General features: G+C 43.3%; 1 protein-coding gene across 5 annotated transcripts; it reads right to left on the bottom strand.

Annotated features, from left to right (window-relative positions):
- Positions 1 to 28,395: 28,395 nt before the first annotated feature.
- Positions 28,396 to 127,829, bottom strand: LOC147894455 (dyggve-melchior-clausen syndrome protein). 5 transcript variants are annotated; one of them, XM_087384470.1, is made up of 19 exons: positions 127,807 to 127,829; positions 126,856 to 127,222; positions 103,992 to 104,234; positions 88,062 to 88,128; positions 87,836 to 87,965; positions 87,603 to 87,747; positions 86,736 to 86,993; positions 86,542 to 86,626; positions 86,335 to 86,437; positions 85,366 to 85,491; positions 84,639 to 84,752; positions 84,266 to 84,384; positions 80,202 to 80,292; positions 79,988 to 80,080; positions 59,622 to 59,711; positions 59,397 to 59,516; positions 59,216 to 59,307; positions 29,710 to 29,767; positions 28,397 to 29,586 (listed from the first exon to the last, which is right to left on the bottom strand). In XM_087384470.1, exons 2-19 carry the CDS (start codon positions 127,040 to 127,042, stop codon positions 29,518 to 29,520), a joined length of 2,190 nt encoding a protein of 729 aa, XP_087240596.1. In that variant the 5' UTR covers positions 127,043 to 127,222; positions 127,807 to 127,829; the 3' UTR covers positions 28,397 to 29,517. The 5 variants fall into 5 exon arrangements, with proteins under 5 accessions (XP_087240598.1, XP_087240596.1, XP_087240597.1 ...); XM_087384471.1 differs by having other exon boundaries at positions 127,797 to 127,815; XM_087384469.1 differs by lacking the exon at positions 127,807 to 127,829 and adding an exon at positions 127,347 to 127,783.
- Positions 127,830 to 143,966: the final 16,137 nt, after the last annotated feature.

Genomic DNA, 143,966 nt, shown 5'->3' with positions numbered 1-143,966 from the left:
GATCTCGCCCCCCCCCCCCCCCCCCCCCCAAGCATGGGAAAGGGCTCGGATAGTTTGGGCATATGTGTTACAATATAGCCTATTGGATGCTATCAAAATTAGGGGCACATGATTATTGGAGTTGGCAAAGTTATAGGCACATGATCTGATAGAAATCCGACAGGCGCATGATCTGATAGGAATCCAATAGGCAAGCACTTGGATATCGGACCTCAGAAGGCAAGAAATTGTTTTGCAAGACATCAACCACATGGTAGCCTTGAATTGGCTACCTACAAATCGCGTGCCTACATATCATACGATCATGGCCTACTGGGACTTACCCTGAGGTTGGGTTGGGGGTTCAACCCAAACTCGGGGTTAGCAAAGGTTGGGACAACTTATAAAATGAACCTTTGACTTGCAAACTGCTTCCATGTTGGAACTAGAGTTTGGGGCTACTACGAATTGCTCTGACCTATCGTGTGTTGAGCTTGAGGCATTAAGCGACTAGGAATGGGGGTTGGAAGTGTGAGTAACAAATCGGGAGCTACGTCTGAAATACAAATTGAGAGTTAAGGCCTGTGAGCTACATTCATTAAAAGAATTGATTGATTTTAATGTACCTTAAGAAAAAAAAAATACAGGTGGGAATTTCCCGAAGTGAAGCATTTCCTCCTATGGAGGCTATTCTAAAATAAAGTTCAAGTGCAAATGTTGGCAAAGTGGAGATGAGGCATTGAAAAGACAAAAAGGGAGAGATTTTTGAGTGTTCTGTATCCAACATTAGGATCAAGCACTGAGTGATAGGATGGAAGTCTGGGAGAGGTTTAGACTTAAGGGTTCGTGTTGCGCAATGAGTTATTAGCTACAAGCTTGAGCTGCGACATGTGAGCTATGGGCTTTGCCCATCTCAGTAAACTATGCATCTACCTGTCTTGAGTCATTAGGAAAAAAGGGAGCTCATTTTGGGGTTTTTAAGGGTTTAGAAAAATAGGCTCTCAACCAATCAGAAGAGGGCCAACGTAACATTGGAAAAATACCAAAAACCATGTAAAAAAATAAAATAAGTCATATTCAAAATCTTTTTCTTTTATTATGTCTGACATACATGATCTTCAAAAGATGATTTTGTATGCAGAATTTGATGATTCAAACATCGTGAACACATCCGAAGTGGGTCAAAACCCCCAAATCGACTCGAGAGACATCGAAAACCGCCGATGCTCGGAGGTTGAAAAATGACAAAAATGCTTGGAATGGGGGATTTGCACTAAAACACTTTTAATGTGACGCCTGAGTACTAGACTGGTATTTTTGCAGTAAGTATTCGTATTTTATGGCAATTCTCATATTTTGAGTGCAACAAAAATAGGTGAATATTGAATTTCTTAGAGGGCCCCAAAATGAGTTCCCTTCGTGTTTAAACACTGACACAAAAAGCCTTGAACTATTTTTAGCTCATGGATCTATGCTTGAGAATCCCTCTAATCATGAACAAGGTAAATCTGTGGATGGAGTATTATTAGCTCTTTTTCTTTTCAATGAAAGATTATTGATACTCTAAGAGAGGGAATTAGAAATTTGAGAGTTCAAGAGAGGGAATATTGGACTTAATGTTTCCTTTGTATTTTGTTTGTGGTTTTCACTAAAAAGAAAATCTTTTAAAGAAATACTTCATAAGGTATCCTGTCTTGATATTTGCTTAATTGCCGGTGTTTTAAAATGCACAATATGCGTGTTTCATACTTGCACCCATATTGTACCACTTTATTTAGCTACATTATTAAACAAATACTTCCTAAGGGACCTTATCTTGATATTTTCTTGATTTCCCTATGTTTTTAAATGCATGATATACTTTTTCTTGGCCTTTAGTCTAGGTGGAGCACTCTTCTACCATTTTTACTTAGATGACACTTTTGTGCCCAATTATTATAAAGTATGTACTATCTCCACTAGCTTCTCTTTGTAGTAGAGTGTAGCTTGAATTATCCCTTTTTTTGTTGTGATAAATGTATTTGTCTATACATTACCTATCTACTATGTTCATAGAAGGCTTCTAATACTTGGGCCGAATTTGAAGTATCCTTGGGAGAATGTGAGAATATGATCATGTTGTTTGCATAAAGTAAGACAAAGTTATACCTTAGCTAATTTTGCACCCTCAGTTCGTTCCAAGGCAAAGAAGCCCATCACCATGTAATTTTATTAGTCAATACACCTATCAAAATGTATGGGAGAAATTGGCACCCTTATTTAAATCCAATAGGTGTCTACCATGGGAACTACTTTAGCATATTGAGCAGTTAAAGGCAGATTTGCAGAGACTATGCGACAAGGGCAAGAAGCCCTTATAGAGCCCCTAGCTTAGATGGATGCCCTGGACTTACTGGGGAAGACCTAGCCCACGGGTCATTGAAGGACCCCCCAAAAGTAAGTTTTTTGAAAAAGCAAGTGTAGTCGTCTAGCAAGTCTATAACATCACCAAGGAACAAGTGGTGGTAACAAAGATGTTTTCTAGGAGGAGGATAAGGCCACTCAAGAGGTGGCAGAAGACAAGCAGCTGGAGATCAACAAGCTTTGCAGCTCCATGTTCTATGCACGGACTCCAAACCTTGCGAGGCCAAGATTTGGAATCTCAAGGCCCTTGCAGTCCAGCATCAAATGTGCCTCCAACTCAAGCTCTAATAATTCTGAGCCCTCTGATGCCTCGAACTCATGGCCGTGGGGCCAAAACATCACTACCATGTGCTAGGTCTTGAACTCAATGGTGAAAAAAGAACAGATGTGCACGGAGATGGAAGACTTTTGCATGGGCGAATTGGAGTTGAATCACAACAGGCAAATCCTTCTTTAGTAATTGACGAAGACCTATAGGGGACCACATGCTCGAGGCTAGTTCATTGCACGGGCATTTACCGTCTTGCCTAAATGGTGGCTATAGTGTAGTTACCACAAACCTCCTACAAACTTAGTGATATGATGTCCTCTCCAGCATTGTGTAGTAATATGCATAGAATCACACAGCCCTTCCTTGGCTCCAACCTCCACTCACTTTGGTTTCCCTTGGCCTACGTTGTTGTTGCTAATGCTTCCTAGGATGAGGATGTCCCAAAGGTGGTGGAAGCCTAGGTAACATGATTCTTCTTCCAACTACAGTCTTTAGAAAGCAGATCAGTCCACAAGTGATGTTCTTTGTTACATCATCAACAAGATCTCCAAGTGCCCCTTTCTATGTGTTGATTGGACACCAACATGCACTATTTTCAAGGGACCCTTTTTGTTGTGGTGATTGGACTAAATTTCTCCTCTGACACCAACATGCACTACATAGTATATAGAATCCCAAGTGTTAGAAAGTTATTAGAAACTCAAATACAAGATACAAGATGAGGCTCTACTCCAACTCATAATTGCAAAACAACATAATGATTAGGATCAGGCTCTACTCCAACTCATAATTGCAAAACAACATAATGATTGGTTGTTGTCACTAACACGAAGCATCAATTTCATTCGTGATCTTCAGCATGAAGTAGCCTTTGTCTAAGTCAAGTTTGACTTGAAGCTAGCAATTTTCCAAGTCAAGTCTAAATGTGAATGCATCTCCTTGATCAATGGGTTCGATGCTTTCTAAATTCTTATTTGACATAGGAGTGCTAATGTGTTGGAGATTCAATGGGACCAACTCCACGAATCCAACTCCATCAGAAGAAGTCCTTGCCAAGATTTTAAAGATTATACCATTGTAGGACCTAGTATTAGTAGTGCATTTTGGGTAGTTATTTAGCTGCCACCGCCACCTAAGTCATTATACATGCATTTGACTCTGTATGCTTGGCATTGCACATCTACAGTAGATGGTCATTGGTTGAAAGTGTATTTTACAAGCATGTTGCTCAGATGTAAAGGTTTCTTGCTTATCATTTTTTTGTAAGCTCTTTCAAATTCTTTCAACTCAGTTGGCATCAGATGTTGAATCATAGAGCTCCATATTGAAATGAGACGTTGCATCAGAAGTTGAGTTATAGAGCTCCATATTGAAATGAGCAATGCATTTTTCCTAATATTATGACTTTTTCTATCTTCTTTCCTTTCATGGTTATCCGCTACTGATTCAGACATCACTATGTCTATTGTTTTACTATGCAATGATTAGTTGTTTAGGACAAGCGTTCTGTTAACAAGACAAAGTACATCAATAGTTGAATGCAGTAACAAGTGTTCTTATTATTTAGTTTCCATACAAAATATGGTTTTAACTTCAAAACTATGTTTCCCTATAATGGCATCATGATGCATTGATTTGAACCTCAAGAAGAACTATGTCTACAAATGAAAGTATGTATTAGTATTAGAGAAATCAAATGGAGTACGTCCCCTAAATGTGGTTTTAAGCACATCCTCCTCGGCAATTCTGATTTGATAAAACCTGGAGCAACCATTGCAAAAAGTATACATCTCATGACCACTTACCTTCTCAAGAATGAGGTCTTTAAAGGGCAGAGGATGATGGCCCCTCTTGGTGGCTGCATTGAGTTTCTTATAATCGCGCCCGCCACTTGTTTTTCTTTGGGGTGACTACCACTGGTGAAACCCATTCAGTATTGTGAACCAAAACAATAAACCTAGCTTCTACAAGCTTCTGCAACTCTGAGCGCAAAGCGTCGGTATGTAGGGGCCCTAATCTCTAATACTTTTGAGCCACAGACTTAGCATCAAGCTTCAGCTGTATCCTACGCTCTATGGCAGTCACATGGTGAAGGTGGTGGTAGCTAGTTACAAAGAGGTCAGGGAAACCTTTGAACACTTCTAGGAACTCATCTTTCTCACTTGGAGTGAGATTTGGAGAAAGCATAAATTCAAGCTGTTGAGGACTAGCTGTTACCTTTTCTATGAGTGGCAGGGTCGAAGACACCCCCATCATGTAAACTTCTTCCTCTGAGGACTCCTCCCCCTCGTCTGAATCTTCCATTGACTCAAACATCGAGGATGAGAGAGTATCACTATCTTGCTTCTCTTCTTCTTCTGATTCAGTGGCACCTGGTTGCACCGAGATTTTCTCCTTTGAAGCACCAAAAGACATGTGTCCCATCTTCCAATAACTGACTGCATCACTCTTTCTCAACCATGGTCTCCCAAGTATGGTTGGGTAAATCTTGCTTGTATCTTCAATGTCCACTACATAGAAATTGATGGTGGTGGTCAACCCATTGACAGTGATGGGCAAATCCTAAATGACTCCCAGGGTGGTGAGTTGTCAACCATCTGCTACTTTGATTCGAGCGGAGGAATGCCTTGTGCATTTCAAATTCAACTTCTTCATGATACGGGGCATCATGATATTACATGCGGCTCCTCCATCAACACACACACTTTTGATATGGCAATTAGCTATGATGACATCTATTGTATGTGGGTGCCGATCAACATCTTCATAGATAGAAGAAATCTCTTGTACCTTTCCCTTTATCTTGCTCCTCCTTGTTGAGAGCCCTTGTTGCAGCTCATGTCTTACCTTAGGGGTTAATGCTATTAGTTGAGGAAGCGTGATGCTCAAAGACCGATGAGCAAGGTCCTGAACGACTGATCTTCTTGCCTTGAGCTGATAGGGAATCCGAGGGCAACCACTTACTCGTGCGAGATCTTTTAGCCCTCTCTATTGGTTGGTCTGTCATCTCAACATTTGGGGGCTCTAAGGACACCTTCTTCCTGGGGTGGCGGCCCCCGGTCCACGGTTTGGAGAGGGGTCCGAGGTGGTACGACTTCTCTTCCTGAGGTCAAGGACCTCTACGTCAAAATCCTCGGTGCCTGATTCACCTTGCCTGATTCACCTGGAAGATTCACCCTTGGAATATTAGGACATTCGGTGCAATAATGACCCTTTTGGTGGCACTCATAGCACACAACATTGGCACATTCTCTTGGAGGCCGATTGGATTGATTTCTAATGCCCACCATCTCAAGCCGAAGATCATTCAGGGCCTTGGCAAGGTCATTGACTTTGGATTCTTTAGCAGGAGGGGCCGAGGGAGTAGGAAGGAGGGGGGCTCGTGGGCGAGCCTGGGGAAATCTTCCAGGCAGAGGGTGAGGATATACATCTCATTGAGGGTAAGCATCTAAGGAAGGACCATACATTTTAGGTGGAGGCGGTGGATACATCGAGGTGGGGGTATGCCCCTGAGTTGGACCCCCCAGGTTGTTGTAAGAATTGAGGGGGTTGCGGAGGGACAACCGTCTTCTTTGAAGCAGGGTCAGACTGAACTTTGTTAAACTTTTGAGTAATCTCTTGTGCTCGCACCATGGTCTCTAGGTTCTCCCATTTAAGCTTGAGGTAGAATTCATCACTTGCTCCTGCTACAAGGTAGCCCAACACATGATGAGTCATTCTAGCTCAAAATCCGACATTGTCCCCCTGCATGGCAATTAAACAGTCCAAGAGCATGGCCGCTCGATCCACATATCGACATGCCGTCTCACCTTCTAACTGCTTCAGGTTTGCACCTACAAGTACACATTCTCTGGCTTCTCTTCTTTGCCAAAATACTCGATCATAGCTGCTGTCAACCTTGGCCAACTTTGGCGAACATCCTTGGCTTGCTTCTCATACCACACTTGAGCCAAAAACCCTCTAGAAATGTGGGAAGAACCAACAACCATCTATCTTCAGTAAGAAAGTTGAAAGAAACACAACGACGCTTGAATGCCACAAGATACTCGTTTGGAATTTCTTTAACCCGACCACAAAACACAGGAATGTCAGCCATGCTTGGAAAAGAGGAGGGGATCGAAGAATACAGTGGAGGAGGTAAGAAAATACAAGATTAAGTATTGACAATAGAGAGTGGAATTTTAAAATGGAAGTGCGGGGATGAGACTTCTAGAAAGCAAATGTAAGCTAGAAACGGAGTATTGGGAGTGGTGCGATATTTCATACGAGAAGAGTCGATGGTGAAGAAGAGTTTGTAAACAACTTTTATATGCTAACATCATTGCGGAAGATTGGGGGTACGGCATCGCATCAAGTTGTTCATCAAAGCAAAGAGGAAAGCCATTACCATGGTAAGAAGATGCAGGGCTTGCACATCACCTTTTGAATCCTCAAGCTCTTGTAGTCTCCATGAGATTTCTTCTAGCGGGGTGAGGTTTGGCATTTTTGTTCCTTTGAAGAGGTGCTCCTGCTAGTGAGTCGACGATGCTATTCTAAGTTCTTGGAATATGCTTCACTTGAATCTCTTCAAAGTTTTGACAAAGCTGAGTCGCCTGTTGATGGTGGCTTGTCAAGGCTTCACTTCTCACTTTCCACTCACTGCTCACTTGTCACTGCTCACTTGGCGGCATACCAATTGTGAGTTTCCTCGTATCTCTAACTAAGTGATTTGATGTTCTTTGGCTTTTTGCAAGCCAAAAATGAGTGTGGAGTATTCGGCCTGATTGCAAGTGTCTGCTACCACGAGGCTGCCATACAAAAACTTTTCTCCATCGAGTGAAGTCAAGGTCCCTCCTACCCCCACCGCTTTTGTCGAAGCTCTATAAGCACCATCAAAGTGTAAGACCCAAGCCGACGTCATATGAGTACCAAGACACGTACATCCCAAGTCTCCTGATAATCTAGGATTGGGAGGATGAATGGATGAGGGGATGCCAAAACCTCAACAAGGCATTTTGCCCCAAACAAGCTCACAATTTTCTGTTGAAATTTCACTTTGTATCCAAACAAAATTACCACATGAAGTTCATGATGCGGAACAAAAGGTTGATTAGGAACAAACGGGTTCCGAGGACGGAACATCTTAACCATATAAATGCATGTTATTACATAAGAATTTGGAGAACCCTAGCTCCTTGGTGTAATCATAGTAATAGCTCCTTGGCTTTTCCTAGACCTTGACCTTTTTCTTGAACACTCTTTTCTTCTTGACCTTCAAAGGGACAGAGTTAGATGAACAACTAGATTCTTGCATTTTGTCGGCTGCTTGAGAGAATTCTCTAGAAGAGACTCACTTTTCACGCGTCTTCTTTGCCTTGGAATACCTTTTAATTTTGACTAGCCATTCATGAAGAGCTCGGAGAATTGAACACTTCTCCTTTTTGCACCATCGAGAAATTCCACCCCATCAAAAAGATACAACCCCCGAAAGCTTTGTTGCCATAGAGGATGTAGGATTCAAACCAAGGAGGAGGAGGCGGTGAGGTGGCAATGGGCATGAAGTGTGAGGGAGGAGTGGATAGCAAGGTGGGCAGACATGATACACAAAGCACGGAGGTGGTAGCATAGGCAGAGGTAGCAGTAGGATCGGCGACAACAGTGACAGGCGGAGGCGACAAGTGCAGGTGGCGACGACAACGGGGTTGATGACATCGCATAGGCAGTGGCAAGCGCTAGTGGTGATGGCATGACAACGTAGGCACTAGCGGTAGCAAGATCAATGGCGATGCAGGCAGCAGTGCATGCAATAGCAGCAGCAGGATCGGCATCAGCGCACGGCACAGATGGCGAAGTGTGGGGCACAGTGCTCGGTGGTGGTGCACGACAGTGTGGTAGCACGGCACGGATGGCGAGGTGCACGGCAGCACAGATAGCGAGGCGCAGATGGAGAGAATGTAGGTGAGAGAGAGAGAGAGAGAGAGAGAGAGAGAGAGAGAGAGAGAGAGAGAGAGAGAGAGAGAGAGAGAGAGAGAGGAAAAGTCAAAAAAATAGAGAGAGGAGAGAGAGAGAGAGAGGGGGGGGGGGAGAGGAGAGAGGAATAAGGGAAGAAAAAAAGGTGGGGGGAAAGAGGGACTAGAGGGATGAGAAGAGAGGGGGAGGGAAGAGAGAATTTGCACAAGAGAACTACCAAGTTGTTGAAGGTGGCATGATCCTCATACATGGAGATTTGTATCGTAGCAGCCACACCATTTCCATTAACTAGAAAAGAAATCAAGGCATGAGGCTAAACACTAGGCATGGTGATGCTCGAGGGCCATGGGGGAAAGGGAACGTGAGGGGAGAAGTGTTAACATGGGTGGGAAAAAGGGATTAATAGGGGTGGGAATGAAGAGGGGGACTATGGCACAAGGAGGAAGGGAGAGGGGGAAGAGGAGCATGTACATGATGGGAGGTGGAATGTAGAGATGGAGACATTAAGGGAAGAGAGTCATGCTTTATTTGAAAGGAAGGGTGGGGGAAATCAAAGTACTAGCATGGTGGCTTTACAAGAATGAGCATGTCACATCAAGGAATAGCCCCCTCCTTTTATAGCCAAGAGAGGGGGTCTCTCCCAATAAATGTATCCTCCCACATGCATGGTGTGTGTGGAGGAATCTCCCATGTGGGCTATGTGGGTACACACTCTCAATTGTGTGCGACAACCCTTTGCCTCATTTTTCCACATAAATCAAACCCCATATCCCAAGTCTAAGATACTCCCTTGGTCTCTTCTCAATTTTATAGTACGTTCAAACATCTAGGAGGACAAGTGGAGGATTGCCATAAGGAATCTTGCCACCTTATCCTACTTTCCCCATTATTTAACTTGCATTTTTGGACTATCTACACCCCCCCACATGGGCCTATCCTACATGGAGGGAATAATCCAATATAATATCCATGTCCACCTATTTTATATTACTTCTCCCATGGTCCTTGGGCCATGTCTCACTAAATGCAGGCATGGGACCACCTAGGTGGAGGGGTGGCACATGGAGGAACCATGTCACCTTAACATTTTATAATATTACTACCATGGATTATGTACAACACACCTATGGGTCCTCTTACGTGGAAGGGTGGCACCACACATGGTCATGCCCTACCACCTCAACCATGGGCCCTATGCACACCATATTTTATTATACTATTGCCACACATACAAGCACACACACATATTTATGCCTTTTACCTTGGTCAAATTTATTTATAATGACACACGTGATACATAGGGTTTCTAAGTAGTGCACCCCCCGAGAATGTTGTTCATCATTGGTAAAACATCATCCACATTGACACAAGTTAAATGATGAATATAGATATTAGTGTATGCAACTAAACGGTTTTAAATATTTTAAGAGAGTAGAAAGGACTATAGCTTGTATGGTTAATGATGGAGAAATGGTTTTAGAGGGGTTCTAGAACATAATATAGGGGTTTTCTCCAACATCAAACTATAGCAGGTATGATGGGGACACATAAAGAAGGGGTTGCAACATACAGATTTTCTTCCTCTAAGTCATCCTATACATCCATTAGATGAATGTGCCAATCATACTGCAACCAAAATCTGCAACCAAAATTCAAAGGGAGAGCATGCTTAAAAGTTTTCTTTAAACTCATCACTAGGGACTTAATAAAAACGCAAGCCCACTAGATACATATATGTCTATATCAATAGAGTAAAACTCGTAAAGCCCACTTAGATGAGACAAGATGTTGATCAATGTTGTTCAACAAGATGTTAAGTATTATTGGTGAGTTCTTAGCTTCATGTGAGAGTGAAGCATCAAAATTAGGCACACCACATCAAGTGTCAATGTTGCATGACCTTTGGCCTCTCCATTGGCTCCCCAAAAATGTCCCTATTGCCTCCATCAACTCCTTAAAAATGCAGACACAACAAGCTGGCCTCTATAAATACGATAATGTATTGTTGCCTATCAGCAAGCCTCAATGAGACTCTCAGCACAAATGAGTAAGTTCTATAAATAATATAATACTATTATGGAAAAACTTGGCTTTGGATGTAATCTCTATTATTTAGCTTTTTCTCAATGAGGCTCTCAGCAATTGCTAAGTTGTTATATACAATTTTTTTAAACTATTAATTGCACTCAAATTACACTATAACAACATGTCATTTCAACCATTGAGTTGGTTATAAACCTGTCCAATGGGATGCTAAGAACATAAATTAATCTATTTAAAAATGCAATTGTCAATATGACCCTTGAGGGGTCTCATCTATGAGCAAGGGCCATATCAAGGTGCCACTAGACATCTATGGCATGTCTATATGGCCCTTGTCCCTAAGGGGACCCCTCAAAGGTCATATCAAAATGAAAAGAGACCCCTCAAGGATAAATGATGCAAAATATATGAACCAAACACTTATCATTGTTAGACCCAAACATGAGTGTCACATGACCCAACCAATCAAGGTCTCGGTAGTTGCATAATCAAATACATTTTCCTTAGCTTAGGAGTAATTACAACTAGCACTAAAATAACTCCAAGGACTAGCATGGTGGTCACTAGATAAGCCAACATCACCACCTTGTCAATGCGGTTGCAATCTAGATCTTCAAGGATTTTTGTAAGTCTAGACCAGCGGGGTGATCACGAATCTAGATTTTCTTGGATTTTTGTGAGTTTAGTCCAGTACGAAAAAGCTGCACATAGATGACATGAGGTGAGCTATGGGTAGATGATAGGTGGGCGACCTGTGGGTAGTTGAGGACAGATGGGTAGATGATAGGACAAACTATGAATAGTCTGATGCACAAAGATGCAACATAACAACTGCATAACTACTCATGTAGTGATGTGTGGCAAGCTCTGTAGTGTTTATAACAACAAGTTTTGATAGATCATATCTCATTATTATGCCAGTGTACAATCATTACAACACTATATTAGAGAATTTGGGAATTTCCCAAGTCCCACTTTAAAATAGGGTTGAAGATTTGACCATGTGGCTAAAATTTTAACCACTTATTTGAAAGTGGGACTTGTAAGGATTCTTGAATATAGTGTTTAGGGTAGATTACACTTTTAAGTAAGGGCTTGAGATTTGACCATGTGGCCAAATCTTTACCTTTTAGGAATTCCCAAACTATTTGGAGATTCTTAAATTCACTAATATAGTGTTTTACATTAAAAAGAATTTTAACGAGAGTGCAAGTCCAGCCCAAATTCAAAATCTCACCCACCAGTGCATGGTTCGCAGCCCTAAAACTTTCCATAAAATAGTTGCATGATCGGCAACATCACCCGATCATGCATTGACCCTTTAAATGCAACATATGCTTCTTCTTTTTTGACACAGTGTATTCCTTAATGAGCTAGATTTAAGTGACCAACAAGACAATCCTGCTCATGATCATTTCTCATTTAATCAAAGATATACTCTTTTATGAGAACACAATATTCTTTGATATTTTTCTTGATATCGTTGACTATATATTCATTGATAGGCTACCTTAGGCTCCTACTACACCATTCTAGTCATCTCCATGATGATCTTAGCTTACAAGGCCACTCTGAGGCTACTCCCATTGTGCATCACAATGCACCCAAAATTTTCTAAATGCCAACCCTCAATGTTTCACATGCCTATGTTTTATAAATAGTCTTACCATTCCTCCTTTGCATGCTCTTTGAGGACCATCCATGCCCATGATTGACATCAACGAGGACTAATCACTTTTGTGCAACATCTCCATGCTCCACCAAATGTATGTTGGATCTCATAACGATGGCAAGTGTATCTACATGCACCTCAATTGTTATTTCCAATCCTCTCCTTTTGGCACCTTTACATTGAATGTGCAATATTAGAAGATATACCACTCATTTGACCATGATTCTAAGGGATATCAAGATTTAGACTTTTGGTCTAACCTACCAAGTGCGGTTTGTCATAATGGACTTCCCCAATCAACTATTACGGCTATGAAATTATATTGGGTAGACCTTTCAGACATACTATAGGATTGTTCCATGACTAGAGCTCAAATAAAATATATGTATGTAAATACAAGTAAGTCTTGAGGATGGATCTCTAAACTTGGAAGGCTCATCCTATGTCAGGGAATCTATTCACAATTGAATTTGACACCACCACAACATTGGTAAATGTATTCAACACTTACAAGGAAGAGGACAATGTAAAGAGTCCTCAAGAGTCTGGGTGTTCTACTTTACCAGAGTTAGAAGAATCAATAAATTGTATAAATAGACTATGTGAGGGTTAAAGGCCACCATGCCTTAACCTCGGTTATGTACAATACTCAAACACATGTATATGGATGACATATCATTATTGAGATCTCTCAACTAGTATTAGAGCGTGGGTGTTCTAGCTGAGTCCTGGTGTGAGCCTATAGCATGAAGTCTGCTACTACTGTAGCTCTGTGAGAGGAAGAAGAAGCTCCATTGGGTGACTTTACCTGCATCTTGGTGTGTAGAGACCTTGCAAAAACGTTTGGAAAGATCTCTGAGTGGTTTTTTGCAAGCCTATAGGTGGTTTTGGAGGAAAAAGACGTTTTATGATGATTCCCCTATACTTTTCAATGACTAAGAGTCTAGAATGACTTGTAGAGGCAACCATTGCTTTTTGCTTTTGGTCTCCATTGCACTTCAGGAGTTTGAAACCCCTTCATTCTTAAATTTGGGATCATTGCGTTAGATTTCTAACTCACTATCTCTACTTTTTCTACCAATGTGTTGGAACTCAAGTTTGAAGCAACCATTCGCAGATCTGTCAGTTCCAATGGACTCAAGAGGTTTTAAAGCTTCTATGCTACTCATCATTCACACTCCAGTGGTGTTTACAAATGGATATATTTGCAAAAACATTTTTGGTCTGTGTGTTGGACCCGGTGATTGGGACCATAGTTTCCAAAACCGTTTGTTCCATTGCGTTCCAGAGGCCCAAAAACTCCTACCTGTTAGCTCTTGCATGATTCCATGGAGATTTGGAGAAGTTTCATCTCTCTGAGATGTCAAATCATTTGTTTCTTTATCAAAAATCCATTCAAAGGTTCAAACCTTTGATTTTTTTATTATAGGTCAATTGCAAGGATTGGCTCCCCGTTTCCCATTCATCGGTTGGGATTTTGGAGTTCCAGTAGAAGAGAGATATTTGTAAATTTTCTTATTGAGTATGATTATGCAATGATGCCCATTTTTGAGGCATCTCAAGTCCTATTTTTAGTAGTGGTAATTGTTGTGAGGCCGTGATTTTTGGGACATACCTCATGCAGATCACTCTAGTTGCAGTTTGAGTCATGTGCGCTCATTTGTGGTTTGTATTGGGTTTCAACAATGGATGCTTTATAGGCCATTTGGATGCATTGTGATCCTTTTTGGGTGCATTGATAGGCCCAGATTGCCTGATGGGATGCTTTATTGATGGACGTCTAGCACACAGATGCTATTTTATGCTGAGGGGCAGCTTCGACACATTACAGTTGATGCACTCAAAGTGCTATGCTCTCTTAGATGAGACATTATTGATGCATATGACATTGGATGGTGTTTATGCTTGAGGCATTTGGCCCTTATTGACTTTGGTTTCGCCATTGTTTTATCATTATAGGTTGACATTTTGTTTTGTTCTAGATATGCTCATATGGATGCATAGTATATTTACATGAGTTAGATGCATTTTGATACTTTGAACCTTGAGTCTTGGTGACACTATCCTCTATTAAGGCAAACATATTTGGGTGCACCTGATATTTGGTGTGATTTCTCTCTTACAGGTACTAGCATTTGGAAATTTTTTTAATTTCCATCATGGCATCCTCTTCCATGTCTGAAAAGGAGTTTTTCACATTTAAAAGTTTGATGGGACAAACTTTTCTTTATGGAAAGGGTAGATAAGGGATGTGCTTATTCAAAAGAAGTAGATTAAACCCTTGGTAGGGATTGAAGCTAAGCTTGCAAATATGTTTGAGGATGATTGGAATGAGTGGATGATTAGCAAAATCTTTGCTAGACTTCATCTTGTAGAGGCAATTTATTTCACAGTAGTAAATGAGCATACTACGAAAGATTTGTGGAAGAAATTATGTGCCACTTATGAGAAGAAAACTGCCTCTAATAAATTTTACCACTTGAAGAGGTTGTTTGAGCTGCAGATGAAGGAAGGAGTATCCATTTCTTCTCACTTGAATGAATTCAATATTACTGTCAGCCAGATTTAGGCTCAGAAGATGAATTTTGATGCGGAAACTAAGGCAATATTCCTCTTGTGTCCATTGCCATCCTCATGGGATACCTTTCATACAGCTGCCGGTAACTCTGCACGTGGTGGAGTAATGAAGTTTGATGATGTTATGGGTAGCTTGTTGGCCGAGGAGATTAGACGGAAGTCTATGGATGGCAACAAGCAGGATGCAACCTTAAATGTGTAATGAGGCAGATCACAGTTCAGGGGGAAGTCCCAAGAAAGAGGAAAGTCTCGTAGCAAACCCAGGGCACATAACATTGAGTATTACTATTGTGGCAAGAAGGGCCACATGAAAAAGGATTGCTACAAGCTGAAAAGAGAGCAAAAGGATAAGAAAGGGATTGGAAATTGGGGTGCAAATAAGAAGGACGAGAGTCCAAGGGAGGAAAAAGAAAAAATGAAGATCGAGGAGATCATTGTAGTCATTGATAATAATGACAATGACATTCTCTTCATGTCTAGTCTACCTACTACTACAGACTGCTTACCCCTTCAGATGACATGCATATTCCCAAAATTGGAGTTTGGATTTTGATGCTTCATTCCATGTCACTTCCCATAGGGAATGGTTCTCCACTTATAACAATGGAAAGACAGGTTGTGTGCATCTTGGAAATAACTATGCATGTGACACAGTGGGAGCAAGTGACATAAAGTTTTCTTTTGCAAATGGGTCTGCATTTGTTTTGATAAATGTGATACATGTGCCTAAGCTGACCAAGAGTCTTCTTATTTCAGCGGGTCAGCTAGATGATGCTGGTATTGAAACCACCTTTGGTTTAGAGAGTTGGAAAATTCATAAGGGCTCTATGGTTTTGGCAAGAGGTGCCAATGTGGGACATTGTATCCCTTACATGTATCAAGGGTGTCTGATCATATTGTTGCAATAATTGAGTAGCCAAGTACTTCTTTGTGGCATTACTAGTTGGGGCACATGAGCAAGAATGGAATGAAACTTTTATGCCATTTGGGTTATGTATCACATTTGAGTTTTTTTTACTTTGAATTTGTGATCATTATCTCAATGGAAGAAGACTAAATCAGCTCATAAAAGAAGGGGAAAGAAATAGCTTGAAAGACTTGATTTGGTGCATTTAGGCATATGTGGTCCCATGGCTACATGGTCATTAGGCGAGGCTGAATATTATGTGACATTCATTGATCATGCAACTAGAAAAGTGTGGGCTTATGCTATAGCTCAAAAGAGCGATGTGTTCTAGGTATTTTAGAAATGGTTGGCTTTGGTTGAAAATCAGTTAGGTAGAATGCTTAAATGCCTATGGACTGACAATGGTGGAGGGTATCTCTCTCATGACTTTCAACATGTTTGTGATATACATGGGATCAAGAGCATCCCCTTGTACTCCAAGGCAAAACTCAGTATGAACCACACCATCCAAGAAAGGTTGTAATGTATGCTTTCCAATGTAAGTCTTTCTTATGGTTTTTGGACTGAGGCAATGAAGATTGCAGTGCATGTAATCAATAGATCACCTATACTAAGAGTTTGGATGGCGGTATTCTTAAAGAGGCATGGATTGAAAAGAATCCCTCTTACTCTCATTTACATATGTTTGGGTGTGAGGCGTACGCACATGTGCCAAAAGAGCTTCGAAAGAAGCTAGATCCTAAGTCTAGGAAATGCATCTTTCTAGGTTATGGTGAAAGTGGAGAGCTGGGCTGTCATCTCTGGGATCCGGAAGCAAAGAAGATCATACAAATCCATGATGTGGTCTTTAATGAGAAGAAGATCCATAAGACACCCATGAGGGATGTGGAAATGAGAAGAATTACTTTCCAGGATATTTCCACCTGCATATGTTGATAGACAACAAGCTGTCCATGCACCAAATGTGTAGGAAATGGTGCCCCCAAGTACTCCCACAGGTACACAATCAAGGGCAGATGATAGATCTTCTATGGGTGGAAATGATGAGCCAAATTTGGCTGATATGTAGGCAAGACAGCAAGCTGAAATTCCCTTGAGAAGATCAGCTAGAGTGTCCAGACCGCCTGAGAGATTTGTTCCAAGGGCATACTATGTGATGTGTACTGATCAATACAGGGAGTCTTCTTGCTATAGAGAGGCTATGATGCGCAAGGATCAGTGCAAGTGGGAGTATGCTATGCAATTAGAGATGAGTTGGCTCATGAAGAATAAGACTTGGGACTTGGTTTCTTTGCCACATGGAAAGAAAGCATTGCAATGTAAATGGGTCTACAAGATGAAGGTCACAGATAATGATGTGCCTAAGTACAAGGCTTAGTTGGTTGCTAAAGGATTCAAGCAAGAGAAGGGTGTGGACTTTGATGAGATCTTCTCTCCGGTTGTGAAGATGACCACACTTAGATGCATACTTGGACTTGTGGGAGCACAGGATATGAAGCTTATGTAGATTGATGTCAAGATAGCTTTGTTGCATGGGGGTTTGCATGAGGTGGTACAGCTAGAAAGCATTGAAGAAAAGGGCAAAGAACATTTGGTTTGCAAGTTGAAAAAGAGTCTCTATGGCCTTAAGCAGAGGCACCTAGAGAATGGTATCAGAAGTTTGATGCTTTCATTCGGTCCTAGGATTCTTGAAGAAGTGAGATTAATCACTGCCTCTACACTAAAAGGGCTAAGAATAATAGCTTGATACTCCTGGCACTTTATGTGGATGATATGCTATTGGCTAGCAAGAACACTTATGAGCTAGATGCTGTGACACCAAAAATTGATATTTTTTATTTGGCATTGGTATTGTTTTCTTCTATGTTTGATAAGAGCTTGAGTATCAAGCGATAGCCTAGCGGCTCTCACTTATTTCTATTTTCTAAGATATTGTATGGGATTGAGAGGATGAGTGGAATGGATATTGTTGAGAGCCTCATCAAGAAAAAATCAAATGACTATATCCAAAGATAGCTTTTCCCATAATAGTATTATATTATAGTTAAAACAAAAGATTACATCCAACAAGGATAACCACTCAGCCATGGGTGAGAGCCCAAAAGATTATATCCAATGAGGGTAACCACTCAAACATTGCTAAGTGGTTATGAGCCTCATTGAGAAAAAGTTACAAATAGGATATTTGTAAAACTCAGTATTGCCGAGAGCCTCATTGAGTCTTGCTGATGAACAACTATACATTATCGTATTCACAGAGGCTAGCCCAGCTTGTTGCATCAAAATTTTTGGGGAGCCGATGGAGGAGACGATGGAGAGGCCGAAGATTGTGCGAAATTGCAGGAGTCACAATCCGGGTCGACAATAGCATGAGAAAATTCTACCCTAAAAATCCTTAGCCCTTCATCAACATCTCTAGGGAATCCATAGAGCACATCCATAAAGAGTCCAACTGTGTGCATTCCATCTAAGGTGGTGACCTGAAGATGTAGGGGGGATTGATGGACATTACAAAGACTATGCACAAGAGCGGGTATTTCAATTCCTAGTGAGTGCAACACAATGACCTTGTACAATAAAGCAAACAAGATTGGGATCACATTGAATTGAGGGGGCATAGTATTTTTGGCTACGGTTTCTACCATAGCGATGATGAAGAGGTGAAAAGAGTGGTTGAAAAATGGAGTGGATGAGCAGATGAGAGCTGGAGGAGAGCTGGAGGAGGGAACATGGAGCAAAGTAGTAGAGCAAGGGCAGAGGAGAGAGGGAGCGTGAGCAAAGTAGAAGAGTAGGGATAGATGAGAGCAAAGTAGCCAAATAGAATTCTCCATGTTTGGGGCCACGATTAAAGAGTAGCGATGATACTCTAATATTAATGAGCCACCTTAAATTAATTAAAATTTGGAGGCACGATAGTGTAGTGTGCGATCTAAATAATCATGAGCCATCTTAATAAGCCACCTTAAATTAATCAAAATTTGAGTCACCGTGTGATTGGAGGCTGGATGTGCCATCCAAATAATCATAAGGCATCTTCAATTAATCAAAATTTGTGCTGTCAATTAATCACATGCCTAGTTGCCTGAGAAGTGTTGTATTTTGTAGACATTCTTTGCCATGCAAAGCTACATTAGAAGGCCTTAAAATTTTGCGCTTCAAAATAAGGGGTGCAAATTTAGAAGGCTCAAGTAAAATTTGGCCTTCTCATTAAAGTGAGGGCACTACAATGACTGGGACTAGATTGCTTGTTTTGTCTCAAAAATAGCTGCTAGCATGCAAGCCCATCCAATTATAAAATTATGAGGCACTATTTAATCTCATGCCACCACGGCTGTGATTGGTAATTAAGTGGTGTTACAAGCTTCTTTTATACAAGTTATTTTTGAATCATAACCAACACGGTGGTAGTACAACATAAGTGGTCACCAACATGGTGGTTGGTTGCATACAATCTATGTCCAATGTCATTTCGATATGACCCTTGACCCTAAAGAGACCCCTCAAGGGTCATATCAACAATTAAACTTATACAAGTTGTTTTAGGATCACAACCAACATGGTGGTTGGTTGCACACGATACATTGTCTAGGATACATGGTTAATTGCAAACAATACATTGTCTAGGACTAAGATTGTCACCATTGCGGTGGTTTCCTTTAATTATGACAAGATGAATGGCATACAATTCATTTGTTCACAATTTTTGGTCACCAACCCGGTGGTTTTACAAGATAAGTGGCACACATTTTCCTCATTTGGGATTACTAAAACAAGTGTGGGTTTGTTTAGGATTTACTAAAACAAGTGCGGTGGGGCACAGTGGTTGTACAACAAGCACGATGCGGATTTACTATTTGGGATTTACATAAAGCAGGCATGGTGCGTTTTGGATTTACAAAAAAAATCACACTGATTGTAAAACAAGCGTGGTGGATTGGGATTTACTAACATGAGGGGAGAAATGGGGTCTTAAAAGGGCCTCATAAAGAATGGATTGAGAAATGGATTAGTCCTAATGAAAGGGACATGGTAGGGCCCTAAAAGTCCTAAGCCCCCCTCACCTAGGAGGGTTACACAAGTGACCGCACCTCTTACAACTCTTACATCCCTCTTACACCTAGGTGGGAGCCACCAAATTCAAAATTTGAAAATTGAATTTTGAATTCCCTCCCTCCTCTCTCGTCCCTCCCCCTCTCCCTTCCCTCCCCCTATTCCCTCTCTCCTTCCCCTTCCCTCCTCCTCCATGCATGTCCTCCTCCCCCTCCCTCCTACTCCACACCTTCTCACACCTATTGTTCCTTGCCCCCTCCCTCCTACTCCACACCTTCTCACACCTATTGGTCCTCATCCCCTCCCTCCTCCTCCACACCTAGTGGTCCTCCCCCCTCCTTCCCTCCTCTTCATATGTTGTTCCTCCCTCCTCCATCCCTTCTCCTTCTTGCCCTCCTCCCTTCTATGTGTTGCTCCTTGAAGCCTTCTTGTCCACAATTTCTCCTTCTCTGTGCCTTCTCTACACTCGTTTACTCATGACACCATTCAAGGATGTCTCCAACAAGTACCAGGTTCTCTTAGAGTTGGAGGCTAAATATGCAAGCACACACACTTTGGGATTGAGGGGATCTTCCAAGATGCATAGTATTTCTTTGTAAGAAAAGAAGCATCTTGACCTTTGGGTAGAAGGATCCATGTATCCTTTAGATCTTACCACCCAAAGAGCCCTCCTTTTCATACAATGTATGAGGTTGTTTGATTTTTTGGCAATGGACATGATGGGTTGTTTGGTTTATTGCAATCACTTGAACAATGCTGAGAAAATGGCTATGCAAGCAAGCAAAGTGCATAGAGCCCAAGTAGAGCAACTAGCACATTTAGGAAATAGCACCATTGTTACAATGCATAGCTCTATGTAGGAGCTTCATAGGAAGAACAAGGATCTTCATGAAAAAGCAAATGCATTGGACTTGGAGCTACATGAATTGAACTTGGAGCGATAGGAACTACAAGAATCACTCTATAAGCTAGCTAAAACCAAGAAACTCTTGGAAATATCTAGATGCATCCAAGTTCAATGGGCTGTAGAGAAGGAAGAGAGAAGGAAGAAGAATGAGTGCAAGAGATGAAAGAAACACCTTTGGGATTGACATTAGGAAAAAAGGGAGCTCATTTTGGGGCCTTTTAGAAGAGAGAGAAAATAGGCTCTCAACCAATTAGGAGTGGGCCAACGTAACGTTGAAAATTCAACAAAAGAAGATGAAAATAAGAAAAAGAAATAGTACTATATGTTCGTAGAAGCATGTCACATTAATGAGGTGATCTGATTTGAATCTTTAAAAATCTATTTTCTGTGCAGAATTTGATGATTCTGACACCGCAGACGCGTCCGGAACGGCCCAAAACCCCCAGAATGGCACTGGAAACGCTGGAATCGGACATCCAGAGGCCCGGAAACGGTCAAAAAAAGTCGAAAAACGCGATTTGCAGCAAAATGCGATATGGCACTTTTGAAATTTCAAAAGGTGCCAGATCGCATTTTGCTGCAAATCCCACTTTTCGGCCTTTTTTGGCCGTTTCCGGGCCTCCGAATGTCCGATTCCAGCGTTTCCAGTGCCGTTTTTGGGGTTTTGGGCCGTTCCGGACGCGTCTGCGGTGTCAGAATCACCAAATTCTGCACAAAAAAGTGTTGCTCTTATATGAACATTGAATGTAAAGCATGTGAAAGAATATATTTATTCCTTTTCACACTGACATTTCTCACGCAAGTATCCATATTTTCTTGCTTTTGTAGAGAGAGAAAAGAGAAAATAGTGAATTTCTTACAGGGCCCCAAAATGAGCTCCCTTTTTTCCTAATGAGGATAGGAAAAGAAGATACATAACATGGAAGCATTGGCACCCATTGGTGGTGTTAGAAAGAGGAAAATATAGGCTACAAGGTTGGTTACTAACCAATGTTCCAATGAAATTTCACACTTTTGTTCTACATTATTTGTTCTAAGTTTTGCTTATGTTCTTCTTTAGGAACTTCACAGAAGATGTGATGGGAAGAATGGACGGGGATGATATTGACTATTCATATGTTGTAGCCAGTTTATTGAAGTTAAGGGATGTCATCAGGATACTAAAGGATGCAAGACACAAATGCCTACATGTGCAAGTTGTTGACGAGGTGATGAAGGGCTTCAAGGACATTCTAGATGCAAAGGAGATGCTTGCAACTTGTGACGATGCTGATGTAAGTCATGAATCTTACATATCTATTTTTAAAATTTTCAAGTCTGCTATTATGGGAAACTATAAGAAGTCTGTGAGGCCTGCAAGAAACAAACCAATGTGCAAGACAAATTCTTGGAGGGTACCATTGCGTAAGGGGCACAATGACTTGGAAAAGTCAAAAGAAATCTAGTTTGCAATCCTTCCAGGTGAATGCTTTCAACAATGTCTACTTGGATGTTGAGAAATTGCAACAAGCAATGGTCAACTTCTATGGCATTAGAGAAGATGGTAAGAGTAAATCCATTACAGCATTGCACTTTACTTAGTTTCATTTTCTATATCATGTTTATCCTGATAATTTCTCTCTTTTATTGTACAAAATGCAATGGCAAGCTCATATTTGTCGTTAAAATGGATGAATCTCAATTGGACGAAGAACACAAGTTAGAGAGAGTGAGCATCTACATTATGAACAAAGTCTTAGCCTTTGTTCAAGGGGATGAGAGAGTGAGCATGTACATTATGAACAAAGCCTTAGCCTTAGCCTTTGCTTAAGGGGATGAGGAAGTTGAGCAAGATTTCTCAATTCAATCTAAGAAAGACATATGGTGCCTTCCAGCATTTGAGACTTCAGAAGAGTGCCATGAGACATTGAAGTGAGTTCTAGACAGAACAAGATTCCCATCAACTATCCAAAGACAAGAGGAAGGGAAAACATTGACAATGGAAGGCCATGTAACATTTTGAGTTGAATGACATCTTGCTGGTGATTTCAAAACCCTCAAGCTCTTGCATTATTGTGATACAAGACAAGCAATGTAAGCAAAAGGCTAGATCACAATGATAGAATGGCATTCTCACTTGTGGCCAAACGCAATCCCCCAATCACCAACAAGAAGGAAAGTGGGATCCCATCTTTCCCATCCCACTACAGAGAGTACACATATGTACTTTACATGCAGAACTGCACATACTTTTTGATAAGTTGTTGTATTTGCATCTTGTTTATGCTTGGAATTTGATTCTGTAAGAAGTATCCACATGGTGCATTGCAGAAGGTGAGAAGTTGTTGTCACAAATAGGATTCCATGGAGGACATGTCAAACTTAAGGAGGACAAGAAAATGTTAGGGGCAAGATAGAATCTTCCTACCAAAGTGTCCATGGGTGGAGCAAAGGCAAGGAGATTCTTATCCAACCACAATCTTGACAAAGACAAACATTCATTGTCTCAAAGTACCTTGGGTTGGGAAAGCATTGTGTGAATGCATGACCAATAAGGCTTCACATCATCAAGTAGCGGCTTTGAGAGTGACAAAGGTAGATGCATTAATAAAATTTCTTTGCCAGGGTCGAATCGATGAGATGTATTATGAAAGGTTTAGGATGGCTGTGAAAGAGTTTATGCAATTAATGGTGAAAGAATGGGGGGAGTCTCACATTACACATGACATGGTAATCTTGTCACCATCATAATATTTAGCACTTGCTTTATTAAAATTGTTTGTTGCTGAAATGATGTTCATCATGCTTTTAGCATATCCTCTATGCACACAGACCATGGTTTGTATCGAATTGGGGCTCTTTATCCATTTGGAATACACAAGGCATGGAGAAGTCACACTCTAGAGCCAAGGTAGCATACTTCAAGAACTCAAGGTATGGTGGTGGTGTCACTCGTGGGGGGGGGGAGAGAAAAACTCGCCATGAAGGGCCCACAAGCTCATTGAAAGTAGATTTGGGCTTTTGTACCATGTTTTAGATTTGATTGCATTAAAGTTCATTTGGTGATTCCTTCACTATTCCATTGTATGTCGCTATTAGTACAATTTTCTCTTCCAAATATTCTTAGAATACCTTTGCAGTTCTTTCTTTTTGTCTTCTAATTTCCTCCTATAGTGATAACATTGGCTACTTCAGTAATGATTACTCATATCTTTCCATATATTTTGGCATCTTCTCATTTAATTATGTGTGTTACTGAAGCTCTTGCATAACCTACATTAGGCTTACTCGATCGGATGGTGCTTCTTAATTAATTCTTATCCATGTTATCTAAAGTGGGGCTCACTATTGGAATCATATCCACATTGTTGGCGGACATTATTGTAGATGACTTATCCAAATATGTGTCCATACTTCTCTACTAGTCGAAATTTAGATCTTTAATGGTGTTTGTTGACTAATAATAAATTACTTCTCTACAGGAAGTCTTACTTCCACTTAGTACTTCTTTACTTGCTTTGTTGACTCGTAGTTCCTTGTCTACTTGAAGTCTTAGTTCTACTTAGTGTACTTCTCTACTAGTCGAAATTTAATAGTGTTCATGTATGTTGGCTATCAATCTATGATTCCTTCTTCTTTGACTTTGCATGTTGGTTATCAATTTGATATCTAATGCTCTAGTTTATATGCTCTTCTCAAAATTGTTTCAATTTGTGATGCTTTTCTCCCTCAATCTCTCTCTCAAAAATAGAAAGTCTCATAGCAAAAAGGCAAGACACCAATAAACACAACCTACAATATGATTTTCCTACATGAGCAGCTCATCATGTTAGTTCATGAGCCTCTACACTACAAAGAAACTCTCTAGACAACCATAGGGACCCTTGACTCCTCTATTTTGTTGCCTCAAATGCTCATACTTAATTATGCAACTTGTCTTATTAGACACCATATTAGTTCTCATTTCATTTAGATGTGCTACTATAATAAGACCTTTCACACATATGGAACATAGAGTACTTTCAAATTGCATGTGAGATCTTTAACGACAACCACTTATCCCTATATCATCTATCATATGTTCACTATAGTCTTTGTGCTCATCAACTATCAGTTGTCATTCCGAGTTCTCCAAGTTCAACGTGCATGCATTAGGGAAATTTGGGGCTCATTTTAGGGCCCTGTAAGAATTTCACTTAAGAATATTCTCTCAAGAAAGGGACACATGGAATTTTTTTTGCAAATTAGCCCAAAACTTGTCAGCATATTTAGAACCTACTCTTTGCGAGGTTTCCATATGGAAACCTCGCAAAGAGTAGGTTCTAAATATGCCAAGTCATATGGAAACCTCGCAAAGAGTAGGTTCTAAATATGCCAAGTCCAACAAGTTTTGAGATGATTTGCCAAAAAAATTTCCATGCCCCCCTTTTGTGAGAGAATATTCTTAAGTGATTCTTATAGGGCCCCAAAATGAGCCCCTAATGTGAGATCTTTAGCAACAACTCCTTTTTCATGCTTATAACCTCTATCATATGTTTGCTACCATCTTCAAGTTTAATCATTCTTCTTGTCCCATAGTCTTTATAATTGGAAAATTAGTCTTGACGGTACGTCCTATGTTGAGTAGTCCTTGAATCAAGTATAAGAATATTAATGTAAACTTTGTTGATATCATAAGCTCTTTATCCTCTATGTTGAGTTGTCCTTGAATCAAGTATAAAATTATTTATGTAGGTTTTATTGATAGCATTTTCCCTTTATCCCTATAGGCTTTGCATATCTTCCAATCCTTTTCAAGAAAGGACTATTACAACAAGTGCCTTGTCCCACTCTCCATTTACCTTGACTTCCTTTGAGATATTTACTGTCTTGACCTCCTTAGCTTCCTTTTTGAGGTTTCTAGCTTCTTTGAACACTCATACTCATAGCAACCCTCAATTTGTTCGTGTATCGCTTTCTTTCTTGCTAAAAGCCCCTGGTACTAGTGCCTTTCTTTTGTTTTATGTTTTGACTACACTACGATTAAGCAAATAGCGCTTGGTCAATTGAGTTTGCACTACTAGGTTAAAAATTTGCATCCACTCTTATTAAAGCTCCTCATATGTGCTAACTCCAAAACATTCTAGTCATGCCATTAGGTTCACATAAAAAGATAGGTACCTCCTTAGCACTACTCTCATCATACAACAATGGCATTGAAGAAGATGCACTATTTAAGTTTAAAGGAACATATGGATTGAGGTGGTCAAAATACAAAAAAGAATTGGGTCCACCACAATGCAATGAAGAAAAGAAGAAGAAATAAATATATCCCAATGCAATGAAGAAAGGGTTCACCAACATTGGATTTTATAAAGTCATCTCGATTTAGAAGGCACCCTAAAATGTAGAGTGTTTTTGTAAGAATTCTAAAATTCACAAAATTTTGATAATTCGTAGAAGCACAATAGACAATGGCATATGGTCTCCCTCACAATTGAAGGATTTGACAAGTTCTACAACTTTATAATACAAAATTTTTCCAAAAGATGTTAGTGTATCTTTTTCTATATCAACACCTAGATCTTTATAATGATGAAGATCATCATCAATACTAGATGGAGAAGTGGAAGATCAATCCTCTTCAACAGCATCAAGAACATTCTCTTCATCTTTATGGTGAGGAATGTTGTACAAAGAAATTGAATGATTTGAGCTTTCAACATCAATTTCTGATTCCATAAAAGGAGATCAAATAACATATCTATATGGAAAATAGAATGCTCCTTCTCCAAATTGGGTGCTGATGGAAAATGGTATACCTCTTCTCCAAATTGGGTGCTGATAGATGGCTTAAAGGAAAACATATCATTAGGGGAGAAATGGGGTCTCAAAAGGGCCTCCAATTAGTTTTTCCTAATTTCAAGGGATTGGAGAGGGATTTGAGGTTTACCAATGAGAGTGCTAGAAGGGGTGGGGCAATGGTATGTTGAGGTGGAGGGTGGATAGGCTTGCAAAGAGCCCCTATTGGTTATTCCCCTTACACTAGGGACCACCCAAACCATCCCCTCCCCCCAAACCCATGTTTGACCCTTCTCTTAGGTGCACCTCCCCCACATGAGCAACCTCCAATTTTAATCAATTACACTAGTCACTTGAGTATAACATAATAGACTCAAGATATCAAAGAGCTTCAACTGATGCTTGTTGAAAGTCTTGTACCCACGTGGCTCTCCTAGTTCTTGCACTAGGAGGAAATATTTTTTTTTCCTTTACCCATCTTGTATGGACTATTCTCATCGCTAAGTCTGCTATAGGCAACTTAGAGAGGCTACATAAAGAACACATAGAAGAACATATGATAGTACAATAGTGGATATCAATTATACTTTTTGTACCATTCAAACGAATATCGCAACACATCAAATAAACATATAAATATGTACGCACGTAAGTGTATATATAATTACAAATACATATGTACATACGTATGTAGGCATGTGCATATGGGTATCCGTATATGTACCCGTATGCATGTGTTACTTATTATGTTAAGGCATCTATTTCTCCAAATATCCCACATGCTTAGCTTCGCAGAAAATCAATCCAACCCCATAGCAGAGCCATTGCATAAACATCACAATGCATCCTTAACCTTCAATATACATGTGCAAATCAAAATCAAGTTTCCTTTACAAAGTTATTCTAGACCTCAACAGCTCTCTCTCGATGGCTCTGATATCAGATGATAGGAACAAGCTTCCAAAATACCTAGATCAATAACACAAATAGATGTGAAACAAAAGGAGCATAGACTAAGCAATTGGAATCTTCAAGAAATGCATATCAAGCTTGCAACATAACGCTTTAGCTTGCAAGCTGCACAGCCTTGCAGACAACACAGAATACACAAATATGCATATAATTCCTGATAAAGTGGTCAATCCACCTCTTCAAACCCCTAACCTCCTTGCTAACCTCTATCTTTGGCTGCCTTGGCTCCTCGCAGTCCTCCATCTCAGCTCTTACAGTTTCCTCACCTCATTTAGACTCTCACGACTTCATGCAACCTTCCACCAGCTCATGTGACTACCCATAATGCCACATGTCCTATACTAATGCAGCTAGCTCTTCCTCGACTAAATTATTGAACTGATTGCTTTACAAGAAACACTCGGGTGTCATGTTCACTGCATTTAGCTTCAACCATGCAGGAATGTTCAAGTGAACATTGAGAGCATAATTTATAACTCTCCAAAAGTTTGATGAAGAGCCACTCCATGAAGTGTGCTCCACATGCCAGCACATGACTTCGATGCTTTAGATTGCTATCTAGATTAGGGATTTTTAACTTTATTTGAGAGACTGGTGGATGGTCTCTCTTCAAGAATGCATCTCTTCTAAGGCAGCTATGGGTTTTTTCATGTAATTGGCAATGCAAGTAAGCCTGAACAATCCAAAAGATTGTTCAGAATTTGCTAAGTCCACTAAGCAGAAGAATGCTCAGTTATTCAATTAGGTTAAAAACTGTGCCCTTGCAAAGACTCCCACTCAAATGAGTAAATACATTAATTGGACAAAATACGATATAAGCATCTCCTGCTATACAGTTTTATTATACATACAAAATACACGACTTGCAGCCTGTTCTCAGTATATCTAAACAAGATATTGACTACTTCTCTACTTTATCTGACAGTGATTTTGCACAATTCTCTCTTGAATCATTTCCCTCGTTAAAATTTGAAGATGCCATTTGGTGTCAAAAAACAAAACTTCCAGCTGCTCAATTTACACATTCCTGTGACGTTTCCTGCCACCAGAGTCGCTATGCAAGACATACAGAAAATCCAAATGTCGAACAGCAAAACCATTTCTTATCTCTTGTTAAGGAAATACAAAATATTAAATCATGTGTATGCCCAAACAGGGATATACAATTCATACCTGAGTACAGCAAATCACATCAATATACAAAGAACCACCAGTGTGGGGACAACGGATACAGAAATATCCTCTTCCTTTGAAACATCTTCCTTTCCCAAGTACTGTGCCCAAGTTTGCATTACTCCTGTCCCTCAAACTTCTCCTTCCACTCCCGTGCCAAGGTACTGCATCCGATGTTCATGTATGGTATCATTTCATCCCCTACTTCTGTCATCGTTGAACATTACTTTCAGCTTCTTCTCTCACCATCTTTGCTCCAAAATATAGACTTGTAATTAACGTGTATCTGTACATCCAGTTTCATAGCCATCCATCTTTCTGGGATCAAACCAAAGAAAACTCCAGCATTATGAAGAAAATCCATGCTCATCCTTCATGCATTTCATAATCCTAAGCTTTGCCTGAATTTTGTTGTTGGCTTAGGACATCAATGAGAGTGTAACACACGAGTTGCACACCACAGCTGACAATAAGCTTGGGAAATTCACATCAATCTTGAACTATCATGGAATGCATGCTCACAAATATTGAACATAAGTGCATTGATGTTCTCTTATTTTGCATCTCACAATCTAGAGTGTCTCTACCCGAAGACATTCCTTTAGTTTGACTCTTTCTTGAGCTTGAGAATCTAGCGTACCTTTGACAATGAGACCATCATTGGGGTAATTGTACAGAAATGCGGTCTCGATACAGCTGTGTGCAGATTCCCCTCCCTAATAATAAGAGAACAGAGTAACATCCAATAGATGTACTGACAGCTGTTGCAAGTGCCTAGCTGATTAATGATGAGTTATAGCGCAATAGATCACTATGTTGAACCTTGATATATACAACACAGGATTCAATGAGTACTACACTTCCCCATGAGGGGTGACTGATATTTCAAAGCCTTTCTCATTTAAATCCTCGACTCCATCAAGCTGCATGAGAAAAAAAACCAATATCCTTATTCCTCATCCAAGACAAATGTGCAATTTTACATCATGGAATTCACATACTTCATTTTCGACGGAGAAAAAATAATCAATGGATTGAGCTCAAACCTCACGGTTTGGCCTGTTAGGAAACAACGTAATTGTCTCAAGATCCCATGAAATTCCACTGCAAGAAGTACACATAAAACATGTCAACACATTGCACTAAATATCTGCCAAAAACGTCAACAAAGCCACTTATTTTATACATCTATACAGACCCCACAAAAAGTGATGGCAAGGGGGTGAGGGGAGTCTTTAATGTATGTATGCATATCCCTAGAATAAAAGCTCAGCTGTTGCAAACTTGTCATTTCAAGCTTCACAAATATTTCTTCAATCTTAACTTCAGAGCACTGACTTGACCTTGCTGCAAAAAATCGGTTCTATACTTCAGTACTTTTTAAAAAAATACACATAATGCCCATCATCAGGATTCAGGAACAATGCTATGCACTTACTCTTGTAGTCCTAAAGGTTGACATAGGATACCTCAGAAGGAATACGCCTGCCAAGGTGATGATTTTAAAAATGTACCTTTCAACGTAAGTTCTTAGGATTCAGACTTCAAATTAAGGTTCGTTCCAAGTAATTCAAAGCGACGTCAAATTCAAGTTGTAAGTTCAAAATTCAAAGCACCTGTAGAACAGCCCAAAATTCCACTTAGAACAGGACAAGAAACCAAAAGATGACTAAGGGCTTGCTCTTGGTAGCACGATACAGAGAACCTGGTGTTGATGCTGTCTTTTACACCAAAGGCAAAGCATATGGAAGAGTCAAAGTGTTGAGGAACTATGTATAAGCATCACACAGAGCAAGCGTTCATAGAATAAGGTTCACAGCATAGGTTTAGGCATGTATTCATTAAGAAGTATCTAAAAAACTAGCAGAAGCTCTCAGTAATCATACCACAGGTGCAAGAGCTTCAGTTCCATGGCTTTCTTTACATATCCATATCACCACACAGTTGAAAGATTCAAAAGATCAAGAGCTTTGCTTTAGGTCGATAGCTATCCAATTCACAAAACCCTTTCTCTATCTTGACGAGAGACCATAAACTCTCAATACTGGCCGCAAATACAGATGCCCGAATAGACACGGGGACTTGGAAGACCACCAAAGTAAATATTCCAGAAAGGAGAAGACTGATGACACATGCAAACTGTCCCGACTAGCTGGAAGAATGGTGCACACCAAAGTAAAAAGTCTAATAGAGAAGACCGATGAGGCATGCAACCAGACCTCAAACTGGAAGAAGTGTCAAGTTCAAGCACTTTCTTTCTTGCAAGAGTTGCAGCAGAGCCTACTCCCTGACAAGAGCATTGCTTCGCTTCTTGCACGATCTAGCACAAATCTTTCATTGACAAACAATAGCAGGTCCACCAAAAGTGGCACCTCCATGAATAAGCGTGAGCGAAAAAGCAGAAACAAGCAGGGAAGATGCACGAACACACAAAAAAGTAGGAGTGGAGGTCGGCTCATATACTGCCAGAGTGCCCTCATCACAAAATCAAGAAGAAGAGGGGAGCAACATCTGAGCATAATAACCCTAAAGCTAAGCCTACCTACCAATCCATAAAATCATTCTAACCCTTCAAGACACCCTGACAGGTTCCACATTCCCCAAAAAAACCCCAAAATGCAAAACGATCACTAAGGCCTTGCTCTTGGAAGGCCAAAAAGGTTCAAAAGTTTTATTGCAACAACTACATTATCTCTGGGTTGTTATCAGATCCAACAGGACATAATGTCCCATTGGATCTGATCGTAGTTACCAGGGAACAGGAACTTTCTGAGGATATCCGATATTGGTTTCGGGTTGGGGGACTGTGGATCCAGATCAGGAATGCCACGTCATATGACACATCATCAAATCACATGGAAATATAAAAGAATATGAAAAAAGTCACTTTTTACAGCTCTAAACTTTCAGCTGTCCATTTCAGCCGTAAACTTTCAAAACAAACAAAAATTCATAGAAAATGGAAATGTACATTGATGAAAGATGTTTGCAAGGAACATTATGCCATTGAGGTCTGAGGATGGGATCATGGATATACTAGTAACTATAGATCAGCGAGCATACAAATATGCAAAATACAAGAAAAGGAGGCCATGCCTGCAGCCTCATGCCTTTAGCCCTCCATAGGGAAACTCAAGCCTCGAGAGTAACTACATGATATTAGAAAAAACAAGAGAGAGTCAAGCTGTCAGCCCTAAAGGTCTAAAGGTGGCATAGTGACAGAGCCCACCCTCTCCTCCACCTATAGCCTCATCGTCATGGTCCTATGCCTCATCATCATCCTTGTGCTTAGAAGGTTCCTTTGCTACATCATTGTCATCATCCTCGTTAGCTTAGAAACTTGTGTTTGCTAAACTAGTTCAGGAGTGTACTCTATCCTAAACATGTTAAGTAAACACACTAACAAATACAAGGTCATTTGCCTTCTAAACCCCAAGCATGTTTCTCTTTTTAGATGCAATGTTTTCAGAATTACTCCACAAGCGCTCAACATACAATAGCTAGCACTCTCACTCAGTATGAAAATGGCCGACCTCTACAACAATAGAGCATTTGCCCCATAGTCCTCCTAGCAACAAACGAAGAATATCTTAAACCTGTCATTTTGTACATCCTTCAAATCAAGCCACCCTTACTGTAATATGAGACCTCTTTCTACACTTTCCTTCCATCATCTGCATTTGAGACAAGTCCCCTTAATTTATCTCCCATCCTTGTACCACCTTTGTATCTTTTTATTGCCGTTTTACCTTGAAATTATGGATGCAAAACAACGGCTGCAGCCTCCACAAGTGAATGATATTATGTCCACCGACAAGTTGGAAGTGCCCTCAACTCTCCTTCCTCAAGCACACAAAGCATCCAAACTTTGAATTGTCTAATCGCCCTATCCAATCCTTCACACATGTTCCCAACACAAGGGTCATCCTCATCAAGAAGCCTCAATATATCGAGAATAGACATTGTGACTTGAAGCAATAGGCTAACATATCCAACAAAAATGTCATCCAAAACAATCGATTTGAATCTCTAAGCTCCTGCAGAGAACGTTCAACATGCATCCCACTCTAAAGAAACAAGAAGCTGCCTCAAATAAGTTTTCAGCTTAAAGCTGCTTCAAAAATGATGAAATTGTAAGCATAACGCCTATCAAAACATTTCAAGAGATTCTTTGGGGATAGCTTGTGAAAAATAGCCAAAATATTGTGGTGGCCAGTGATAAAAGTAACAACATGCATGCCCATCTCAATGAAAGACTCCACCCAATCCAACTTACCAATGTCTTTCAACAGGTTCAGCTCATTCGCCATGTAAGGAGTGGAAGTAGTATGAGTACTTATCCCCAAGAACCTTCTCTATTGCCTTGTTGAAGTTCTCACCATAAAAAACAAACCAAATAAAATTGTTTGCACCCATACACTTACTGGCCTCCATCCATATGCTAGCCACCCTCTTGGGTGACTTTCCCTCCTCTGAATTGTCAATAGCTTTAATGAAAAGCTGGCCCCTCTAGAATACGCAACCATGACCTAAATAGAGCGGATCCTACTATCACTCCATCCATCTTTCATCAATGTGACACCATATCGCAACCATCTCTTTAATAGGACTCGAAGCCTGCTCTATGGCAGAATTCTCTGTGGCCAAAATTGTGGTACGTAGAGCCTCACATGAGGGAGGAGTGTGCAATGGTCTGAAAGGCTGCTATCTCCTTCACCATATCAATCAAGTCAAGATTTCTCCATAGCAGAAACCTTCCACTAATGCCTCCATCTACCTCTTTCCTCATCCCAAGATACCATGAGCCGCAAGCCCACCCTGTACGGCTCTCGGGGCTGGCAAAGTGATGGCCCCACCTATATGCTGTGAGAAAGAAGGAGAGCAAGAGTGAGCAAGAGAGTGAGCTGAATGTAGATCACTCAATGGTGGACTGAAATGAAGAGCAGTACAAAAGAGAGATGAGGGGTTTTGTCTAAGTGACAAAACCCTATCTAATCACTAACCGTAGTTAGAGATTAGACTGTGGTTAGGGGAAAAAACCTCTATGAGGGAAAAGTGTCCCTAACCCACAAATTACATTACATTGGCCATTGCCTAGAATGTAATAATAATTCTAACACCCCCCTGCAGTGCCAATGTGGTATACAAGGTAGTGATCAATCACCAAAAGGAGATAAGTTTAGGGCACTGCGAAATGCCTCAAACTTCTCACGTGGAAGTGCTTTGGTGAATATGTCTGCAACATTGTCATGTGGTAGTTACCTGATCAAACTCTGCAATCGATTCAAAAACACTCCCAATTCCTCAACCTCATTCATTTTATTGTCATTGAGCTCCTGCTTGAGCAAGGCCTTCGAATGTCACATTTTCACTCCAAAGAGTGTTTGAGACATAACGATGCCACGCTTGTCTTGTATAAACTGGATTTCCAAATAAAAATTTAATTGCCCAAATCTGTCATGTCAATTCAGCTTTCAACTCAGCTTTAAAATCTATAATTATTTCCTTATTTGACCCTATGAGCAGCATGTCATCTACATAAAGAATGATGACCAAAATATCCCCCCCATCCTTCTTGATGTAGAGGGTGCTTTCCGTGGGACTATTATGTAACCCCTTACTTGCCAAGAATGCATCAATCTTGGCATACCATGCACGTGGGGCTTGTTTCAACCCATATAAAGCTTTGTTAAGCTTGCAAACCTGAAGTGCACTGCCAGAAAGTTCAAATCCAGGAGGTTGTTTGACATAAACCTCTTCCTACAAGTCCCCATTAAGGAAAGCTGTTTTTATGTCCAATTGATGGACATTCCAAACAAAATTTGCAGCCATGGCAATAACTGACCATATGGTGGTCATCCGAGATGTAGGAGCAAAAGTCTCCTCATAATATATGCCCTTCTTCTGTGCATAGCCTTTCGCAACCAACCTTGCCTTGTACCTATCAATGGACCCATCCGGCTTCCTTTTCACCTTGAAAACCCACTTGGTAGCAATGGCATGCTCACCTGATGGCAAATCCACAACATCCCAAGTCTGATTTTTCTCAATGGACTGCAATTCATTGTGCATGGCATGCATCCAATGCACATTATCCTTTGCTTCTTCAAAAGAGTCAAGTTCTTCTTCATCAAGAAGAGTACCTGCATAAGCTACCTCAACTGAAAGGGCCCCCCTTCGTGCCTTACTGCACTACGAGTCCTGCTAGGCAATGGAACCTCAAGCCTACTCTCCTTGAGAGTCTAAAGCAACCAATTCGGGACTATTTTGGCTATTTTGGCTGCGTGTATCTCATGAATCTCGTGCCTGACAACTTCATCCACACCCTGTGGAGGTACAAAATCAACCTGTGGCTGAATCCGGGCATGTGGATCAGGAGGAGGTTGCTGTAAATTCTGATTTGCAGCATGAACCTCAGCTGGGGAACCAAATGCTATAGGAAGCATCCCCTAAAAAACATCATCTGAAGAAGCTAGAATATTAAATTCAGAATGTGTATGTGCTGAATTCTCTGAAAATATAACATCTCTACTAACAAAAGTCTTGCGAGAAGCAGGATTGTAGAGACAATAGCCTTTGCTTTGTGCACTGTACCCGACAAAAATGCATTTCAACGCTTTATCGGACAACTTGTGTCTAAACTCCACAGGCACGTGGGCATTATACAACACAACCAAAAACTCTGAAGTGATCCACTGAAGGCTTTCTCCAATGCCATGCCTCATAGGGAGTGATTGTCTTCAAAGGCTTTGTAGGAGCCCGATTCAAAACATAGTTTGCACACACAAGGCCTTCGAGCCAAATCCTGTGAGGCAACTTTTTACTGGTAAGCATGCATCTATCCATCTCCATAAGAGTACGATTCTTGCGCTCATCTTTGCCATTTTGTTGAGGTGTAAGCTTCACCGTAAGCTGATGCGTGATGCCTTTCTCCTTCAAAAATGCCTCAAACCCATGAGACATATACTCCCCCCCTCTATCTGTGCAAAGTGTCTGCACCTTGAGTCATGTCTCATTCTCAACCATAGCCACAAAGTGTTCCACGCTTAACTATGTATTCCTTCTTCTCTCAAGTAATAAAATCTTTGGGGAGGTCCAACCCGATTGTTGTCATGGGCCCTAGTGTCTCTGTTGAGAGAGGGAGAGAGGGAGAGCAAATGAGAGTATCTTTGCTGTCTTTTACGAGTAAGATTACATTGGTATCAGAGCCTGGATCATTGTTTTCCTTGACAGTGACGATCCAAGATGCTCAGGGCCAGTCACGTGGACGAAGCGTTGGTGACAGAGAGGCTGACTCGACTAAGTCGTGTGCCAGACGTGGGTTTCCAGGCAGCGTGATAGTGAGCTAATGTCCTAAGCAACCATGGTTTTGGCGCCAACACTGCTTTGAGCGTCTGGTAGCGTGGAGGCTGTGTGAAGGGAAATTCTCCACTGATGACTAAGGAGGCTTTCTTATGCGGGCACAAAAGAGAGGATTGCATGCGCTAGGTACGGTGAACTCCCTGCAAACAAATGCCTTCACGTAGGCACGGGCTGAGAAGGAAATGTACAGGTGTGAGCCTCACGTGAGCTACGAAAGAGTGCTGGATATTTCCTGATGGGATTTGTAGGTTCCATCGTCAATCCCTTGCGCAAGCGTTAGGTGCTGCAGAAGTGATCAAGACGCAAGCGCGACGCGTGACGGTCTCTGAGCTGCGATGCTCTAGACGGTTCCGTCGCCTGCGCATATTTTTCCAGCCAAGGTTTGAACCTTAGGGTGACATGGCTTTTGTGATATAGTAGACACGTGTACTCAGCACACGTGGCAGAGATACTCTTGGTAGGTCAACAGACACGTGGCACACAGGTGACATGGTGGCCACACGTGCAAGCTGACATGGAAGCCAGGTGGCATGCATGCACAGGTGCTGATGTGGCAGTACATGTGGCAGCCAGATCAGATGCTGATGTGGCACTGACACGTGGCAGATCATGAGTTTATCTAACCTAACCTTGGTTAGTGGACTGGTTAGAGGTCCAGTTAGTTGGCCCAACCAAACCAGACCAGAACAGAACCAGTCTGGTCAGTTTGACCAGACAGTAACCATCCAGTCACAGACTAACCAGACCAGAACCAGTCAGTCTGGTTAGAGTGACCAGTAGTTACCCATCTGGTTTCTATTCCCAAAAAAAAAAAAAAGGACAGTTGCAGAGACTGTTTCTGCTAGCAGTTTTCACCTATCTGAGAGAGTCAGAAAAGCAGCAGAAACACAGAAAAATCAGAGATTTGCAGAAAAAGAATATGCATGCCTTTGAGCAGAGAAAAGAGGGAAAAACAGATGCATTTTGAAGTCATTTGCAGTAGCCAGAAAAGGGGCACACAGCTTTGAGTATATGCCTTGAGTTGACAGCCCGGTACTGGCATAGATTGTGAATGCAAGACACCTCTTGTTGAGGTAAATTTTCCCTTTGAAAAGCAAAGGTTGCGTACATCAGTTGCTTACACACTGTGTGTGAGAAACTTGCAGACCTCAGACGAGTCGTAAGGAAATGGCTCAATCACCTATCCAGAGGGATTCACAATATAGGGATGCACATCCAAGACAGAGAAGTGTGCAGCAAAATTAACAAGAATTTGAGCAGATGGTACGCACTCGTATGCAGGAGATGGAAAATCTCAGAAGGGATCCAAGAGCTCAGCATTTGTTTCAAGTAGAAAATATGCCTAATGCAACTTATGATGTGCCAATGCTAGAGGCACACTCTCGTGTACAGCCAGAGAGAGAGAGAGATCTCATAGGGGACGGTCTCATAGCAGGAAGAGATCGAGGCATCATCACCGATCTCCCAGTCTTTCACCGTCTACCTCGAGCTCGACTTCTATATCTTCTTCTTTATCAGATAAACCATCCATGAAAAGAAGGAAACACAAGAAGTCTAGGAAGAGTAAGTCTTCCAGAGAGACCAAGGAATTCAGAGAGGGAGGTAAATCTGTCAAGTTTATGACCTACAATGGACAATATGGTCATACAGACAAAGCATTGCAGTTCATCAGGCAGTTTGATGCTGCATTCGGTATAGAAAAGTTTTCAGAATCCTCCAAGTTAAGAATGGTCAGTTTGCACTTGACAGCGACAGCTAGTGCATGGTGGAGTGCACAGACCACAGATGGGTCAGCCCCAAAGAGGTGGAAGGACTTCAAGAAAGCCTTCTACCAGCAGTTTATGCCTAAACAGTTTAGAGATCATGTTCTTCAAGATTGGGACAATTTGCATATGAATGCAAGAGATACAGTGGATGTGTACAACCAAAAGTTTTGGGATGCCTATTTGTAGGTTGCACCTTTCAAAAAGATCTCCAAAGGAACCCAAATGAGAAAGTACAGAGCAAGTCTCAGTCCAAGAATTCAGGCAGTAGTGAATGCTTTGGGGGCAAAGAACATTCAAGACCTCATGCATTCAGCTTCAGTAGCTAGTCTTGTGCCGTTACAAGATCCATCTACGGTACTATCCTTGCATGCAGGACGTGCTGAAAGAAAGAAAACTGATTTTTCAAAATCAGAAAAGAAAGAGTATCCCAAGGTTGAAAAGAAAGGGTTTCAGCCTCAGAAGCCGAGGGGTACTCAGTTTTCAAAGTCATATAAAGGCGAATCCCCATTCACTCCTGAAAAGATAACTAAATTCCGCAGAGTTGGGAAATGCTTTAAGTGTGGGAAAGAGGGGCATATGGCTGCCCAGTGCCCTGAGAAGCCTTCAGGTTCTAAGGAGCAGAAAAAGCCACATGTACCACCGAGGCCAGTGGTAGGAGCAGTCCCATATGTTTTGGGGAGTACCTCAGACCCAAAGGAAAAAGAGCTTTTGCTATTATGGGGAAAGATAAGAGATCAGCAAGCATTAATCCTATTTGATCCAGGGTCTACAGACAATATCATATCTGAAGATTTAGCCCTGAAATTAGGGATAAAAACTCAAGAGCTAGGGAGAGCTCTTGATGCTGATCAAATGTTCCAAGGGAATCCATTCCAAGTTACTCCTTTGATTGGAAAGCTTCGTGTCCATATGCACAGCTATATAGATCAGGAGGACTTCTTAATCTCTCCTCTCGAGCAGCATGATGTTGTACTTGGACACCGTGGTTCCATCGAAAGAAAGTAATAATAGAATAGCCTGAGAGGGTGCTGAGTTTTATCCATAGGGGAAAAAACCAGCGTTTAGTTGCCAAGAATAAAGGGGAGACTATCCCCATTGTATCTGATGTTACATGTGGTAAAGCAATAAAGTCTGCAATTTTCGCGTATATGGTTTTTGTAAAAGAAAAAGAGAAAGATATGCATGCTGAAATGAATGATGCAGAAAAAGATAAATTTCAGTTTCTTGTTAACTTTAAAGATTGCTTTTCCGATGCTTTGCCAAGGGAGTTAGCCCCAAAGAGACCAGAGGATAATCTAATAGAGTTGATGCCTGGTAGTGAGCCACCAAATAGACCACCTTATAGAGTCAATGCGACTTAGAGAGAGGAGATTATGGCTCAGGTGCAGGACTTGCTGTCCAAAGGGTTGATTCAGCCCAGCTCGTCTCCTTTTTGCTCACCAGTACTTCTAGTACAGAAGAAAGATGGTTCTTTTCAAATGTGCATTGATTATCGTGCATTAAATAAGTTGACCATCAAAAATAGATTTCCGATACCACGCATAGATGATGTGCTTGACCAGCTCAGAGGAGCAACAGTTTTCAGCAAGATAGACTTGAAGAGTGGCTATCATCAAGTCATAATACAACCACAAGATGTGCATAAGACAGCTTTTCGCACTACATTTGGGTTGTATGAATACTTAGTGATGCCTTTTGGGTTGACAAATGCTCCAGCCACATTCAATAGAATGATGGATTGCATCTTCCGAAAGTATAGGCATTTCACGGGTACTTTCTTTGATGATATCCTAGTCTTTTCAAAGACAGAAGAAGAGCACAGGGAACATCTTGCTTTGGTATTTCAAGAACTTCGAAATCATCACCTTTTTGCCAATAGCAAGAAAAGTGAATTCTTTTTTAAAGAGATCCATTATCTAGGGCATATAATATCCAAGAATAGAATACAGATGGATCCTGCAAAGATCCGAGCCATCCAAGAATGGCCTGAGCTGAAAACTGTGCATGAAGTCCGTAGTTTTTTGGGACTTTGCTCCTATTACAGGAGATTCATCAAGCATTTTGCTGATATCGCAGCTCCATTACATGACCTTACTAAGAAAAATGCAGCCTTTACAAGGGGAATATCACAGAAGAAAGCATTCAATACACTCAAGGAGAAGTTGAATACAGAGCCTATTCTTGTAGTCCCGGATCTTTATCAACCTTTTGATGTTGATTGTGATGCCTGTGGAGAGTGTGTTGGGGCTGCATTACATCAGAATGGATATGTGGTAGCATACGAGAGCCGAAGATTGCGTGATGCTGAAAGATATCTGGGAATCTATGAGAAAGAGTTATTGGCCGTAATCCATGCCATCCATACATGGAAGCATTATCTTTTGGGTGCAGATTTTACTGTTAAAACAGCTCACCAAAGTCTGAAATATTTTCTAACTCAAACAAAACTTTCCGAGAAGCATATGAAATGGGCAAATATGCTGTCAATGTATCATTTTCAGATTGTCCATACCCCAAGAATTCGGAATAGAGTGGCAGATGCCTTGTCCCGAAGACCCTAGGTTAATAATGTGACTATTGCTTATCATCAGGACCTGGAAGGCATGAGGGAGCAATATGCTAATGATGCGACTTTGGCGAGATTTTACAGTAAATGCAAGAGGGGTAGTCCAACAGTCACTATTCCCTGAAACATGGGTATTTAATGACTCCCTATGCATCACCCAAGAGATGAGCAAAAAGATTTTGGAGGAATGCCATGCACCTCCTTATGCTGGACATAGAGGAATTACAACAACAACTCTAGCACTAGAGAGGTATTTCTTTTGGCCAGGAATGCGAAAAGATATACATCAGTTTGTTACTGAATGCCTTACGTGTCAGAAAGTGAAGTATGATAGACGGAAGGCACCTGGCCTACTTATGCCTCTTCCCGTGCCTCAGGCACCGTGGGAAAGTATTACAATGGACTTTCCAGTTCGCAAAACCATAAAGACAGATCATATGGCTAAGCTTTTCATGGCGCAGATCTTTAAGCACCATGGTATGCCTAAGTCCATTGTCAGTGATCGAGATCCCAGAATGACCAGTCTATTCTGGAGAGCTTTATTTGATAATATGGGGATGAATTTGAATTTTTCTTCTTCTTTCCATCCCCAGACAGATGGTCAAAGTGAAGTAGCAAATTCTACAGCATTGGATATGCTGAAATGCTATGTGGGTGACCAAGGTTCAGACTGGGAAAAGTACCTACCATTGGTAGAGTTTTCTTACAATAATACAGTACACAGCTCTACACGGAAAGCCCCATTTGAGGTCATCTATGGAAAGGTGATTCTGCTACCTATCCTGAGGACCAAGGACGAAATATTTGCAGCTGATCAGTTTGTGAGAGACCTCCAGACAGCTTATAGCCAAGTCCGGACATCAATCGAAAGGTCTCAAGAGAAACATAAAAGAGCTGCAGATAAGCAAAGGAGACAGTTAGATCTCAAGGAAGGGGATTGGGTACTTTTGAAGTTCGAGAAAGCTAGACTCCGCTAGTTTAAAGGCAAACAAAAAGTGTATGCAAAGTTATCTCCCACGTACTATGGCCCTTTCAGAGTTACAGAAAAAATAAATGAGGTTGCATACAGGTTAGCATTGCCAAAGCATTGGAGGATTCACAATGCATTCCATGTGAGTCTTCTAAAGAAATTCCAGGGGCCAGAGCCTACAGAGCTAGTATCAGAGGATCCACCAGAAGTGGATGACCTGAAAGAGGTCCTTCAGCCAGAGCAGATTGTGTACCATACTGTACGCAAAGGCCCTCACGGCAAGGAGTTTTACAGGTATCTTGTAAAATTCAAGAATTATACAGCATTAGATGCCAAGTGGATGGATGAAGATGTTGGGGTAAAGGCACATTGCCACCCCTTTATTAAAGATAAGACATCTATGACTGTCTTAAGACAGTCATAGGGTAAAACCTAATCCTAATAAAACTAATGAGTTTGTGGTGTGGCTCATCACTTCACACCCGCACACTTGAGTCTTCTTCTCTCTCTCACACTCTCTCCCTCTTACTCTTCTTCCCCCTTTTGTCTCCTTCAACTGGTATCAGAGCCTCTTCTCCCTCTACCCTTGCCTACCCACCCCCTTCGACCTCTACCTAGCCTCTGCAAGGGCCAACGGGCCAGCGCGCGGGCGCGGGTGCGGGTCAGCAGGTGACAGCGCCGTACGGACGTACGTCGTCCGTACATCCGTACGGACGGGCGTCGCAGATATGCAGGCAGCGAAGGCATCGCGGGTGCGGGCGCGGCCACAGATCTGGGCGCGGGCGTAGAGCACGGCACGAGCAGCGCAGCTGCTCACGCAGCTAGCGCTACAGCAGCAGTTGCTAGCTGCTAGCCTGCGCAGGGGCAGCCTGTGCACAGCATCAGGCCGCGCGGAATCAGAGCGCGAAGCGCGCGCTCAGGTACGCGCTCAGGTACGGCCATCCGTACCTTCCGTACGGACGCCGTACAGGAGCCGTACATCCGTACGGATTTACACGGCGCAGGTACAGGGAGCTGCATCAGGGAGACCGTCGAAAATTTTTTTTTCTCTTCTGGGATTCTGCACACGTGCGCAGGTACAGCAAGTACAGCAAGCAGAATTTTTTTTTGGGAAGAAAAAGAAGGAGAAAGAGCTCTCTGCTCTTGATTCAGGATCATCTTTCAGTTCACAAAACTGTGTTTTCTTGAAAGTACAGCAAGTACCTTCATTTACCTCGTGCTTGAGGTGAAGAGAACCACAGTGTGGTTGATTGCACAGTTATCTGTTTTCGTGAAGGAAATGCCTTGATTTTGCAGAGGACTTTTATGCTTTTACTGGGCTTTGAATCTCAGTTTCCGGGTGAGCAGATCATAGGGCTTTTGCCTGGCAGTTGATGCTTTGTATGCCTTGAGGTAGTGTGGTGCCAGAGAGCACACATTTGCCTCGATTTCCACAGTGTCGAGGTGACTTTTTCTTGCAGGTCACATTTCTTGTGCAACACTCAGAGAACCTCAGTTGAGCCACGCTTGGCCAGGGCGCATCGAGTTTACTCGGTCCCTAACTGTCCATCGTTGACAGTGCTCAAAAGGTTCATCATTGAGTGTTTGTACGTTGGGATCTGTGTATGTCATTTCTACACAGGACAGTATATGCATTACACTGTTGGTTGATTTTGTCAGAGAGATTTTCACATTGCATGCTACCTCAGTGTTGAGGTGTTCTTCACTTGGTTCAGGTGTCAGATCAAGGGGCTTTTGCCCAGATTTTGTTTGATAGCACTTGGGTTACCGACAGAGATCTTCAGATGCATTTTATCGCCTTGGTAGAAGGGTGATTGCTTGGGATTTATCCCATTTTCTGTTGCAGGTTTTGTGACAGGCTGAAGTGTCATTTTTTTGGGTGTATGCCAAGTGATTTATGCATATTAACTCAGTGCAATACCTCATCTGAGGTGGGAGAAGTGATCAGTACAGCCAGTACAGCAGTGTTTGTGCTTTGTCAGCTGATTATGCACTGTTAAAGCACTTGTTGAGCAGCTGCAGCAGTCTGAAATTACTGTTTTTATGCCTATTTGAGCACGGTACAGTGTTTCAGAAGGTACAGTAACTGGGGGAATTTTCTGTTTTGCTGCAGATTTCCTGACAGTAAAAAAAAACAGCACTATTGTGAGTGCTCCTGGCTCTTGATAGAGCAGGTTTTTTCTGAGAAATCAGAATTTTTATTCAGTCTTTTTTACTTCCAGGGAATCAGATACTTTCCTTATCTGATATGGCATCAGGGGGAAGTGAATCTTCAATTCTGAACATAAAGAAACTGGAAGGAGCACACAATTATGCATTATGGGCAGAACAGTGCTTGAATGTACTTCTGTTAAAGAAGATTTCTAAGCCCATAAGGGTGAAGGGTGTCAAGCCCTCTGACATGGCAGCTGATGACTGGGAAGAGCTTGATTTGTCCGCAAGGGCAGCTATCATGCTCACTATTTCTGACACTCTTGTGTTCAATGTTCAGGCTGAAAAGACCTCTTATGGTCTATGGCAAAGGCTAGAAGAATTGTATGCCCAAAAGAGCTCAGCCAGTAAGGTTTATTGGTTGAAGAAGCTAGTTGATCTTCGCATGAAGGAAGGTACAGCTATGACCTCACACTTGAGTGAGTTCAATGCCATCTTTACACAGCTGATTGCACAGGGATTGAATCTTGATGAGGAGAGTTCAAGGCTACTTTCTTGCTGTGTACCCTCCCTGAGAGTTGGGACACTTTCAAGACCACCCTGTCAAATTCGAATGTCACTCTTATTTATGCTGATGTAGAGAGCTCTCTCCTTAAGGAGGAGATGAGCAGGAAGAATAATGCGAGCAGCAAGTCTTCAAATGCCTTGCAGGTATAGGATAGAGGCAGGACTCAGCAGAAGGGGAGATTTGCTAGTAAGTCCAAATCCCACAGTCAGTCCCGTGGCAAAAAGGATATTGAATGCTTTTATTGTGGCAAGAAGGGACATGTGAAGTCTAAGTGCTTCAAGTTCATACGGGATCAGAAAGCCAAGAAGGCTGAAACAAAGGATGCACGCAATGGAAGCAAAGGCCAAGGCCAAGGCAGATGACTTGGATGCAGTGAATGTTGCAGCAGAGGACAGTGACAGTGACATACATGATGTTTTATGCTCTTCTGCTATAATAGCACATGCTTTGGTTATTGATGGCCATGACATGCACACCTGGCTCTTGGATTCAGGTGCTTCTTTTCATGTTACTCCTCATAGGGAGTGGTTTACTTCCTACACAGGTACTTATGGAGTTGTTCATCTTGGGAACAACTATGCATGTCAGATTGCAGGGATTGGCAGTATACAGATAGTATTCCCTGATGGACGCATATTTATGCTTGATAGTGTTCGCCATGTGCCGCAAATCAAGAAAAATCTGATTAGCACTGGCTTATTGGATGACAGTGGTTACCACACCACATTTGGGGATTCCAAATAGGTGATTACTGATGGCCAGGCTGTAGTGGCTGAGGGTTTTAAGAGTGATACCTTGTACCCTCTTTATGTTTCCAATGTGGGTAATCATGTTGCCATAACCGAGCTGCCAAAGGTTTCATTGTGGCATAGCCGATTGGGACACATGTCTGTTAAAGGAATGCAAGAACTGTCACGTTTGGGTTATCTGCCGTCTCTTTCTTTTTCAGATTTGCCTACTTGTGATCATTGTATATTTGGCAAGCATTCTGTGACTCCTCATAAGAGGAGAACTCCCCAGAATAGAGCACCACTTGATCTAGTGCACACTGATTTGTGTGAGATGCCACAGTTATCACTAGGGGGTGCAAAATATTTTATTACTTTCATTGATGATGCCACACGCAAAGTGTGGGTCTATTTCTTGAAGCATAAGGGCGATGCCTTAGATGCTTTCAAGAAGTTTGTCGCTCAGGTTGAGAATCGGACAGGTCGCAGGCTGAAATGCCTCAGATCCGATAATGGAGGTGAGTATGTGTCACATGCTTTTGTGCAGTTTTGCCAAGCTAAGGGCATCAAACAGGAACTCACAGCCCCTCATAATGCATCTCAAAATGGTGCAAGTGAGCGTATGAATCGAACTATTCAGGAGAAGGTTCGATGTATGTTGTCTTATGCTGCATTACCCCATGGCTTTTGGGCAGAAGCCGTGCAAACAGCAGTTCACATTATTAACAGGTCGCCAAACAAGGCTTTGGAGTTGAAAGTGCCAGAGGAGGTGTGGTCTGGCAAGCCACCTTCATATAAGCACTTACGTGTATTCGGCTGCGAGTGCTTTGCTCATGTACGCAAAGAACTGCGCACCAAACTGGATCCAAAGTCTATCAGATGCATCTTTATGGGTTATGGTGACGAAGGTGAAATGGGGTACAGGTTATGGGATCCCGTTAAACGGAAGATTATACGCAGCAATGATGTCATCTTTAAAGAGGATAGTGTACACAAGGAACCCGTGCAACCTGTGGAATACAGGAGGGTTATTTATGATGATGTTGGACAGCAAAGAATGCCCATTTATATGCAGCAGCAGGCTGCTGCAGATAACCCTGTTCAAGAGGGTATACAGGCTGAAAATCAGCCAGATAATTTTGCCAATGATGCACCACTGGATATGCCAGCAGATGGGGCTGTAGAACAGCCAGATATGGTGGTACAGCCACCCGTCATGCATGACGAACAGGCTGGACAGCAGCCTAATCCGGAACATTTTGTTAGGAGGAGCACCCGTGTACAACGGCCTCCTGCCAGGTTTGTTCCAGGAGCCAATAATGTGGCTGATTTTATCATGCTGACAGATTGTGGTGAGCCTTCCAGCTTCAAGGAAGCTATGGGAAGAACAGAGAAAAAGAAGTGGGAGAAAGCCATGCAGTCAGAAATGGACTCCCTACTTCAAAATGATACATGGGACTTGGTGCAGCTACCTGCAGGCAGAAAGGTTTTGCCATGCAAGTGGGTTTACAAAGTCAAAGTGGATTCAAATGCTTTACCGAGGTATAAGGCCAGATTGGTTGCCAAGGGATTTAAGCAGGGGAAGGGCATTGACTTTGATGAGATCTTTTCCCCTGTAGTCAAGATGACTACTTTGAGAGCAGTGTTAGCTCTTGTTGCTCATGACGACATGGATTTATGTCAGATGGATGTGAAGACAGCCTTTCTTCACGGAGATCTCCATGATGAGATCTATATGAGTCAGCCAGAGGGATATGTTGTTAAAGGGAAAGAGCAGCTTGTGTGTAAGCTCAAGAGGAGCTTGTATGGACTCAAGCAGGCGCCAAGAGAATGGTACAAGAAGTTTGATGCCTTCATGCAGTCCCAAGGGTATCATAGGTGTGAGACCGATCATTGCTTGTACACCAAACGGGCAAAGGATGGCAGTTTGATGCTACTCATTCTATATGTGGATGACATGCTTATTGCCAGTAAATCTCAGCATGAGATTAGTGCTTTGAAGAAACAACTGCATAAGTCTTTTGACATGAAAGACTTGGGTGATGCAAATCATATTCTTGGCATGCGGATTACTCGTGACAGGTCCAAGGGACTTTTGTTTCTGTCACAGAAAGAGTACATTGACAAAGTACTGCAGCGCTTTAAAATGGAGGGGGGGAAGTCTATTAGTACCCCGTTGCCTCCACATTTAAAACTCAGCAGTAAGGACAGCCCCAGATCAGATGATGATAAGGCTGAAATGGCCAAGGTTCCGTATGCATCTGCAGTTGGATCTTTGATGTATGCCATGGTTGCCACTCGTCCGGATATTGCTTTTGCGGTGGGAGTCATCAGCAGGTATATGGCAAATCCAGGCAAGCGGCACTGAGAAGCAGTGAAAGGTGTCTTGAGGTATCTCAAGGGTACCAAAGACTTGTGCATATGCTATGGTAGGCAGGATGCATTGGTGCATGGTTTTACAGATTCAGACTATGCAGGGAATGCAGATAACCGGAAGTCTACTACCGGTTATATTTTCACATTTGCAGGAGGTGCTATATCATGGGTGTCTCGGTTGCAGAAATGCATTGCACTGTCAACTACTGAAGCTGAATATGTTGCAGCCACTGAGGCTTGCAAGGAAGCAATATGGCTTACTCGGCTGGTGGGAGACTTGGGCATTACAGGAGATATGCCAGTTTTGCATTGTGATAGTCAGAGTGCTATCATGTTGGCAAAGAATCCGGTCTTTCATCAGAAGACCAAGCACATAGATGTGAAATATCATTTCATCAGGGAGGTACTGGAGCGACTTGAGCTTGTGAAGGTGCATACTGATGATAATCCTGCAGATTTGCTCACTAAGAGCTTGCCTACAGAGCGGTTTGCACATTGCCGCCACATCATGGGATTACGATGAGACCATTCTTATTTTATGGTCTTGCATACAGTAACTGTATATTGCTGTAATTTTTATTCTTTTCTCCCCTTTAGGCACATTGGCCTTTAGGTGGGAGGTTGTTGGGGTAAAGGCACATTGCCACCCCTTTATTAAAGATAAGACATCTATGACTGTCTTAAGACAGTCATAGGGTAAAACCTAATCCTAATAAAACTAATGAGTTTGTGGTGTGGCTCATCACTTCACACCCGCACACTTGAGTCTTCTTCTCTCTCTCACACTCTCTCCCTCTTACTCTTCTTCCCCCTTTTGTCTCCTTCAGAAGACATGTTGTCCGATCATCCACAGCTTTTGGGGTATTTATAACTTAGTGTGCAATTCCAAATATGAAACATAAGCCCTATTAAAAGATCGAATACTTAGACCATGGAATTTGGGAGCTAGCACTTTAGATATACATCGATGCCTCAAACTAAGCTATATAATGTGTTTTGACCCAAATTGGGAAACCCAAATTGGGACCAAAGAACAACTATACCAAAACTAGGAGCGAAGGGGAAATAATGTATTCTATAAATAAAAATTGTAATGGAATATTGGCCAACTTCTATGTGGATGTCTTTTACGAGTAAGATTACAGAACCGCAGACATCACTGTGAATGAGCTGTAATTTGCGTGTAGCTCTCACTACACCATCCTTTTTTAAAGGAAATCTATGCATCTTGCCAAGGATGCAACCCTCACATGCATGAGGAGGAGGTGACTCTAAAGGAGGTAATGCATCAACCATAGCATGATTCTGACGTGTCATTAAGCTGCCATAGCTCATGTGCCCATACCTGGAATGCCATAACTCTGCATTCTACATCGCAACAGAGGGAGTGCTCACTGAAAATGCAAGATCGGATCTTTTCTCATAAATATGAAGCTGAAAAAGACCCCGATACAAAGTGCCAGACAACATCAAAGCATAGTCATTCTCTTGGTCTCTGACTGCACACTTAGCATCATCGAATACAACCTAAAATCCTCCTCTATTTTGAGAGGACACTGAAAGCAAATTCTTCTTTATACCTGGCACATAGAGAAGATCTGAAATTCTGAAATTTGTGACATCAGTGGATGTGAGGATAATGTCCCCCACTCCACACACTGAATAAGAAGAATTGTTTGCACAAGTCACCTTCTTTTTAGTAGGTGGAGGATGCAAAGATGCAAAAAGGCTCTTCTTAGAAGTGATGTGCTTAGAAGCACCACTATCAAAATACCAAGTATTCAGTGTCTCATTGACACTGAGAGAGCATGCATCCTTTGAAGGATAATAACTGCAAGTCAAGAAAGCATAAGGGTCATGCTCAATAGTGGTTGTAGCATCTGAACTACCCACTGACAAATCTGAAATGCAAGACAGAAAGGCATAGTGCTCTTTCACAAAGTTGGCTGTAACATCTCCCCCATCATGTGAATGAGGAGCTGATGCATCTGACACAGCCATATCTGAATCCCTTTTCTTTTCTTTAGGTATGCGCTTCTTGCATTCACTAATATAATGAACCGGCTTCTTATAGTAGTGACAAATACCCTTCTTTCTAGGCTTATCTACATCACCCTTAGCCTTATAAGAGGGCTGTCCTGAATCAGCTTTATGCTGATGTGTTGGCTGATTGGCATGTTGCTTTTGCTGCCCTTTTTCCTTGGGCTTAAACTTAGAAAGCATGGCATGCTCGCCAACCCGTGTTGCCATATTTCTTCGTGTCTGCTCTTCCTGCAATAGAAGTCCTCCCAACTCGTGAAAAGAGAGAGGATTGCTGCCCCCCCTCAATGACAAGTTCAGCAAGGTGTGGAAACCAAGATAGGACTCGGGAAGAGAATTCAGAGTGGTGGTAATCATCTCAGAATCCGGAATGACTTCATCCATATTCAGCAATTGTTCCCTCAAATCCTAAAGCTTTGTGAGGTGAGTATTCATGGCATCTCCCTCATCCATATGCGTGTGAGAAAGCCCTCTCTTCAGAAAGGAAACTCTGGCATCATTTCTTGCTGCAAACATACTCTCCAATACCTCCCAAGCTGCCTTTGAGGTTTTGCATGACTGAATGTGAGGAATAATGAACCTCTTGATAGAAAGAGAGAAATCACTGATAGAGCTTGTGCATCCCTAGAATCCCATCTTTTCTTCTCTGCTGTGGGAGTCCCTGGAGCAGCAGCTCCAACTACTTGTGCTGCATTTTGACCTCTACCCCTGCCTCTAGCTGTAGGAGTGACAGTTGTAGCCACAGAATCTGGCCTTGCTTCATCTCCATTGACATAATCCCAAAGATGTCTGCCAACCAAGATGTTGTGAACCATAAAACTCCACAAGGAGTAGTTGGTGCCATCCAACTTATCCTCCTGTGTGAGGACTCCAAACACCTCATTGGGGTTGTTCTAAGCCGATTTTGCCACATAAACTCAAAAAATACAGCAAACTGAACAGGTGAAATCCCTTCCTGGGATGCAAAATGCACTAGTAAAATCTGCCAAAGAAAGTCTGCCCACAGTGACAAATACTGTCACAGCCTATCAAAGGCTCGAAATGCACCACAATGCTCTGCTAATTGCCCAAAAATCTGCAAATAAAATCTGCAAAAAGTAGCAAAAGTCTGCAAATTGACTCACACTGAGTCCAGAACTGCTTGCAAACCTCCAAAATACTCTTTAAACTGCAAAATTGCAACCCAAATGCAAAAGCCCCAATTTCTTGTGGGAAATTGCATACAAAAAAGGGCAAATGGACTGAAAGCCCCAAATGTTGCAAAATTTGCACTCTACCTGCAAAAGCCCCAATTTCTTCTACAAGAATTGCAAGCAAGACCACAAAGCCCCAAATTCAAGAGTGGATCTTGCAAACTGATTGCAATGTTTGCCAAAGAATAAAATGCCCAAAATGCGCTCCCAAAATGCAAGTCAAACAATGGCTACCTGCAAAAATGCTTGCCAAAGACCACCTGCAAGAATGCTTGCAAGCATGAAACCTGCACAGAAGGCCTGTATGGAATCCATACAATGTACGGAATCGTTGCAGCGCTGCTGTACGGAAATCCGTACACAGTACGAACGGAATGACGCAGCTATACAGACATGTACGACGCATGCAGGTACAAGATCCGTACGTTGTACGGATGGCGTTGTTGTACAAACAAAGGTGACGTCACACGTGCAGGTATGGATGGGCTGCAAGCTGTATGGCGGAATAGTACGGAGAGAGAGCCCGTACGTTGTACGGACGTCGAGGTGTACAAACGAGAGCTGCACCGGGAGCTAGTACGGAATGCTTGGTGATGGAACAGTAGGAAAGTAGGTACAAAATCCGTACAATTGTACGGACTGTACGAAATGGCTACGGAAAGGTATGAGCTGGTGTGGGATGGAGGCAAGAGGCACGAGAACGAGCAGGAAGAACTGGGAGCAGGTCCAAGTGCTTGAACTGCTCTAATAAAAAATGTGAGAAAGAAGGAGAGCAAGAGTGAGCAAGAGAGTGAGCTGAACGTAGATCACTCAATGGTGGACTGAAATGAAGAGTAGTACAAAAGAGAGATGAGGGGTTCTGTCTAAGTGACAAAACCCTATCTAATCACTAACTGTAGTTAGAGATTAGACTATAGTTAGGAGGGAAAACCTCTATGAGGGAAAAGTGCCCCTAACCCACTTATTACATTACATTGGCCACTGCCTAGAATATAATAATAATTCTAACATATGCGTGCATGAAGCCCTACTCCCAAACAATACGTGTGCATGGAAGAACGTGATGCACCTAGGGCTGGTGATGCTTGCACTCGAGGATCAAGAATCACACCTCGTGATCAATATTGTCCAATCTCTCTGCGAGTGCCTTCAAACATGCAAGGTCTATTGCCACTTTGTAACCTATTTCATTTTCCAAGTTTTTCTTTTCAAGGGTACACCCAAGAAAATCTGGAGTAATCATCAAGGATGAAGGTTACAAAATAAAGATGCTTCTGAAGCAATGGTGTCCTCCTATGACCAAACATAGTTGTGAATGAGCTATAATTTCATGTCAACTCTTAAGTGATCCATCCTTACGAAAAGCATTACGATGCATTTTTCCCCTAATATATCCCTCACGTATATGTATGGGAGGTGATTCTAGCAAAAGATATAAACATTTTTTCTCTTTGCAATAGATGTAGACTTGCATAGTTTACATGCCCAAAACTAGCATGCCATAAGTATGCCTCTTTCATGGCAAGAATACAGACATTGCCGAGCAAGCACGATCTGTCTAGTTGATATAACCCTTGGTACAAAGTGCTAGTAGTGACCATTTGATAATCCTTGACGGTCCCTACCTATGCACTTGTCATCCTCAAAGGTGAGAGCATAACCTCTTTTCCCAAAAGAGAAAACTGAAACAAGCTTACAAGACACCTTCTTGCCAACCGGAGCAGGCTGCAAATCCGAAGATAACTCCCTCTGAGCGGTGTGTAGCTGGATGCACCACTATCAAAGTACCAAACAGCATCTGAAGTTTCAGCCACACTAAATGATGCGACTTTCTATCTGGCATCATACTGCACACAAGAAAAGCCCATTCTTCAGCAACAAAGCTGGCTAAAGCATCATCGTGATTTGCATTGGAATGGCTAGAATTTGCAACCAAGTTGCAAGATTCTTCCCTCTGCAATTATTTCCCTGCATTCACTATTGAAGTGGCCTGGCTTTTTGCAGTAATTAGATTTGTCCTTCTTCTTAGTCTTGTCTGCATTTTATTTGATTGCTTTCCTACAGCAGCCTTTGACTGAAAAGCACTTGGATTTCCACCTGTGCCCTTATCATAGGCAGCAAATGCATGATCAGTGCCAAGCATTAAGGAATATTTATTCTCCCTTGTTTGTTCCTCCTGCAACAACAAACCCCCCTAACTCCTCAAACTTTAAGGTGCTACGCATTACCCCTCAACAAGCAATGACGACAAAATCCTAGAAATCAGTTGGTTCTCAGAATTGACTTCATTAATATTTAGGAGCTGCTACCAATAATTTTGGATCTTTGTAAGATGATCAGCCATGCTGCCACCTTCATGCATCTCCAAATTCTCAAGTTCCTTCTTGAGAAAAGCAACTCTTTCTTCATTCTTGGCCTAATACATGGTCTCACGAATCTCCCATGCACAATCTGAAGTCTTGCATGTACAGATGCGAGGAATGATGGATCTTGACTGACATGAGATAATAACTAGGGCCTAAGCATCACATGAATCCCACCTCCTCTAATCAGCAGCTTGCTGTGCACTTCTGACAAGTGTGGCGTGTGTAATATCAGAACAGAGCTCATCGCCATTAACAATATCCCCGATAATTATTTGCGGCTAGAAGCTTTTTGAACATGAAACTCCACAAGGAGTAGTTGGTGCCATCTCCTATGCCAAACCAAACGTTATCTCCTCCTTACTGACCCATTATTCTGAAAAATAGAAAAACCTTGCAATCTGCCCAAAAAATCCAACTCACACCAAGTCCAAATATCTGTAAAAATTGCCATAGTCCACAGGAGAAACAAAAGTCGAAACCATAGTTTAAGCCTCAAAATGTCTACAAAAGAACCTATTAAACTCTGATTTTCTGCAAGTTCTTGCAAATGTCAACTTGTTTTTTTGCAAAAAGAAATTTTGAGGCAAAAGCCAAAGTTACAGACAACTATACATGAAATTAACAAAAACCCCAAATTTCACACTCAATCTACAAACCTGTTAAAAAACTACAGAAGCTCTAAAATCTCTAATGCCAATAAGACACAATACTACAAATGCACTCATGTATTGACGGAATCTACCTACAAATAAGGAAGCAGGCGGCAAACACATACAATGAGCAGGCTGTGGACTGAAGTGGCTATACAAACAAGTTATTGTACAAAGGTATAGTGCACAATACTGAGGCGACTATGGATCGCAAGGGCGATTGGAGAGACAAAAAGCAAGTCTCGCACAATGTTGAGGCAATGATGCACGGGTCATGCGAGGACCAAATAGCTCTTCACACAACACGGAGACGACGGCGTACAGTCTAGGAAGGAAGCATCCTCTTCCAATTGATGCGGCTATTCTGAGAAGACCACATCATGACTTACTATTACCTTCTTGGTAATAGGGTTATAGAGACGGGTTATTCTTGGTAATAGGGTTATAGAGACGGTAACCCTTCGCCTCTTCACTATAGCCCAAGAAAATACACTTCCAGCTCTTCGGTTCCCATTTGGTCGTGTTAGCATTAGGGATATGCACAAAACAGTCACATCCAAGAACTCTGAAATGTGCAGCTGAAGGTTTCTTACCAGAAAAGGCCTGCAGTGGAGTCATCCCGTTCACAGCTTTCGTTTAGCATAGCTCTTCACATAATATTGAGAAGATAGCGCACGGGTTGTGAGGAGGAAACAGGCGACATGACCAACAGAGCAATGGCATACAATCCTTAGCAAGTGCAAAGGGATCAGGGAGCTCACAAATTGTGGCTCGAAGAATATGTGTTTTGTTCATAGTCACAACAAAACGTGTTTCTTTGACAAAGAAACATTTCGAAACGTTTCTTTGTCAAAGAAACATGTCTTGGAAATTAGGGAAAATTAGGGAAACTAAGTATTTGGAGATTTTAGGACTTTGAGCTTTGGGGCTTCACTTGACGCCAACTCAACTTTCTTCTCCAAAGTTCAAATCGCACATTCGAGTTCTTCATCTGTATAGCTTCAGCTGTACTGCATGGCATGCGTTCAAGTGCTTTAGCCGTGGCTCGTACCATACGATGTACATCGACGTGATTGAGCTACATGTTTGCAAGCATGGTTGACACGTACGATCACGTTCGATACGTACCATTCAATATTAGTACGGTACTAAACGAACTAAAAAATCTTAGGCGTACGTCCGATGGTACGTTCGATACCTTTAAAAAAAGACAAAGATTTTAGAGTTTTGGAGTAGGTACTTGTACAAGCTTTAAAACTTGTACAAAACATGTAATATAGGTGCTTGATGGAGATAGAGGGACAGAGATGAAGATGCTTGATGCAGCTTGAGCCTCGTCACTTGTTGGAGATGGAGAAGGGAGAGTCCAGACTCAGAGTCAAAGGTAGATGCTTAGTGTGAGATCATAGTGAGGAGAGAGGGGGTTGATATGGAACCTTGCCATTTGGGAGGCCCAAAATCAATTCGGCAGAACCACCACCAATAACAAAACCAATCATCCAAAACAAACGAATGCAAAAAAACAAACAAACAAACAAACACACACACACACACACACACAAACAAACATAACGTACGGATCGTACGGTACCGTACGGAACAGAACGGAACGTTCTGTACGTTAAACGAGGGGAACCATGTTTGCAAGCATGACGGCCAAATAGGCTTAAACGAATTGCTTCAGCCTTCAATCGTCTTGTATGACAAACACATTATTTGATGCCGACGAATCTTTCTACATTTGCATGCTTGTCGTTGGCAACTACTGCTCCTTTCAATCCATTATCAACGCTCAAGCACAACCTTGACCAATGAGCAATGATTGGGTGTTGTTGCAAGCAAGTAGGCTCTACAGTCTCGACTCTTTTCTAGCTCCCCCACGCAGCACAAGGTTCAAGGATCAAGAAATTCCATTCTCTAGAATCCACGCTCCTGCAAAGCTTAGAAGATCCTTTTGCATCTGATAAAGAGTCCTACTAGATTTATTTATCAGGTATGTGCAAGTGGGATAGCTTTTCTCGCTTCTCGTAGCCTTACAACCTTTTCTCTTAGATATTGTGAGTAATTGGACCTGCATGTGACAGATCACAACTTCAGCATTTAGCCTTTGTTCCTAATTCTTAACTCAAAGTTCAAGAATCACAAGTGAAGAAAATGGGCCGTTCAAAAGATCCTCTTTGGTAGTAGGTGGATAGGAGTCATATGGTGCATCGGGGACCAAGAAGTGAAAATGCAAGCACTGTGGGTGCACCTTTTGTGGAAGTGTGCCTCATGTGAGGACACATTTTCTTGGCATCTCCGAGAGAGGAGTGAATGGATGTGTAGGATCTGTCCCGAATGATATTGTCGTTAATGTAGGAGATGCTATATCAGTACATAAATCTCCTCTTGGGTGTCAGAGTGCAAGTCTTTCATTGAGTGTTGCATGTGGACCACCACCTATGCTTTTGTTATCCCCCACTTCATTACCTTCACAAAGTGTATCTACAGCGGTGCATGCAGCCCCATTAAACGCAATAAGGGAAAGGAAAAGCACCGCTTTAGGCAGGATCTTTACGATACCTGCATGCAGAGAGGCTTGAAGCAGAGAAGGAGCTTCAGCCTATTAAGGCAGCATGAAGCAGATATGGATGCCCTATCTTATCTGATGGGTGGTCACATACAAAGAGGAGGCCTCTAATCAACATCCTTATGTCATTGTAGTGTAGGCACTATGTTTCTCAGGTCCAAAGATGCGGCCAATGACTTTGATATAGGTGATTACATTTATGGTCATATTAAGACGGCTATCGAGGATGTGGGACCTCAAAATGTAGTGCAGGTCATCATTAATAATGCTAGTAATTGTCAACGCATGGATGCACTGATAGGTTGAGTATAACTAAGTTCTTTATGGTGTGCATGTACTTTGCCATATGGGCCCTTCTAATTGCCTTTATTTGATTGCTTAGACTCATTACTATGTGTTATCACCTATGGTTTGCACCGCAAGTACCTACAAATTTCCCATATAAAGCAATAGATTGAGTTTGGATCTCCTTATTAAGGATATAGGCAAGCTTCCATGGGTAGCCACGGTGGTTGATAAGGCATGAGCTTTAGTGCTTTCATTACCAAAAATCTTAGAACCCTTGCTATTTTCAACACATTGGAGATTCTGGAGCTTTTCATTATCTTGGCACACTTGGTAAAAGTGAAGGCCAATTTGCAACGCATGGTTATGAGTGCAATGGATAGGATGGGATAAGTCTAGGAAACCAAAGGTAAAGGGCATTTGAGAACGACATATTTTTTGGCATGCAATTGAGGAATCATTGGCATTGTAAAACCTCTCTTTATTAGGATTGGTACTTGAGTTCATGGAAAAGGTTGGAAAGGCAATGAAAGATCGCACTTGGTTTCAGAGAGACAAGTCGAAGTAACAAGTTTCAGTTTTTGATGCTCAAATGCCTTTCTTTGTATTAGCTGAGACTTTCTTTTACTTGAAATTTCATATTTGTTATGGCTGGCTATGAGAGATCATGGATATATGGGAGACTAGATGGAATAAGTTTCATAGGGAAATCCATGCGGTGGGCCATATTTTGCACCCTCTATGGAGGAGGGAGGGGATCAAGTTTCTAGAGAGAGCACACCCTGATGCGAGTCAATAGAACTCCATCGAGAATGAGCTCCCTGCATTCAAAAAGTCCTTTGGGGAGTTTGGTACAACTCGTGCATGCATCCGTGAGGCCCAGTTGAGGCCTGTTTCATGGTGGGTCAACTATGGCAAGAGCACTCCGGCCCTGAGTCTGCTTGCCACCATTTAGTCCTCTCACAAGACTGCTCATCTAATGCATGTGAGAGGAACTGGAGTGTATTCTCCCTTATACACACCAAGATAAGGAATAGACTATCCACTGCTCAACTTGAGAGGTGAGTATCTCTGCTAGCTAGTTAGTACTTTCAATTTACTGCATCTGAGTCCTAACTGGCTCACTCATAGCTGATTTCATATTGGTATGTGAAATTTGAACACTTGGAACTTTGCTATCATCTATGTAGTATGATACTTGTCTTGAATCTTGACTCTTTAATATTTGCTATGGTTGGCAACTGTGTCCTAAATTCTAAATCTGAATCCTGCAGGCTGCTATTCATTTATGGATAATGCTATGTACATTTTATCTTACAATTGTCCTTGAAACTTTAATGATAAATCTGATGGTGAAATTTTGATGGCTGGCTTCTATTCTACATGTTTATGGTAGTATTACTAGTATTTCTGCATGTTTATCATCATCTGAACATATTATATATATGTGGGACATATTTTTAGACATTTTGGGCACTAGAGAGAACAACTAGGGTTTACTGTTTGAAACGTTTCACGTTTCACTTTTCGAAACGTTTCTGTGACTATGGTGCTACCTCTTCCAAAAAAGTTTTAGTAAAATCTTTAAGATCAATAGTCGATCTCCCAATCTCTCCTTCTAACAACACCATTTTGTTCTCGAGTGTGAGCTATCATGAGTTGGTGATTGATCTCTTGGGATCTACAATGCATGTCAAACTCTGGACGTCAACTCACCCCCGCTTGGTTTGCCCTGAAAGTGTAAAGCTTCTTTCCAAATTCATTTTACACCATGAATAGCCACAACCTTATTTTTTCCAATTTCTCTAGAACTAAACCTATATCTTCCTATGAAAGTCGCTTCTCATCATCTCAACTTTGGATTTCTCACCTGAAAATTGGTTTTGGAGCTAGTAGTTCCGTGTGGCTGGTGTTTCGCGGTCTGTTTCTAAAAGAACCGGGAGCTCAGCTTGGCGAAGGTGTCGAAAAAAGCCAACGCAACGAGGTGGCTTCCTTCCTGCAATGTGCCTTTTAGGCAAAGGCAAAGCGGAAGGGGCTCATCAATGAAAGTTAGGATAAGAGATGAGTCGCTCGTATATGTCATGTAACTAGAGGCACCATTGTCCATATACCATACATTATCTAGATCGAATACCACATTGGCTTGATTGTGTCTCTTCAATAATGATGAATAGATAAACAATGGTAACCTTGCAACTGATCTTTTGTTTTTGTTGTTTCCATCCTTCTTATCGGATGCCGTCTTTCTTGGATCTGCACTCCTTGGAGTAGTGCCCTATCTTGCTGCAGTACAAACACTCGATCTTCTTTTTCTTCTTGAAATAATTCAAGGATTCATCCCTTCTATGCAGCCCCTAGCTTCCCTTACCCTTTGCTTGGGCATTGAATGCCTTGTCATCATTGCGCCTTCGTACATCTTCATTAGCACAATGTCATCCCCTCTTCTTTAGTGCAACTAACCAAGAGGGCAAGGCCTATACCATGGAGATAAATTTATGCCTGGAGTGGAGATGGAAAAAAATGTGCCTTGAATGGAGAAGGGATATACTTGCAAAAGAACAGAAAATGATACTCATAGGCTAGAAAACCCCAGTTTAGACTTGATCTCTAGCCAAACCCGCAGAAACAATATTCATTCGAATAAGGACCCAACTGCCTCAAGTAAAGTCGTTTCATCAGAAAGCCATTGGAAGGAAAAAATTCTCTCAAGACTGCATACATTTTTGTACGCCTGAACAATCTCATATTTTCATGTGCTCGCTGAGCCTTCATGGGAGGATTCACAAAGGACTCTTAAAATACTAGCTTCTTGTTTGTATATACAGAGACATCTTAACTGCTGAAGAACATTGTACACAAGAGTTGCACTTGACTAGTGATGCAGACACAAAAAGGAAGAATACGCACACCTTATACAATTTTAAGTTCAAAAAAAGTAAAAACTAAAACTTTCGTAACTCACCTGCGAGACACAACAAGCTGCCAAACATAGGGAACAAAGAATTCCTCAGGGTGAAGCTCCTCTTCGTATGTAAACCGCAGCTGCGTAAACATCTGTCAATAAAACAACTACAGATATGAGGTGTTATTTTAATCAGCAAAAGATACACATTGAAGCCAAAAAGTTATTGAATTTTTTTCACCTTCATGCCTTCTCCTCGCCAAGATCTTGTGTTGGCAATGATTACTTGAAGCACCTTTTCAACTGACCATTCTCCTTCACTATTTTGAGCATCCATTCGAGCATTGAAGAAATCCAGAACCTTTTAGGAAAGATTTTAGCAAGTTAAATATGTTTAAGATGCACCTTTCAGTAAATCCTCAAGACATGATTATAAGCATGGTAAGTTGTAGGCAAGGATGATCACTGTGTATATATTCTCTATGAGCTCATAAAATCGAGGATGGTCGCGAAAAGGCTGAAAGAGCTCTTGCCGATGAAGAAGCGCATATACCACCTGCTACATCAAAAGCACCCCATTCATAAGAACATGCACTTCTTCCAAGATCATCTAGCTAAGAAAATCCAGCAAGCCCAGCTCCACTTGATATTAGCAAGCTTTTGTGGAAATTTTTCAAGTAACAAAAGAATGGGCTTTACTTGGTGGATTGAGGGAAAACAGGATGTAATGACAACTAGGATCCTTATGCAATGTCAAACTCAAACCCATGGATATTTACAATAAAAATCTAATTCTAGCATCACCGCAAATGTTACTTCATGCATGCAACAAAGTAATTCTAGCATCACCACAAATGTTACTTCGTTCATTGCCCTTTATTCCGTATGCTTTTCCCCACCAAAAAGAGCCACTTTTACAATGTGCTTTCAAGACAACATGGTGATCAGCTATTATGTAGAGCACTGAAACCAACTGCTCTAGCTCATTGGCTAAGGTAAACATAGAACAGACAAAATCGACCCCTTGATCTTTTCAAAAGCTCCTTTTTCCCAAGTGGTTTTGTGCAACTATCTACAATATTATCTTGTTTGTCACAATTTTGCAATATGATGTCACCAATCTGCACTCTTTCCATGATGAAGTGCTCTCTAACGTCCATATGCTATATTCTAAAACGATAAGCTGAATTCACAATAGATTATTTGTTGGTTGTGTTACAAAATAATATGCATTGAAAGTAATATCTAATGTACATCAAATTGCTTCATATGCACCTGTTGTCAAAGCTCCAAACTCTCCTTCTGTCGATGATAAAGAAAACTATTGCATGTTGGACCTTATGAAAAATACACAACCCTATGTAGATCTTCTCTTATTATGATCAATTGTATAACGATTATTACAAAATCCTCGTAATCTAGTTTGACTACCTCTTTATTCAACCCTAAGTCATTTGTGTCTCTAATATATCTCAAAACGTTTTTAGCTAGAGTGAGCTTGTTTAGCTTTGACATATACAATGACACTGACTTGACAACATAACAAATATTTGTTCTTGTAATTCTCAAGTAAATAAGTGAACCACTCAGCTTATCCGTAGCAGGCTTGTCTTGATCTTGAACCAATTTGATAATCTCTTCTATAGGTTCGCAACAATCTTGGAAGCTTGCATGTCATATTTCTTCAATAAGAAGAAGTCATATTTGTGCTGACTCTTGAAGGTTGATTATGAATCTCTCTACAATCCAATTCCAAGGCAATAATACATGCTTCCTAAATTTATTAAATCAAACTCTTCAAATGAATCCTTCTTCACTTTTATAATTAAATCCTCGTTGCTACCTGTCACTATAGATCATCTACATACAAAAGTGCAATAGTCATCTCAATCTTACTTTAGGTACTTGTTTCAATCCATATTTGGTTTTTTCTAACCAGTAAACCTTTCACATCTCTCTTTGGGTAACGCATGTAACTTCTTTATTTAAAAAATGCATTTTTAAGTCTACTTGATACGTATTCTATTCCTTGACTGTTACCAAAGACCTGATTGAATCCATGTTTGCAACTAGGGCATATGTTTCTTCGTTATCTTCTCCATATTACAAAGCACAAAGTCTTGCTACTAGCTTGGCTTTGTACCATTCGACTTCTATATTGTATTTGTCCTTCAAAATCCCCTTATTTTCAATTTAATTTCTTGTTTGAAGGTGAATTACAAAATTTTCAAATATCGTTTCTATATAAAGCTGTTGGAGGTCAACATCTCCTGATGTCACCTTAGAGAGAGAGGGCCTTGCTTCTGGGTGTGCCCGCCCAGTGAGTGAGGATAGCATAGAGAGTGAGGGCCTCTGTTGTGGGTGTGCCCACCCCGTGTGTGTGTAGGTTAGTGTGGCTGTCCAATACCTCAAGCTGAGCCTATGGTGGCTCCCAAGCATGGTACGGAGGTGCGGGGGCCACCTTGTTGGCAATGGGCTAGGAGGCATGAACCCTCTGCAATAGGCAGCCCTTCAGGCGGGTTGGCCCACCTGGCCTGGTCGGCCCACAAGCTGCAGGGGGTCGGCTCCCTAGGAGCCCTTTTATAGGGCTGTGTGCCCAGCCCTATATGCTGGAGTCAGCCCTCATAGGGGCACTGAGTCGGCCTGCTTGCTGCAGCCGACTGGAGGAGGGTGAGGGGCTATATATAGGCCCCTCCTCACTCCTTGTTTGAGCATCTGGTGGAGCAGTTCAGTCCACCACAGAGTGGAGCCTGGCAGAGGTGCAGAGCCAGCCCACAAAATCACTTGAGGAGCAGGGTAGTGGAGCAGTTCATCCACTCCCTCGTGCTCCCATTCTTTTGGTTCCTAAGCTCTGTGTTCTGAGCTCTCGAGCAGCCCGTTGTTTCCAAGATTTTCCTCTAGCTGTAGCAGGGTTTTCTCCAGAGATCACTTGCAGTTCTCCTGTGCCTCTCTCTCCTTTCAATTGTTACGCCTATGACCACGTATACTCCAGCCTTCTAGACGCACGAGGCAAGCGCTGCCAGCAGGCTTTCCAGATATGGAGGATTGCTTGCTTGTTTGTGGCAGCCGGACCTGCCGATCAGGTGCGCCGACCAAGGAATAATTTATCAAGGCAAGCTTTCAGGCAGAACCTCGAGCCACGAGGAGTTGTTCCCGCTGACTCAAGTGGCAGTATGTGAGAGTACTTGTTTATCTTTTTGACCTACATGCAAGGTGGGAGAGAGATGGCGGATGAATGCAAGGTGGGAGAGAATGCTATGTGAGATTCACAATGAAGGGTGATACCCTTTCATTAATGTCCCTTGAGATCACTCAAGTTCCATCTTTCCATTTACACCTTAGCCTATAACCCATGTGTCTACCATTCAAGGCACGTTAACGGACCCTTCCCTTCCTATTGCCCCTAGGACCTAGACACATGCGTGCACATCTTTATTAATACAATTAGTGTTACATGTCAAGTTTGATGCCGTCTGAAGCAGTGGCTCCAGCTTGACTAGTCCTATCTCCTCGGATGATCCACTACCATAACAGTTCGGTCGGTGTCCATCATAAATATAAATACATGTTACGCCATTGCTGTATATATTATAATAAGGTTCTAATATCTACTAATTGAAGATTAGTGATTTCTCGTCATGATAGTCCAGCCTGCTTGAATGGGCAGAAGTCCTCTTATGGATCCTCTCTTGTCTCTTTCTCTTGCATACGCTTTTCTCTTTTACTTTTGCATTTGCATCACCTCTTCATAATCTGCAAATAGTCTGCTCTTGGTAGTACACGATCTCTTCTGAATCAGAACTTAAATGTCATCTTAAGTTCTAGTTCCTTGTAATGCTGAAGTACCACTGCAGTGCCTCTTCGATATCTCTGCATGCTCATAATCCTCTTCTAAATACCAAGATGCTGAAATCTCTTCATAATATGCTCAATAAGCTGAAACATATTATCAACAACTGGTCAGTATTAAAAAGATTCTCTCACCCAAATGTTTTATTGAACTAGGTAGACCTTGGTTATACATGATTTTGCAATGGAGAACTCCTTGGTCTACAGAAACTATAGAACATCGCTCTCAAGTCTTCTATTTCATCCCTATTCATCCTATAAGACGCTCTACGTGGAGGAAAAAAACATTTGTTCTCTATCCATTCTCCATAATGATTATTTATCTACTCTCTATCCAATTCATAAATGGATAGCATTTACTCTTGGTTCTATGTTCACCTCAGATACCTAGAATGAGGAGGTAGAAGCCTCACCCTCCTGCTTGGATGCTTTGCCTTTCCCTTTATAGAATTGGTTTGGCTAATAGAGGAGGACGTTTATGTCATGGATGCCCAGGCTTATCCTTCTTACATCCAAAATATTTACCCTCCTTAATCAGCTTTGTCTTCTCATCGTCAGAGTCCATTAACCCTTATCCCAAGGAAATGTGTCCCATTTTTTTATAACCCCACCAAATATAACTGAGCTACATGATATAGGAATGGCAAGTGTGAGAATGACCAAAGCATTTCCCAATCCAATTAGCATCACAAAATAAAAGGGAGATCACTTTCATTTTTGCTCACCCACTACAGATTGAGATTGCAATACGAGAGCTTAATAATAGAGCAATCACTGGCAACTAGTCGGTATTACGCCCACTAGATGCAGAGTCTGAGACTAGGATTTAGTCTTTAGATGAGCCTCTTTTTGGAAGGGGATTACATTCAAGAAGAGACCATATATGAGTGTGGATTTTTCTTGATCCAATTGTTCTCACCAGAGAATTGAGATGTCCCACTCACTTCTTCAGAGCTCCCTATCTAGGACCTCACTTGGTTTTCCACATACCTTGGTACCAAGGCTTCACAATAGAGAACATAGAGACAACATTATATCCCAGATCACATTGCCATTCCCAAGCATGCCTCAGAAGTACAAGAGCGTCCTCTCCTCAATCGCATCCAGGTTTGAGATTGTCCTTGAAGCTTCCAACCAAGATTTCCACTTCGGTTCTCATGGATAATGGCGTGCCAAATGTTTATTGGTAGCCAAGGACCCCTCTATCTTACCCTCTAGCATCTTTCCAGAGGCTTGTTACTTCAGCAAGTGGAGGTTGCCGCATTACAAGGACAATGTCATCCTTTAGGGGGCTTGGCCATTTGGTGAAGGCATGCCCTATGTTCCCCAGTCATCAAGGGGGAGGGCAAGGGGTAAAGTCAAGGCAATAGCAAGAGACCATCCCTCCTCCGCAACCAATAGTGTTGGCCTTCGCATTCCCAAGATCACCCACGAATTGGCTTGGATCCTAGTCCAAAACAAAAGAAAGAAACTAAGCAAAGCAAAATGCAAAAAGAAAAGCAAGAAGACAGAGCCAAGCTATGAGGCAAAGACTGACACCCATGGTCATAGACCCTCCTCTGTCACAGGTTCAAGACAAAAGCAGGGGGTAGAGGTACCTTTGGAGAGGTATGCTCAACAAGCAAGAGGATCACGCGAGATGGAGGCATGAACACCCCTCCCTCCCGATGGGTGAGGCGGTGATCCCTCCCCCTTCATGGCTGAGCAAACAACTTCGTCGTCGGCATTACCCCCGACAAAGCCGCCAAATGTGGTGATCCCTATTGAAGCGCATGATTCCTTTGTTAGAGGTCAACATCTCCTAATGTCACCTAGAGGGCCTTGTTTGTGGGTGTGCCCGCCCAGTGAGTGAAGCTAGGATAGATGACTGAGGGCCAGTGTTATGGGTGTGCCCGCCAATAGGGTTGGCAAGCTACCCAGTGTTGGAGGGGTTGTTGCCCACGTGCGGGTCTCTTCAGGGCCTTCTTGAGGCCTGCTGCGCTGCCGCGTGGCATCCCCTTTTGAGGCCCCTAGGGAGTCAACTCCCTTATGAGCAGGTCAGTTGGAGGGCAGAGGGCACAGCCCCTTCATATAGGCTCTACAGATCCCGGTGGAGAGCTAGGAGCAGCCAGCTCTAGAGCCTAGCCTGTCGGTTGCCAGGCCCATGCATTAGGGCCTTGTGCAGCCCCATATAGGGGGCTGTCTGGGTCGGCCCCCTAGGGCTGTGGGTCAGCCATGTAGGCAGCTGGTCGTCCCAACCCCTTGCTGGCTGACTAGGAGGCTAGGGGCTATTTATAGGCCCCCCCCAACTTGAGCATTCATTACTTCATTGCAGGGTCTGGCAGAGGTGCAGAGCCAGCCCAGTTAGCACTTGAGGAGCAGGGCAGTGGAGCAGTTCATCCACTCCCTTGTGCTCCCTTCTACTTGGTTGTAGAGCTGTTTGTTTTGAGCTCTCAAGCAGCCCGTTGGTTCCGAGGTTTTCCCCCAATTGTGGCGGGGTTTTCTCCAGAGATCACTTGCAGTGCTCATGTGCCTTCCTCACCTCTCTCTCCTTCTCAATGAGGTGTGTGATGTTGGGGTAAAGGCACATTGCCTACCCTTAATTAAAAGAATTAAAGATAGGACACCTATGACTGTCTTAAGACAGTCATAGAATAAACCTAATCCTAATATAACATAAGTGAGTTTGTGGTGTGGCTCACTCATCACTTCACACCCGCACTATTGTGTCTCTCTCACTCTCACTCTCTTGCTCACTTCCTCTCCTCTCTTCCCCCTCTCAACTGGTATCAGAGCCTCTCCCTAGCCACACCTCCTCTCCCTAGTCTCATCTGCCTTTCAAATCCGTTCCGTACGGCCGATCCGTACGGCCGTACGACGTCCGTACGACCGTACGGACAGATCTAGACCACTCGACGGTACAGCGGCGGTGTTTTTCCTGTTCGCAGGCTGCTAGGGCGGCACATTTTGCAGCTAGGGCGGCGCATTTCGAGGGCATCAGAGCGGCGCAGGCGGGCGCATTTCGGCGCAGATCTGCAGGTCGCTGGTCGCGGGTGGCGCCGTACACATGAGCTGCTAGCTGCAGCTCGAGGCATTACATCCAGCAAGCAGCCAGCTGCTTCATAGCAGCTGCTACTAGCTGCTAGATCCTTGAGGAGTGCGTAGGCGCCGCCAGCCTGCTGCAGTCCAGCAGCATAGCTGCTGTGCTATACAGTACATCAGCTGTACGGACTGTCCGTACAGTCGTACGGACAGCCGTACACAGGTACGGACGACAGACTGTCCCAGGTACGGACGACAGTCCGTCTGCAGATACACAGGGGTTGGCGTCGAACGCAGGACTTGGTGTTTTTTGCTGCAAAGTTTTTTTTGGGGAAGCGCGTGCTACAAGAAGTACAGCAGGAGTTTCTATGCATTTACTGAGTGAAAATCTCAGTTTTGGGTGATTTTATCAAAGGGCTTTTGCCTGGATGTGTATGCAGTATATGCCTTGAGGCAGTGTGTATCCAGGGAGCACACATTTGCTTTATTTCCGCAGTGCATTTGGTGACATTTGTTGCAGGTCACATTCTTTGTACGCACTTTGAAAATCTCAGTTGAGCCACGCTTGGTCAGGGCGCATCGAGTTTACTCGGTCCCTAACTGCCCATCGTTGACAGTGCTCAAAAGATTTTCTTCCTGGTGTCTGTACGTTGTGAGTTGTGTTGTTACCGAGTACACAGAAGCAGTCTCTGCATTACACATTGTCAGGTATAAGTGTCAGAGAGGTTTCATTTTGCATGCTACCTCAGTGTTGAGGTGTTCTCCACTTGATTCAGGTGTCAGATCAAGGGGCTTTTGCCCAGACTTTGTTTGATAGCACTTGGGTTACCGACAGAGATCTTCAGATGCATTTTCTCCCCTTGGTATAAGGGTGATTGCTTGGGATTTATCCCATTTACTGTTGCAGGTTTTTGTGACAGGCTGAAGGGTCACTTACTGTTTTTTGGGGTGTCTGTCAAGTGGTTTCTGCAATTTGAGTCAGTGACATACCTCATCTGAGGTGGGAGAAGTGATCAGTACAGTCAGTACAGCAGTGTTTACAGCAGTGTTGGTGGTTTTGTCAGATAATTATGCACTGTTAAGCTCTTGTTGAGCAGCAGCAGCAGTCTGAAATTACTGTTTTTATGCCTTTTTGAGCTCAGAACAGTTTGTCAGAAGGTACAGTATTTGCAGGGACATTTACTGTTTTGCTGCAGATTTTACTGACAGTAAAAACAGCACCTTTGAGAGTGCTTCTGGCTCTTGAATAGAGCAGGCTTTTCTGAGAAATCAGAACTTTTTTATTCAGTCTTTTTACTTCCAGGGAGTCAGGTACTTTCCTCATCTGATATGGCATCAGGAGGAGGTGATTCTTCAATTCTGAACATAAAGAAACTGGAAGGAGCACATAACTATGCATTATGGGCAGAACAGTGCTTGAATGTTCTTCTGTTAAAGAAGATTGCTAAGCCCATAAGGGTAAAGGGTGTCAAGCCATCTGATATGGCAGCTGATGACTGGGAAGAGCTTGATCTGTCTGCGAGGGCAGCTATCATGCTCACTATTTCAGACACTCTTGTGTTCAATGTACAGGCTGAAAAGACCTCTTATGGTCTATGGCAAAGACTAGAAGAACTGTATGCCCAAAAGAGCTCAGCCAGTAAGGTTTATTGGCTGAAGAAGCTGGTCGATCTTCGCATGAAGGAAGGTACAGCTATGACCTCACACTTGAGTGAGTTCAATGCTATCTTTACACAGCTGATTGCACAGGGGTTGAACCTTGATGAGGAGTTCAAGGCTACTTTCTTGTTGTGTACTCTTCCTGAGAGTTGGGACACTTTCAAGACCACCCTGTCAAACTCAAATGCCACTCTTATTTATGCTGATGTAGAGAGCTCTCTCCTTATGGAGGAGATGAGCAGGAAGAATAATGCGGGCAGCAAGTCTTCAAGTGCTTTGCAGGTACAGGACAGAGGCAGGACTCAGCAGAAGGGGAGATCTGCTAGTAAGTCCAAATCCCGTAGTCAGTCCCGTGGCAAAAAGGACATTGAATGCTTTTATTGTGGCAAGAAGGGACATGTGAAGTCGAAGTGCTTCAAGTTCATACGGGATCAGAAAGCCAAGAAGGCTGAAACGAAGGATGCAGGAAATGCAAGCAAAGGCAAAGGCAAGGCCAAGGCAGATGACTTGGATGCAGTGAATGTTGCAGCAGAGGACAGTGACAGTGACATACATGATGTTTTATGCTCTTCTGCTGTAATAGCACATGCTTTGGTTATTGATGGCCATGACATGCATACCTGGCTCTTGGATTCAGGTGCCTCTTTTCATGTTACACCTCATAGGGAGTGGTTTACTTCCTACACAGGTACTCATGGAGTTGTTCATCTTGGGAACAACTATGCATGTCAGATTGCAGGGATTGGCAGTATACAGATAGTACTTCCTGATGGACAGTCATTTATGCTTGATGGTGTTCGCCATGTGCCGCAAATCAAGAAAAATCTGATTAGCACTGGCTTATTGGATGACACTGGTTACCACACCACATTTGGGGATTCCAAATGGGTGATTACTGATGGCCATACTGTAGTGGCTGAGGGTTTTAAGAGTGATACCTTGTACCCTCTTTATGTTTCCAGTGTGGGTAATCATGTTGTTGCCATAACCGAGCTGCCAAAGGTTTCATTGTGGCATAGCCGGTTGGGACACATGTCTGTTAAGGGAATGCAAGAACTGTCACGTTTGGGTTATCTGCCGCCTCTCTCTTTTTCAGATTTGCCTACTTGTGATCATTGTATTTTTGGCAAGCATTCTGTGACTCCTCATAGGAGGAGAACTCCTCAGAATAGAGCACCACTTGATCTAGTGCACACTGATTTGTGTGAGATGCCACAGTTATCACTAGGGGGTGCCAAATATTTTATTACTTTCATTGATGATGCCACACGTAAGGTGTGGGTCTATTTCTTGAAGCATAAGGGAGATGCCCTAGATGCTTTCAAGAGATTTGTCGCTCAGGTGGAGAATCGGACAGGTCGTAGGCTGAAATGCCTCAGATCCGATAATGGGGGTGAGTATGTGTCACATGCTTTTGTGCAGTTTTGCCAAGCTAAGGGCATCAAACAGGAACTCACAGCCCCTCATAATGCATCTCAAAATGGTGCAAGTGAGCGGATGAATCGAACTGTTCAGGAGAAGGTTCGATGTATGTTGTCTTATGCTGCATTACCCCATGGCTTTTGGGCAGAAGCCGTGCAAACAGCAGTTCACATTATTAACAGGTCACCAAATAAGGCTTTGGAGTTGAAAGTGCCAGAGGAGGTGTGGTCTGGCAAGCCACCCTCATATAAGCACTTACGGGTATTTGGCTGCGAGTGCTTTGCTCATGTACGCAAAGATCTACGCACCAAGCTGGATCCAAAGTCTATCAGATGCATCTTTATGGGATATGGTGATGAAGGTGAAATGGGGTACAGGTTATGGGATCCCGTTAAACGGAAGATTATACGCAGCAATGATGTCATCTTTAAAGAAGATAGTGTACACAAGGAACCCGTGCAACCTGTGGAATACAGGAGGGTTATTTATGATGATGTTGGACAGCCAAGAATGCCCATTTATATGCAGCAGCAGCCTGCTGCAGATCACCCTGTTCAAGAGGGTATACAGGCTGGAAATCAGCCAGATGATTTTGCCAATGATGTACCACTCGATATGCCAGCAGATGAAGCTGTAGCACAGCCAGATATGGTGGTACAGCCACCTGTCATTCATGAAGAACAGGCTGGACAGCAGCCTAATCCCGAACATTTTGTTAGGAGGAGCTCCCGTGCACAACGGCCTCCTGTCAGGTTTGTTCCAGGAGCCAATAATGTGGCTGATTTTATCATGTTGACAGATTGTGGTGAGCCTTCCAGCTTCAAGGAAGCTATGGGAAGAGCAGAGAAAAAGAAGTGGGAGAAAGCCATGCAATCAGAAATGGACTCCCTACTTCAGAATGATACATGGGACTTGGTGCAGTTACCTGCAGGCAGAAAGGTTTTGCCATGCAAGTGGGTTTACAAAGTCAAAGTGGATTCAAATGCTTTACCAAGGTATAAGGCCAGATTGGTTGCCAAGGGATTTAAGCAGGAGAAGGGCATTGATTTTGATGAGATTTTTTCCCCTGTAGTCAAGATGACTACTTTGAGAGCAGTGTTAGCTCTTGTTGCTCATGATGACATGGATTTATGTCAGATGGATGTGAAGACAGCTTTTCTTCACGGAGATCTCCATGATGAGATCTATATGAGTCAGCCAGAGGGATATGCTGTTAAAGGGAAAGAGCAGCTTGTATGTAAGCTCAAAAGGAGCTTGTATGGACTCCAGCAGGCACCAAGAGAATGGTACAAGAAGTTTGATGCCTTCATGCAGTCCCAAGGGTATCTTCGGTGTGAGACCGATCATTGCTTATACACCAAACGGGCAAAGGATGGCAGTTTGATGCTACTCATTCTATATGTGGATGACATGCTTATTGCCAGTAAATCTCAGCATGAGATTACTGCTTTGAAGAAACAACTGCATAAGTCTTTTGACATGAAAGACTTGGGTGATGCAAATCATATTCTTGGCATGCGTATTACTCGTGACAGGTCCAAGGGACTTTTGTTTCTGTCACAGAAAGAGTATATTAACAAAGTACTGCAGAGGTTTAAAATGGAGGGGGGGAAGTCCATTAGTACCCCGTTGCCTCCACATTTAAAACTCAGCAATAAGGACAGCCCCAGATCAGATGATGATAAGGCTGAAATGGCCAAGGTTCCGTATGCATCTGCAGTTGGATCTTTGATGTATGCCATGGTTGCCACTCGTCCGGATATTGCTTTTGCGGTGGGAGTCATCAGCAGGTATATGGCAAATCCAGGCAAGCGGCATTGGGAAGCAGTGAAAGGTGTCTTGAGGTATCTCAAAGGTACCAAAGACTTGTGCATATGCTATGGTAGGAAGGATGCATTGGTGCATGGTTTTACAGATTCAGACTATGCAGGGAATGCAGATAACCGGAAATCTACTACCGGTTATATTTTCACATTTGCAGGAGGTGCTATATCATGGGTGTCTCGGTTGCAGAAATGCGTTGCACTGTCAACCACAGAAGCTGAATATGTTGCAGCCACTGAGGCCTGCAAGGAAGCAATATGGCTTACTCGGCTGGTGGGAGATTTGGGCATTACAAGTGATATGCCAGTTTTGCATTGTGATAGTCAGAGTGCTATCATGTTGGCAAAGAATCCGGTCTTTCATCAGAAGACCAAGCACATAGAAGTGAAATATCATTTCATCAGGGAGGTACTGGAAGACAAGCGTCTTGAGCTTGTGAAAGTACATACTGATGATAATCCTGCAGATTTGCTCACTAAGAGCTTGCCTACAGAGCGGTTTGCACATTGTCGCCACATCATGGGATCAGGATGAGACCATTCTTACTTTATGGTCTAGTATACAGTAACTGTATATTGCTGTAATTTTTATTCTTTTCTCCCCTTTTGGCACATTGGCCTTTAGGTGGGAGGTTGTTGGGGTAAAGGCACATTGCCTACCCTTAATTAAAAGAATTAAAGATAGGACACCTATGACTGTCTTAAGACAGTCATAGAATAAACCTAATCCTAATATAACATAAGTGAGTTTGTGGTGTGGCTCACTCATCACTTCACACCCGCACTATTGTGTCTCTCTCACTCTCACTCTCTTGCTCACTTCCTCTCCTCTCTTCCCCCTCTCATGTGAGTGAGGCATACTATCTCTCTCTCTCTTCCATTCATTTCCGCTGCACTTCTCACATCCTCTCCAAGGGAGCCAAGGCTCACCTCTTTTTCTTCTTCCGTAGCTCCCACCCTCCTCTAGCTTCTCTACCTCCCCTTCTTCCGACTCCCATTCCTCTTCTCATTTGAAGCCAAGTGTGAGAACTAGGCCTCACACTTGGCTTCAAAATACCCAACAAACCCCCCTTCAGAGCGAAGGTGGTGAGACCCAAAACACAAAGAGAAAACCAATCTCCAACTACGCCGCAATACAGCAAAAGGATGCCTCATTGTGTGCACCTCCCATGCCACAATTATCCCTTCGGTCAGCTTGTGATCAACAGTTGAGACCATCACTCGGTCACAACACCCCTTGGCTCCTAACTAGTACAAGCTATGTTCCAAAAACTAGAACTAAGGCTCTCATACAAAAACTCAAATACAATCATTTTTCAGGGACTGCCCAGGGTAGGGACATAGAACCCTTATTGACACACGCACACAAAGGACAACTCAAAAAGCCCAATCCTCATTGACCTCGTCAAGATGGACTTGGGCAGTGCCAACAACAATTTCCTCAAATTCTTCTCTTTCTTAGGGTTCTTCTCTCCAACTAGTGTTCCTATTGTTCTTTCTCGTTTTTCTTGAAGCGAAAGTCTTTCTTGTGTCCGAACTTCTTGCAATAATGGCATTCGATCTTCTTTCCATCTTTCCGCTTGGAAGAAGATGTGTGTGCTCTATATGTGTCGTCAATGCTCCTCGTTTTGTCTTCTTTGCTCCTTCAGTCCTTCTCAAGAAGTAGTGCCCCCATATCTTCGAATGTGGTCATGTGACATAAAGCACTTCCAAAGAAGACTAGAAATGTGGTATATCTTCCACACTCTTGATCAAGACTGCCATCTTATCCTCATCATCAGGCTCACTCTTAAGACTAGTGAGTTGATTGATGATGGAGAACATAGCAGCTAGATGATCACTGATCTCATCGGATTCAAAGATTTTGTGTTCATAAAACTTTATCCTTAGAAATACCTTGGGATTGGTGATTCTATTACCAAAGATACCTTCGAGTTTTACCAATACTTAGTTAACTGAAGACTTGAAGTCAATATGATGTATAAGTGAGTCGGCAAGCCTAAGACCAATAATGGCAATGGCATGCTGATTTCGCTGCTTCCAAGTCTAAAACTCCTTGTTTCTTGTTGAAGGGACATTCTCGTCTCCCAAGACAATTTCCCATAATCCTTTCCCTCATCAAGGAGTTGCATCTTTGTTTGGGAACCTGTCCCTGTGAATCTCTCCAACGAGTACATAGAAAAGGAGGAAAGAGATGAAGACATAGAAAATTTTAGGGAGATCTTAACACAGCATGAAGACCTGCTCCAAAGAGACAAGCTGCACATTAGAATGCACAATATATTCTCCCTTTTCGCCATGCCTTAGCCATGGTACAATTGCCCACTTCTCACAACCAGGCCATTGAAACTCGATGGACATGTACATCCATGAAATCATGGATGCTGGAAAAATCCTTGGGCACTTCCTTGACATCACACCCACTAAATGAGGTCGTAGAATCCGAGCCTCCCCATGAGAGAGATGCTAGGGCAGGATTGAACCTAGGGGCTCTAATACCGTGTAGAAGATCATGGTAGAGGAGAACAAATGTAGAACACGAGACAAAGAAAACATTCTAGTACATGAGTTGTCTCATGTCACTGAAAGGTACCAACCTCGTCATAGGCTGAGGCAGCCTTATATTCCACACAATGATGATGTTACTGAGATGATGTCTTTTCAGATTTTCAGGATTGTTTCTCAGGTGCACTTCCTCAAGAATTACCTCCCAAGAGAGGGGGATTCCCTTCTTTCCTTTCACGGTTGGTAATGCCAGGAGGTTTCAGCTGAACGGTAGGGGTTGGATTCCCTCCAGAGCCCCCCATTGGGAAAGCTTCTTCATCACCGCAGACTTGCGTAGAAATTTCTGGAGGAGGCTCTGGAAATCCTCAGAAATAGAAAGATCACTCTTTTCTTTTGGCTTTCTATTCATGGAGGGATTGCAGTGAACCTGTGGAGATCACGATTTGGGGCTGATCCCACTTGTCCTCGATGCCATTCTGCAGAGGAGCCAGTGCGACATTGCCTTTGGGACTGCAGTCAGGCGAGGACTGTTTGGAAAGGGATTGCTCGGATACTCAGCATCTTTCACACTTCCCCTTTCTTCATGACTTGGGGCTCGGTCGCATGGTTATCTCTTACCGGGCCCCAGGTGTTTTATGAGGGTGAGTCTTCTTCTTGGACACTCTCGGTCCGCCGGCAGGTGATAGAGCCCTGCTCTCTACAGGATGTACCACTTACTCCCTTCAGAGCTTCTCATGTTTCAATGGACACCTCTTGGGAGATTTTGGCTAGCATTTCCTCTTGGCACATTTGGAGATCCAGATGTACTGAGGCCTTGGATGGCACCCAAATACACCCATTACAGGTGTTCACGGGTATTTGGTCTGACACGGTTCACACTTTGATAGCCATATGGGCTAGCATGCAGGGCCCTTCATGGGCAGCCTCTTCTAGAAGGACTATATTTCTTCGAGTTTGGAGAGGTTCTCCCTTTTTCTCGGAGGTTTCTACCGGATTGAGATGGCACTATCCGCCTCAATCCTTTCTTTTTTGCTCTTGAGCTTTTCGTGCATTGCATGATGTATCCCGTATGGAGCTTGCTCTAACGGTTTTTCTTTAATACTTAATAGAAGTCTCTTTTTGCAAAAAAAAAAGAATTACCTCCCAAGAGGCCCCAAGGATCATCAAATTGATATAATTCTAGGAAGCTCACCACCTAATATACCTCCCTATCGTGTCGGTAAGGCACAACAAGAAGAGATAATGTCACAAGTGAAGGAACTCTTGGAAAAGAAATTAATACAGCCAAGTAATTCTCCTTACTGTTCCCCTGTGTTGCTTGTGCAAAAGAAGGATGGCAGTTGGAGAATGTGTATTGATTATAGGGCTTTGAATAAAGTCACAATTAAGAACCGTTTTCCAATTCCACGCATTGATGATATATTGGATCGGTTGGAAGGTTCCTCAATGTTTAGTGGTATTGACCTTAAAAGTGGATACCATCAAATAAGGATACGGCCTGAAGATGTCTACAAGACTGCCTTCCGCACTTCATTTGGCTTATATGAGTTCCTTGTGATGCCTTTTGGTTTGACTAATGCACCTACCACTTTCAATAGAATGATGGACAGAATTTTTAGAGCACACAGAAAGTTTGTGGGCACTTTCTTCAATGACATCATTGTGTTCTCTAAAAATGAGCAGGAGCACAGGAAACACCTCACTATTGTGTTTCAAGAGTTGAAAAGACACAAGCTATTAATAAACACCAAGAAAAGTGAGTTCTTTATGCATGAGATTCATTTTCTCGATCATATAGTGCCAAAGGATGGAGTCAAGATGGATCCTGCAAAAGTTGAGGCCATAAGGAGTTGGCTAATTTTGAAAAATCTGCATGAAGTTAGAAGCTTTCTTGGGTTGTGTTCATACTATCGGAGGTTTATAAAGTACTTTGCAGAAATTGCTTCTCCCTTGCATGCTTTACAAAAGAAAGCTGTACCGTTTCAGTGGGGACCAAAGGAAAATGCAACTTTTGAAGAGCTGAAGCAAAAGTTGTGTTCTGAACCCGTTATTATCTTGCCAGATCTTGCAAAACCCTTTGCTGTAACTTGTGATGCATGTGGGAACAGCATAGGAGGTACTTTGATGCGGGATGGCAGAGTGGTTGCATATGAGAGTAGAGTTCTCAAAGATGCTGAATTGTACTTGCAGACATACGAGAAGGAAATGTTAGCAATGATACATGCTTTGACCACATGGAAACATTACCTTCTTGGAGCTGATTTTTATGTGCAGACAGATCATCAGTCACTTAGATATTTTCTCACACAGAGAAAATTATCTGAAAAGCACATGAGATGGGCTAACTTCCTCTCAATGTTTCATTTTCAAATTGTACATGTGCCGGGTAACAAAAATGTCGTGGCTGATGCACTTTCCAAGAAACCACAGCCTGAAGCAGTCTCCAAGAAACCCAGTGTTTCAGCAGTGAGCATTGCTTACAACAATGTGTTAGATGTGATGAAAGATCAATATGTTAATGATGCTGATTTTTCAACTATTTATGATCAGCTTTCTGATGGTCAAAAGCATGATCACTATATGTTGAAAGAGGGTTTCATTTTGATGCATGAATGACTCTGTGTCACTGATCAGATGCGACAGAAAGTCATAATGGAAAGTCATGCTCCTCCATATGCAGGACATAGGGGAATTACAGCAACAATTACAGCAGTGGAGCAATACTTTTATTGGCCATCTTTGAGGAAAGATGTGGAAGAATATGTGAGAACATGCATGGTTTGTCAGAAAGTAAAGTTTGACAGGCAGAAGGCACCTGGGTTGTTACACCCTTTGCCAATTCCGGATAGACCATGGCAAAGCATAGCTATGGATTTTGTGTTTGATCTTCCACGTACTCCTACTGGACATGATGGATTGTGGACAATAATTTGCAGGTTTAGCAAACAAGCCCACTTTGTACCAGTAAGAAAGAAAATTACAGCAGATCAAATGGCCAAATTGTTTCTGCAGCATGTCTTCAAGTATCATGGGATGCCTGAATCCATAATCAGTGATAGAGATCCGAGGATGACCAGCCTCTTTTGAAGAGGGCTGTTTGAAAATATGGGCACTACGCTGAATTTTTCGTCATCTTTTCACCCTCAGTCTGATGGACAATCGGAGTAGGAAAATTCTACCATCTTGGATATGTTTAAATGCTATGTCTCAGACCACAAAAGCAAATGGGAGCATTATTTGCCTTTGCTGGAATATGCTTACAATAATACGGTACACACGTCCACAGGTAAAGCACCTTTTGAAATAGTGGAAGGTGCCAGGAAGATACCTCCCATTTTGCATACAAAAGAGAAAATCTTCGAAGCTGATCGTTTTGTGGAAAGCCTTGAAGAGGCTTACAAGAAGATCAAATATTCCTTGCAAAGAAGTCAGGTTAAGCAGAAAAGAGCAGCAGATAAGCACCACAGGGAATTGGTATTCACAGAAGGTGATTGGGTTTTGTTGCGTTTTCAAAAGGCAAGGCTGAAAAATAAGAAAGGCAAGGAAAGGTTGTACACAAAGCTGAACATGCGTTACTATGGTTCTTTCCAGGTTTTTGAAAAGATAAACAAGGTAGCTTACAGGCTGAAGTTGCCTCCGCATTGGAAGATACATAATGCCTTTCATGTGAGCTTATTAAAGCAATATCATGGAGATATTCCCGAGGATTTACCTGATGAGGTGCAGCCTGAAGTGGAAGAACAGGATGAACTTCTGGTCCCAGAGCAGATTCTGGCACACAGAGATAGAAAGCTCAAGGGTAAAGTTATCCGTCGCTACTTGGTAAAATTTCAAAATTACCCATCACTTGATGCGAAATGGATGGAGAAAGGTGAACTGGCAGATTCACCTGGGATATTGCAGCTTTACCTTGATGCTTTCCAATTAGAGCCGACTGCGGTCCGGGCTCCTACAGGTAGTTCAGCAGAGCGAGCGTCTGGAGCATTACCTGGTGTTCGAGAGGGGGGTAGCACCTCCACTCCCTCAGTACAGACGGGCTCACCGTGATTTCATGAGGTCGCTTGATGACACTGTATGTTTCATCCGAGATACTGAGCTGACAATATTTCTACTGTGAGACTTCATGATATTGATGCATCTTGACTATTGATCGCCGAGGATCACATAGATTTTGAGCAGTGTATATGGATGGATGCATACCTCTCCTAGTCATATTTTCACTGTCTCTGTATACTATAGCTGCGGCTTTCTTGTATACTCTTTCATGCTATATTTCATGCTCGCTCCTATGTTTTGGGGCAGCAAACTATGGTTTGCTGTTTCAAGAGAGGGATATGTCACGGGGGGAACTAGGCCTCTAGTTTACTTGTGAGTGTAAAAGGCGTTTTTGGGTTTGTGACTTAATGTACTTAGAATTTCACACCTCCGTGACAATGTCACACAATCAAATCAAAACTAATCTAATCAACTGCCAAAGGCCAAATGACCTTTCGAACTTACACAAGTCACAAACCCAAAAACGCCTTTTACACTCACAAGTAAACTAGAGGCCTAGTTCTCACACTTGGCTCGGAAATACCCAACACTCCAAGATATCCTAGTACAAATGTACCCAAGGATCCTCACTAGATTTTGGTTCTAACTTTGGACTAGCTTCCACCTGAGGAAGATCTCATATTTCTTCTGTCTTTTGATGCCGATGCGAAGGGATGGGACGTGTCATTGCTACTTGACAGGAGAACTAGAGACGATTGCACACTGCTTGGGAGCTGCCCCATGGCTCATAGGATCTCGTTGGGCTCTCTTAGGATCTTGGCCAAGGTAGGGAGGGTTTTCATTGGGGGATGGTGGCCGGGCTGACAGAGGGGAGGCTTGCCTTCTCCATTGAGAGAACATCGCCGGCCTACCTCATTGATGGAAAGAAGATCACGAGCTAGGACATCCTTGACGCCTCTCCACCAACGAGATGGAGGCCCTAGCTCTCATTGGAGGAGAGCACCTAGGAGACAATTGCTAGCATCACTGCCTATCATATCTCGGTGGCTCGCTGCAATCTTGTCATATGAGACTTGATCTGCAGCCACTCTTGCCGATATTTGGCATGATATCATCTATACCTTGTGGATCATTTGGGAGCAAGGTTCAAAGGACTCTAAGACAAAGCCAAAAAGACGTGAGCATGTTTCCGCAAGTCTTGGCCTACAAAAACACCTTCTACATTTTCATGGATCAAGGTACACAAGCCGAAAAGACGTGAGCATGTTTCCGCAAGTCTTGGCCTACAAAAACACCTTCTACATTTTCATGGATCAAGGTACACCCTTTGGTTGTATACCCTGCCCTCCCCCTAGCTGTTGGGGCCCACTTCCAAGTACTCTAGACAATGAGTTGAGACCCTGGGAGGTGGGCTACAGGACAGTCAACACCCTCCAGTTGTAGAAGAGAGGATGATCACCTTTCTTTTTTGTTTAGCTAGTGTATGAGCATCGACATGGATTCTTCACTCTAGACATCGAGCAAGTCTCTAGATGCCAATGTTGTCATTTCAGGCTTTGGCAACTACTCAGCAACTAGCAACCAATATCTGTGGAGCCACCTAGTGTAGATACTTATAGTGGGCATGTCACGCATTCCTTGTCACACCTCCCCTTACAAAGGTCACGAATATAAAGTTGGTGCATATAAACTCTCAAATACATGATGATGCAAAGCACCAAGTGGGGTGGCATGGCTAAGGCCATGGAATCTGCATTCCAAAGGTTACCCATCCCGAGTGCCCCCTTTTCTCCGACGTTGGAAAGTTAAGCTCCAACGAGGCAGATGCATTCACAAGAGAATTCATCACAAAGATGAAGGAATGCCATATACTATGCATGGACAAACTGGAGCATCAGGAAACCAAATCACAAAGCATTAAAAATGCACTTTTCATCACTCTTTCCATCATAAGTAGCCTCTCTACCAGCCAACCCAGAGGCAGCAGGGGAGCATCTGACTCATTTCAGTGTGGCATTCGCTTCGGTTTCAAGCAAACACCAGCAATTGAGTCTCTCATAGGAAATCCAAATGTTAGTACGGCAAAAAAAGCTGGAGTGCACTGTTACAGGTGGACAAAGTCTCAAGTTTCACATGCAAAAGCCTCATTACTCTGGAGCTCATGTGAAAGGTCGTGTCCTTCCAAGCATCAGTACTCCTTGGTCAATTTTAGATCACTATCTGGGGGTTTGATATGGAAGATCATATTTAATACCACCCTTCAGAAAATGAGATGTGCACATTGTAGACATTCTATTGTCCGAGTTGCACTCATGATGGTGAAACTAAGTCACACATTTGGTTCAAGATGATGCACAGCATTCATATGCAATGGGACACATGCAGCTAAGGATAGACCATCTGTGTGTTGGATTCTGGCAGTTTCTTTTCTTTCTTTGGGCTTACTCTGAGAGCCTTACAAACCACCTAGCTGGTCATTTTTACAGATACGTATCTGGCACTGCCTTCCAATGTAGATACAAAAGAGTATACTTTATGAAGATAAACTGTGAATCACCTCTGGATTTCGTGGCAATGCATATGTGAGAATAGCATTGATAATTTCCAAAACGATCCGTAAAAAATCAGTGTAGATGTGCAGCTCTGTTGGCTGCAAAAGCAAGGCGCAACAAAAGTATCAGTAACTGGTTCCTTCGATCTGTCGATGAAGGGCAACAAATAGAATCTCTAAACGATCCATAATAACGATCAATTGCTTATGTTCGGCTTACCACATCCTCCCCTGTTTCCAACCCCTCTACGATGCTTACTTTCAGGTTTGATAGCTTCGCATTGGCACTAACATCAGCCAACTTTATGTATCTGAAAGGAAGGAAAATTCCAACAGATCTCATTTCTGTAGAATTGTCGAATCCATTAGACGAAAACACAAATTTTTAACAACTCTTGTGCGTACAACCTTAAGGGATTTGTGTGGACAGATTGTAGTACTTCCAGCAATGGAAACTTTACATCCCAGCAAATTCTATTTGAATAAACAACAGTATACAAAGAAGTAACAACAAATCGCCACAAGAAAGGAGATCTTTTGAAGGCACTGAATATTTATCAACAAAGAAGAGAGAGAAAATAATGGGGATACAAAACCAACAACAAACTCCAAGGATGAAAATAATCTAGGGGACAGTACTTAACAAAGTCAGGCATCGCATCAACCTAAATCTTACCTGAAGACTGAAAATGAATTTAAGAATTGAAGGTATCAACCCTGACAGACAGTGTGTAACAGGCACATGAAGAAATATATATCATTAGGGCTAATGAGACAACCAACCAATCTGAACATTGTGGGTTTTAAACCACACTATGCCCAATAACAAGTCTACATGATCCAAGAAGAGAGTGTGACCCATATTCTCTTCATTGAAGCAGGAGCATCGAGTCAAATAAAGCATGCAATGCACACCACAGAAAAACGTCATCACACATGTACAAGGATTTGTCAGCCTCTCAGCAAGAGAGAGAGAGAGAGAGAGAGAGAGAGAGACACACACACACACACACACACAAAGAATTTGGTTAAATATCAAAAACAAAAGAATCACTGATGCTAACAAAAGAGAACAAAGATAAACCAACACACATAATGAAACACAACGCAAACACAAGGAAACAATTATTATCATTATTTTCCATTACTTATTTATTGATTTATTTTACATTTGAAAGTAATAATAATAATAAAATAAGGGATGGTAAAAAACCAAAACTTAACAGACAACCTCCAAAAATAGAATAAATAGAAAGATATCATTGAAGCTCCCACTTTGGATTTTGATTCTATGTTCAAGGATCCTAAAGATACCCAAACTACAACGTAGGACAGAGCCGAGTTTCTTCATTACTTTTCTTGTATTATAATAAGTAATAGGATTAAATTACTAAATAGAGATGAACTTGTGCAAAGACCAGAGAGCCTGAACAATCGGAAAGTAATTACTCTATACTTAGCCATATTAGAGATGTTTGAGTCAAGCATATACAGGTTGTCGTCGTTACATCAACTGCTGAATTTAAAGAAGATTTAGTAATGCTAAGATCCAAGAAACTACAATAGCTTCCATTAGCTATACAATTAAGTTCACAAAACTCTGGAGGATGAATTCCTCCACCAAAAGAATCTGAACCTTTCTACATAAATCTTCATTGGTTTACAGCCTACCCATCATTCTTTGCCTCCAACTCCATCTCTAAGTCGTCATTCCTTGAAAAGATTTCAAAGTTGGAAGTCATTATTGAGGGATCTTACTCAATTTTAGGAAACAAACAGCCAACCAGCCACTTATACTACATTGCCTAGGTCCCAAGGATTCTCCAATTATCCTTTCCAGCACCAACTAATGCACCTTCCATTCCATCCAATGCAACTCCAAGCCTTGACTTACAAGGCTCACTTAACTGTTAACTCAAGGAGTGTTCAAGATTAGTGAAGCGGGTGGAGCAGTTCAAAATGAGATGGGAGTCATCTAGGCAAAACTTCAGGAAACGCATTAGATGTTGATGCTCCAGAGATCATTATGGCAAAGGTAAGGGGCCTATGGGCTTGGATTTAGATGATTCTTCTAATGATGACTGCAGCGACCACTTAAGACACAGGATTTATGAAGTCATCACGGAAGTTCTACACTAGGATGCAGGGCAAAGCCAGAATGCAAGGCATAAACAGCTCCAACATAGATTTAACAGAAGCCAGCATTTTCAAATCAAGACCATAGCCACAAACACTTGCACCGCAGAAAGGGGGGAGTTATGAAGTCATCACGAAAGTTCTACACTAGGATGCAGGGCAAACCCAGAATGCAAGGCACTTTGTATCTGACAGCTCCAACAAAGATTTAACAGAAGCTAGCATTTTCAACTCAAGACCATAACCCCAAACACTTGCAACGTGCAGCAAAGGAGGGATTTGTGAGATACTATAGCAAAAATGGATCTTCCAGCGGATTGCAAGGATGGATTCAAGACTATTTTAAGCTGCACCATAGGAATGATGACAACCTACAGAATTGTTTGACAGAGTATCTTCCAGAACGAGGTGCAAGAGCCCATCTCTCCATCCCATGCGCCAGCTATACCCACACCCAAGTATAGTGTTTGGGAGATGGTGTCCAGCATTACAGCTTGAACATCTGGGTCACCTGTCACTGGTTGGTGATGCCAGGCCAGCAGGTACCTCCAGCAGCCACCCTTGTTGCCATTTGCTAGGATATCATCTATAACTTGCGTGCCACATGGGAGCGAGAGACGATGGGTTCTCAGATGACCGCCAACAGGCGTGCATGTTTCTGCAAGGCTTGGCCTGCATGTGTATTAAACACATTCACGGATCTAGGCAACCGTTGGTTGTGTAGTCCTCCACCTTGGTTATTGGCCTTTATTTCTGTGATTCCCTAGCGTTCTCTAGCAGGCTGCACAACAGCCAGCAAGGTTCTTCTCTTTTTTCTCTCTTTTTTTTTTTTTTTTGGGGGGGGGGGAGACAGTTTCCTCGCTTAAACGAGGATGACATCATCCAACACTAGAATACCTTCAGATTAACCTCTCTCTCGTGCAGTCTGGATCACCATGGGCCAGCTCAAGACATCAACCCACAATGTTTGATGCTTAAACGCACGAGCAAAGTCATGGACTACCCACACCAGAGTTGTGCCTCACTTTTGGTACACAAGGTCACCCAACTCAGGTCTAGACTCATGAGATATGCTACACTTCATGGCCTCAGACAACAAGATATCACAACATTCTTTTTCACATGAGAAGACTTGGTTCAGAGATGCTGGAACTAAGACCCTGACTTTCAGGGATGCCAGGTCACCAGGAGACTAGATGCAGGCCCCGTGAGCACTTGAGCCATTCGGGGCACCATCATAGCGACATTCTAAACCAAGCGACACCATTTCGTCCACGAGTAACATATCAACATATAGGAGGAAGTCAAGCACGCCAGCAACAGATCTCCAACATGTTCAAGATATATCAGGACTCCCAATGGGAACACAATCGGGCCCAATGGAGCTCGAACTACTCATTTCTTACACAATACAAGTAAGGAGACAGGCTGGCATACAAGGCCAATGAGAGACACAGGATCAATAATTTCCTCACACCAAGGCCTGGATATGCTAGACCTCTGTCTGTTCAGATCATTAGTATCGCGTACAAGCCAGACAAGGCACTCGCATAAAAGATGTCACCTGATCTTACATCAATTCACTAAGATGGGCTTGCATCGTCAGCTGCTGCTATAGGGAAATGAAAATGGAATTTGACCCCATACATTCCAGTTCTCAGAAAACCACATGTATGAGCAAACCATTGCTGTAGCAGCTATTTAGAAATGTAATGTCAGAAAGTCTAAACGACTGTCTTTCTCATGTACCATACCTGGATCTCCTGAGGAAATTCGTACAAAACTTCATCTGCCTCTGCGCCCCGCCCCCCCAAAAAAAAAAAAAATCCCGCCCCTCTTTTTCTCTTCACGCAGTACAAAATAATATTTCTACTCGGGCATTGGGCAAAAAATTGGCTCAAGTCTAAAGGAAGATTTATATCGATAAATCCAAGCTACAAGAAGCTGTCAAATATAAAAAACAAGTCATATCCAAAGACAACATGTACAAATATTCTTTTTTATAAGATGTTTGCCTGGAAAAAAAAAGTCCAAAGTTTTGAAGAATATAATTTAAAACTTTCAAATGCAAATACACTAATGGCTGAAGGGCTGTACAAGAGGCATGCTAGATGATTTGCATTCAGTTGCATAAATTTCCGTACGTACTTGCGTGACAGCATATCAAAAAGGCTGACAAGCCTTTGAGCCGCATATGCATTCAACCTATGAACATGGGGAGCCAAATTTGATAGGGTTGCGAGGCAGTTCGTGTGAAGATAGACATCCTGCAACAGCAAATGAATCACATGACAAACCAGTTACAGCCACAAAAGTTAGCATGGAGGCATTTCTACATAATATCTCCATCAATCAAGCACAATAATCGTATTTACTTACAAGTCTGTACACTTTTTTCTGGGGTCTATTCAATATACAATTACTCAAGCTCCACCTTTAGGAGAGTGCATCAAGACCAGACCACTAAGATAGCAATTTATCGTTAGCAGAGGTGAGCATGGAGTTTACAAGTATTGCTTACCCGCAACTTTGAAAGGTTGTATTTCACTGTTCTAATCAAAATCACGACCATCAAAGATCCAAGAGTTGTCTGATTCAGAAGCCTTTCTTTGTACCATGGAACTCCTGGCAGGACCTGCAGAAATATCCGATCACACAAGCAGAGCATCACATCACACCAAGCAGCATTATTCCCCAATTAACAATCTTTCCAAACCACATCTAATTTACAAAAAGACCAATTTCAGGGACCAAAATTGCATGAAAACTTGTATGAACAAAAGCCTCTTAGTGCAGAGCAAAACAATTATAGAGTCCACTTCCCCCAAAAAGAAGTGCCACCATTATGCAACTAAGTGCTGTGAGTTTCAATATCCTCTCAGCCTTTGTCCTGATCCAAACCCATCAACGTAGGCCCATTACAAGACTTACAACCAATTAAGGTTTGATTTGAATCTCTCCCTTCATATTTTGAATCCATCCCTTCATGTTAGGCTTGAAGCCTGCAAGGCAGCTAGAATTCCCAAAGGAGTATACATATTTATATAATTTCTGGATTTGTGTCCGTCTCTGTGTGCATGCATATGTGCCCGTCTCCAAACACGCATGTATGTTTTCACGTATTGGCACTTGGCCAGTTGTACCAAACCAAAAATATTCGAGTGTGCTAATACATTTACCCTACGGAAACACGGAGTAAGAAATACACTCACAATCAATGTCGTGATAGGTAAATCATTAGCACTTACCAGCTTGTGTATGCTAGCATTGAAGGATGAATCTTGACTAAGGATAAGAAGAATTATAAGCAGCATATAAATTTGCTTTGGAGTCATTCTTGTAGCATTATACAGCATCTCCAGTAATGGCATTAACTGCAACAATCCAACAGTGTCATTAGGAGTCAGTAATATCAAGCCACCCAGATGCATTTCAAAAAATTGTACAGATATCTATTCTAAGGATAATTGACAAAAATTTCACCTTTTGAGCATAACTCGGAAAAGAACAGCAGACAATACAGAACAGAGGAAAAAAGAACGTATGCCCTTCTAAAAGGAAACTAAATTTGCATGGGTGCATGTTGGAGTATCATCACAATTGTTATTTTCTGAAAATCAGCTCTGTTGGGACACACTTTCAAAATCATAGTGTTTGTGATGCATTCAAATGGACCACCACAGCTGTAACCTGACTGTTGTGGATTTCCAATGATTGAGCGCAAGGAAGTAGTAACAGCAATGCCGTAAAGTTCAAGTAAATGGAGCGTTTACAATGCCCAATAGTTCACAAGAGTATTAGAATCTATTGACCCTAAAGCAGGTCCTTATGTTCCAAGGACAAGTATCTCGAAAGATATATTTCCAAGGCACTAGGTGGATTTATTCTCTAAGCACCAAGCCAGATTCTAAATTGATGCACACCAACCATCTAAATAGCCAAAAGCCTACCCAGAAACTTGAGCTCACTGTATTGAATAACCATGAGTATATGTCTGTCACCCAGTCAATGAGGAAACTTTTAACGATCGCATCAACTGACCGACTCAATGGAAATACCAAATGCTTCACCTATGTTCTAACATCTGGAAACACAACATGACAAACTGTTTCGCTTGCATTTTGTATGATAAAGAGGAAGGCAGTAAGAGAAGATCCTGACATTGCACATATGGGAGAAGTTAATAAGAAAAGAGGAAAAAAAGTTATGGGACTTACAAGGGTTTCTAAATCTGTGCGTACCAAAACATACTCCAAGAAAGCTGAGTTACCATGAACCAGAGAATATAAGAGTAAGATCGAGCATTCATCCATTAAACACCTGCAGCATTAAAAATCAATGAGCTTTGTAGAGAAAAGTACATGTTAATCGATAATGAATACACTATTAGTAACTAAAAATAAGCATAGCAGCCGACGACTTACAATCCAAGAGTGTCATACAAGGCTGCAAAAGGTACCCTTGCTAAAAAGTCTCCTTGAGTATTACCCTCAACATCCACAAGATCAACTGTATGAAAAAGGCCACAAAAGATAGGTTACCCTGGCTCCTAGAATCGTTTCAATCATCATTCAACAACTTCTATAAACAAAAATGAAGGCAGCTCTCAGAGAAATACATTCAGTATCCCTCGCCGAATCAAGTGCTTGGCAAAAAGGATTTGAAACAAGGAAAAGATCTGTCAGTTCTGCAGCCCCATCCTCCCCATTCATCTCCACCTTTTTCTCTAAAGCTTCATCAACTGGAAGGCTCTTTCGATGATGCACAAGGACTAAAAGCAGAAGCAAGCTATTTTGCGCCAATGGACTTTCTCCTGTCGTACTGTTGGAGCTCACCAAGTAATTATAGGTATAGTATGGCAACCGCAAAACAATAGCTGCAAATGCAATGAAAATGCTTCAGTGTTTGCAGACACAATAAATGCAATTGTTAAGAAACAAGATCTGCGAAGAAATATCTAATGCACTGGAAGATTTAGAAGAGAACAAGACCCCCTGTAGTGTCCCAGAAGCATACAATATTCACTATAAAAACGTGCTTCTGCTTTCGCGGTTATCATTGTCAAATTATGACTTGATAAACTTCTAACTTGGCCATTAATTTCAGTGGTGCTCATTTGTATCTCTCTAAGCTCTCTTCTAAGATGCTAAAAAGAACAGAGGTCAAAACAAAGTATAGATATAAGCTCTCTTCTAGGATGGTAAAAGAGACATGTCCCAAAACGTAAGATCCCTTAACCGATAACAAACAGAGTGTTTACATTTATGATCATTTTATCCATCTGAAGTACATATCTAATGCCACCTGTACGATGCTAAAAGAGAAAAAAGTCAAATCAGTTGGGATCCATTCTTTGGTAATGTGAAAACAGACAAGGCATTTACATGGGTCAAAAGTAATTTAGGGAAAACTCCAAAACTGTCCAGATTCCTCAAATTTTCAATCATGATCAAATTACATTAAGCGTCCTAGCGGGCGCACCCACCAGCTGCTGAACCAACTCTGTGAAGCACTCCTTGCTGGCTGCCTTTAGAACTGTTCATATAATATGCTGCATCTGTGGGTATTGGCAATCTGGTCATATATGATAGCAGCAACTTGCGAACAACAAGCCCTATGAGAGTTCTTTCCTGTGCATATTAACATCAATCTGTCAACAAAACAAATTGCTGAGCACGTATTGAACTCTAGAATGTGAAAGTAGTCATCATCAAATACCTGTGTCATAGCTGCATCAAGAAAAATGTGAGCATCCTTGGGTCCTGGAGATGCTGGCGAGTGGAGCTGAGTGGACAACATGACAAGAAGCAGGTTCCCAACTTCCAAATGTAGCAAATACGTTGCCGGACTTCACGGCAGAATAAATAAATACAACAGTCAGAAGTGTCAATCAAAGTCGTTTCATGTCAGTGATTATTCAGGCATTTAGGACAAAAGTACTCACTTGATATCTGAGTTCCCAATAAAAGACAGCAATGCAGATACCACAAAACCCGCCACATTATGATTACCTGAAAAATTATAGAATTTCCACAACTTTATTGTTGCAAGAACCTACTGAAATACATTTGCAAAAACGCCATACAAATAAACTAACAAACAGCTGCATGTGATCCATCAACTTCATTTAGTGCCTTCCCTATCAAGTACCCACCACAGCACATAGTACTAGGAAGGGAACAAATTGGATAACACATGTTTCCTTTTGGATCTAGGTCTTATACAACAGGGTCCTCTTGTTAACATTGACATTTGCCAGGTGATAGATCACCTTGTCTCATGCATCTACAGGTCCGTAAGCATGTGCCAACAGCAGCAGAAGCCACAAGAGCTGCTTACACTAGCCGCAAGCATAGATCTGCCACGCAGGCAGATGACAGCAGCATACACCATGGTTGTAAGACACGTTAAGACACGACACGTTAGACATGCTTCAGACACGAGTGTCTAAAGTGTCTTAAAGATAAAACACGTAAGACACGCCATTGTGGTTATAATAATATATATTTAATTAATATATGTATAAGTATACAAATGTACAACTTGCTAGCATAGCTAGCTGCTAGATTCTAGAAGTACAATAAGCTACAATTAAATAATGCAAGAAGAAACAATGCACTTGTACAATGTAGTTAAGAGTCAAGACTCGTCACTCAAGACTTAAAAGTTAAAGTCAAGACTCACGACTGAAGAGCTCGCAAGTTTTGAGTACTTGAAGGTTTAAACTGACAATTGAATCTTGTCACATGTGACATGAATGAAATCTGCATCTCGATACATATAATTGAAAGGAAGCTTTCAACTCTCAAGACTCAAATCTCTAAAGATTCATCCTAATCTGAATCTATGAGGTCACTGCCACTGCTAGATCCAAAGTCACCATCAATGATAGCATGGCTAAGTCAACCTCAATGTATGTTGTTACTCCCCACCCACCAAAAAAAAAAAAAAAAACACGAGTGTCTTAAGGTAAGACACGTGTCTTAAGTATCTTATCATAAGACACGAGTGTCTTAACGACCATGGCATACACTACCTGTGGGACTGCCACACAGGCAGCCACATGGACCGACCGGTCAGAACAGGCCAAGGCAGCAGGCAATGGGCTGGAGCAGCACCCACACCCTGAAGGAAATTTCAGGTCTAGTGTTCACCTTGGCTACAACCTTTCCCAACATAGAGACGACATGTAAACCTAGTCACCTGTTGTTGACCACACCTTAGATCTAGTCGGCCAGTTCCAAGGAGGGTTGCAAATTATACAAGAGGCCTCCAGCCCCTCATTCAATCAGTCCCTCGGAAGCCTCCATTCTTTAGCAGTTCTCCTCAGATCAAGCCTTCAACAACCCCCATGTTTCCTGAGATTGGTGCTGCTGTGGTATGCTATGTTTCTAGAATCTGGTTCCAGCTTCCAACTATCTTATCACTATAATACAATATAGTATGTAGTATGCATGTAAAAATGTTTCTGACGTTTCTTAACCTTTAGGAACTTTAGGTACTCGTACCTGAAACACTTCTAACGTTTTGTGCCTGACATACCTAACAACCATGAGCATTATGCAAGCTTACTGTTGGGTTGGGCGACCTAGTACCAGTAACAGATATTTTTCACTCTGTGCGTGCATCAGACCTATTATGTCTAGCACATCTCTCTCTCTCTCTCTCTCTCTCTCTCTCTCTCTCTCTCTCTCACGCATGCTGCAGTTCCCGGACCAGCGGTGCCTAGCCGCTTTCTTACATGAGATGACCTGCCACCGAGATGCATCTCTCCGGGCACGACAGCATGCGCAGCCCACACAGCGTGAGGACACTCAGCGACCCATCACTGATTTCTTCCAGTCACAGGATACCTCTCCTCAGTCTAGCCGACGACGCGGATGTGAGCGAGAGCCAGAGCCACGACAGCTACGCCAGCGGACAGACTCACACATCCGGGTCCATGACATCCCTTCTATGCTCTTAGCACGCCCTACCGGGGTCACCGTCGCTCTCATTCTTCAACATAGGGCCTCCCGCCGCCCCCGACGACCGAGCTCGACTAGGCAACGTGACGTCAGAGGCCAATCATCCATCGCAGGGTTTTTTCGACCTCCCATTTGACGGGCCCTCTATGATTGGCCTCTGACGATCACCACAGGCATATATATATATTTGTATCTCCCCCCTTCTGCTCCATTTTTTTGTGCCATTTTTTGTATCATCTGGAGATAGATACACATTTTTTGCACCAGGACTAGACACACCGTCCTTCATAACTTTTTTGAAGAAACGGTTGGCCGGACCATTTTGAGACCGCCACTGTTATGCTCATTGTACTAGTTATCTTTAGTCTCATAGACCTTCACGGTCTCCCGAAGACTTTAATAAAATTTCTTTCTTTCTTTCTCTCTCTCTCTCTCACACACACACACACACGCATACTGCTCACATTGGAAGACTGAAGCGTGCTAGCTACTCTGGCCTAAATCACCATAGCTTCCCATGTTCACTACTTCAAGGTGCTACTCTCCAGATTTGCGCTCTGCACGAAGCACTACTCGTTGCAGCTTGCTCACTTCTAGCCTAACACTGCAGCCTGCCTGCTTATACAGCCTTGCATTGTCAATTGCAATTTGGGCTGCAATCAAAGTTTGCATGTATTTCAATTTGGGCCCAAGACACTTTTGTGGGAATGTGGGCAGCCAAGGCTGAAATAGTTCTGGACAAATTTCGGACTCTGAGTATCTGGTAATGCCATTTGGCCTTACTAATGCCCCAGCCACTTTTAATCGGCGGCTGATAGAACAACTGTTTAGAAACCATATGAAGTTTTTTTTTTTCCAAAGAAAGGAACCTTCTATTAATGCTTGAAAGATTTCATACAAGATAGCAGCCCCAAAGGTGCTGAGTATGGAAAAAACCGGAAAAGGCTGAAAGAAAGAAATCGGCCTGTTCCAGAGCAACCCAGCTCACTGCTAGGGGATCTCTGAAACTAGGGCTAACATCCAAGTGGGGGGACTATACAGCCAGCGAATCCCTCGCGGAGTGAAGATGTAGAGAACACCTGCAGACCAAGCCTTGCAGAAACGAATAGTCGCCCTAGAGCCTAGAGTCCCACACTCCCAGATGGACCGTAGAGTGTAGATGATATCCTACCAGATGGCAACTAAGGTAGCCGAGGGTGGACCTGGGTGCTCTCGCATCACAAGACTATAGCGAGCCACCCAAATGTTCCAAGCCGTGATGCTAGCTACCACCTCCCAAACAATGTCCTCCCTAGGAGAAGGAGGAGCTAGGTTGTCAGGAGGGACTGCCTCGTGGAGTGCAATCCTCTGGATGCTCTAACCTTGTATACGGTAGGCTGGGGAGATCTCATCAATCTGAAACGCGTGTCCTCCCTCTGTCAACCAAGCCACCATCCCCCAGGTGTAATCTCTGTGAAGACTATGCATACGTGTCATGATCCTCAGGGCTCTCATCCAAATCCTCACTGCGCTACGACAACTCCATAGGCAATGCAGGATCATCTCCAGGACACCATCGCAGCAACAATGGCACTGCCCCTCCACTCGCATCTACTCCAACCATGGTCCGATGGTCAAACCTCCGTGGGCTGCCAGCCAGAAGAAGTATGAGATCTTCCTCGACTGCAAGCTGGACCACAACCGCGTCCAAAACCTAGAGCGCACATCCCGGTGCACTCTCTGGGTCACCCAATGTCTCTCCCTCAAGGGGTCCCACCTCGACGAGTCCATCTGAAGCCTCTTGCCAATCCGTGTGGTGTAGGAAAAGAAGGGCACCTCATCCACCGTCTCAGCTAGGCCGCCCCTAGAGGGCCAGAACCACTTCCCCGGATCCCACTGGACCTCCCTCAGGGGTCTACCCTCCCACAGCCAAAGGCACCATCTAGAGGCGTCCTGCTCTGAGATACTGGGAGGGTCAATGTGCCACTCCTTCCCCAAACGTCCTACCACTCTGATCATCTGCTAGCGTATCCCATCAAGACTCCCATCCAGCTCAGGGTCACTCTCAGTGAGTGACTGAAGTAGGCCTCCAGGTCCTACTCGAAAGAAGCCGGGGTGCGTGCTGCCGCACTGCATCAACATCCTCAAGGGAACACCAGTACGGGAAAACTGCCCCAACCATCTGATGTCTCTCCACACGTGAAGTCCTTCCCACCACGACTCAGGAATGGCTAAGTCAATTTCGCCCATCAGCTGCCCTACCCCTCGTAGATGCCCTAGGGCGTCAAGCCTCGTATCTCCATAGGTAGTCTACTCCAACGACCAAAAGACCCTGCTGGACCACTGTCCCACTGTGCCCAACCAATGTGAGTCCACTGTCCAAGCATACAGTCCAAGCATACATCCCTCCTGATCTGGAACCTCTGGATGCCACATAAGGGGCTGGCGCTCAAACTCCTCTCTGCATCTGAGCGGAGCACGTATGAGATCCCCTGCAAGTCTCTGCCAAACCCTGTAAAGACTCCTCATCAGGGGGGAGCCCTTCCCCGCCGTAAGGGGAGCCTCTACGAAGATCCATCTATGTGAAGGCTGCCACTGTCCCCCAATGCGTGGGGTGTTCCTCAGAAGCCCTCGCTGTAAGAGAAGCTTCCAAGGCTCTGCACCTGGGGTGAGGCCACGAACCACCAACTTGCCCAGAAGAGCCCTGCTCTGCATCTCCGGATCAATGATACCCAAGCCTCCCAGTGCCTGCAGCATGATCACCGTCTACCAAGCTACTCGGGCCCTAATGTTCCTCGTGCCGTCTGAACCTATCCAGAGGAAGTTCCGTACCAACCGTCGGAGCTGCCCAATGCATCCTCTATGAAAGCACCAGCAAGAGTCAATATACCAAGCCCTGGCAAGAAGGACCTAGTTTGCCACTAAGGCGCAACTTGCGAGGGAGAGTTTGGCCGAGCTCCAATAGAGAAGCTTGCACCGAACACTCTCAAGGACCGGGGCAATCTGCTGCTCTGCTGTGATATCAATACCCACCTGGCATCCGAGGTATCTCGTTGTCTGGCCCCGCAGTATCCATATGAAGCCAAAGTCACTCCCCCACTCACGGATCTCCTGTGTCTCCTCAAAGCCCGTGAAGAAGCCTATGAATTTCGTCCAATTGATCCGTGCCTCCGAGGCCTCACAGTAGATAGCCAGGGCGCCTTTGACTCTCTCTAGACTCACTGTGGTGCCCTCAAAATACAAGGCCGTGTCATCTGCAAACTCTGAGTCAAGGAGCTTCTCCTCCTATTTGATTGGGAGCCTCAACCCTGTGAGACCCGCCACCTGTGATCTCAAATAGTAGCCCAAAGCCTTTGCCACAAACAAGAAGAGGAAGGGAGCTAGTGGATAACCCTGGCGGACCGAGCAAGAGAAAGGAAAGGCCTCGCCTGTGTGTCCTCCGATAAGCATCTGACTAGAGCTCCCTGCATATAGCGTTGAAACTCCTCTGACCCATATGTCTGAGAAACCTAATCTCCTCATAGTGCCCTCCAGGAAAGACCACTCCACCCTGTCGTAGGCCTTCTCAAAGTCCAAGAGAAGGACGGCTAGCGGCTGTGACTCCTCCCTGGACCAATCTACTACCTCCCAGAACGTGAAGATGTTGTCCAGGATGCTGCGCTCCTGGACAAACCCAATCTGTGTGTCATGGATGATGTCGGTAAGATGAAGCCATAACCGCAAACTCAAGACCTTAGCAAGAATCTTGTATGCAGTATCAAGCAAAGTGATCGGCCTCCACTGTCGGATATCTAACCTATCTTTCCCTTGCGGGTCAGTGTACATGATACCCTGCGAGTCCCGGAGACGTAGCTGTGTGCCTGTCGATCGAGGCCCAGTGGTCCGAAAGAACTGCTTCGACATCTTGTCCCCCTGTTGCACCCATCGGGCCTGGGAGGAGTGATAGGAGAACTCAGCCCGCCCCAGCTTCGTGTCTTGAAGCTCGAGACGAGCGCTCTCAAATCTATCACTAAGCCACTGAGAAACTAGGTCCTGCTCCCTGAGCCTCTCGATGGAGGCAAGGTCTCTCCTCAAAGCCCACTCCCGCTCCTGAAGGTTCCTCCTCCACCTAAGGGCATGAGCCTGCAACTCCTCACTGCTCCTTTGAATCGCATCGGCCACCCACGCAGCCCAGCCCTCATACGGTGCCATCTTTGACAGCTCCCAAATCACCGCCATGACTTGCTGAATCTCCTCGTCTTGCAAGAGGTCCTCTAGAATGCAGACCCCCTTCTGGGGGAGACCTCGACGGGGCTGATCCAAGTGAAGTATCATTGGAGAGTGGTCTGACATCGTGGTACCTGCCAGAATCCCAATATATCCGCCTCTATGTAGTGCCCAATCCCCAACATAGAAGCGGTCTAATCTCTCTAGCAATCCATCATGTCTCCTCTGTCCAAAGAAGAAGAGAAGGCTGCCAGGAGTCCTGCTGAACTTTGGCTCTCTCCACAGGTCTCTGCCACTTATCATAAAAATGAACTGCTCCCAGGTGCTACGCTCTGCTGCTGGCATCTCAGAGAACGAGACGCCGCCCTACTTGTCTTCCCCAAACTCCAGGTTGTTGAAGTCACCTCCAACAATCCAGGAGTCAACATCCGGAAGACACTCTGACAGCCTCCTCCAAAAGGCCGAGCGGTGCTGTCTACACGCTGGCCCCGATCCCAATCCTAGACTCTCCCGTCCGAACTCCCATCCAAACTACCCGTCCTGAAATGAGCTCGCTATGATCATAGACCTCTGAAGCCAAAGTCTGTGAGATTGAGATGCAGACCCCTCCGCTCCGTCCTACTGCAAGACACCACTCCTCTGGACCTCTCCCTGGGAGAAGGTGATGGCGTCGTCTAATGTCTGCGGCTGAAAACATGTGCTCTTGAATCATAAGGATGTCCACTGCCCGCCCTACCACTGCCCTCTGCAACTCTTACCGGAGTATCAGGTACTGCGGCTGGCTACGAACACGATCGTGGAGCTCGTGTACGTTCCAACTCACTATGGTCCAACTCATGAGGACGGGGGAGTCAGGAACAAGGCTCTCCTGTGAGTGGGTGCATGTCCTAGAAAGACTACCTTGTGTGATTTTGCTGGGGGTTTAGAGGGCAGGTAGTCAGTGTCTGTGCAGCACCGTACTAGGGTGGATACCGGCTCAATACCGATCTTCCGTGCCCACTTCATCATAAAGGAGGCTTCCACCCCGAACAACTCCGCGCACTTCTGGAGGGGCCAAAAGTGTACCTGCTCCACCTTTGCCTCCAGCGGCAATCTAATAACTCCTATCGCCAAACCACACACCAGCTCCTCGCTCGTGAAGCTCAACTGAAAGTTCACCTCTGCGCCATGGGCGTACCAAAGATCTAGTCCCTGTGTTCCTATCCACTTGTCCATCATGAGTGTAATCTGATTACCCAAAATAGCATCAAACACCTCGGGGACCACTTCTCCAAACCTGTGGAGGCAAACAAAAATCTCCAAACGAGGTGTGTCTGAGATTCCACAGCACTGATCAAACCCCCCTTCCGAGGCTAAAGGACCATGAGCGTTAACTCCAATGGTAGAGGGTATGAGTTCGAAATCTCCAAATAGTTCCAAGGTCCTAACCTCTAGAGTCCCGCGGTAAGGGACGCCCAGGCTGGAGGTTGGGACGAGCCTCATCCCTCAGGATCCCTCTCTGAGCGGACCTGCTGCTGCGATGAGGAAGCAGAAGGGGACGTCATCGTTCCCTTGCCTGATGGCAGGGGTGTCAAAGCAGAAGAAGCTGCTGCTGAAGTAGAGAGGGGGGCGGTGGGAGAGGGAGGGGTAGGGACGCGGGGGACAACGGAAGAAGCTGCTGCTGAAGTGGAAAGGGGGACGACGGGAGAGGGAGGGGTAGGGACACAAGGGACAAAGGGAGGGGGACGGGTGGTGAGAGTAACCATAGAAGGGGGGACTAAGGGGGGAGGGAGGAGGGAGAGGGGGAAGTGAAGAGGAGGAGGGGGAGGGGGAGGAGGAAAAAGGACGACCTCAGGCCCCCCTTGTTGATCAGGCTCGCCGGGACTCTGGATCGGCTCCTCCGCGGCCCTCGTCGGGCTTCCGCCATCGCCGCATCTAGAGCTCATGGGGCTCACTCCTGCTGCAAGGGTGGGTGCGGAGGCTGAACCTCCGAAGCTGGTGGAGGATCCGTTGGATGGACGGTGGCCCCTGCCGCTGGAGGAGGTGGCTCCTGTTGTTCCTCCTTCGAGGCCTCTCGGTCAACCATGTCCCTCTCCTTGCGATTGGCCCTTTGCCTGCAGCATTTGCAGACCTGCTTGCTTGGTTTCTTTTTCTTTTTAACCTGTGTCCAGTTCCCTTCTGAGGGGGTAACCCATGGGGTCTGAGACTCCTGCTACTCCTGCCTGAGAGGGCCCTGAACTCGGACTTGCTGACTTTGCCTACTCTACGGAGGGGGGAGGGGAGGTGCACGAGGGAGGCCACGAGGGCAATCTCTAGCGAGGTGACCCATCTGTCTATACCGAAGACACTGGCTTGGTAACCCGGTCTCCACCCTCTGGCAAAGTATGCCCCCTTCCAAGGTCTCAAGAAGGATTAAGTCTAGGAGGGACTCTGGGCTCTCAACCACGAGCCTGATCCTGGGGACTCCATCATCTGCTAGAACTGAGGCGGCCGACTTGTAAATCCATATAGAAACAATGAGACACAAATATATTTTTTTATTCATAGAGTGGTTACAAGGAAAATTCTCAAAAGACTAACAATCATTTAAGGATGCACTATCCATGGCAGAGAACCATTATTGACCTCATACACACATAACTCAGAAAACATATGGATCCTTACCCTTGTCAAATTTGACTTGGGTGTTGTAAGCAGTGAAAGCTTAAGTTTTGACATTCTCTGGTTCTTCTTCTTCAGTTTCTGCTTCCTCAACAAGATTGACTGACCTTATAGAAAGAACCTCAAAGCACCTGAAGCTGCACATCTATTTATCCGAAGCATCTTTAGACACCACGGGATGCCCCAGTCCATAGTTCCAGAAAAAGATTCTACATTTACAAGTAACTTCTAGCAAGCTTTGTTTGAAAATCTTGGAACCATTCTAAGTTTTTTTCTTCAGCCTTCACCCACAAACTAATGGCCGAATTGAAGTTACATATAATACCCCCTTGGATTTGCTTAAAATTTATGTTCATGATCAGCAAACCATGTGGGAAAAGTATCTCCCTATTATTAGAGTTTGCCTATAATAACACAATTCATTCTTCCATTAGAAGGACCCACCCGAAGTTTAAGACAATGAGATACTATTAATCCCGGAGTAGGTCATCTTCCACAAATTCAACACTGGAAGACCAGAAAAGAATTTGAAAGATGTATCTCCTTAAGTTTAGAGGATTTCCATCCACAGATGCAAAATGGATGGACAGAGCTATGTTTCAGGAATCTCCTGACATCCTCGATGCTTATGAAAAAGCATTTCAATTGAAGACAACATAATGAAAGACCTTCTTTTGCACAGCATGTTATCATAAATACTCTTTGTATGTTTCCTGGCTCACACCCAAGCCCTGAGAACATTCTCTTGGATGGTTGCTAGGTCAGTCTGCAATCTATGCATTTGATTGGTCCCAGAAATGGGAATGTAGGTGCAGTGTGATTTTCGGATGCCCCTCTCAAGGAGAGGCCATCACTCTTGTGGGTCACTATTGCCCATAACCCCAAGCAAGGGGTTTCACCCTCAAATGCTAGCCCTAGCCCCCACTGAACTGTAGGAAAACATTTACCTTCTTTTGCAAAGCATGTTATCATAAATATTTTGAAATAAAATGAAATTCAAAAGAAAAAGTACCAAGCAAGTGGATATAGCTTTGAAGAAGATTGACATTCGCTCTATAAATGTTTTCCTACAATTCACTTAGGTCATGGGGGCTAGGTCTAGCATTTGAGGGCCCCTTGCTTGGGGCTATGGGCATTAGTGACCCACAAGAGTGATGTCCTCTCCTTGAGAGGGACATTAGAAAATCACACCCACCTAAGTTCCCATTTCTGGGATCAATCAAATGCACAAATTGTAGACGACCTAGCAACCATCCAAGAGAATGTTCTCAGGGCCTTGGGTGTGAGCCAGGAAACATGCCAAGAGGTATGGAGATACAAGATATGATGACAATGACTAAACCTCTTAGTTGAGGTTAATAAAACTCAAAAATGACTTTAGAACAGGTCAATGTCTAGGACTACCTATTAGGAACCCGTCCGGAGCTAGTAAGGCATGCAGGCCAAGGCCGACGTGAGGTCCTTTTTGGTGAGGGAGAGGCCACTTTAATCCTTAGCAGGTGAAGTCAGAATTCAATTCTGACACGTTTGATTTTTTAGGGGTTTTAGGTGACTTGTGGCAGGCTGCAGGCTGAGTTGATTTTTTAGGGGTTTTAGGTGACTTGTGGCAGGCTGCAGGCTGAGCTGGCAGCAGGGCCAACTGGCACAGCCACTTGGCAATAGGAGGGGGCAAGGAGGAGAGGGGCAAGTGTAGGGGTCAGCCCACCATTTGCTGGGCTGAAAAAGATGCCAAATTGAGCCAGCCCAGCCCCCAAAACTGCAATCTTAGGCAGATGGTGGGCTGGCCCTATAAAAGAAGGGCCTCCCCTCCCTCATTCCACACAAATTCGCACATCCAATTCTGTCCCTCCCTCCTTGGTGCAGCAGCCCTCCTCCCTTCCCCACCTTGGTGCAGCCATCCTCCCTCTCAGGCCCTCTTGGTGGTGCAGCAGCTTTCTCTCTCCTCTGCCAGTATTCTCTCTCTACAGCAGCACTTTCTCTTTCTCTGCAGAGATATTCCCCTCTCTTCGCCTCTAGCACCTCTTTCTCTTCACCCTGCCTCAGAGCAGCATCATCACTCTCTCTCCAAAAGATTACTCCATTCTAAGGATTTCTCTCTCTAGCCTGCATCACTTTTTCTGAGTTTTTCTTTCTAAAGACCCAAGATCTCACCTATCCAAGCAAGAGGAGCTGCAATTGCACCAAGGGCTCCACAACCAAAGGAGAAAAAGTATTCCAAATCTGAGATTTGTTCATTTGTATTTTATTTTTCCATGGTGATCTTAGTCTTTCCTAGAGATCCAATGCATGCAACTAATGTGGGATGAAGTGCGATTAGGCATCTTCCTTGCAGATTGAGGTGCACCTGGACTCTGGAGACCAGTTCCCAATAGGATCATCTCTAGATGCAAGCTCAACTTGGCCCACTTGTTGAATAAGTCTTCTGTCTGTGTCCATGTCCAAAGTTTGAATCGAGTTTGTAAGGTGCATTGCAACCTGGTTTTGTATCCATTTGAGCAATAAAAAGAGCCTAGATATGGGAAAAGGGGGGGGGTTCTTAGCCCCTCAATCTCAATTCAAGTTCAAAAAGTTCTGCAAATGCCAAATTGTGGTCATCTCTTTACTATTATTCTTTATTGAGCAATCTATCAAGTTCAGCAAATTCTCATCCATGCAATCTCCATTCGAATATGCATCTATGAGCATCTTGAAAAAGTCTGCAAGATAAATCTGCAAATTTCTTTGGTCCTAGTGTTAAAAAGCACATAGAGGTTGCAAAACAGCCCTCTTGGTGGCAGACACAGCCCGCCAACAAGAGGGTTTTGTGGGAATTTGGACTAGAGTAGACAGTGACAATGGGAGCAGACTCGCACTGTACCCCCCCCCCGGAACCTAAATGCAGCCCGCCAAAAAAAGCAAACAGGGTAAAGAGGATGACAGGAGTAGACAGCGACAACAGGAACCAATAGGCACAATAGGGGCCGTACGACAATTTTATCCCTCACCCCCACCCCAAAAAAAAAATCTTATAGTACCGAACTCACCTAACAACTCTACTCTTTAGGTACACAACCCAGACCAACCATGCTTGTAAAAATACAGCCAAGAAAACACATTCTGCTGTAAAGCTCTGTGCATAAAGCTGCCACTACATATTGCAAATTTCGAGGCAATCTGGTGTTGCACCCTGAGGTACAGCCTGAATATGCTATGCCAAGGTTCTTCAAGCACATTGAATGCGCATGGGCCGTGCTACTGGCTAAAGAAGTTGGTTTCATCACAACCCCCTCATCATGCATCACATTGGGCAATCATTGCAGCCTTTCTAGGTTCTTATTGTGGGCCATTTTTCATGCTGTCTACTAGCTTGGAGTCACTATTCGTGTGATAAGGCAAAGTATGCCTCTCCTCTACAAGTTTCCCCGCTCTTGCCACCTCTAGCCTACTACTTGTAGCCTTCCTCAAACCGACATAGCCAGTGTATATCCTTCATGCCCAACTGCCCTTGCTTGTGGCAATTATATCTACAAGAAAACCTTGCTGTACCAGTATCTGCACCCACACCTCCCCTAAGCTACTCTTGTTGTCTCTCAATTGCAATTTGACATGTGGGCTCTCCTGCTTGACCCTTTCCATCCTATTCCTACTAGTTGCAAAGCTTCCATGCACAATTTCTACTAATCCATATCCTCAGACGTCGGTTTCCTCGTCCAAATGAGGTCATCTTGTTAGAAACATGGAGTGAGTGAGTGAGAGAAAAAGATAAGCTAGGGAGTGAAGAAGTGGTACACAAATGTAGAATCCATGAAGGCTTTCATTCATTCATCATCACTAGATGAGACAAGTGAAGTACAAGCTTTATAGGCTACACACACACACACTTGCACCCAGTGCATATGGGATAAGTCCCATAGTGACACGTGGCACTCACACATGAACTAGTACTAGATCTCCTAGTACAACACATCTCACATCACATCAACACACTCTTTGGCTACGATATCTCCAACATCCCCCTTCAAAGAAAAGAGTGTGAGACCCAACATGCAAAGAGTAGATCAATCCCGCAATACTACAAAGAGCAAGTCCAACTATCCAACACCTCCCGTGTGATAGTGACTTCTCAGTCAGCTTGCGACCGGCAAGGGCAAACCATCACTTGTCACCCCCCCTACTCTGAACTCAGTACTATCAAACCAAAGTAAAAGACAATACATTCATTTTTTAGGACAACCCAAGGCAGAGTACCTCTTATTGACTCCAAATACATTCAGTTTAGAGGGATAACTCAAGGCTAAGAACCTTTATTGACTCAACACACACACACATAGCATAGAGGGCATAGAGAGCCCAAGAACCCTAGTCATAAGACTCCTTGAATGAGAGGCCGTGAACCTCTGTTGTAGCTGCTTGTATCTCCTCAAGGGGCTTTTCAGGTTTGGCTTGTTCTTTGGCAAGGAGATTGGCATGATACTTCTCTTGTTTCTATTCCTCCTTCTCGAAGCAATGAGCTTCAATATGTCATTTCCTCTTGCAAAACCTGCAAATAATGTTCTTGTTGGTCTTCCATTTGGAAGCAAATTCTTGATCACCAGGAGAGGCAAGAGGGGCATCCTTATAACGACAATCCTTCTCAATGAGTAGTGCCACCATATCATCAAATGTGGTAGTAGCAAGGCGAAGTACTTCAAGAGTTTGCTCAAAGCGGGATATTCCATGCATACTCTTCATAAGAACAGTCATCTTATCTTGATCATCAAGTGGGCTTTTCAAACTTGAAAGTTGTCGTACAAGAGATTGAACCTTGCTAAATGATCCAACTCATCACTCTCTTCCATTTTCAAATCATAAAACTTGAGCTTCAAAAGACTTTGGAGTTGGTGATTTAATTATCAAACAATGTCTCAAGGCGATCCCAAATCTCCTTAGCTGTTAACTTGAAGTCCACATGATGGATGAGAGAGTCGGCCAAGCAAAGACCAATGAGCACAATGGCCTTGGCATTCTGCTGCTTCCAAAGCTTGCATTGTTGCTGATCAAGTAATTCAACTTTGTCGTCCTCAACAACATTCCAAACGCCTACACGCATAAGGAGCAGCTGCATCTTGGTTTGCCATGTGGGAAAACCTTCCCCCTTGAACTTCTCCACGAGCAAAAGACCTTGATGAAGGCAGACAGCAAGCTGAGATGAAGAACCAGTAAAGAAATGGGCTGATCTCGGGAAAACACAACAGCCAACTCCTTGTGTGCAAAAGGGCAGATATAGGTGTCTAGTGGTGCTCCAAATGCCCCAAAATGCAGAACTGAGTGAGCCCAAGCCAAAAAACAGCAAGTAGATGCCACGAAATGCAAGAATGAGACAAGGGAAGAGCACTCGTGGGCGTGATGACTGCTCAAGGTGCTGTAGCAGGTCCGAAATCCTCCGAAACCCTCAAAACGTCTCAGCAGGGTGCTCCGAAGTGCAAGAGCAGGCTGTCCACATGCAAGGTGGCTCCCTTGAATAGTCCGAGATGAAGTAGCACACCTCTAATGTAGGCGGTTGTTCTGCAGCAGCACCAAAACAGCTCGGAGATGCAAATAGCAGCCTCAAGTAGGTCGGAAAAGCCTCCAAAAAGCCTTGAAATGCTGAACCAATGTGCACAAGTGGTCGGATTCTGCTGCAGCGGCCTGAAAACCCTAAAATCGGAATTGAAAAGCTCCAAAACAGCTTCATGTGCAAGTGCTTGTGGCTGCAAAGTATCGACCAGCAATCCAAGAGACTGTGAAGAGCCTAGGTACTGCTCCAAGAGATCTGAATGGTGGCAGCAAGTTATGGAGATTCTAGACGGACAGAAATGAACACAAAAAGCTGCAAGAAAGAGAGGGTACTACCCACATGCATGGCGAGATGTCAACCCCTTAAGCTCTCCTCGTTTGGGGGGTCACAAATGGGGCATTGACCCTAATTATCCAACAAAATGCTCTCCAATAAACTCAAGATTTAGAAATTGAAAATCCTTAATAACTCGAGGGACATTTGAGAGATCCCACTAGCGACAAGTGTGTCCTAAATCTAGGAGGCAAATGTCATGTGCATTTCTGTTTTCAACTCTTATGCTTCCTACAAATCGTATGCATGTCCTCATACTTTCTATGTTTTCTCAATTCTTATAATATAAGCTAAAAATAAGACATGCCTTTAAATACTCTAAAACTTAAGACAAGTACTATATATCGCCTCTAAAGACTGGATAGCATGCTTTCCTTCTGCTCACTTGAATTCCTTATATTCTGTCACGACTTTCTAGAGGTGCAAGGATGTCCGATAAATGTCTATGTGCAGTCGGAAGGTGTTACTACCTGGTGTGCTACTTTAGATTTGAAGTACATGTGTTTTCTTTGCTGTTTCATTGATAACCCCTACCACCTTGAAGCAGTTCTAGTAACATGTGATGCTTTGTGGGTTATGTTTGGCATAGCAAATCCTCAATGGCCAAGAGCACACGTACAAGCTCCATGAACACGATAGGGGAGTGCATTCATTGAAGCATCTCAAATGGTGACAATACATCAAGACCAAGATGACTGTGATGCCAACAAGAGAGGCTAAATGCAGAAAACAAATACCAGAGAGAGCGAGGGATTATAGATGTCTGCAGAAACACCGGAGACCACATCATGAGAAAGAAATAACGACCAGCCTCCATCAGAAGCTCCCCATTTTAGACAGAAGCACATGCAATGACGTTAATACTTACGAAAGACAAGCCAACATACTAGGATAACCATGATATGAAATGCCATCAAAAGATTTTTTTGCTCTAAAACCTACAATCGTACATGTGATTATGCTTGGAAACATGTACTTGGAAAAACTTCTGTATGAGGAAGCTAACTTTGTGTATATATGCAATAAGTCTTCATTTAAAATGCAACCGATAGTACATTTGACTAAAACTGCAGCTATATTCAATGGTCTGCCAGGAGCAATGGACAATTGTGCATGTTATCTTTTCAGACTACTAGAAAACTTGTGAGCAGAGGCTAAGAACAGGTCTCAATAATATGACAAAACATCAAAAAAGAATCATCATATCCTCTGGAGCCATCATTTGAAATCAAACCTTTTGTAAGTCCAGTCGCTTCAGCATCTTTGTCACTCAAGGAAAGAGAGATGCAGCTTGTCAACTGATCGCCATTGTAATGCTCGATAAAATACTTCAGAAAAACACTAGAAAACCGAACTGCATTGGTAGCTTTTACAAAAATTGCACGCGAACCAGGAGCAGCAGAAGAAGCCTCTTGTAAGCTCCATGCTAGATGAATTAACAATTTTGGAAGATGGCTTGTAAAAACGTTGTTCTGAGCTGCACACGCGCAAGAACAACCACATGCGCCAGCATCAGATCAGAAAATATCAGAAATGATATAATTTATGCACCTTTGTCTCATAATCATCCTTGGCCTTGCATAGGGCTCTCTCTCTCTCTCTCTCTCTCTCTCTCTCCCTCTCAATTAGCCTCCCATCTCCTGTTGTAGCATCAGCCACAAGAGAGAAGGTCGAATTCATTTGAGAACAGACCAAATTCTCTACCCCCTCCACTACCCCCTGCTCCATACCCCCTCCGCTACCCCTCCGTACCCCCTGCTCTCTCTCTCCCGCTACCCCCTGCTCTCTCTGCTACCCCCTCGCTACCCCTGTGATACCCCCTGCTCTCTCTCTCTCCCTGCGCTACCCCTGCGCCCCCACTACCCCTTGCTCTCCCTGCGCTACCCCCTGCTCTCTCCCTGCGCTACCCCCTGCTCTACCCCCTGCTCTCTCCCTGCGCTACCCCCTGCTCTCTCTGCTACCCCCTCGCTACCCCCTCCGCTACCCCTCCGTACCCCCTCACTACCCCCTATGCTACCCCTTCTCTCTCTCTCCCGCTACCCCCTGCTCTCTCTGCTACCCCCTCGCTACCCCCCCTACCCCCTCGCTACCCCTTTGCTAGCCCCTCCTACCCCTCCGTACCCCCTCCACTACCCCCTGCTCTCTCTCTCCCGCTACCCCCTGCTCTCTCTGCTACCCCCTCGCTACCCCCTGCTCTCTCTCTCCCTGCGCTACCCCTGCGCCCCCGCTACCCCCTGCGCTCCCTGTGCTACCCCCTGCTCTCTCCCTGCGCTACCCCCTGCTCTCTCTCTCCCACTACCCCCTGCTCTCTCTGCTACCCCCTCCGCTACCCTGCGCTACCCCCTACTCTCTCTCTCCCACTACCCCCTGCTCTCTCTGCTACCCCCTCGCTACCCCCCCCGCTACTTTTTTTAAGTCGGAGCTGTGAGCGGGGGTTCTCCAACAGCTCCGACCTACTGCAATCCCTTCTTTGCCCGCTGCTGCCTCCCCCATAATGAAGGGAACAGGAGGATGAGGACAGGAGACTAGGCGGGAGACCCTTCGGTCCAAATTTGCATACGTGTGGAGATGGGGAAGGGGAACGGTGACAAGGCGAAAACACAAAAGCAACTCAATCTAGAGGACTTCAACAAACGCAGCAACGGGAGCGGTTTGACAGTAGACAGCACCGCGGCCCAGAAGAAAGGGGCCCACCCAAAGCCCATGCCGCTCACCACATCCTCAACCTCTATGGTTACCACCACTATTTCACCACCATCATCCGCCTCATCATCTACGCCACCTCTCTCCTCCCCCTCTCCTGCACCATCATCACAGGTCTCCTCTCCAGTAGCCTCACCACTGGCCCCACCGGCCACGGCTCCACAGTACTTTCCCCTCGTATCACCTCTACCTCTCAGTCAGCCACCCTTCATCACCTCGTCCGGCCTCGCTACTCCTACATACCACTCCCCCGCCCAGATCATGCTGTCCCCACCCTCAGTACAACCTCAGCAGCCCACCTTCATTCCAACCCCTCTCGAGATCCAGTTCCCACCTGGACCAGGACATCTTAGGCCCCCACTAGATGCTTGGGACTCCCTATTGGCTGAGATACACAGCATCCGGACCCGTCAAGCAGAGCTGACACATTACACCCAGGAGCAGGCCGGCATTATACACGAGCAGGGCACCCTGGGGCACCCTTATCCAGGGACTCAGGCACGACATCACACAGCTTCGAGAGGAGCTCGGGACCCTCAAAGCAGCGCTTGGAGGGACCCCAATCACAGAGATGGAGGCACAGATAGCCACGATACAGTCGGCTATAGCAGAGACAACTAGATGGGTGGACGTGGCGAAACGGGAGCTCGCAAAGGCAACCGTTTCAGCGGCCATACAGGAGCAACAGCAGAGGGCATCGAAGGCCCTCAACATCCGAATACGAGGGATCACGCGAGACAGCACCAGCACCACTACGACGCCCATGGAGGAGGCGATCACCTTTGTGACCACTACCATGGGGGTCCCCGACCATGGCATAGAGGGAGCATGGCGTGTTGGGAGAGATCCCAACCGAGAGCAGCCCCTAGTCATTCGCTTCAGAGATTCACATGCTCAACTAGCGACACTCCGACACCGAGCCGCTTTACGAGAGCATCCCACCCTGTCCATGGACGAGGATTTGACACCACTACAGATTGAGGAGCGACGAGTTCTTCTGTAGCAGCGGGATGTTACCCGCAAGGAGGGAAAATGGGCCGTGGTCCGAGATGGTAGGTTGTTGACCGGCACCCGTCGGCCGTACCCCCTAAGGGGACGGGGCCTATGAGACTCAGGTTTTCGAGACTCTAGATTGCACCATTTGGAACTGTAATGGTACCTTATGGTCAGACCCAGGGAACTTCTCGGAGTCTTATACAAGACAATACAGTCTTTTACACGGAGACACACCAGAGCCCAGAGCGTCCACTACCAGTAGTCAGTGGCTACACATGGGAGTCAACCTTCAGGGATGAGACGAGGGATACGGGAGGAGTCCGAGGATCAGGCGGGGTCGCAGTATTGTACAGGTCTTCCCTCGCTGGAGCCATCTCCATTGAGATGAAGGACGCACACTCCCGATTCATGTGGATCCGGATCTGACGCACAGACACCCGTGATCTTTTCATAGCAATATGCTACTTCCCGCCAGACACATCCCACTTCGCCAGAAGAAGAAGAAGAAGAAGAAGAATATATTATCGTCCTCTGAAGACCAAAACCGGCCTATGGGACCTGAGCAATACAATATCACAAGTACATGAAAGCTCCTCCCGAAGATGGGAGGGTGGAAAGAGAAACCACCTTCTAGGATTCAGGTGGATTCCTATGCTTGAAGAGCTTATACACAAATGTTCCTAAAGCTGAAGGTGACCCTTTATGCAGCAAATCAGCCAGTTTGTTATGTCCCTCAAGGAGGTGATTGAACTCTTCCCTAATGTGTGCATAGTGAGGGCATATCATTACCATGTGTTCTTCTGTTTCAACCATACCTTGATCACATAGTTGGCATATTCTACTCTCCCTTGGCATCTTTTTCCATCCCCCTGTTTCTATTTGCAGCTGGTGTGATCGGGTGCGAAGTGAGGCTAAAGCCCTCCGTTTATGCACTGCTATAGGTGTACATATGTACTTCTGCGTTGTTGTCTCCCTTCCTGTATAAATTGACCAATATTCGGGGTTGATATATGTGCGATAGTACTCAAATTTATCTTTGTTTTCTGCTGTTTGCCATTTCCTGTGTAGTGCATTCAGCAGGTCATAATGAAAAGCCTCTTCATCAATCTCCTCTGAAGAGTAGTTTAAATACTCTTCTACTTCCCACTTCTTGAATCATTTTTTTAGGTCCTGTGCCCATCCGGATGTCAAAATCTTGCCCTTGTTTGTCTTTTGAAGCTTCTGACTTTCTTTCCATGCTCTCTTTGGTAGCCTTTCATTATCCATGCCCTTGATCTTTGTGATGTATCTGAGTACTCTCTTCAGAGCATGTAGCTCTATGGGTATACATCCTGTCTCTAGGAGTAACAAAGAGTATGGTGTAGTAGCCTTGATGCCCAGGTGCCTCCTAATGAAAGACTTTTGCATTTTCTCTATCTCATTCCACCTTGACCTTTGTGATGTATCTGAGTACTCTCTTCAGAGTGGCACGAGAGGAGGGTGAGACATCGCCATATGCACCCTTACATCAGGATATCCCAGACATTTCAGCCCATGGAGAAGTTCTCCTTGTTGGGGACTTCAACGCCAAGACGAACACGCACCAGGCAGCACTCCTGGACTTTCGAGACGACTCTATCATGCTACCAGACATGGACCTAGGCGGAGCAGATATGATCAGGACCTCATCGAACCGACATGGGCCTGTTACACCATATGGACACACGCTCCTTGATCTGGGCAGGATGCATGATCTCATCATCTACAACGAGCTTGACCTATGGCCCTCCTCAGGTGGCTTTACTTGCTTTCCACACGGGGGGGGCACTAGTGTAGTAGATTACATCATGGGATCCCCTACCTTCACTTCATGTATCACCAACTTCACCACAGCACCACTCCCTCCAGGAGCTAATCACACATACCTATTCTTCACTATCGTCACCCCATGCTTAGCCACACCACATAGGAAGCACGACACCTGGAAGCTCCCTCAGCTCCAACCAGGTCCTAAAGGTGTGTAGTTGCAGGAGATCCTCACGAATGACCTGGTTGGTGTGTGGCCCGATCGGGATGGTGGGTGGGAGTACCGGAGGGGCATCTAAACTGTACTGAAAAGGAGGTATCCTATCGATGTGGAACCCTAGTCTCACAAACCATCTGTGAGTCCGTGCATACCAGCATTGCTCGTCTCCCTCTGCTGCCAACCTCATGGAGGAATCGAGAGCCAACCATGGCAACCTCTGTCTCCTTGATGTGTAGTCTCCATATGATCTAACCCGGTGTAGATATATAATGGTCTGAAAGGCTGCATCTAGCTGGAGTGGAGAAGCACCAAATTCGGCCTAAATGATGTGATGTGGTACATACGGTTTCCCCTGGATCATCCGTGAGAGCATGAGGATCTGCAGGTGCTCCACCCGTGTCCACTCTATCTCTGACATGTCAGGCCCCCAACAAGGGCTGCCATACATACCGGCTGGTCGGACCAAGGAGTCGAAGAGAAGAGCCTTGGTTTGAGGGTCCTGGAAGTGGGAGTGGAAGCATTATCTCTTTAGCTGAGCTAGTGAGGCGTATCCCCTGCTCAGTCTGGCTTGCATCGTTGGTCTCATTGTGAAGATCGGGCCAGAGAAGATGACCCCCAAGTAAGTGTATGAGGATACGATCTCAACTGGTGACCCACCGAAAGTAAAAGTAAACTGCTTCCGTTGCATGTTTGCTCGAGAGGTGTTAAAGATCATCACCTTGGTCTTGCCAAGGTTGACCTCCAAATCATGGGATAAACAAAAAGCCTGCAGTGCATCCGGGTGTCGTTGGAGCCCCTCGGCTGTGGACAACAAGAGTGCCACGTAATCCGCATAAAGAAGAATCCTGATGATGATCCAGGCAAGTGAGCAACCGGTCCCTCCGAACGCTCCCATGAAAGTCTCAAGCTCATCGATGTAGAGGCCAAACATGGTTGGTGATAAGGGACAACCCTGTTTGACTCCTATGGTACTCAAGATCTCATCTGTCCAACCTGCGCCTGTCCGAACTCGGCCTGAGACTCTCATATAGTGCCATGACTGCCCAGATGATCTCCTAATCAAATCCCAGTGTCTGTAGGCGTGTGTTGAGACGAGCTCGAGGTACGGTGTCAAAGGCTTTGCGGAAATCCACAAAGCAGCAATATACCCTCTCCTTCCGTGATCTAGCCTCCTCAGTGACACTCCTGAGTGTGAGTATGTGATCCATAGTCCCATGGTCTCGCTTGAAACCGGCTTGACCCTCTGCTCTGAGCCCTCTCATCTCTGCGAACAGGCTGACTCATGCATCCAATACAACTGCATAGATCTTGGACATCACATGTCCAATCATGATAGTCCTGTAGTTACTCGGGTCCATGGGATCCCCTGCCTTGTGGATGGGGGTGATGGTGTTGAGTGTCCAGGTGCGGGGGAAGCCAAGGCAAACAACGTCATTGAATAGCTTTGCTAGGATCGGGGCTAACGTGTTGATCCCATATGCAATAAACTCAGTGCATAGCCCCTCGTGATCCTTAGCTCGGCCATTGTGCAGTTTCAATGTCGCGTCTTTGACTCCCCCTTTGGTGAACAACGTGCAAGTGGTGGGGCGACGTGTGTGTATGAGATCTGGAGTGGGCTGGTGTGGGACATCATAAAGATGGTGTGCATACGTGTGCCAGACTTTCGTGTCGGTGAGGGCTGATGAAGACCTACGCTCAAGGAATCTCCGCGAAAAATCCTTAGAGTTGTTGCTGTACAAGATGTGCAGTAGCTCCTCCTCATTTCGACGAAGAAATGCCTGCTTCTTCTGACGTAAGCGACATCGGTACTTGCGTGCCGTGTCTGGTGTGTTTGGGAGGTGACATTTGGTTTCAAGTCGGAGCTGTCGGCGATAAGCCTTGCACTCCGCATCGTACCAATTGTTGCAGGGTACAGAACCAAGAGGTGGTGGTCTAGTGGACCATGTGGTGTGGGGAAAGATTTGGAGGGCAGCCTCGTGGAGTGTGCGATTAATCAGGGCAGCACGGTTTCTATAGAGACTACTGTCTTCGTATTTCGGAGGAGGGATTCATCACACCACCGGGGTACACTGAGCTTCATATGCCTCACTCACTACGGATCTCAATCGGACAGTTTCGGGTATCATCACACCGCCTCCGCATAGAGAGCGGCAGAGTAGAGGGGATTCATAGAGAGCATCGCTTATGCATATTGTGCGACTATCAAGAGGTCGAGTCGGAGGAGCATTTTATTTTCAGGTGCCCAGTGTACTACGAGATCCGAGGTCGCTACCACTGCCTCTTCAGAGACAACTCCGGGCTCCTTTCCAGATTCCTCGCCTACCCAGATCAGAGATGCCTCGCGGCCTTCATTCACGAGGGGGTCCGACACGGAGAGTACTTACTCAGGCGACGGGGCTTGGCCACACCATCAGACACCTCTCAGAGCAGGATCACAGAGTTCTTCTCATCAAGTGACATTGATCGTCCAGTCTCTAGCCGCATACGTGACAGAGACCCCGACCTGACGATTGCAACACGACACACGAGACATCGAGGGGACACACAGATCACTCTGGGGGACCTCCCGTCATTGTTTAGACCCGGGATACGTCCCACGGGAGTCACGGTGGCTCTGGTCTTGCATCAAGCCTCGTCCAGGAGACCGAGACATACAGCACCCCTTGACAGGCACCAGCGTCCCATCACCGGCTATGCACCAGCTAGGGCAACATGACATACGGAGGATTCCGCTCCGCTCCGCTCCAGTCCTTTTCTTTTCATTGTTACATCCAGATGTATTTGATTTGATTATGTATGACCAGACTTAGGATTCAGCATGGGTAATGATGCTCGTTTCAGTAGCTCCACCCTTACTGTGATTTGTATCAGGTTTTCTTTCACTCTCATAGACCCATCGGTCTTCCAAAGACTCTAATAAAATTTCTTTCTTTCTTTCTTTCTTTCTCTCTCTCTCTCCAGTACTTGTTCCTTTTTTATTTTTGTATCATAGAGGTGTTCTAGATATTTCTAGTGCCCCCACATTGGGTATTCAGTTTTTTTGTCTCATAGGCCTATGGCATTCTGCAAATCTTAATAAACCTCTACCTCTCTCTCTCAAGAAAGTGCAGCATTTTAAAACATGCAACATTGAAAAAACACAGAAGGACAGTGGAGAATCACCAGCATGCTTGAAGACCACCGAGGGAAGTAAATATGTGAGGAATCTCTTTATTTCTGCACTTCTACAGTTCTTCAAACAAACAGGGACAAATAGTGATTTTGCACAATGCCTACACGAGCATGTGAGGAGGACATTTGGGGCAAAGAAGCACTTGAAAATGCCATGACAGCTTGCACAGCAAGGACAACTCCAAATACTACATCTAGTGTCCTCACCAGCCTCCAAAAGATATGTCTTGCACTGATTGACAAATTTGACAACTTAGAGTCCACAAATGTGCCCTCCTTGCGTTGAAGACACATGTCGACAAGACACTAGCTGAGGTAAAAAAACATGGAGGGAAAATCCAAGAGGAATGGAGAAAGGAAAAGACCAAAAACGAAGAATGGGAAAAGGAAAAGGCTGGATGGATATCTTTCAAAAACAAGCTCCAAGACCGAGTAAATGCATTGGAGGTTGAAGTATAGCAAATGAGGGATATAAACTGAAGCAACAAATCAGCAAAGGGGAAGCCAAGATGCTGGAATGGAAGGATGTGGTCAAAAAGGGCACAACAGCCCCAAAGAAAGAATTTATATCAAAGGCACTTGAGGAGGAAAGAGAAGGGCCAGCAAGGCATTAAATGTCCTTGTGAGGGGTTTAACAATGGGTGACACACCGATGGCAGATGCCCAAGTACTGTTCACAAAAAGGGGGATCAATCTCACATGCGAAGGAAGATAAGGAAGAGGGGGAATTATGACGGTGTCGAGCCCATGGAATGAGTACACACACTGGACTGAAAATAGCTCCCTTTGATGCTCTTGTGTAAGAGGGTGAGATCATCATCTAGATAGATTCTGGTCCCTTTTAGAGTCGCTCTTGTACTCATGAGAGTCTTCTTGTCCATGGCTGTCCTGAACTTCAGCACTAGTGGCCTTGTAGGTGCTTCAGGTTTGCCTACGCTTGTCTTCCTTGTCTCCTCTATCTCGGATGATCACTCTACCATCTCTGTATGTTGCCCATTTCCCTGCTTCTCTTGCCGCCATTACTTGTATCATTCCTCGTATGGAATTGTAATGGCACAATATGATCTAATCCTAGAGGCTTCCTGGAAACATGAAGTGATAGGGACATGATCTTTTACACTAAGACGCACCACAGCCTAGAGAGAGGGCTGCCCACGGTGACAGGATATACATGGGAGTCAGCTCATAGGAGGGAACTAAGGAGAGATAGCGGAGTGCGAGGCTCTAGGAGGGTAGTTGTGCTCTTCAAATCACATTTGAGGCCACTCATATCTGTGGTTCGGTGAGAGGAGCATGCACGACACATGTGGATACGAGTTCAGCCCCGGGATGCACGACCTATCTTTATGGTGATATGCTACTTTCTTCTAGACACGTCTTCCTATGCACGGGAGGTCACCGCAGAGGGACACGATCCATATGAGACGATCCATGATGACATCACGAAGTTCTCTAGGCAAGGAGACATCCTCCTGCTAGGAGACTTCAATGCACGGACAGGGGACAGACAAGTGGGTCTGCTTCACTTCACTCCACAGGTGACAGGATATGTGCAATCTGCCCTATTTCATTCACTACGAACAACTCTTTGTCTCTAATGTAACAGCCTCAATAAACTGCAGACACACTCTCTCTCTCTCTTTGTCTCTAATGTAATAGCCTCATTAAACTGTTGGTTTTTTCTTCCCAGGCACTGTTTGGCTGCTGCCTTCCCCAAGGTTTTGCTAGACACTTCTTTTTCTTTGTCCCATAGGCTTGTGAGGCCTCCCTGATGGAAAAAGAGAGAGCAAGAGAGACAAAGTGCTGAACGTAAGTTACAATAGATAAGATTAACAACATACAAAGCAAGGAAAGGTTTTGTCTAAGTGACAAAACCTTATCCTTTCTTAACCGTAGTTATTGAACTAACTAGGGTTAGGGGAAAAAACCTCTAAAGAGGAAAAAGTGCCCCTCACCTACTTATTACATTACATTGGTCACTGCCTAGAATATAATAATAATTCTAACACCCCCCTGCAGTGCCAATGTCATGTACAAGGAAATGATCAATCACCAAAGGGAGATAAGTTCAGGGCACTGCGAAATGCCTCAAACTTCTCACGTGGAAGTGCTTTGGTGAAGATGTCTGCAACATTGTCATGTGTTGACACATAGATCATACTGATCTCTCCTGCATGCAACTTCTCTCTGACATAGTAATAGTGAACCTCAATGTGCTTTGTGCGAGCATGAAACACAAGATTCTTTGCCACTGCTATAGCACTCTGACTATCAGTGAGAATCGGAGAAGGACTCTCCAATGAAAGACGAAGATCAGCAAACAAACGACGCAGCCAAACACATTCAACTGTCGCTGTGAAAGCTGCCCTATACTCAGCTTCACATGAGGAGGTAGCCACTGTAGATTGTTTCTTGCTCAACCAAGAAATGCAAGCATGTCCTAAAAAGAAACAATTCCCACTGGTGGACTGCCTAGTATCATAGTCTCCAGCCCAATCTGAGTCACTGTAAGCATGCATCTGCAAGTCACCCCCCCTGGGAAACATTAAGCCAAAAGACTTTGTACCTTGCAAGTAACGGAAGATGCATTTTACAGCCTGCCAATGCATAATCTTTGGGCTGTGCATATACCTGCTCACCTGAGAAACTGAAAACTGAATATCAGGTCGTATATTGCAAAGATAAATGAGGCATCCAACAGCCTAGCTATAGAGTGTGGCATCAACTGATTCACCTGCATCATGCATTGTAAGCTTCAACCCCGGCTCCATGGGAGTGGACATAGGCTTGCAATCATGCATGTTGAATCTATCCAAGAGCTTTTGAACATATACCTTTGTAAGACTAGAATAAGTCCAATCATACAAATTTAGAATTTTTGTTGTTCTAAAGATCAAAAATCTACAAAGAAAATAAAAGAGAAAATGAAAGAGAAGAAAAAACAGGCCTGAGACATAACAATGCCACGTTTCTCTTGAATAAACTAAATCCCCAAATAGAAATGTAACAAGCCCAAGTCTGAATCTACATAAAGAATGATGACCAAAATATCCCCCCCATCCTTCTTGATGTAGAGGATGCTCTCAGTTGGACTATTGTACAGTCCCTTGCTGATTAGAAAGGCAATTTTTGCATACCATGCACGTGGGGCTTGTTTCAGCCCATACAAAGCTTTATTCAGCTTGCATACCTGATGTGCATTTCCTGAAATTTCAAAGCCCGGAGGTTGCTTTACATAAACCTCTTCCAACAAGTCTCCATTAAGAAAAGATGTTTTAATGTCCAACTGATGAACATTCCATTCAAATTTTGCAGCCATTGCTATAACTGACCGGATGGTGGTCATCCTAGATGTAGGAGCAAACTATAATCTATGCCCTTTTTCTGAGCATATCCTTTTGCAACCACCCTTGCCTTGTACCGATCAATGGACCCATCCGGCTTTCTTTTGACTTTGAAAACCCAACGTGTGTACCTATGGCATTCTTGCCTGGTGGCAAATCCACAACATCCCAAGTCTGATTTTTATGAATGGACTGTAATTCATCGTGCATGGCATTCATCCAATGCACATTATCCTTTGCTTCTTCAAATGTCTCAGGCTCCTCCTCATCAAGAACAGTACCTGCATAAGCTGATTCAACAGAAAGAGCCCCCCATGTGTGCCTTACTGCACTACGAGTCCTGCCAGGCAATGGAGCCTCAAGCTTACTCTCCCTGAGAGTCTGAAGCAACCAATTCGGGACTGTTTTGGCTGCGTGTATCTCTTGAATTTCTTGCCTGACAACTTCATCCACACCTTGAGGTGGTACTAAATCAGCCGGGGGCTGAATCTGGACATGTGGATCTGGAGGAGGTTGCTGTAAATTCTGAGTTTCAGCAGGGGAACCAAATGCTATAGGAAGCATCCCCTCAAACACATCATCTGAAGACGCTGGAATCTGAAATTCAGCATGTGTATGTGCGGAATTTTCAGAGAATATAACATCTCTACTAACAAAAATCTTGCGTGTAGCACGATTGTAGAGACGATAGCCTTTGCTTTGTGAACTATATCCCACAAAAATGCATTTGAGTGCCTTATCTGACAACTTGTGTCTAAACTCCACAGGCACGTGGGCATATGCAACACAACCAAAAACTTTGAAATGGTCCACTGAAGGCTTTCTCCCATGCCATGTCTCATAGGGAGTGATTGTCTTCAAAGCCTTTGTAGAAGCCCGATTCAAAATATAGTTGGTACACATGAGGCCTTCTAGCCAAAACCTGTGAGACAACTTCTTACTTGTGAGCATGCATCTATCCATCTCCATGGCAGTGCGATTCTTCCGCTCAGCTTTGCCATTCTGTTGAGGTGTAAGCCTCACTGTAAGCTGATGCATGATGCCTTTCTCCTTCAAAAATGTCTCAAATTCATGAGACATATACTCCCCCCCATCGATTTGTTCGAAGTATCTGCACCTCGAGTCCTGTCTCATTCTCAACCATAGCCACAAAGTGTTTGAAATGCGTAAACACTTCTGATTTTGCCTTGAGACCATAGACCCAAGTGTAGTTGGTAAGGTCATCTATGAATGTAACAAAATAGAGATAACCCCCAAAAGCAGGTGTCCTCATGGGACCGCAGACATCACTGTGAATAAGCTGTAATTTCCGTGCAGCTTTCACTGCACCATCCTTCTTGAAGGGAAGTCTATGCATTTTGCCAAGTATGTAGCCTTAACTTGCATGAGGAGGAGGCGACTCCATTCCGTGCAGCTTTCACTGCACCATCCTTCTTGAAGGGAAGTCTATGCATTTTGCCAAGTATGCAGCCTTCACATGCATGAGGAGGAGGCGACTCCAAAGGAGGCAATGCATCAACCATATCATGCCTCTAAAGTGTCATTAATTTGCCATAGTTCATGTGCCCATACCTAGCATGCCATAACTTCGCATTCTGCATCGCAGTAGTGGGAGTGCTAATTGATAATGCAAGATTGGATCTTTGTTCATATAGATCAAGCTGAAAAAGACCCCGATACAAAGTGCCAGCAACATCAAAGCATAGTCATTCTCTTTGTCTCTGACTATAAAAAGAATTATTTGCACAAGTTACCTTCTTTTTGGTGGGTGGAGGATGCTAAGATACAAACAGACTCTTCTTGGAAGTGAAGTGCTTTGAAGCACCACTGTCAAAATACCAAGTATGAAGTGTCTTCGACACTAAGAGAGCATGCATCCTTTGAAGGATCATAATTGCAAGTCAAGAAAGCATATGGGTCATCATCATTAGTGGCTGTAACATCTGAACTACCCACTAAAAAATTTGAAGTGCAAGACAGAAAGGCATAGTGCTCTTCAACAAAGTTGGCTGCAACATCTTTCCCATCATGGGAATGTGGAGCTGATGCATCTGACACAGCCATACCGGAATCCCTTTTCTTCTCTTTGGCTATGCGCTTCTTGCATTCTCCAATATAATGACCTGGCTTCTTGCAATAATGACAGATGCCCTTCCTTCTTTTTCTGCTTATTTGTATCACCCTTTGCCTTATAAGAAGGCTGTCCAGAATCAACTTTATGCTGATGTGTAGGCTGATTGGCATGTGGCTTTTGCTACCCTTTACCCTTGGGCTTGAACTTGGAGAGCATAGCATGCCTGCCAGCCCGGGTTGCCATATTTCTGCGAGTCTGTTCCTCCTGCTCCTCCTGCAAGAGAAGTCCTACCAACTCGTGAAAAGAGAGAGGATTGCTGCCCCCCCCTCAATGACAACTTCAGCGAGGTGTGGAAACCGAGATAGGACTCAGGAAGAGAGTTCAGAGTGGTGGTGATCATCTTTGAATCCAGAATGACTTCATCAATATTCAGCAATTGTTCCCTCAAGTCCTGAAGCTTTGTGAGGTGAGAATTCATGGAATCTCCCTCCTCCATATGCGTATGGGAAAGTTCTCGCTTCAGAAAGGAAACCCTGGCATCATTTCTTGCTGCAAACATGTATCTCCCAAGCTGCCATAGATGTCTTGCATAACCGAATATGAGGTATAATGAAGCTCTTGACAGAAAGAGAAATTACTGAAAGAGCTTGTGCATCTCTAGAGTCCCATCTTTTCTACTCTGCTCTGGGAGCTCCTGGAGCGGCTGCTCCAACTACTAGTGCTACATTTGCACCTCTACCCCTGCCTCCAACTGTAGGAGTGATAGGTGTAGTCGTTGTATCTGGTCTTGCTTCATCTCCACTGACATAATCCCAAAGATGTCTGCCAACCAAGATATTGCGAACCATGAAACTCCACAAGGAGTAGTTGGTGCCATGCAACTTATCCTCCTGTGTGAGAACCCTGAACACCTCATTAAGCTTATTTAGAGCCATTTTTACCAAATAATCTCAAAAAAAAAAATACAGCAAACTGACCAAGTGGAATCCCTTCCTGGGATATAAAATGTATAAGTAAAATCTGCCCACAGTGACAAATACTGTCACAGCCTGTCAAAAGCTCAAAATGCACTTCAATTATCCTGCAAATGCTCTCCAATGTCACTCAAAAATAAGCCCAAAACTGCCTGCAAAACTCCCAAAATGCTTTTACACTGCCAAATTTCATCCGAATGCCAAAAGCCCCAATTTCTTCAAGGAAATTGCATCCAAAAGAAGGCAAATTTCCTGAAAGCCCAAAAAATGCAAGAAATTGCAGTGCAAAACTAAAAGCCCCAAATTTTGAGCTGAAAATGAGCCAAATTTCACCCAAATAGTAATTCTCCTACAAAAGCCCCAATTTCTTGGCCAATCTTTGCAATTTGCTTGTACTGTGTGCCAAAAAATGCACAAAAGCCCCAAAATTGTGATGAGCTTGCAAATGATTCAGAAGTCCCAATTTCTCTACAAACAGAGATACCTGCAAAAAAACCAATGCCCTTTGCAATGCCCACACAACACAAAAATACCCACACGTCGGATGTACGGCAGACAAGAAGAGCTGGTACGGCACATGTACTTTCGGCAAGTGCTCGTTGGAGCTGATGCAGTACGGTGCAGATCTGTACGGACGAAATGTGCAGGTTGTACGGTAGAAGGTACGGACAACGCAAGTACGACGGTTGTACGGATGGTAGATGTGGATACAAGCGGAGGCGGTGCTGCTCTGTAGCGCAAGTACGGACTGGCACAGTACAGACGTCGTACAATGTACGGACAGCTATGTGAATGCAGGGCTGTACGGGACTGGCAAGAGCTGTTCGAACGGAAGTACGACGCTCCAAGCTTCCGCTGCAGGTACGTACGACCGTACGACTGATAGGCGCAAGGTGTACGGCACCTCGAGGCTAGAGCTGGAGCTACGTGAGCTTGGGAGCTGAAGTCGAAGATGTGGAAGCTGGTCCAAAAGGCATGAGCTCAGGATCTAAGAGCACTCTCACACACGGACAATGGCAAGAGCCCGGGGAGAGAAGCACATGCTCTGATACCAAATGATGGAAAAAGAGAGAGCAAGAGAGACATAGTGCTGAACGTAAGTTGCAATAGATAAGATTAACAACATACAAAGCAGGGAAAGGTTTTGTCTAAGTGACAAAACCTTATCCTTCACTAACCGTAGTTAGTGAACTAGCTGGGGTTAGGGGGGAAAACCTCTAAAGAGAAAAAAGTGCCCCTAACCTACTTATTACATTACATTGGTCACTGCCCAGAATATAATAATAATTCTAACACTCCCGTGGACGTTAATATATCTTTCTTTCTCCCTCTCTTTGCAAACATGCTAGGGCCCAGGACAATATGTCCTCTCAAAGGTAATTTATTATTGGAGAGTAAATCCATTACAGAGTTCAGCGTAGAGCTGTCTTACGAAATTCACAACATGAATCAAAAATACAAAGGAGCTCAAGGCTCATTCTTTTGGCAAGGTGCCACTTGTCTAGTTTCTAGCCTAATTCTAATCCCATGTCCATGGGTAAGGTCTTCTAGGGTCTTCTTAGCACTTGGTCATGCGAATAACTCCTAATCGCTTGCGAGGCTTCGTAATGCCCAAGTTTGGAACCTTTCTTATACCTGCAACAATTAAGTTAAGCGCATAACCATGGCACCCATGAATTGTTAGCGCTTCGCATGCGAATAATAATCTCTAGACTAATCCTAGTCACTGTAGGCGTCCCCACCAGGCAAACATAGAACAATTTCTTTGGTCGACCAAGGCCAACCCTCTTGGTCATGATTAAGGGGCGTGACCATCGGTCAAAGCGCCTTAATTATGGCCAAGTCTCTCCAACCGAAGTTGACGCACTTTGGTTAACGAAGTTAACCTTCTTGGCATGAGCCAAGTCTCGTTGACCGCAAACAACACTCTCTGACCGAAGTCAGCACTTTAATTGCTTGGTTAACCGTGGTTAACCATCTTGGTCGAAGCTAGATCTTCCTAACTGGGATTAGGCTTACTTAACCAAGGTTAAGTATCTTTAACCGGAGTCAAAACTTTGTCCAAATGAAAGTAGCTCTTTGAACATAATTAAATAAATGAAGAACTCGATAATTACGATCAATAAATGGTCAACTTATGCATAACTTTGCATACACTTTCTACTTGCCTTTAAACTTGCGAAGCCTAGCTTTCTCAAACTTTAAAAGTACCCAATCCCGTTCCTTGAGATCTAACTGTCTCCTATGCTTATCTGCAGCTCTTTTATGCTTTTCTTGAGACCTTTCAATTGATGTCCGGACTTGGCTGAAAGATGTCTGGAGGTCTATCACAAACTAATCAGCTGCAAATATTTCATCTTTGGTCCTCAGGATAGGTGGCAGAATCACCTTCCCATCGATGAGACCTCAAAGAGGGCTTTCCCTGTGGAGCTATGAACTGTATTATTGTACGCAAACTCCACCAATGCTAGGTACTTTTCCCAGTCTGAACCTTGGTCACCCACGTAGCATTTCAGCATATCCAATGCTGTAGAATTTGCTACCTCACTTTGACCATCTATCTAGGGATGGAAGGAAGAAGAAAATTTAGATTCATCCCCATATTATCAATAAAGCTCTCCAGAATAGACTGGTCATTGTGGGATCTCGATCACTGACAATGGACTTAGGCATACCATGGTGCTTAAAGATCTGTGCCATGAAAAGCTTAGCCATATGATCTGCCTTTATGGTTTTGCGAACCGGAATGAAATGAGCTTGCTTGCTGAATCTATCAATGATAGTCCAAATCCCATCAATCCCTGACTTTGATCTTAGCAAATCGAAAATGACGTCCATTGCGATACTTTCCCATGGTGCTTGAGGCACGGGAAGAGGCATAAGTAGGCCAAGTACCTTCCATCTATCATATTTCACTTTCTGACAGGTAAGGCATTCTGTGACAAACTAATGTATATCTTTTCGCATCCCTTGCCAAAAGAAATACCTCTCTAGCCCTTGAGTTGTTGCTGTAATTCCTCTGTGCCCAGCATAGGGAGGTGCATGGCATTCCTCCAAAATCTTTTTCCTCATCTCCTGGGTGATGCATAGGCAGTCATCTTTCATTAGATACCCATCTTTCACGGAGTAGTGACTGGTACACTGCCCCTCTTGCACTTGCTGTAAAATCTCATCAAAATCTGCATCATTAGCATATTGCTCCCTCATGTCTTCCAGGTCCTGATGATAGGCAATATTCACATTGTTGACCTGGGGTCTTCGGGACAAGGCATCTGCGACTCTGTTCCAAACTCCTAGAGTATGGACAGTCGAAAATGGTACATTGACAGCATATTTGCCCATTTCATATGCTTCTCGGAGAGTTTTGTCTGAGTCAGAAAGTATCTCAGAATTTGGTGATCTGTTTTAACTGTAAACTCTGCACCCAAAAGATAATGCTTCTATGTATGGATAGCATGAATTACAGCCAGCAACTCTTTCTCATAGATTCCCAAATATCTCTCTACATCCCGAAGTCTCCTGCTCTCATAGGCCACTACATGACCATTCTCATGCAATGCAGCCCCAACACATTCCCCACAAGCATCACAATCCACATCAAATGGCTGATACAAATCTGGAACTATCAAGATTGGCTCTGTGGTCAGCCTCTCTTTGAGTGTGGTGCATGCTGTCTTTTGTGGAATTCCCCATTGGAAAGCTGCATTTTTCTTAAGGTCATGAAGTCCGAGCGGCTATGTCTACAAAATGCCTGATACATCTTCTGTGATAAGAACACATGCCTAGGAAACTCCGGACTTCATCCACAATTTTCAGCTCTGGCCATTTCTGAATAGCTTGGATCTTTGCCGGATCCATCCGTATCCCATCTTTAGATATTATATGGCCCAAGTAATGGATCTCTTCCAAGAAGAATTCACTTTTCTTGCTGTTTGCATAGAGCTGGTAATTTCTCAGCTCTTGAAATACTGTAGCAAGATGTTCCTTGTGCTCTTCTTCAGACTTAGAAAAGACAATAATGTCATCGAAGAAGGTACCTGTGAGCTGTCTGTAGGGTCAAAAGATAAGATCCATCATCCTATTGAAAGTAGCTGGCTGGGGCATTAGTCAATCCAAAAGGCATCACCAGATATTCATACAATCCAAAAGTAGTGCAGAACGCTGTCTTATGCACATCATGAGGCTGTAATTGGTGATAGCCACTCTTTAAGTCTATCCTGCTGAAAACTGAAGCCCCATTTAACTAATCCAACACATCATCAATGCGCAGAATAGGGAATCTATACTTGATGGTCATTTTATTTAGAGCGCGATAATCGACGCACATACGGAATGAACCATCTTTCTTCTGTATCAGCAGTACAAGGGAGCAAAAAGGAGAAGAACTAGGCTGAATCAGCCCCTTGGACAACAAGTCCTGCACCTGAGCCATAATCTCCTCTCGCTGAGTTACACTAACTCTGAATGGGGGCCTATTGGGTGGCTCAATGCCAGGAATGAGTTCTATGCCATGATCCTCAGGTCTCTCAGGGGATAACTCCCCTTGCAAAGCATCAGAACAACAATCTTTAAAATTTTCAAGAAACTGAAATTTATTTTGATCTGCCTTACTTATTGCAGCATGCATTTCCACATCTCTCTCTTTTACGAAAACCATGTAAGCTGAAACTGCAGACTTTATTTCTTTTCCAACAGAACTATTTGATACAATGGGAATAGTTTCCCCTCTATTCCTAGCAACACACAGTGTACTTTGCCCCTATGTACAAACTCCAACACTCTTTCAAGAAGAGTCAACTTCACCACCTTGCGATGGAACCAAGGCATACCCAAGACTACATCATGATGTTTTAGTGAAGAAATGAAGAAGTCTTCCTGATCCACATAACTCTGTACATGAAGACGGAGCTTCCCTATCAAGGGAGTGACTGGCACAGGGTTTCCACAGAACATCTGGTCAGCATCCAGAGCCCTGCCCAACTCCTTCGTCTTTATTTCCAACCTCAGGGCTAAATTTTTTGATATAAAGTTATCTGTAGCCCCTGGATCAAATAAAATCAGCGCTTGCTAGTCTCTGACTTTGCCCCATGATAGCAGCAATTCTTGTTCCTCTGGGTTTCAAACATGACCCAGTGTATCAAAAATTGCTCCCGCCATTGGCTTGTGCGGTCCCCATGGCTTCTCTGCCTCTTTTCCCTTCGGAGTTGAAGGCTTTTCTGGGCACAGGGCAGCCACATGCCCCTCTTTGCCGCATCTGAAGCATTTACCCTATTTTCTGAAAGTTTCAATCTATTCAAGGGTAAATTGTGGCCTTCCTTATAGGGCCTTTGTACCTGGTTTCCCCTCGGCTTCTGAGGCTGAAATCCCCTCTTCTGAGCCTTGGGAAACTCTCTTGTTTCCAACTTGGGGGTCGCTAACTTTTTATCCCCCGGTATCCCTGCATGTAGTGAAGGCACACTAGTAGGATCCTGCATGTACACAAGACTAGCCACATTGGCTGAATGCATAAGATCTGAAATTTCTTTGATATCCTCGTGTTCACTTGGGCCTGTGAGTCATGCCCTATACTTCCTAAGCTGAGTCTTGTCAAAAATTTTCTTGAAGTCCCAAAATTTCTGGTTATAAGACTCAACTGTATCGTGTGCTTCTATATGTATACTCTCCCAACCAAGGAGGACATGATCCCAGAACTGCTTGGGAATAAACTCCTTATAAAAGCTTTCTTGAAATGCTTCCATTTCTTGGGAGCTGTATAATTAGCAATTTTAGCTATCCATCATGCACTGGCTGTACCAGTCAAGTGCAAAACAACCATACGAAGTTTCGAGGACTCACTGAAATTTTCTAGGCTGAAGGCAACATCAAACTGCATTATGAACTGCATTGCCTTTTCAGCTTGGCCATATTGGCCATTGTAAGTGGCAAATCTCACTAACTTCTCACCATCTTTAAACTCTTTAGTCGGTCTAGTTGGAAGAACACTCTAGTAAACTGGAACTAAACCTCTAACCAGTTGACCTCAAGTGAACCAGAATGGAACTGACTGAGTTCTGGTTCCACTAACCAGAATAGTCTAGTTGAGTCAAACTGACTAGGTCTTAGCCAAGGTCAACCAAACCATGGTTAAGCCTCTCGCCTCGACTCTCTCACGCTCTCACCCTCCCCTCCCTTCCCTATATACACTCAAGAAGAAGCTTCTAGGGCACAGCACCTCCATGCGCAACTTCTGGAACCTTCCCTGAAATCGACGCTCTGGAACCTTCATCAAAATCAAGCCTTCGACCTTAGGGTAATTCGGCCTTATGCTAATTAATGCTCCTTTGCTTAGGTTAATTGGACAACTCCAGCATCGTGACTAATACAAATGCCCGTTTTCCAATGTCGTGGGCACCTATTGGGACAGCCAAAACATAGTCATGATCTACTCATAGAGAAGCTTGGCCACTAACTCTCCACGACAATCACGTAAATCGCGAGCTTCCACCCACTTAGTGCACTAATCTGTGCAACAATGATGTACTTGTTGCCAAAGGCTTAAAGAGCCCAACAAAAGCCTGACAGCTATCACACTCTTGAGCATACCACCAAGCATCTTTCATCAAGGTGGACCACGACAATCCACCCTAGAAAATCTTTTGGGATGTAATTTCCTGGAGAAATGGACCCCACTGATTCTAGTAACTCAGTTGGCGGAGAGAAAAACCACACCCTCCATTTCCACAAATGTGTCACGGCCATTGCTGGAGGCCTTGATCCTTCTCTGGCTAGCCTCCAAGGATTCAACAAACACCATGTCACTCTCTGGCTCTTTTGATGTACTGCTGGCATTTTCCCAAGATAAGCTTCACCTACCCTCTGAGCTTCAACTATAGGGACAATCACTGTGGCTGTGCCCCTTGACCTGGCAATAAAACCAAACGGTCATTCCTGGGGATCTATGCAACCCTCTCCGGAGTGGTCTGACTTCAGCTTAAGGGGCAGCTTGTACAGATGCTACTGTGGGTGCCCGAACCACAGCCTTCAATCTCTATTCTTTTCCCGCTGTAGTATCACTCTTCCCTCTTGTTCTGGGAAGTCACACAGATGGCACACTTCGTCTGCAAGAAACATTCCTCCCAGGTACGGCCATGATTACTGTGTTTGCCACCCCACACCCCTTTTTGGGAAGCCGAGCTACCCTCTGATAGGGCTATCATTTTATCCAACGCAGCCAATGTGACAATGTAGGAGAATATAAATCTAACAAGTTAAATGACTTCTGCAGACAACACGGCATCAACCGACAATTCACTTGCAAGTATACTCTTCAATAGAATGGAATTGCAAAAAGAAAGAACAGAGTTAGTGCAGAGTCGGCCAGATGCATGCCGAAATTTTCTTGTCTTTATTGGGCGCACCCCTACTGCAATTTTTCATAATGTAACTCCAGAAGAAGCGTTCTCAAGAGTCTTCAGCTCTCTTCCTTGTGCAACATTCCAAATGAAGTCAGAAACAAGTCGGATATAAGTCCATCAAACATGTTACCACTAGTTATAGTGAAGAATCAAAGGCATACAATCCAAGTTAGGCATTGCCATCCATTGAGGCAAAGCATAGGGGAAGCAACACCTAGAGAGCGATCTAGTTAGGGAGGACTTACAACCACAGGAGTAAAACATGGTGCTCTGCTAAGCGCCTGAGTTATGCAAGCCCGAGACCCATCCACATAGAAACGCGTTCACATTCAGTACAACTTATCAGGAAAAGCTTGACAGCAGGGAGGCATCATTGCCATGTTCTTCCACACAAGAGAGCCTAACAAACATACTCAACAGGCGGAGGACACCACAAGATGTCTCTCAAGGCAAGCGAGACATTACTGAGATCAGCAGTCAGGCAGTCAATCAGGGAGTCGGTTGATGGGTCAGTTGGCAATTGCTCAAGTGGCAAGTCAACCTAAAAAGGCATCAGTGGATTAAGTATAAGAAAGGCTCTTGCCTGCACACATTGTCATTGTTACCTGGAGATAGCTGGTATCACTTTTAGAACCTACTTAGGCTTTTGTGCAGCCTATTGACGTTCAGTTGTACTGTTCTCAATCTCATCCATTGCAATATAGTTTGCATTATCACATGGGTTCTCTCTTGTGCTTCCCCTCAATTCTGACAGAACGTCCTATGCAGGCCTGAGCTAGAGCACACCAAGGTTCCTCTAGGTTACATTGCCACCTTTTTTGTCCCACTTGAACTATGCATTCAAAGTTGCTTGCTTCCCTGTCCATGCAGGATTTTCCCACTTCTCAATATCATGTGTTGATATTGCCTCTTTCTTTCATCGTGCCTCATTTTATAAAGGACGTATATAGAGAAGCATCAATTTAGACTGTTTAGCCAAGGTCTTAAAGCAGAGAGGTCATACAGGGTTGCAGCTGCTATTCCTATCCAGACCCACATGTATATTTTAATCGTTTTGGTCCTTTACTAGAGGGGTGCTGGTTCATACAGAGGCTACACATGCTCTCCCTATTTAGATCCAGATGAATATATTTATCGTTTTGGTGCTTTATTGTAGGGGTGCTGTATCGTTCTCTTTTTAGCACAATTCTTGAATTTTCTACTTTGGTTGAGAAACTAGAAGTTCTCAGACATTCTTCTTATGTGCTTTCTAGATTCTGCGTATAGAGATCGATTAGAGGATCAGCTGGATTCCCACCAAAAATAACTCTAATGTACTCAAATTTGAAAGACTAGTCTCTCATTTTTTCGTCCACTTAAATCTCTCTCTCTCTCTCTCTCTCTCTCTCTCTCTCTCTCATAAAAGGATAGAAAACGACGAAAGCCGAAGATAATTACCGATATTCTCGCATGCTTCTTTGACGACATTGTCGGGCCAGTGAAGCGTTAAGGGAAGTCCCAACAATCTTTCCCATAACCGTGATTGTAAATCAAACGCCTTCTCTCCAACAAAAACACCAAGTAGATAATCCCCATGCTCCTTCGGATGTACATCCCCTCGAGGAGTAGACACAACGGCACCCATCCTCCTCTGACGACACTATTTAGTTGGAGCGGATAAAACCTTGGAACTGGAGCATTCGAGCTTGATCATGGAAAGGGAGCTTGATGTCGCAGTCGAAGTATAGAATGGAAAACGAGACACAGGAAGCTCGAAATTCCAGCAACAAGGAGCGCGCTAACTTCGTTGAGCCAACAAAGAGAGCTGCATTTAACAATTGTTGTTGTAAGGCAATATATAGCAGCGCGTCAAGTGAAATGCAAGACTATTGAGACTCGCTTAACCGGGAAATTTTTGCAAGGACTAACGTAACGTCCGAGAAGTATACGTCATCACAATTGAACAGAGAGGCCCCGAATGGGGAAATATGAGATCTTGATTGGAAAAGGTCAAGGGGCAAGGAGGCAGGAAGCAAGGGAGGGGAAGGCAGCAGCTGGAAGGACGAAATAAATAAGCAGGAAACAGAGGAGGATTGCAAAAGAGGAGGAAGTTGTGTGGAAGGGAAGGATGAAGAGGGGAGAAATGAGGGAAAAGAGAAACCTGAGGGGCGAATGAAAATCCGGCGATGGTGAGGGGGAGAGATCTGGAAGAGGGAGGAGGGATCGGAAGGGGGAATGGGGAAAGGAGATTGGAGCTGGGAAGCAGAGGGCAAAGCTTGCAGAAGAAGCAGCAGAAGAAGAAGCAGAAGCTTCAAAAACACAAAAACCAGAAAATGAAAATGTCGATGAAGAAGAAGAGTTCAGAGCTTTGTTGGAGACGAAGACATCGCATCGCGTACCGCCTGTTACCTCCCACATGCTAACTGTTAGGCTTCGCATTAGCATTTCATTTCAATGCTTAAGCGCTTTCTCCCCGAAATCTTTTTAACGCTTGCCTTTGGCGTCCACGTGTCCCCTCCCCATTGGCTTGCCCCCCCAACCCCTCACGCACGTCTTGTCTTTACCAGCATTTCTTGGGAACTCCCTCCCCCACGTCGTGTTCTGAAGCTTCCCACATCTCTCTCTGTAAACTCTTTTTTTTCTTCTTCTCATCTAGTTGCACGAGACCACTCCCCGTGTCCCCCCCCCCCCACCTCTCCCCCTCAAAGACTTTTTCGCATCCCATCATTTCATGTCGCTTGTCGTACCTCTTGCTCACTCGACTTACCCATGATTTACTTTCACTCTTGCTCAGGCTGTTTTGCCACCCCTTGTATGTGGGACATTAGTGTTTTCACTCTTGCTCAATCTGTATTAGCACCCCTTGTGTAGGCACTAACCTTCCGAATGACACGACATGTATATGAAACATTAGTGCTCGTGATAATGGAATGGGCCAGACCTAGAGCAACTAACCCATACACTGTGGGTCTCATAATCATCCCACACGGCCCATTCATGCAGCACAATTATACAATAGGATCAAGAATGATGACCACATCCATTCCCAAGCTTGACTTTGAAACCCTTACAAAACCTACTATGTGGTCTAAACCTTTTTTCCTCCCCCTTCTTGTGTCAAGGACAGTCGCCCTTACCCCACCTGCCTTGGGCCCATACCCCACGTCCTTTGAGTCATCTCACCCTTACCCCCACCTTGCTTGCGGCCTCCCCCTGTATCTCTTTGAAAACTCCTTCCTCACATATAGCCAAACTAGTCTATAAGGACATTGCCAATCCTTTACCTACATTTTCCCACCGATGCCCCCTAAAATCTCACCATGTTGGCTTTTCTTCTAACATTTCCCTTGTTTTTTATTGTTCACGAGAATATCATTTTCTCCTTCTATGGTACCATTTGTGCCCTTTGGCTTAGTGCAAAATCCAGTTTTTAAAATATCCTTTTTAAAGCAAGTTTCACATGGTTTCTTAACAATATTTAACCCACATAAAGCCACAATGTGCCCAGTTTCTTGTATGACTTTTGATTCTCATTATGATTCAAGTGAAATAGTGTTTAGATATTTCCAAATAGATATTTAAGGTTTTGACTCGAAGAAAGGTTTCCAATATCATACATATCTGAGTGTAAAGCATGTCCCTAGAAAGGTGATGGCCTCATGTAATCTTATTTCATTTAAGGTAATCCTTGTGAATCACACCAAGCCTTGCCTTTTAATTTAGTCCTTTTCATGAATAGCCTTTAGTAACTTCCAATGTTGCTCAATTCAATATATTAATAATGATGAGAAGTCAAGTCATGCATGGATGTCATTACAGGCACCTCCATTAAATAAAGAACAAATATATGTAGAGTTTTTTCATGAATTCTCTTAACATGCCCATCTACCACAACATCACCTAACCTTGATAGTATGATGAAACATACTTTAAAATTGATCGAATTGGATGTAAAGTAGTTCTAAATGAATAGTGGATACGAGCAAATGCAACTTTGTAGAGCTTTTTCATGAAGTCTCTTTAATAGGCCCATCTACAACGAGATCATTGCATTTCTTCTAACCTTGATAATCTGATGAAACATACACTAAAATGGAGCGATTTGGATGTTCAGTAGTTCTAAATGAAATAGTGGATACAAGCAAATGCAACTTTGCTTTTGCACCTAGTAAGTCCTCATTTCCACCATTTTCATTTATGACGATAAGACTTGAGTGATCTCATAATGTTTTCCGTTGAAACACTTCAATATCTCAAGAGCCTAGGTTGACACTATTATAGGAGGTCCAATAGCCTATGGAAGATGTGTATTAAAGTAATTTTTTTAATATGGATGAACAAGACTTTTTAACACCCTAGTTTGGCAACCACATTCTTAGTTTTTTGCACTCTTAACATTTGCATATTTCATTTGCTTTTCCCTTTAGAAGCAAGTAACACCTCAAGGATTCACTATTCAAAAACCCCACTCTAGACATGCAATTAGAAAGTAATAGTAAAACCCATACTTACATTTAGGATCACTATTAGGACATGACCCCTCTTACATTTATGTCTGAGCTATTGTGATCCATTTCCCCTACTTTAGCTGAAAGATTTTACAATGTGTTATGCTGAGTATCTCTTTGTATTTCTTTTGTAATCTAATCCTTAACAAACATTAACAAAGGAAAGCAAACATCATCACAAATCCCAACCATGCTTTTATGGTACAAAATGGTTTGCAATGTACTCCCCCCCCCCTCTCAATTGATGTTTCAATTGTATTAAAGCAAATATGCATTTAAGTTATCTTGTGTTATATGATGCTAAAGGTTGTCATGATGTTTCATGCTACTTAAGTTTCCCAATGCACTACTTGTTCATGCAATGATGACTATGGACTTCTGAAAACACTATTAAAATTGGTATATGTCATTATGCGTGTCACTAATTTCAATTGATGAAGTTTTGTTCGGTTACCAACAAAGGCTTAACCACATGAGATACTTTACTTGTGGATGTTTATTTATGTCACGTAGGGAGAAACCTTGTACTTAATCCTACTATAAAGTCAAAGCTTGGTTAGTGTTGGATGTAGCTCTTGTCTTTAAAGGATACAAAACTTGTAAAAGAGACAATACATCAATTGAATAGAGACCTCTAGTTTAGCGTATCTAAAACAAGAGAACTCTCATGTCTTTGAACAACGTAATATCTCCAATGCCTAAATTCCCATGCAACTTGAATAGCCTTGGAGTATGTAGTAGTATATTAGTCTTTCCTTTCGATGACTAAAACTTCCTAAACTCATATTTTGTAACTATACCTTTTTTGTAACCATGCCCTTTTTTGTATTTTCTTTGATTTTAACAAAATCACTTTAATTTAACAAAATGTACATGTTGCAATCTTTATTTATGTCGAATGGTGCAAATGCTAAGGGAACACTGATCTCAAGGTCAGGCACATTCCTTGGGAAAGAACAAAACCCCTCCACCTATCCCCTTTGGATTTGCTAGTATCCAAATTATCAAATTGAATCCAAGACATGTCAAGCATAGCAGAATATAGCAATTTTAACATCCACCTATTGGCCCCCCATATCCTAATTTAGCTAGTTTAGACATGCTAACTATCAAGGATGTCAATCAAACTTCCTTGTTTATTTGAGATCTCAATAAAAGAGGCACGTATGGGTGCAAAGGGAACAATTTGGGTAGCCTTGCAAGCTCACTCAATGAAGATCTTATAGAAGCACAACAACCATTAATACATGAGCCTTGGAAAATTCTCTGTAGCACAAATTTTCTCTCTAGTATTACCTCACACATGTTGTCTTGGATGTCATGCATCAACATGGAACAGTCCGAACTGAATTTGGAGTTCAATTGGTCTATTTTCTTGAGCTAGATCTTTCAAAAACTAGTTTTATTCTCTCTAAATCCAACCACACAACTCAAGGATTGGGGGAGAGAACCTACATTGAAATCTCTTGGAAAGCTCGATCGAGCAGAGTGTATGAACATGCTCCCAAAAGAAACGAAAGAAGGTCGCAGTCAAGCCATCCTCCTCGGTGCACTTATGAGGAGGAAGGGCCTCCCAGATCTCATTCTCTATGAAAGGGGCCTCTAGGCATCTGCTCAACCTTGGAGAGATCACCATGTGGAATCTACTCCCACACTGCCTCTTGTCCACAAGAGAAGCGGGGGTCTCCTCTAATTAAAGCAACTTCCCATAGAAGTCCGTGGTCATCTCCAAAATCTCTTGAGGGTCCATATGCATCTCTTTGTTGCTGCAATTTCGTCCCTACTGAATATGGCCCCAGTGACCTAGAAAATTTGATGGGTCATCCTGTCCCCTTGGTGCACCCATCTGGCATGTCAGTTAACACACATTGAATGATCCCCCTTTTTGGGCTACAAAATCAGAAGTGTCAGCTCAAGAGATATGGGATAAGAGTCTAGAATCACAAGGTAGTTCCATGGCCCCAAACGCCATAACTCCCTCTCGGCAGGGGGAGTCTAGGTTGGAGCACTCGGGTAGGCAATCTCCATAGCAGTAGTAGGACCTGGATGTACATGTGACAGAGGCTCGCTTGAGAGAGTCTCTCAGGTCATGAAAAAGGCACGGTACTACCACCAGGCATCAACACAACGATGTGCATCCTCAATTTCTTTGGTGGAGGACCCCCCCCCCCCTTCGAATCCTTCTCCGCTTCCCCCCCCTCCTCCTACCCCTCCCCGTCACCCTCCAGATCCCCCCTTCATGCCCCAACCCATTCCCTCCCCTCTTGCCCCCCTGTGGTTATCGCCCTTGTCACCCGCACCACCTCCCTCCGCTCCACTGCCTACGACAGAGCTATCCACTCCCTCCTCCTCCCAAGCCCCTTAGTTAAGGGCAAGGCCTCGACCTCTAACTTAGCTAAAGTAGCAGCCTGGAGCCCCCCCCCCTTAGCGGACCTCTACCTTATAGTAAGAGGCAGGGGGCAGTAGATCCCCTTCACAGGTTCTAGACCCAAAGCTCCCGAGCTCTCTCTCAATGAATAGAGAGATTTGTCTCTCTCAAATTTTTAGAATCAACCTTTGTTTCTCTCCCTATCTCTCTCTCTCATAGTTGTTAAGGAAAGAATATCTCAGAGATGGAATGAGATCTCTCTCTTTCTCACTTAAAGAAAATAATTTCTCACACAATACTCTCTTACTCAAAACTATCATAAACACTCAAGCAATAAGAAGAGGTGATGCCATATGATCCAAACACCAACTTTCCACTCACCAAAGTGTCATCTACAGACATATATACGTGCTCTTATTGGGTGCTATGAGGGAAGCACTCAATTAAAGTAGGTCAAATTTACCGTTTCTTTCTCCCTTGCACTTGGACTCCAAACTCAAGCCTCCACTATTCCATTTCGTTCACTGTTTTATCTTCTATCCCTCTCGACCATTTCTATCTCCCTTGCACTCTTCCTACAACTTCTATCCCCTCTCGTAATGAACCTTGCACAATCTGAGAACTCCTCACAACCCTCTGTAGCACAGTGCGAGAGCCTCTCCTCCCTTTCTCTTGAAATCATGACATATGGGAGCTCCTCTCTCGCTCTTCAAAAGCCCAATTTGGATGCCCTCAAAAACTTCACCAGGTTGGTACAGGAGGTGAACGTGCAGGAGGGGCAACTAGTCTATCAAGGTCGGAAGATTACCACCATCACTGAAAGTGTGATAGAAAATGCACTAGGCTTTCCTGGAGACAATTTGCAAGCACAATTCTTCAAGAAGCAGTGGAAGAGACATGATATTCTAGATGTATACCCCAACGCTTAGATTAGTAAAGATGTGCAGTCAAGATTTCTAGCTTGCCAATAGACCTCCAATATGTGCTGAAGAAGACCATTCACTTCTTTCCTGATACGAGAGGAACGGGGGACTTGAACCACAGGGTGAACAACTTCCCAATATCTTGAAACACACATCACCCTATCTTCCGCCACCTTGAGACTTAAGCGAACCTGAGGCGCAATCCCTTGATTTTCACATGATGGGCAAGGTTTTTCCTGAGGCCAAGAGCCTCCCTTGGGGCTGCCAAAATGCCTAAGGAGGCCTTGCCTAGCTTGCTACAGTACGAACAATAGCGGGGGGGGCTAAGAACCACCCCTTTAATCCGACTTGGGGCCGCCATGTGGAGGTGGGGAGCTTGTGGCTCCTCCATAGCTTAGCCAAGGCCTGCTCAAATAAGGTTGCCACGCAGGGCATGTGGGTCTACATGGATTGGGCGACCATTGCAAATACCAAAGGCGGGATGGAATGCCTGATGCTGGATCATTGATAGGTTGAGGGCAAGCTGAGCGCAGAGCTAGGCAGAGCATGTAGCCGAGTTAGATAGCAAGGGAGATAGAGGTGAGGCGTGGAGGTAGGAGAGGTAATGAAATAGGAAGGGGAAGGGAGATATGGAGGGATGGGGCAACTGTGGTGGTGGGTGGGGCTATGTAAGGGAGGCGATGGTGGAGCTATAGCTAGGGGGGTAGCAGAGCGAGAACGGAGCATAGTTCCATGCTTCTTAGGAATGTGATCCCAATTGGTGGGCTAACTAAGGAACTAAGTAAGCTAGTTTCCAACCAAAATCGATCTATAACAGAAATTGACTTAGAGGTTACTCCACCCATGCCCTTGCACCTAGGTGCTGCCAGGGAGGGAGCCTCTAATTTTTCCTCTCCTCTATCGTATAGGCACCCATTCCTATCACACTTTGCAATTTTCCACAAGCACATGTGTCCCTCATGACCTCTTCATAAGTGGTCCCTTCTCTTTTGCAAGAGAAATATGGGAAATGTCATTCATCATCTTTGGGCTTCTTCTATAACTAGGAAGGCATGGTGCAATATAGCCAAGTCTATTGGCCTAGTTGGATTTTTGGGTTGGTTTTTATTGAGATCAAAATGGAAGCAAGTGATATTGGGGGATATGGTGGACTTCCCATTGACACTTGGTGCTTGTTGTCCATTTTTTCATGCTATAGTAATGATAGTGTCTTGGAATGTGCACAACAAGATTTTGTTTCAGTAATGGATGGGAGTAGTATATCATGAAGATGGTGTAGTAGGGTGCTTTAAAAGGCCTTTCTCTCAGATCTATGTGTGTTGGTGGGCCAAAATACTCCTTGGTGGGTTAGTATTTATTGGATTAAGTGTTTTAGTTTGTAAGTTGCTACCTATGTGGTGTGTGTCATAGGCAATGTGCCCTTTATAGTTGACCCACGGTGGATGTTCATCTTTCCTTAGGAGTGACCTCCAAACTAATATATATACCAGTTGGTATTTTAGGAAAATAAACCTTGGATGTAGATTCCACTCCTCTTAATTCTCCTCCTCCCATGCTTTTTCTTTGAATGATTCCAACCAAGCCCTCAGGGGAGGTTTACCCTCCAATTAGGGTGCAACATCCACTGTGGGTATAGGTCACACTATTGGAGAAACCAAGACACTATAGTTGCAATAGCCCCTATTGGGATAGGTCGCACTATCAGATAAACCAAGACACACCTATCTTTAAGGGGAGGCAAAAACTAGCTATCTCTATGGGGTAACTAAGGAAAGATAGAATTAAAATAATTGCGCTTTGCTAGGAGAGTTGTTTAGGAGTGGCATCATATATTCTATTTCAAATATCTCTACACAAGTACAAGATTTTGGCACTTAGTGGATTGGGTTACACCAAAATCTCTTAGAAATACATGTAAGTTTGAAGAATCACACTCAAGGAAATGACTCACTATCGAATCAATCATTGTATATTTGCAAAAACCTCAAATTTAAGAGGTGGGAGTGGATATGCAAACAACAGCAACACACTATAAGCACAATTGAGGAGATCAATCATTCCTTGGAGGAACAATGGAATCAATCTTTGTATTTTGCAAAAATCTCAAATTCAATAGGTAGGAGTGGAGATGCAAATAGGAGCACACTATAAGCTCTTCACAACCCATATCTTATTTTATAACTCTCACTCATATTGAGGCATGGAGATTGGAATCTCTAACACAAGGTGCTTCTTGGCTACAATGCAACGTTTTATTATCCATAAGGAAGGATTTCCAACTTTGGATCCCTCCAATGAATAGCTTAAGTCTTTAAATGTTATAGCACGAAAAGTAGAAGAATGCAAAAATGTCTCTAATCCTTGGATCAAAGCAACTCAAAAATCATGGCCACACTAAAGCTATATTGGAAGCTATCCATGAAAATACCTTAGAATGGTTTAGATACCTCTAGATTCTAAAATTCAAAACACCCATGCTTAAACAAAGGAGGAACAAAGGGCATCCATGTCAAAAGTCCATAGCTTCCTTGATGGGTTTTTAGGTTGTGCAAATAGAGCTAGGTGAAAAATATAAGCCAAGATTTCCATTGGCGTGAGGGGGGTGGGGGAGGGGGGGAGTTTTTGTTGATATGCTAAGAAATTCACCCACTATTGTGCTTTTAAGAAAGTACCTTGAGGTTTCTATACACAATCTACACATATATCCACATTGACTGCATTCAGGATCTCATGGGGTTTTTGAGAAATATTGCCCATTTTAGGATATTCTTCAACCCCTTCAAATGTCCATTCATGGTCATATATGGACACTTATATGTGTATCCATTCATGAGTATATGCTAACAGTCAAAATACCCCTCCCTAGGAATTACAAAGGAGTTCAATATTTATTGAGCAAGGAGGATACTATAGGCATTGCTTACTTGGCTATATGCTTGTATACTTTTGCTTATTCTTATCTAGAACCAACGTGGTTGAACAAACATTAGTTGTTGTCCAGCCCGGTGGCATGGTTGAGCTGAAATGAATACCAATATATTGTTACTTTACTAAACCAGCCTGGTGGTTGGAACATCATGTGACCGTGGCTACTTCAGCTCAATCACCAGTTATGTGATTGTCCTAAACTAGCGTGGTTGAACAGACATTAGTTATTGACCAGCCTGATGGTTGAAATTATTGTGTTTCTTAGTACTTAAATTTGTATTTAATTTCCTGCTATTTGGGTCATATACAAATATTTCTATACCGGGATGGCTTGGACTTAATGCATGTAAAACTTAGTGTGCAATTCCAAATATGAAACACAAGCCCTAGTAGAAGATCGAATACTTAGACCATGGAATTTGGGAGCTAGCACTTTAGATGTGCATCGATGCCTCCAACTAAGCTATATAATGTGTTTTGACCCAAATTGGGGAACACAAACTAGATTACTAACGAACAACTATACCAAAACTAGGAGCGAAGGGGAAATGATGTGTTTTATAAATAAAAATTGTAATGGAATATTGGCCAACTTCTATGTGGATCAAGGTGCATGCTTTTCTATGTAGTGAATAAGAGTTTCTCTATGGGGAGGATATCATGATGGTTATTGCTTCTCATGGTCTTTTACTTTACAGAGGTGGTTAGGAAAGAAACTAGCATTGCACGGGGATCACATGGCATATCATTTGTCTTAGCTTTGAATGAAAGAATCTACCATAAGGGTAAATGATAGCTTATTAGATGCATGCCTATTCATCCTAGATAGTTCTGCCCACCAATAGTGCAAGGATATGGCATACTTATTCAGTGAGCATTGGCCTATGCTAAATCATCCAACAACAGTTGTTGATTGAGGGCTGGCCTATGTGTGAATCATCCCACCAATAGTTATTAAGTGAGAGTTGGTCTATGCCTCAATTATCCAAAGTTGAAGCAAGAAATCTCAAAAAGAGGCCATTACCTTCTTTACTCATCACAAGACTACCTTGTTTAAGGATGTTTTTTTTTTGGGGGAAAAGATTTCGAGTCTACCAAACAACCATTGTACTCCAAAAGATCAATGGTATACTAAAGGCATCCCTTCAAAAAATGGATACTAGATTATGTTGGACCTGGATCCTACAAGGGCTAGGAAAAAAGAGGCTAGATATATGCTTATTGCTATAGACTTGGATAGAAGATAAGGAAATCTATAATGCAAAAATAGTTGCCATATCTAAATTCATCTACAAATAAATAATAGTCTAATTTGAATTCTCCTTGGAGATAGCGAGGGACAATGATCCTCATCTTGTGAATTATTTAGTCAAGCCATCTCTTGTCTAAGTTTGTAGTGTTCCATAAGAAACACACTTGTCTAAGTTTATAATGGTCCATAGGAAATATAGCTGCTCACCAGTGGTCCATAGGAAATCTGCTTGTTCACCACTTGTAGGCTAGTAAGACAAGTTAACATATGGTTTGAAAGCAATGTTGGTTGAGGAGGTGTCTCTAATGACTTCAAAAACGTTGCACAAGATTGGATTGAAGGAAATGCTCTCTTATCTAGTTTCAATGGTATTTTGGATGAGGAGGTCTCTTTAATAATTTTAAAAATGTTGCACAATATTGTCTTGTATGAAATTCTTGGGTAGAGAGAATGGAGGACCCAGAGAAGCCAAAGTAAAGTATAGTCATGCTCTAATAATAGAGAAAATCAAAAGAAAAGAATGGCTTGACAAGAACCTCAAACAAAAGGACTTTGTTGTTCTTGCAAGCACAAAGGAAACTTAAAAGTCATAGAAGGCTAGGGCCGATTGAGATAAAGAAGCAAATTAGATGTACAAGCTAAGTCTTCATTGTTTCATATATAGTTAGGTAGAGAGTCAAGAATCCCTTCAATAAACAAATGTATCCTTCAAGATCACAAACAAGACTCCTCAACACCCTTTGGGTATGCTAAACCAGGTTGTCATTGGAGATTTTGAGTTCAAGTGTAAAGTTTCCATGATAGAGGTTCCTGAATCTCTTGAATCCTACTTGACTATCTTAGAAAGAGCTAGAGTGAAAGTGATACAAAACTAGGATAATACAAGCATTAGTATGGAAGGCTAGAAGGCAATCATAATAGATAAGTAATAGATTTAATTTTGAGTGAACTAGTTGAAATATCAGGATTCGCATAGACAAATCGATAATAAAATACTGTGATGTAATTTTGAATCTACAAGAACTCATGCAATCCCTTATTTAAGACACTGACCCAAGAGGCTAGTAGCTCCAAGATCCATTGCATCAAGTATAAGGTCTGAACACAAGGTCCTCATGCAGTGACTTAAGGACCTTTACACACATTTTCTTACCAACCATGAAGTAAAAAATGGATCCAAATGCATAAAATATGTGAAAAAAGACACTCCACATTTGAAGTAGAGCTCTAATCAAGAGGATTTCAATGCTTATATGTCCTTGTTTGACAAAATATCAAACCCTTTAATTTTAAGGCCTCTAGAACTTTTTAGTACACTCAATGGCCTTGACCTACTTGGTTTGGCCAAGTAAAGGGAAATTGTTTTTTTTGCTATGGAAAGTGTGAAAAACAACACTTAAATTTGAGGGGAAATCGCTTATGTTGGCTTTCCAAAATATCAATACTACTAACTTCATGGTACATTTTTTACTATTTTACTAAGGTAATGACATTTACCCACCAGATTTGGCCAATCAAGTAAAGAAAAGCTCTTTGCTTCTAAATTTGCCAAGAGATGGATGTAGAACCAAAATGAGGAGATAAGTCCACTTGTTAACTCTAATCATTAATGCTTCTAGCCCATATTCATCTTAGATTGGTTATCATACATGAGACCAAAATAAATGGCTCATTTGATGTATTTGAGAGCTATGCATGTTGTAAGACAATGGACCCTTTTAAGTTTCTACATGTAATGGCTCAAAAGTCTAAGTGCATAATTTCAATTTGCTTGTATAAATGTTAAGATATATTAGAATGCCTATTGGTTGATATGACTCCTTTAAATCTGAGTTTAAAAGGGTTTCCAAATTGTGAAGGATTTAAATTGCATTCAACCAAAGTATTCATTAGTAGCTTTGCATCATGCATCCAAAACAATACTTTTTTTGGACGAGCACAATCTATCCTTTTGATCTCCATGACTCAATGAATGATAATAAAAACTTGATTTTAGGATATAGGAGATGGGTTTGCTAGAAATTGTAAAGCTATGTTGGTGCAAGAGTGAATCAATTTGTGCATTCCATTGTCTAGAGGGATTGCTTCAAGGCATAAAGGGACTTTAGAAATTGTAAAGCTATGTTGGTGCAAGAGTGAATCAATTTGTGCATTCCATTGTCTAGAGGGATTGCTTCAAGGCATTCTAGGTCTTCCTTTTTTAGAATCACATGGCTTTTTAAAACACATATAAATATCCTCATCTTGATATCTATTAAAAAGGCATTCTTTATGTTGACTTGGAAAATGGTGAAGTTGTTTTGTCTAACTATGGAAACCATAGCAAAAGTCTCATACTCTTAATCAATTCCATCATCATCAGTCCCATACTCCTATGCAGTCTTTTGCTATTAGCCTTGTCTTATTATACTTTTTTTTCCCCAAGCAAAAGAGGGTTTATATTATATTAAGAGTTTCCTTTTACAAAAGTAAAAATCTTCCCCTTATCAAACAAAATAGTGGAGATAAGCAGACAAAGGCATGTCCTAACATCCAATCAGGTACTACATCACAAAGTCCATCAAACTTGCTCCTCTTTGAAATGGAGCTTGGGGTAAAAAATAACGCTAAAAAGCATGTTTGGATTTCAACCTTGACTGCAATCGGTTGGGGTGAGCAAGAATCTTTGGCTCTCTTAGAGTAGGGTGGGTATCTTCAACTCTCTCAGTCAGTTAGGCTAGTGAAGTGTTTTTGTCTGTCTCAATGCAACCACTCTTGTTACAGTAAATAGCTTCTTTCTATTGTTGGCTATGGTGTCCATGTCTCTTATACTCAATGGGGGTTTCAATGGTTCCATCCAAGTAAGAGGAATCCACACCACTCGGTTTGAAAATGCCATGCAGGTGAACTCTTTCTCTAACACCCTATACCTTTTTGCTGGCATGTGCAGCTTCTTCATGTTATGAGTTTGCTCACCACCAAACCTCCATTCTATTCCCACCTCTTTTGGAATGGATTCAAAGACATAAAAAAGCAGATTCCAAGTTTAGGCTGCCAAATTGACTTGAGTGTTGGCCATCACCACTTCCTTCTCTAGACATTCTTACAATTTGTAGGAAAGCTTGTGTAAGAACTCTAGGTTCTTAGCTCATACCTATACTTTGCTACCAAGTTATAAATACTTGGCCTATATCAACAAATTCGTTGTAGAGAATATTAGAACATCTTTGCAAATAAATAAAGCATAGCTAAAAGGAACATTTACAAGTTGACTTTGGATAAAGCTCTAGATAGAAAGGGAGAGGTGACATCCCATAAAAAAGTCAAGGATATCTTCCACTCCTTGTTTACATCTACATGACCTGCCTTCCCCTATAGCAATCATCTTGGCTATGTTAATCGTCCATATGCAAGACTAACCACAATAAGCACCCTCGCTTTTTTGGGATGCTCTTGGTCCAAACCCTCTCAAATCTGCTCATCCACTAACTTAGAAAATGTCTATGCCAGTGCTTATTGAGGGTGTTCACTAACTCATCCTACCCTCTATGAGCATTGAGATAGGGAAAAAGTTGTTAATTGTGGCCCACCTAAATTCTCTATGTGATGGTCCTAGGTAACCCCCCATCCAATCCAAGGTGTCCCTGTCCCAAAGGCTTCTTCTTCTTGAATAAGTAGTAAGTCAAGATTGTTAACCCTATAGTCCCTTATCAAGATTTGGTCCTCTTTCCATGATGTTGAGATTCTACCTGCTAAATTTTGATTCCCTTTTTATTCAGTCTAAGAGCCCCTTTGATGGATTCCTCTCTGATTAGTGAATCTCTCCAAATCAACGAAAACCTAATGGAATCTTTGTTGCAAAAAGTGCCTATCTTTCTAGAAAAACCTTTCCACACTAGTGCATGTCATAGATTTTCCCAAGCTCTCCACATGCCCTTCCATAAATCCAACCCCTTAGTCATACATTGTTCGTTTCCAAAAATGGTAGACCCCTTAGGCAAGAACTTCCTATGTTTGCTAACCAACCTTAACCACATTGAGTTAGAATTCAAAAGAGCCTTTAGGATCCATTGACCCATGAATTGGGTTGACAATTTTCCAATGTCAACTATACCCAATCCACCAACCTTCTTTGGCAAACTATAGAATTTCAATTAGATCTTGGCTAACTTTCTTTGTCCCAACTCACCTCCCCATAAAAATGTCCTAAAAAGAGAGCTAATCTACTTAGAGGCCTTTTTTGAGGGAAACCAGCAAGAAATAAAGTAAATGATAATTAGGTAAATATAATGATTTATTACAAACTTCCTTCCAGCCAAGGTGGGTTGTAGTCCCTACCATTTTTCCACCTTTTCCTTTATCTTTTGGATGACCCAATCCCACCTATCTTTCTTGGAGCACTTCACCCATAGGTATGCCCAATAGCCAAAACATATCACCCTCCATTAAGCACTTGAAACGTTTTTCTAATAAAATCTCCAGAGGAGGGTGCTTGGTCCCAAAGGCCCTAGTCATAATATAGTTAATCTTTGAGCCAAAAGCTTCATAAAAAGTATCTAGAACACTTTATGGCTATTTCAACTGATCCTGCATCATTTTGGAGTGTAAGGTTGGTATCATTTGCAAATTGCTAGCTCAAAATATTGTGCCCATTTGGAAGTTGAATACCCTTCATCTTGCCCTCATACACTATTCACTGTATCAGCCACCCAAAAAGTCTACTGCTATGGTAAATAGAAGGGGGAATAGAGGACAACCTTGCTTATTGGATCTTAGCTCTAGCTTGTATCAGAGAATATCCACATATTTTTGGAACATGGGAGCTATCTCCATGTCCATGAGTGACCTCTGTAGGATTCCCTATTTCATCTTGTCATCATAGGCCTTAGAATTGGGATCTTCTCTTTGTTCTCCCTTAGGAATGAGTTTAGTCATCCCCATCTTTATCCTAGGATGCAAGGAACCCCAATCTAGGGACTCAGGTTCATTCAAGAATGAGTTTAATCATCCCCACGTTTACCTAGGATCCAGGCAAACCCTTTTTAAAGATTCATTCTAGAGTGATAATAGGATAGGGTCTTATGAAGTTAGAAATTTTTTGGTAGAATTCCATGGGTAAGCTATCTTCTCCAGGTGTTTCACAATAGCCATATTATCTACTTTCCCCTTAAGTTCCTCAAAAGCAAAGTCTCCTTCTAGGTAAAGGGAGTTGAATGAAGAGATAGTACTAGGCTTAGCCGCACTACACTTATCTCAAGCTCTAGCCTTCGCTATGGTTAATATCTCTAGGACACCCGAAATCTATTGGAAATAAGATTCCACTTCTGGAGAATTTCCTTATTATTTAGGATCATTGAGTCAGCAATAATAAACTTATCTAGATTTTCCTAGGCATGTTTTTTCTTGAGGCTTTTTAACATATCATCATTGGCTCTATTCACTTTTCTTGCTCACCATTCCCTGACATAGACTTGAGCTTGTTCGACCTCAATTAAATTCTCTCTTCTTAGTTCTTCTTTACATTCCTTGAGTAGACTCTGTTCTTGTTCCATGACATCTTCCTCCAATTCCCTCAGGTGGCTTTCTAGACTCTATATCCTCTATTTTTGGGCCTTCAATAATGTTCTATAGATGGATTTTAGAAAGATCTTTGTCCTTTTTATAGCTCACATTCATTCATTTGTGACACCTGCCAATCCTCCAAAGGTGGCATACCAAATCCTCTTTAACTTTTCATGCACATAAGGAAGATGAAAAAAGAAGGGATTCACTTTGAACTATGATTTACTTTTCCTACACTCTTCTTTGTCAATTATCATCATCATAATGGTTTGTGATCTGAGAATGGAAGAGAAAAGAGAGCTTTACATGTACATAGTAGTGATCCATCTAATAAACCTTCAGAAACATAAAATCTGTCAATCCTACCCCTTCTATGATTCAATTTTGGTCCATGTAAAGAATGTATCCTTCAAAATGTCCAATAGCTTAGCTATCTACTTAGCTTCATGCAATGCATTGGCTTCTCTTCCTTTTACCTTAGTCTCTACCACCAATCACTACTTGACTCAATGATGTTGAAATCTCCCATTACAATGGACTAGGGACAAAAGGGGCATTTGTAAAAAAGAAGACATTTGTCTCTCATTGAATTAGGAGCATAAATAGAGAAGATCTCACATGATAGATTTTTGTGACAAAATTCTACTTCTATTCCACAGGGTCCCAAATTAGTTAGCCCATAGTTGTAAAACTCTCCCAAACTTTTACTTTGTAGGCTGATGTGGAGATACAATCTCACCTCATGAAGGAGCTAGAAGGGCAACATGCATTGCTTTTGGAGATGCTCCACCAAGTGCAAGCAGGTTGCTAAGCTTGCCTTTTCCCATCTGCTCCTTCTATGGTTACTAGTCATGCAGACAACGCTACTCATTCAAGAAACTGTGTTCATTGCAAAATGGCTTTCAATGTAGAGGAGACTTTGATATTGATAATACTACCATGCACACACATGTACCACATAGAACCATAACTCCAAGAACTAGCACGTTGGTCGCTCCAAGCCAACCTTGAATTTTCATGATCTGCATGGGCACATTGCCCGATGATAG

The sequence above is a fragment of the Dipteris shenzhenensis genome, chromosome 14 (assembly GCF_047967505.1).
Source record: "Dipteris shenzhenensis isolate YYH24624 ecotype China chromosome 14, Dip_SZ_1.0, whole genome shotgun sequence".
Lineage (NCBI taxonomy): Eukaryota > Viridiplantae > Streptophyta > Polypodiopsida > Gleicheniales > Dipteridaceae > Dipteris > Dipteris shenzhenensis.
Note: the sequence above shows the minus strand (reverse complement) of the source record. Positions and strands in the feature narration are given on the sequence as shown.

Excerpts from the sequence above, each read along its gene's own strand:
- LOC147894455 (XM_087384470.1), bottom strand. The coding sequence starts at position 127,042 with ATGGGTGCCGTTGTGTCTACTCCTCGAGGGGATGTACATCCGAAGGAG. Across the intron at positions 87,748-87,835 it reads TTGATGCAGCTATGACACAG|GAAAGAACTCTCATAGGGCT; the intron begins GTATTTGATGAT and ends TAATATGCACAG. Across the intron at positions 86,627-86,735 it reads TTCGGCGAGGGATACTGAAT|TTGATCTTGTGGATGTTGAG; the intron begins GTATTTCTCTGA and ends TTTTTCATACAG.